The following is a 139859-nucleotide window of genomic DNA, read 5'->3' on the forward strand; positions in this document are numbered from 1 at the left end:
CTCACAGCTCCTTCTTTCTGTGAGCTCTCTTAAAAGACTCCAGTGATCTAATTAAGACCCACCCTGAATGGGCAGGACCATATCTCCATGGAAATAATGTAAATCAAAAGGTCTCACCCACAGTTGAGTGAGTCACATCTCCATGGAAACACTCAATCAAAAGATTCCATCCTAATCAAAAGACTCACAAGTCTGCCCCCACAAGATTGCATTAAACAACAAGGCTTTTCTGGAGTACATAATATATCTGTGCCGGTTTGAATGTATTATGTCCCCCAGAAAAAGCCATATTCTTTGATGTAGTCTTGTGGGGCAGACGTTTTGGTGCTGATTAGATTTGCTTGGAATGTGCCCCACCCAGCTGTGGGTGATGACTCTGATGAGATGTTCCCATGGAGGCATGACCCCACCCATTCAGGGTGGGCCTTGATCAGTGAAGCCATATAAATGAGCTGACTCAGAGAGAAGGAACTCAGTGCAGCTGTGAGTGACGTTTTGAAGAGGAGCAAGCTTGCTAGAGAGGAATGTCCTGGGAGAAAGCCATTTTGAAACCAGAACTTTGGAGCAGATGCCAGCCACGTGCCTTCCCAGCTAACAGAGGTTTTCCGGACCCCATTGGCTATCCTCCAGTGAAGGTACCCAATTACTGATGTGTTACCTTGGACACTTTATGGCCTTAAGACTGTAACTGTGTAGCCAAATAAACACGCTTTTTATAAAAGCCAATCCATCTCTGGTGTTTTGCATTCCGCAGCATTAGCAAACTACAACGTATATCATATTTTATTTTTATTTTTTCTCTTTTTACCCTTACTGATAGTCTTCATTTCTACACACTTCTCCAAACCTCTCTCTCCTGTCTTTTCCTATCTTCCTGTAGTGCTCCCTTTAGTATTTCTCGTAGAGCACATATCTTGTTCACAAACTCTCTCAGTGTCTGTTTGTCTGAGAATATTTTAAACTCTCCCTCATTTTTGAAGGACAGTTTTGCTGGATTTAGAATTCTTGGCTGAAAGTTTTTCTCTTTCAGTATCTTAAATATATCATACCACTGCCTTCTTGCCTACATGGTTTCTACTGAGAAATCCACACACAGTCTTATTGAGCTTCCGTTAAATGTGATGGATTGCTTTTGTCTTGCTTTTTTCAGAATTTTCTCTTTGTCTTTGACATTTGATAATCTGATTATTAAGTGTCTTGGCATAGGTCTATTTGGATCTATTCTGTTTGGGGTACACTGCACTTCTTGGGTCTGTAATTTTATGTTTTTCATAAGAGATGGGAAATTTTCAGCGATTATTTCATCCATTATTATTTCTGCCCCCCTTTCCCTTCTCTTCACCTTCTGGGACACCCATGACATGTATATTCATGTGCTTCATGTTGTCCTTCAGTTTCCTGAGACCCTGCTCATATTTTTCCATTATTTTCCCTATCTATCATATTGTGTGTGGGATATCAGCTATCCTGTCCTCTAGTTCCTGGATCCTTTATTCTTCCTCTTCAAATCTGCTGTTTTATGTCTCCATTGTGTTTTCATCTCTTGTATTGTGCCTTTCATTCCCATAAATGCTGCCAATTGTTTTTTCACACTTTTTAGTTCTTCATTATGTTCACCCAATGTCTCTTTATATCCTTCAACTCTTTCGCTGTATCTTCCCTCAACACATTGATTTGATTTTTTTGTTGATTTAACATATTTGCTTAAAGATTTTTAATTAGTTCTTTCAGTACCTGTATCTCAGTTGAAGTGTGTGCCAGTTTGAATGTATTGTGTCCCCCAAACGCCATTATCTTTGATGTAATCTTGTGTGGGCAGATGTTATCAGTGTTGATTAGATTGTAAATCTTTGAGTGTTTCTTTGGAATGAGCCCCACCCAGCTGTGGGTGATGACCCTGATTGGATGATTTCCATGGAGGTGTTGCTCCGCCCATTCAGGGTTGGTCTAAGTTGATCACTGGAGCCATATAAATGAGCTGACATAACAGAAGGGACTCAGTGCAGCTGTGAGTGATGTTTTGAGGAGGAGCTACAGCCAAGAGGGACACTTTGAAGAAAGCACAGGAGCTGCAGATGAGAGACAGTTTGAAGATGGCCGTTGAAAGTAGACTCTTGCTTGGGAGAAGCTAAAAGAGGACAAACACCCCAAGTGCAACTAAGAGTGATATTTTTGAGGAACTGCAGCCTAGAGAGGAATGTCCTGGGAGAAAGCCACTTTGAAACCAGAACTTTGGAGAAGATGCCAGCCACGTGCCTTCCCAGCTAACAGAGGTTTTCCGGACACCATTGGCCATCCTCCAGTGAAGGTACCCAATTGCTGATGTGTTACCTTGGACACTTTATGGCCTTAAGACTGTAACTGTGTAATCAAATAAACCCCCTTTATAAAAGCCAATCCATCTCTGGTGTTTTGCATTCCAGCAGCTTTAGCAAACTAGAACAAAGTGTAAGTTTGTTCCTTTGATTGGGCCATATCTTCATTTTTCCTAATGTGACTCATAATTTTTTGTTGTGCAGGCATCTGGTTTCCTTGATTACACCAATAAGATTTTCCCAGACCAGATGGGCCCAGGTCTCAGGAGGAGGCTGTATTCAGTATCAGGTTTCCCTGAGGAGGAGACCCAGAAGGTTGTCAGACTTTCCTGTGAGGCCTCTACACTCTGTGCTTTTCATGTCCTGCCCAGCAGGTGGTACTTGTCAGCCTTCAGCTCCCTGCTGAAGTAAAAAGCCCCTGTCCCAGCCTGGGGCTGAAGAGTGTCAAAAGCCAAGCTTAAATTGTTTCTTGTTTGTTTTTTTTTTCCCCCAAGCCTGGGGTCTGACTTCTCTGAGGGAGGGCAGCCACTTGAGCTGGGCCCTGCCTCCCCCTTTTCTTAGGGAAGAAACACCCTTTAGGAAATCATCTCCTATATTTGATTTCTTCCTTTGACTCTCTATTTTAACTCCACCCTTGCCTGGGACAGCACTGACAATTGAAATCGCCTGAGGCTTTCTCTAATGAGCTACTTAGAATGGGAGGAAAAAAAAGGAAAAATAAAAGACCCCTTTTCAGAGCCAGTTCCCAGACACCCAAGTTTTGCCATTCAACTGGAGTTGGTACCTGGTTCTCTGTGCACTTTTTCTTCTTACAACACAGCCATTTTCCAGTATTCTGAGCTCAGCTGTCTCCAAAAGTCTCTGTTTTTATTTATTTATTATTTTCTTCCCATCAGCCCTGTCTCCTCTGCTAGAAGAAGCCTCTAGGTTCCTTTCCTGCATGCTCTGGGTTTATCTGTGCTCATAGCTTGTATTCAGTAACCCAAATTAATTAACTAAAACCACAGTTGGAGTTGGTTGAGCTACCATCCCTTCCTCCTAGTAGACTGCTTCTTTTTCCCACAGAGAAGTGTTCCAACTCAGCCTGCCATGTTGATGGGGGAGGGTGCCAGCACCGCAGTTTTGGGAGCTTTACTCACCATTCCAGACTGCGATCTCAGCTGTTCCACCCATTCCAGGCTGGTGTATGATGTGTGTCTGGTCACACATGTCCCCCAACAGTTGTTCCAGGCTATTTACTAGTTGTTCCTGGCTATTTACTAGTTGCTCTAGAGGACTAACTAAATTCCACACTTCTCTCTGGTGGCATCTTGCCCCACCAACCAATATGTTGTGTTTTAATTTCATCCAGTTCAAAATGCTTTCTAACATCCCTTTTGATTTCTTCTTAGAAGTGTGTTATTTGGTTTCAAATATTTGGTGATTTTTCAGATATCTTTCTCTTACTGATTTTTAATTTAATGCCACTGGCTAGTCAACACACTTTTATGATCTGAACTCTTTTAAAGTTATTGAGACTTATTTATTGCCCAGAATATGGCCTAGCTTAGCAAATGTTCTGTGTGCACTTGAAAAGAATGTATTGTGCTGTTGTTGGGTGGAGTGTTCTATGAATGTCAGTGTGGTCACATTGGTTGCAATGTTGTTTGACTCTTCTATATCTTTATTGATTTATGACCATTTGTTCCATTAATTATTGAGAGAAAAGTGTTGAAATATCCAACTATAATTGTGGATTTGTCTATTTCCCTTCACAGTTCTATTAGTTTTGGCTTTGTGCATTTTGAAGCTCTGTTACTAGGTGCATAAACATTTAGGATTGTTATGTTCTCTCAATGAATCGACCCATTCATGAGTATGAAATAACCCTCTTTACCCCTTTAAGATTTGCTCCTAATATAGTCACTACAGCTTTCTTATGATTAGAATTAGTCTATTATGTCTTTTCCTACCCCTTTCCTTTTAACTTATTTGTGTCTTTATATTTAAAGTGTGTTTCTTTTGGGTGGTATGTAGTTGGGTCTCACTTTTTTCATCTAATCTGACAATCTCTGCCTTTTAAAAGAGGTGTTTAGACCATCTCCATTTAGTGTGACTACTGCTATGTCTGTGAATAAATCTGCCATCTTGCTCTTTGTTTTCTGTTTGCCCCATCTGTTCTTTGTTCCCCCTTTCTCTTTTTCCTCCATCTTTTTGATTGAAATTCTATTTTATTTTTTGGCTTATTAGTTATGACTCTTCAATATGCTATTTTGATGGTTGCTTTACTGTTTATAATATACATCTTACATTTATGACAGTCCACCTTCAAATGATATTATACCACTTCACATAGAAAAACCTTCCAATAATATACTTCCATTTCTCTCCTTCTGGCCTTTATGCTATTGTTGTTACAGATTTTCCTCAATATCTGTTATAGCCCCCCACATTACATTTTTTTTTGTTGTTGTCTTAAACCATTGATTATATTTAGAAGAAATTTAAATAATAATAAAAACCTTTACATTTACCCATGTAGTTCCCATTTCTGGTGCCCTTCATTTCTTTATGTAGATACAGATTTCCATCTGGGATCATTTTCCTTCCGCATGAAGGACTTTAACATTTCTTATAGTGCAAGGCTGCTGGGGATTAATTCTTTTCAACTTTTACATGTCTGAAAGTATTTCACCTTCACTTTTGAAACATAGTTTCAATGGGTAGGGAATTCTAGATTGGCAGATTTTTTATTCTTTCAGTCTACTCGCAATCTTCTAGCTTGCATTGTTTCTGACAAGAAATCTGCTTTCTTCTCTATCTTTGTTCCTCTGACTGTGATGTATATCTTTTTTTTTTTTGAGTTGCTTTTCCTATTTCCTCTTTATCACTAGTTTTAAGCAATGTGATTATGGTGTGCCTTATTGTGGATTTTTCATGTTTCCTATGCTTGAAGTTTGTTGAGATTTTTATGTGGGTTCACAGTTTTCATCAAATTTGGAAAGTTTTCAGCCAATACTTCTTCAAAAAATTTTAATGCAACTCCCCCTCTTTGGGGGACTCCAATTACATGCACATTAAACTGCTTGAAGTTGTCCACATCTCACTGATGCACTTCTTTTTTTTTTCCCAATCTTCTTTCTCTGTGTTTCATTGGGATAATTTCCCTTGCTAGGTCTTCAAATGCATTACCCTTTTATTCTGCAATGTCTAATCTGCTGTTACTCCATCTAATGTATTTTCCATCTCGTATATTACAGTGTCACCTCTAGAAGTTCAATTTGGTTCCTTTTATATATATTCCATGTCCCTTAACTTGTTCAATCTTTCTTCAAGTTTCATGAACATATGGAATACAGATATAATAGCCCTTTTAATGTCCTTGTCTACTAATTTTATCATCTGTGTTGTTTTGACTGACTGATTGATTTTTCACTTCATTATGGGTTGTATATTCTTGCTTCTTTTCATGTCTGGTAATTTTTCGTTGGATACCAGATATTGTTTGTTTTACTGCATTGGATGTTGGATATTCTTGTCTTTCTATAAATATTTCTGAGCTTTGTCTTGGGATGCAGTTAAGTTACTTGGTAACAGTGCAATTCTTTCAAATCTTGCTTTTAAGCTTTGTTAGGTAAGACCAGAGCAGTCTTGAGTCTATAACTAACACTTCCCCAGCTGCTACACCAAGACCCTCTGTGTGCTCTATCTGATGCTTCTTGTGAAAAATAAGGCTTTCCACTCTGGCTGGTGGGAATAGGGGCTATTCCTGGTCCTGGGTGTCCTCCTGGGCTTGTCTCCTCGAACCCTTTCAGGTGTTCCTTCTTCCACATTGCATACATTACTCGCACCCATGCACTGACCAGTTCTCAGCTGGACACTCTGGGGGGCTGTGTGCAGTCCCCTCCCTCCCAGTCCCCCCATGAGGACCCCAGCTACATTCACCTCCCAGGATTCCCGTATCCAACTCAGCCCAGGTTGTCTGCCGGGCTCTGCTGGCTGCACTCCCTAAGCTGGGATGGTCAGTTGGGGTGATCAACCTTGTTCGTTTCCCACTTCTCAGGGGTTACTGCCCTTCATTATCTAATGCCCAATGTCTTGAGAACCATTGTTTCATATATTTTTTATACTGTTCTTGTTTTTCCAAGTGGGAGGGTAACTTTGGTCATTTTTACTCCATTTTGGTCAGAAATGAAAGCCCCATTCCATCTTTTTTAACCTTCAAATTGAGTATTATTTTTGCTATTATCTTATACATCCAATGACAGGTTAGACCAGTGGTTCTCAAATTATGGTCCTGGAACCTTAGGAGACCCAAGACCCTGGCAAGAAATCTGCAAAATCAAAAGTATTTTCCTAAGAATATTATGGTATTATTTGCCTTTTCACTCATTCTCTCCTGAGTGTACAGGAGAGTTTTCATAGTCTATGAGTGATTAACAACTGACTAGAAAAGCATGTATGAGAAGCCAGCTATATCCTTTTAAGCCAGTCATTAAAAGACTTTCCAAAAGTGTCAAACAATCCCTCTGTTCTCACTCATTTTGGAAAATATCATAATTTTTTCATTTAAGATGTTATTTGTGAACACCTGCCCCAATTAAGACGACAGAGTGAGATGCTCCAGGGCTCCGTCCCCCACAGAAGCTTTCAACAGCATAAGAACTGGCAGAAACACTTTTCTCAAAGCTCCAGGAAACAGTTAAGGCACTGCAGAAACAGAGCGAGCGCCAAATGAAGAAAAGGCATCTTAAAAGATGGTAGGCTCTCCTGCCACCCTCACTGGCCCCTCCTCTATCCTCTCGCTGGCTCAGAGGGGTGTAGGAGCATGCTTGTGTATGCTATTGAAGTTAAATTGGTTTCAAACCAAATGAGATTATTATAGATTTAGGATATTAAATTTAAGCCCCTTGGCAGCCACCAGACGATATATGCAAGTTCAGAGACAGAAAGTAGAGTGCAGGCTATCAGGGGCAGGGGGCAGGGACAATGGGAACATAATGCAAAATGGGTATAGGGTTTTTGTTTGGAAGGAAAAGAAAGTTCTAGTAATGGATGGTTGGGGGGGCACTGCAACATCGTGAATGTGATCAATCCCAATGAATGGTTGCTTAGGAGGAGTCGAGATGAGAAGATTTCTGTTGTATGTATGTTTCCACACTTAAAAAGAAGACAACAGAAAGAGCAACTAAAAAGAGATAATGACAATTAAAAGTAATACATGATCCTGGACAGGATCTAAGAATGGGGGAGAAAAGGCTCAAAAGGACATTATTGGGACATGACAAAAAGTTGGAATATAGAATGCAAGCTTTACAGAAATGCTAACTTTCTTGGACTTGATAACTGCACTTAAGATGATTGCGTAAGTGAATATCTTTGTTCGTAGGAGATGTTCTTGGAAGTATTAAGTGTTCAAGGAGTGTGACGTGTGCAACCTGTCCCCAAATGTTCAGATGGTAGATAGATAGACGGGTAGGTAGCTAGAATATTACCACAAAGGTGGCAAAATGTTAAAATTGGTGGATCTGGGTATCTGGGGTGAGATATGTCATAGTTCTCTGTATGGGGTTTGTATTATTTTTGCAACTGTCCTCTACATTTGAAGTTATTTCAAAATAAAAAGTGTAAAAAAATGTTATTTGTGCTATTTGGATTTATTTTTATTTCAAATCTTTATTTTAATTTCTAATATGATAAATAGACATAGTCCATATAATCAAAGCTATTTGGGATTCTAAGTAAACTTTAAGACCATAAAATTATCCTGAAACCAAAGATTTGAGAACTCCTGGCTTAGACAAACCCACATACTTTCTCATCCGTCTGTTCACTACTCCTTCTTGCATGTCAGACATTCCCTCTAACGTTATTTTCTTTTTCCCTAAAGTAAATCTTTGGATGTGTCTTTAGTGAGAATCTCTCGGTGTCATATTGTTACAGAGTTTGCCTGAAAAATGTCTTATTTCACCTTATTTGCTTTTTTAATCTTGTTCTTGTTATGGTAAAATACTCATAACATAAAATTTCCCAGTTTAACCATTTAGAATGTACAATTCAGTGGTGTTATGTATATTCACAATTGTGCAACCATCACCATTATCTGGTTCCAGAACTTTTTCATCACCCCAAATGCAAACCCCAGACCCATCAGGCAGTCATTCCCCATTTGCACCACCTCCTAGCCTCCGAAAACTCTCTTTTCAAATAACAGCTTTACTGAGAAATAATTTACATGCTATACAATTCACCCCTTTAAAGTGTATGATTCAGTAGTTTTCAGTATATTCAGAGTTGTAAAACCCCCACCACAATCAACTTTAGCACATTTTCATCCTCCCCACCCAGAAAAAAACCTGTACAGATTAGCAGCCACATTCTGTCCCCCAGCCCTAGGGAGCCACTAATCTACCCACGTCTCCATGGATTTACCTATTCTGGGCATTTCACATAAATGGAATCATACATGTGATAGTTTTGAATGGCTTCTTTCACTTAGCATAATGTTTTCAAGGTTCATCCACGTTATAGTATGTGTCATTACTCCATTCCTTTTTACAGCCAAAAATATTCCATTGTATGGATATACCCCATTTTGTTTATCCATTCATCACTGAGGGACACTTGGGTTGTTTCCACTTTTTTGGCAATTATGAATAATGCTTCCACAAACATTTATGTGCAAGTTTTTGTGTGGATCTATATTTTCATTTCTCTTGGGGATATACTTAGGAAAGGAATTGCTGGATGATATGGTAACTCTATATTTAACCTTTTGAGGCACTTCCAGACTATTTTTCAAAGCAGCTTCAGCATTTTACATTTTCATAGCAGTGTGGTTTCTCCGCATCCTTGCCAATATCTGTAGCTATTTTATAGCCGTCCTGGTGGGTGTGAAGTGGTATCTAATTGTGGTTTCCACTTGCATTTCCCTGATGGATAGTGCTGTTAAGCATCTTTTCAAGTGCTTATTGGCCATTTGTGTATCTTCTCTGAAGAAACAATTCAGATACTTTGCCCGTTTTAAAATTAGGGTGTTTGTACTTTTGTTATTGAGCTGTAAATGTTCTTTATGCATTCTAGATACAAGTCCCTTATCAGATACATACTTTGCAAATATTTTCTCTCATTTCATGGATGTTCTTTTCACCTTTTTAAAAGTGTCCTTAAATGCACAAAATTTTTTAATTTCAATGAAGTCCAGTTGAGCTAATTTTATTTTGGTTGCTTGTGCTTTTGGTCTCATATCTAAGCAACCAGGCTCAAATCTAAGGTCACATAGATTTATGCCTAAATTTTCTTCCAAGAGCTTAATAGTTTTAAATCCCAAATTTTGGTCTTTGATCCAGTTTATTTTTTGTATATGGTGTGAGGTAAGGATCCAGCTTCATTCTTATGCAAATAGCTGTGCATTTGGCCCTGCACCATTTATTGAAGAGACTATTCTTTTCCCCATCATGGCACACTTGTCCAGGATCAACTGACCATAGATGTGCGAGTTTATTCCTGGACTCGCAGTCCCGTTCCATTGGTCGATATGTCTATTCTTATGCCAGCGCCACACTATTTGTTTTTATTTTTTTTAATTAGCGAAGTTGTAGACTTACAGAAAAAGCAAGCATAAAATACAGAGTTCCCATACACCACCCTATTATTAACACCTTGCATTAGTGTGGTACATTTGTTACAGTTAATGAAAGAACATTTTAATAATTATACTATTAACTATGGTCCATTGTTTACAATAGGGCTCACTGTGTTGCACAGTCCTATGGGTTTTTTAAATTTTTATTCTAGAAACATATATACAAGCTAAAATTTCCCCTTTCAACCACATTCAAATATATAATCCAGTGCTATTAATTATGTTCACAATGTTGTGCTACCATCACCACCATCCATTACCAAAACTTCCCCACCAACCCAAAATTGAACAGAAGCTCGGTACAATTTAAGCATTAATTTCCCATTCGCTATCCTCTGCCCAGGCCCTCGCATAACCTATAATCTAGTTTCTGACTCTATGAATTTACTTATTCTAATTATTTCATATTGATGAGACCATACAATATCTGTCATTTTGTGCCTGGCTTATTTCACTCAACATGACGTCTTTCATCCATGTTGTCACACGTATCAGGACTTCTTCCTGTTTTAGTTTGCTAAAGCAGATGAAATGCAGTATACCAGAAATGGGTTGGCTTTTACAATGGGGGTTTATTAACTTAAGAGTTTACAGTTCTGAGGTTGTAAAAAATGTCCAAATCAAGGCATCAGGGGGATAATACCTTCTTCCTGAAGACCTGGCTGCTGGCGATCTGGGGCTCCTCTGTCACATGGGAAGCACATGGCCTGTCTCCCCTGGGTTTTGTTGCTTCCAGCTTCTGGCCTCAGAAGTTTCCTCTGTGAGCTTCTGCATGTTTCTCTTTTAGCTTGTTTCTCTAAGCTTCTGCAGGGCTTTTTTCTGTGAAATTCTCTCTGTTTTATCCTCTTATAAAGGACTCCAGTAAGAGGATTAAGACCCATCCTGGGGCAGCCTCAACTGACATAACCTAATCAAAAGGTCCGACCCACGGGAATGGATTAAAAGGACATGATCTTTTCTGGGGTAATAACAGCTTCAAACCACCACTATTCCTTTTCACAGCTGAATAATATTCCATTGCACATATATACCACGTTTTGTTTATCCAGTCATCTGTTGGTGGACACTTGAGTTGCTTCCACATTTTGGCTATTGTGAATATTGCTGCTATGAACATTGGTGTAAAATATCTCTTTGAGTCCTGTTTTTAATTCTCTTGGATATATATCTAGAAGTGGGATTGCCAGGTCACATGGTACTTCTGAGGAATGGCCAAACTTTCCCACAGTGGCTGCACCATTTTACCTTCCCACCAACAATAAATGAGGGCTACTATTTCTCTACGTCCTGACCAACACTTATTTTCCATTTTTCTTAATAGTAGTTATCCTAGTCAGTGTGAAGTGGTATCTTGTCATAGTTTTGATTTTCATTTCTCTTATGGCTGATTATGTTGAGCACGTTTTCATGTGCTTATTGGCCACTTGTGTATTTTCTTTGAAAAATGTCTATTCAAATCCTTTGCTCACTTTTAAGTTAGGTTGTCTTTTTGTTGTTGAGTGGTAGGAGTTCCTTATATATTCTATATATTAAGTCTTTGTCAGAAGTAAGATTCCAAATATTTTCTCCCATTTTGTAGGTTATCTTTTTACCTTCTTGATAATGTCCTTTGATGCACAAAAGTTTTGAATTTGGATGAATACAATTTATCTATTTATTCTTTTGTTGCTCATGGTTTTCAGTTTAAAATCTAAGAATCCATTGCCTAATCCAAGGTCCTGAAGCTATTTTCCCATTTTTTTCCCTAAGATTTTTATAATATTGCTGTTATATTTATGTTGTTAATCCATTTTGTTTGTCTGTGAAAAATTTAAGCTCTCCCTCAAATTTGAAGGAGAGCTTTGCTGGATAAAGTATTCTTGGTTGGAAATTTTTCTCTTTCAGAATTTTAAATATGTCATGCGACTGCCTTCTCGCCTCCATGGTGGCCGCTGAGTAGTCACTACTTATTCTTATGTTGTTTCCTTTGTATGTGGTGAATTGCTTTTCTCTTGCTGCTTTCAGAACTTGCTCCTTCTCTTCAGTATTTGACAGTCTGATCAGAATATGTCTTGGAGTGGGTTCATTTGGATTTATTCTATTTGGAGTTCTCTAGGCATTTATGCTTTGTGTATTTATATTGTGTAGAAGGTTTAGGAAGTTTTCCTCAACAATTTCTTTGAATACTTTCTAGACTTTTACCCTTCTCTTCCCCTTCTGGGACACCAATGAGTCTTATATTTGGATGTTTTATTTTATCTGTCTTATCCCTGAGGTCCATTTCAATTTTTTCAATTTTTTTCCCCATTCTTTCTTTTGTTCTTTCATTTTTCATTCTGTGGTTCTCAAGGTCACTGAGTTGTTGTTCAGCTTCTTCTAGTCTTGTACTATGAGTATCCAGAACCTTTTTAATTTGGTCAACAGTTTCTTTTATTTCCATAAGATCATCTATTTTTTTATTTACTCTTGCAATTTCTTCTTTGTGCTCTTCTAGGGTCTTCTTCATGTCCTTTATATGCTGTGCCATGCTTTCATTGTTTGTCTTTAGTTCTTTGATTAATTGCTCCATGTACTGTGTCTCCTCTGATCTTTTGATTGGGTGTTTGGGTTTGGGTTATCCATATCATCTGGTTTTTTCACATGCTTTAAAATTTTCTGTTGTTTTTGACCTGTTGGCATTTGCTTTACTTGATAGGGTTCTTTTAGGATATGTAGGATTATTCAAAGACTAATCTCAAATTTGTCAGATCTACAGCTTGGTGGTGTACACTTTCTCAAGTAACCAGCAGATGGCATCTGTGAGTCACCTATTCCCCTCAAGTCAGTTGTCCCCAACTTTGTCTTTGTGGTGTGTGGGGATCTGATTCTTGTGGGGTCCAATTGGTGCACCAAGTTTGGGTGTGTTGTTGGTGCTGTCCGCCCTGAATGTGGGGTGTGTGTCTGAGCGGTTAGGGAGGGCGGGCAGCTTTAATAATCAAACCTCCCAGGTGTTCCTGGAGATTTAAGGCTGTTCCAAGAGTCTAAGCCTTCATTTCAGTCTTGCCACAGATTGTCTTTGCTGCTGACCCACAAGTCCTTGGTACTGGTGTAGGGTCCCTGGGATTTCCAAGTGGGTCCCTCTTCCAAACCATGCCCTCCTAGGGCCTCTGCTGAGGGAAGGTTGTGCCACGTCACAAGTGCGCGCTGCCCTCAAGAGAAGTTCTGGGCTGCTGGGCCATGTAGGGGCGTTCCCAGCCTGCTGTAAGGATGGCTGAATGGGGCATGTTAATTTCCCCCTTTTTGCACAGCTCTGCCTTCCCAGCTCTAGGACAACTAGCTGTGGGTGCGTGAAAAGCTACTGTCCACGCCCGATATTGTGCTGTGTGCGTGTGTTGCTGGAAACACTTCCTGTCGCACTGGGTTTTTTGGGACAGCTTTGGGCTGTGGCACCGGTGCCTTGCAGGAGCGTTCCCAGCCCACTGGGAAGATGGCTGCAAGGGGCATGGTTATTTTCCCCTTTTGGCTCATCTCTGCCTTCCTTGCTTCGAGACGATTAGCAGTGGGTGTGCAAAAAGCTGTCTTCCATGCCAGATACTGAGGTGTTCACACAGCCCATTCCTGCTGCATTTCACTGTGTGGTTCTCACTACTGTATCTGCAGCTGCTTTTGGATTTTTTAAAAAAGAACTAGTCTACCTTCAAATGCCAACCCATGGTTTCCCCACACTGTAGCATGGCTGCCAGATATTTAGCAGGCTTACTCACTTGTTTCAGAATGCAGACTCCCAGTTTCACCAAGTGCACGGTCCCTGTGGATTTAGCAGAACTTGTCCAGCTGGTGCATCGCTGGAACTGGTGTTGTGTGTCACTTTCTGGCTTTTATCTAGTATTTTTCACGGAGTTGGTTTTTCCCATCTCTCCTAGCTGCCATCTTAGGTTCTCCCCGTTTTGAATTAATTTTTGTATGTGGTGAGACGTAAGAGTCCAGATTCATTCTCTTGCATATGGATAGCCAGTTGTCCCAGCACCCTTTGTTGAAGAGTTATTTTTCCTCTTTGCATGTATTTCTCACCCTTGTCAAAAATCATCTGGCCATTAATTGTGTGGGTTTTTCATTTCTATTCCTTTGGCATGAGTCTATCCTTACGCTAGTACATACTATTTTAATTACTGTAGCTTTGTAGTAAGTTTTGAAATCAGAAAGTTTATTCTTGTTTTTCAAGATTGTTTTGGCTATTCAGGGTCCCTTGCAATTCTATATGAATTTGAGGATCGGTTTTTCCATTTCTGCAAAAAAGGCAGGGATTGCACTGAATTCATAGGTCGTTTGGGTAGTATGGTGGACTGAATTGTGTTCCTCAGCGTGGACGTGTTCTTGGTCTTGGTCCACAGTCTGGTAAGCGGGGATCATTGTATATAGGATCTCTTAAAGATGGTACTTTAGTTAAAATGTGGCCCAATTCAGGACATCTCACTGCCCTCCCCCCTATGTGGGACCCGACTCCCAGGAGTGTAAATCTCCCTGGCAATGCAGGATATGACTCCCAGGGATGAATCTGGACCTGGCATTGTGGGATTGAGAACATCTTCTTGACCAAAAGGGGGATGTGAAATGATACGAAATAAAGTTCAGTGGCTGAGAGATTCCAAATGGAGTTGATAGGTCACTCTGGGGGACACTTTTACGCACTATATAGATAAAACTTTTTAGGTTTTAATGTATAGGAATAGCTAGAAGTAAATACCTGAAACTATCAAAATCCAACTCAGTAGCCCTGACTCTTGAAGATGATTGTATAACAGTGTAGCTTACAAGGGGTGACAGTGTGATAGTGAAAACCTTGTGGTTCGTACTCCCCTTATCCAGTGTATGGATGGATGAGTAGAAAAATGGGGACAAAAATTAAATGAAAAATAGGGTGAGGGAGTGATTTGGGTGTTCTTTTTTACTTTTGTTCTTTATTTTTATTCTTTCTGGTGTAAGGAAAATGTTCAAAAATAGATTGGGGTGATGGATCCCTAACTGTATGATGGTGCTGTGAACAGTTGACTGTGCACCATGGATGACTGTATGGTATGTGAATATATCTCAATAAAACCCAGTTTAATTATTTTTTAAAAATGTGGCCCAAATAAATCAGGTGGGCTTTAATCCAGGTGACTGGAGTCCTTTAAATACAGAATGAAGTTCAGGCACACAGAGAGAAAGCCAAGAGAAGAAACCAGATGTCAACAGAACCAGAGAAGAAAGAAGAAAACATTGCCAGGTGCTTTGCCATGTGACAGAAAAGCCAAGAACCAAGGATCTCCAGCAGCCAGCACCAGAACACCACATGCTTTGGGGTGAAAGCATCATCTTGCTGACACCTCGATTTTGAACTTCCCCTACTCTCGAAACCTCAAGCCAATAAATTTCTGTTGTTTAAGTCAACCCATTGTACGGTATTTGTTTCAGCAGCTGGGAAGATACTACAAGCAGTATTGCCATCTTAACAATATTAAATATTCCAATCCATGAATATGGGATGTCTTGCATTTTTCAGCTCCCCTTTAATTTCTTCTATAATTTCTTCTATAATGTAGTTTTATTATATGTCTTTCATATTTCTAAATATTTTTATGCTTTTAGATGTTATTGTAAATGAAATTTTCTTAAGTTCTCTTTCAGACTGCTCACTGATTTTTGTGTATTGATCTTGTACCTGCAACTCTACTAAAACTTATTAGTTACAGTAGCTTTCTGGTGGATTCCTTAGGAATTTCTTTCTATACATAGGATCACATCTTCAACTACAGATAGTTTTACTTCTTTCTTTACAATTTGGATGCCTTGTATTTCTTTTCCTTGCTTAATTGCTCTAGCTAGAACTTTCAGTACAATGTTGAGTAATGGTGATATAGTAGGCATCCTTGACTTGTTACTGGTCGTAGGGGGGAAACTTTCAGTCTTTCACCATTGAGTGTAATGTTTTCTGTGGGTTTTTAATAAATGGCCTTTATCATGTTGAGAAAAGTCCCTTCTATTCCTAGTTTTCTGATGGTTTATTTCATGAAAGGATGTTGGATTTTATCTAACCCTTTTCTGCATTAGTTGAGATGATTATGCGGGTTTTCCCTTCTTTCTATTAATGTGGTGTATTACATCGATTGGTTTTCTTATGTTGAACCACACTTGCATCCTTGGAATAAAGCCCATTTGGTCAACATGTAAAATCCTCTTCATACACTATTGGATTTAATTTACCAGTATTTGTTGAGGATTTTTGCATCAATATTAACAAGGGATACTGGTCTATATTTTCCTTTTCTTGTGCTATCTTTGTATGGCTTTGGTATCAAGTAATGTTGGCTTCATAGAATGGGTTAGGAAGTAATCCTTCCTCTTCTATTTTTTGGAAGAGTTTCAGAAGGACTAGTATTAATTCTTCTTTAAACATTTAGTATAATCCAGCAGTGAAGGCATCCAGTCCTGCATTTTTCCTTGTTGTGTGATTTTTGACCGCTGATAGAATAACCTACTTGTCTTAGGCCTGTTGAGATTTTTCTATTCCCTCTTGAGACAGTTTAGGTAATCTGTATGTTTCTTGGAATTTATTTCATCTAGGTTGTTGAATTTGTTGTCATACAATTGATCATAGTACTCTTTTATAATTCTTTTTATTTTTAAAAGTTCATTAGTAATGTCCCCAGTTTCATTCCTGACTTTTGTGTTCTCTTTTTTCGTCAGTCTAGCCGAAGATTTGTCCACTATTCTGATCTTTTTGAAGAACCAACTTTTAGTTTCATTGACTCTGCTGTTTTTCTATTCTCTATTTCATTCATCTCGGCTCTTATCTTTATTGTTTCTTTCCTTCTTCTAATTGTGAGTTCAGTTTGCCCTTGGTTTTCTAGTTCCTATAGGTGTAACAACGGTTATTAATTTGAGACCTTCTTTTTTAATGCAGGCATTTATAGTCAAAAGTTTCCTTATTAGCACTGCTTTCCTTGCATTCTGTAAGTTTTGGCATGTTGTGTTTTCATTTCCATGTTGAAAGAGCCTCTAAAAATGCTGCTGACACTGTCTTGAAGACAATGCTCTGCAGGATTGTGGCATTGTCCTTTAGGATGGGGTTCTGGTTTGCCAACGCTGCCGGGATGCAAAACACTAGAAATGGATTGGGTTTTATAAAGGGGATTTATTTGGTTACATATTTATAGTCTTAAGACCATAAAGTGTCCAAGGTAACACATCAACAATCAGGTACCTTCACTGGAGGATGGCCAATGGTGTCCGGAAAACCTGTTAACTGGGAAGGCACGTGGCTGGCGTCTGCTCCGGAGTTCTGGTTTCAAAATGGCTTTCTCCCAGGACATTCCTCTCTAGGCTGCAGCTCCTCTTCAAAATGTCACTCGCAGTTGCACTTGGGGTATTTGTCCTCTCTTAGCTTCTCCTGAGCAAGAGTCAGCTTTCAAAGGCCATCTCCAAAATGTCTCTGTAAGCTGAAGCTCCTCTCTCAGCATCTGTGTTCTTCAAAGCATTCCTCTTCGCTGTAGCAAGCTCACTCCTGTCTGAGCTTATATAGTGCTCCAGTGAACTAATCAAATCTCACACTGAATAGGTGGGGTCACACCTCCATGGAAATTATCTGATCAGAGTCATCACCCACAGTTGGGTGGGTCTCATCTCCATGGAAACACTCAAAGAATTACAATCTAATCAACACTGATACGTCTGCGCACACAAGACTGCATCAAAGATAATTGTGTTTTGGGGGGGACACAATACATTCAAAGTGGCACAGATGGGATCTCTTTACATCAAGCCAATGGCTATTATATGTGCTGTGTCTCTAACAGGTGTGACTCCCGGGACTGGGAACCAAGGGGAGGAAGGAGGAGCAGCCCTGCTCACCTTGGAGGCCCTACACTTCCTTTCTCTGCCACCCCAAACTGAATTAGAGGTCCTGGTCCCAGAGGGAACACCTCTCCAGCTGGGCCCCACTCAACTTACAGCTACAGCTGCCACCTGGCCATGGTGGGCTCGTTTCAGGAGACCAGCAAGCCCAGGCGAGTCCCGGCAGGGGCGACCCCGGTCATTGTGAGGTTGAGTTGCTGTTGCCCAGTGGGGCAGGGAAGGGTGTCTGCCCCACACAATCCACTGGGGCATCGCCCGGTTTCAACCTGAAATGGGCAAGGACAGCAAACAACCTGGCAAGGGCCGTGTGACCAGGACCAGGCTCTCCAGGATGAGTCCCCTCCCCAAGGAGTGGAGATGACTGCCACGCCTCAGGGCCAGTGGCAGCAGTGGGCTATGGTTTGTCCCCTTACCCCCCAACTGGAGTCCTGAGGCAGCTGCGTCTGGGTGGAAAGGACCGAATGTGAGAAGCGAGGAGCTCTGACAGGGGCAGGAGGGGGCTGCTTTGTGCATCAGTCCCTGCTACTGGGGGTGGCTGCAAGCTCACGCCGTGTCCTTCTCTGAAGGATGCCCCCGACTGGCAGGAGCCAACCTACCCCAGGAGCCGACACTCCCCTTCTCTACCACGGAGGGTTGGGGGACACATCCAGTGACTGATATGGGGTATAAAAGACCCCATCTCATGGGGAAAAACACGAGCCTATTAGTGCCAACCACAGGCCCAGCCTGAGAAGCTGAGCAGGTGCCAGGTGAGTGCTGGGACTGACAGGGTTAGGGTGCGTCCCTCCAGCCTGGCCGCGGTGCAGGACTGCTAGCTGCCCTCCTCGCCGTGCTGCCCTCCTGCTGGCCGGCTGGCAGTGTCTCGGGCTGGCGTCTTCCTGGCGGTGCTGCTCCTCTGTCCCTGCCAGGCTGCAGTGGCCCACTGCTGAGCCACAGGCCTCGGGCTGCAGTGCCACCCACACCTGAGCCCAGGGCAAAAGACGAGGTACGACTCAGGGAAGGTTGGAATTGCTTTATTGGGGGGCGGGCGCCGCAGGGCCCCCGCCCATGGTCAGGTTAGTGTTCTGCCCTCACGTACGCACCGGCAGCCTGGCCCCTCCGCCTGCCGCCTGCCTGGGTTAGTGGAACATGCAAAGCTCAGCCAGAGGGTGGAGACGGGTGGGAGCTGCCGGGGCTGGGGGCCGGGCGGGCAGGCGGGCCTGGGGCCACAGGTGGAAGCACCCGCGCCAGTCGACCGCCCAGCTGGTGCCCCTCAGCTGAACAAAGGGGCCGAAGCTCTCTGGGAGAGGCGGCAGCTAGAGCCCCCATCTGTAGGACGGAGGGGGCTGGGCAGCCCTGCAGGACCTCCAGCCACGCCCAGCCGGGCCCTGGTCCAGCCCCGCTCCTGAGGGCTGAGCCGGAAACGAGCCCGTCACCAGGGACATCCGTCTCCCACCCGGGTCGGGGGCCTCGGGCCTGGGGTACAAGGAAAGAACACAGAAGGCACTTCTAGGGGGGCTGAGGCCAGAGGCCCGGGATCTTGGGCGTGTGAGTCGGGGGTGTGGGGGGTACAAGCCACAAAGCAGAGCTGAGAACGGAACCCACAGCTCAGACCAGCTGCAGGAGCTGTCCTGGGCCCGGTGGCCGCTTCCCTGGGCAGGCTGGGAAAGTGGACCCTCCCTCCCGCCCCCTCCCCAGCAAGGCCGCAGAGCTAGCAGGTCAGCCCCACAAACACACCGAGGAGAAAACACCGGGCCTGGGGGCGGTCAAAGCCCCAGGAGGGCTGAGGGCCTGCTAGGGAGGGGGCTGGGGGCCAGGGCTCCAGTGGGGTGGGCCTGAGACTGAGCCCGCCCTGGGGAAGCGGGAGGGGGGCTGGGGGCCTGGCTCCGGACCCTCCAAGGCACCTGGCTGCGGTGAGTGGCAGGTAGAGGCGTGGGGGCACCCGGCAGGGGCAGGTGTCCCCGAGACACAGACTGTCTGAATGGCAGGAACCTGTTAACGGATTAGTCTGGGCTTTGGGCTAAGGTTTAGGCACTGCTTTGGAGGAAGACACCTTCAAACACCAGAGAAAGACCTCCGCGCCTGGAGAGGAGCTGCATGCAGAGCGGGGCGGGGTGGGCGCGGGGCTCAGGCCACCGCGGGCTCAGAGCCGCCCAGGGAGGCCGAGGGCCCCGAGGCGTAGCGGCGGCCGTAGCCCGAGGAGGAGTAGGAGGAGGAGGAGAAGGTCATGGAGAAGCCGGAGCCTGTGGCGTCGAAGCTGCCGCGCCGTGAGCCAGCCCGGGAGCCCGTGCGCGAGCCGGTACGCGAGCCGGTGGCCGAGCCGGAGCCGCTCACGCTGTAGGGGCTGTAGTAGCCCTTGCTGGACTGGGCGGCGGCCTCCAGCAGCCGCAGCCCCGAGTCCTCCTCCACCATGCTGCGGTCCAGCGCGTCCTTGTAGGAGATCTTGAGCTTGGTCTTGGGGCAGGTGAGGTACTTGGAGTAGGCACTGACGTCGCGCAGCTTCTGGGCGGTGCGCGCGTCCACGGTGCCCCGCTGCAGGGCCTCCTCGAGGGGCACGCGGCCTGGCGCGTCGGGCTCCACCAGCCCGCCCGTCAGGTACTGCACCTCCAGGAAGCGCTGCCCGGCCTCGTAGTACAGCCAGCCCTTCTTCAGCGCCTGTGCGGCCGACATCTTGGTCTTGGTGCGCGGGTCCTCGAAGCCGCAGAAGGCCTTCTGGGCCAGATTGATGCGGTCCACCATGATCTTGTCCACCAGGCCCTTGGTGACGGCGTCGGCCACGGAGTAGCGCTGGCCGGTGCCGGGGTCGATGATGCCGCCCGTGCAGGCCTGCGCCTCCAGCAGCCGCTGCCCCGTGATGTTGTCCACCAGGCCGCGGTGCATGGCCTCGGTGACGGACACCTTCTCCAGCGTCTCCGTGTCGAGGATGCCGGCCACCGGGCCTGTCTCCTCCGTGGGGTCGGACCAAGAGGACAGCTGGGTCCTGGCGGCCGCGGGGCTGACGGGGTAGGAGGATGAGGAGCCCACCGAGGAGGACCGGGAGCGGAAGCCACTAGCATTGCCCGAGAGCATGTCGGCGAACTCGGCGATGGAGAGCGTGCCGGCGCGGTACTGGTCGAGCGCCGAGCGGTCGATGAGGCTCTTGGCGATGGCCTCGTCGATGTCGTACTGGCGGCCCGAGCGCCGGTCGATGATCATGGACTTGACCACGCCGTCCGAGGAGGAGGTGGTGATCTCCTCCCACTCGCACTCCTGCTCGGACAGCTCCAGGTACGTCTGGTGGTCGATGAGCCCCTTGCGGTAGGCCTCGTACACCGACATCTCCTTGCCCGTCTCGGGGTCCACGATGACCACGCGGCGCTTGCGCACCGAGGACTTGGAGGACGTCTTCCGCTCCCGCTTCTTCTCCTTCAGCGGCAGGAGGCACAGCCCTGTCTGGGGGTCGGTGACGCAGCGCTCCATCAGCTGCAGGTAGGTGAGGTTCTCCTCCGTGTTGGGGTCGAAGAAGCCCTTGGTGTCGTCCGAGGGGTCGACCAGGATCTCGTTCATGTCCTCGTCGAAGAGGCCGCGCTGGTAGGCCACCTCCACAGGCAGGCGGTGGCTCTCCTCGGGGTCGATGACGCCGCCCGTGGCGATCTGGGCCTCCAGCAGGCGGATGCCGTGGTCCTTCAGGATCAGGCCCTTCTTCATGGCCTGGAAGAGGGAGATGAGCTTCCCGGTGTAGGGGTCCTTGTAGCCAGTGACCGCGCGCTCGGCCGCCAGCAGCTTGTCCTTGAACTCGGGGCCCACGATGCCCATGCGCACGGCCTCCTCCACCGTCAGCTTGAGCCCCTTGATGGGGTCGATGACGTAGCCGGTGGCCGCCTGCGCCTCCAGGAGCTCGAAGGCCGTGCCGGGACGGATGATGCCCTTCTTCATGGCCTGGTACACCGACAGCCGCTCCTTGGTGGCGTCAACGATGACGCCGGCGATGCAGCTGGTGCCCTCGAGGAACTTCTGCAGGTTCTTGGTGACCTCCTCGACAGAGGTCAGGCCCTCCCGCAGCTGCAGCGCCGTGGCCTCGTCCAGCACCCGCGAGCGCACGAGCTCCTCCATGGTGATCTGCTTGCGCAGACCGCGGAAGGTCAGCCTGCGGGAGTCAGCGAGCGGCAGGAGGAACGGGGCCCGGGGCCCGTCGCGGTGGCACCGCTTCAGCAGCTGCGTGTAGCTGAGGCGCTCGTCCGTGGAGGGGTCCACGTAGCTGCGGACGGCGCTGGGCTCCGAGAGCTGCTCGTGCGTGTCCCTGTTGAGGTAGCCGCGCTGGTAGGCCACGTCCAGCGGCAGGTGGAAGCCCAGGTGCGGGTCGATGATGCCACCCGTGGCCAGCTGGGCGTCCAGCAGCCGCAGGGCCTCCTCTGCAGGAATCAGGTCCTTCCTCATGGCCTGGAAAAGCGAGATGGTCTGCTCGGTGTAGGGGTCGCGGTAGCCGGTGACGGCGCGCTCGGCCGACAGCAGCCGATCGTGCAGCTCGGGGCCCACAAGGCCCTTGCGCACAGCCTCGTCCACGGTCAGCCGCTCGTTCTTCATGGGGTCCACCAGGAAGCCCGTGGCCGCCTGCGCCTCCAGCAGCAGCCGGGCCACCTCGGCGCTGACCAGCCCCTTCTTGAGCGCCTGGTAGACGGTCAGGGTCTGCCGGGCACTGGGCAGGTAGAGGCCGGCCACACAGCCCGTGCCATACAGGTAGCGCCAGGCGGACTCGGCCTCCAGCACGTCACGGAGCGTCCGGGTGCCCTCCCGGAGCAGGTTGTAGGTCTCCAGGGAGATGATGCGGGCTGCATAGAGCTCCTCGGCCGTCAGGCGGCGGCGCACGTAGTCGTAGGATGCCAGGTTCTGCTGGCGGATGATCTCCGTCTTCTCGATGATCTCGATGATGATGATGATCATGCGCTCCTTGGTGACGCGGCCGGCCCGGAAGTCCTCCATCAGCCGGGCCCGCTGCTCCTCGGGGATCAGGTCCGACTGCATCACCTCCCACAGGGACATGGCGCCGCCGGGACTGCCGCCGGGGATGTTGATCTGCGTCTCCTCGAAGGCCCTGCGGGTCTCCTCCTCCGTGTACACGTGCGTGGTCTCCACCATCTCGGGCTTCTCGGCCGCCCTCAGCGGCAGGAGGCGCAGGCCCGTGTCGGGGTCGGTGACGCAGCGCTCCAGCAGCTGCAGGTAGGTGAGGTTCTCGTGCGTGTTGGGGTCGAAGAAGCCCTTGGTGTCGTCGCCGGGGTCGGACAGGACGCGGTTCATGTCCTCGTCGAAGTAGCCGCGCTGGTAGGCCACCTCCACGGGCAGGCGGTGGCTGTGCACCGGGTCGATGACGCCGCCCGTGGCGATCTGGGCCTCCAGCAGGCGCACGCCGTGCTCCCTGACGATCAGGCCCTTCTTCATGGCCTGGAAGAGGGAGATCTGCCCCCCGGTGTAGGGGTCGGTGTAGCCGGTGACGGCCTTCTCGGCTGCCAGCAGCTTCTCGTGCAGCTCAGGCCCCACAACACCCGCCTTGACGGCCTCGTGGACATACAGGCGCTGGTTGCGCACGGGGTCCACCAGGAAGCCAGTGGCTGCCTGGGCCTCGAGCAGGAGCGTGGCTGTGCTTGGCCTGAGCAGCCCACGCTTCATGGCCTCGTAGATAGTCACTTTTTCCTTGGAGTCCACCAGGAAGATGCCGGCAACGCAGCCGCTACCCTGCAGCAGTGTCCTCACGGAGTCCACCTCCGAGAGCTCCTTGACCGACGTCTCGCCATCCGTGAGCTGCTCAAACTGGGCCTGGCTGAGGACCCCGGCATCCAGGAGCTCACGGGCTGGGACCGGGGCCCGCAGGCCGCTGAAGGAGAGCTGCTGCTGCCGCCGGGTCTCCACCTCCTCCACGATGGTGAGCAGGATCTTGATGACCTTCTCCACCGTGACCCGGCCTGTGCGAAACTGCCGCAGCAGCTCCTGCCGCTGCTCCTCCGAGAAGTACTCGGAGCTGATGAGCTCCCAGACGGTCACCGTCCGGCCCTGGAAGCTGCCGCCGGGAACCTCGACGGTGGCCTTCTCGAAAGCCTCACGGGCCTGCAGGTCGGAGTAGAGCTCCTCCCGCCGGGCCCGGGCGGCCGCCTCCGAGAGCGGGAGCAGGCTCAGGCCCGTCAGTGGGTCGGGCCGGCACCGCTGCTGGAGCTGGTGGTACGTGGCCGGCTCCCACGTGATGGGGTCACAGTAGGTCTTGGCGTCATCCGCGGGGGCAAACAGCGCCCTGCTCGTCTCCTCGTCCAGGTAGCCCCGGGCGTAGGCCACGTCCAGGGGCACGCGGTGGCTCTTACTGGGGTCCACGATGCCACCCGTGGAGAGCTGGGCGTCCAGCAAGCGCAGGCCCTGCTCCCGGGGGAGGAGGCCCTTCTTTAGCGCCTGGAACAGGGAGACGCTCTGCCCCGAGTAGGGGTCCCTGTAGCCCGTGACGGCCTTCTCGGCCGACAGCAGCTTCTCGTGCAGCTCGGGCCCCACCAGGCTGGCCTTGACGGCCTCATCCACGGTCAGCCGGGCGCTGGTGGAGGGGTCGATGATGTGCCCGGTGCCCGCCTGCGCCTCCAGCAGGGCCAGGGCCGTCTCAGGCGTCAGCAGGTCTCGCCTCAGGGCCTCATAGACGCTAAGCTTCTGGCCCGCCTCCTCCAGCCACATGCCCGCGATGACGCCGGTCCCCCGCAGGGCCTGACGCACGGCATCCACCTCGGCCACTTCCTGCACAGAGCGCTCGCCCCGCTGCAGCTGCTGGAAGAGGTCGGGGTTGATGACCCCGCTGTCGCGCAGCTCGGCGGCAGGCACCAGGGCGCGCAGGCCCTCAAAGCAGAGCCGGCCCTTCTGCTCGTGCTCCTCGACCACGGTGATGACGATCTTGATGATCTTCTCCACCGTGATCTTGCCCGTGCGGAACTGCCGCAGGAGGTCGCGCCGCTGCTCGGCCGTGAAGTACTCGGAGTTGATGATCTCCCAGATGGTCACCGTCCGGCCCTGGAACCTCCCGAACGGCGCAGACACGGTGGCCTTCTCGAACACGTCGCGGGCCTCCGAGTCGGTGTAGACCAGCTCACCACCCCTGGCAGCCTTGTCCGTCAGTGGCAGGAGGCGCAGGCCCGTGTCGGGGTCGGTGACGCATTTCTCCAGCAGCTGCAGGTAGGTGAGGTTCTCGTGCGTGTTGGGGTCGAAAAAGCCCTTGGTGTCGTCACCGGGGTCGGACAGGACGCGGTTCATGTCCTCGTCGAAGTAGCCGCGCTGGTAGGCCACCTCCACGGGCAGGCGGTGGCTGTGCACCGGGTCGATGACGCCGCCCGTGGCGATCTGGGCCTCCAGCAGGCGCACGCCGTGCTCCCTGACGATCAGGCCCTTCTTCATGGCCTGGAAGAGGGAGATCTGCTCCCCGGTGTAGGGGTCCTTGTAACCGGTGACCGCGCGCTCAGCCGCCAGCAGCTTGTGGTGCATCTCGGGCCCCACGAGGCCCTCCTTCACGGCCTCGTTGACGGTCAGCCGCCGGTTGTGCACAGGGTCCAGCAGGAAACCCGAGGCTGCCTGGGCCTCGAGCAGGATGAGTGCAGTGCCGGGGCTCAGCAGCTGCCTCTGCAGGGCCTTGTAGATGCTCAGCTTCTCATTGGCCGGCTTCAGCAGCAGCCCGGCAACACCGCTGCGGCCCTGCAGGTAGTGGCGCACGTCCTCCCGCTGCGCGAGCTCAGCCACCGTGGTGCGGCCCTGCTCCAGCCGCTGCAGCTCCTCTGCGCTCAGGATGCCTGCCTCCTGCAGCTGCTGGGCCGGTACCTTCCGTCGCAGGCCGTCGAAAGCATGCTGGGGCTCTGCCTCTGCGGCTGGGCCATCAGGTGCATCCCGGCCGTTGGGCAAGGCCTTGGTGGCGGCAACGACCTCCTCTGTGTGAGCCAGCGTGGCACGGTGCTCCTCCTCCAGCCGCTGCAGCCGCTCCCGCAGCCGCCGGTTCTCCTCGGCCAGCAGCTCCTCCTGCTGCTTCCGCTGCTGTTGCAGGCACTGCAGCTCCTCCTGCTTGCGCCTCACGCCCTCCTCGGCCTCACACTGCCGCCGCCGCGCCTCCTCCATGCTGGCCACCAGCTGCTGCTTTTCCTGCTCCATCTGCTGCTGCTGCCGCTGCTGCTCCTCACGCAGCTTCTGCGCCTTGGCCACCTCGTCCTGGAAGAGCTGTTCCAGCTTGGCCTTCTCCTGCTCGATGAAGCGTTCTCGCTGCAGCAGGCTGTCCTTCTCGGAGAGGAAGCTCTGCTGCAGCGCCTGCGTCTCCTGCAGCAGCTGCTCCTGCTGCACCGTCTGCATCTGGCGGGGGATGGGCGATGTGGGGGAGGAAGGTCAGCGCCCAGCAGGGCCCCGGGCACCCCTGCCCACCCCGGAAGCAGACCCCCACCCGGGCCCAGCCACCCGCCTGCGTGTGGAGAGAGGGCCGGTACCTCCTCAGACTTGAGCTGCAGCAGCTTGGCCTCCTGCTTCAGCTTCTCTTTCTCCCGCTCTAGCTCAGCGATGGCCTCCCGCAGGCGCCCGGCATCCTGGTCACTCTGCTGCCGCTGCACCTCGAGCGTCTGCACCAGCGTCACCTTTTCCTGCGTGGCCAGCTCGGTGAGGTGCAGCTTCTCGCTGATCTCCTCGGCCTGCTTCCGGAAGCGCTGTGCATCCTCCTCGGCACGGGCCTGGGCCCGGCTCATCTCGGCCACGCGCAGCTTGAGCCGCTCGGCCTCGGCGCTCATCTCCAGCTGCCGCTGCCGCTCAGTCTCCAGGGTCCGCTGGAAGCCCTGTGTCTCCTGCGCCAGCTGCTGCGCCATCTGCTCCTTGTCCTCCTGCAGCCGCCGGGCCTGCTCCTGAGCGAGCTCCTTCTGCTGCTGCAGCAGCTCGGCCTCGGCCTTGAGCCGCGTGGCCTCCTGAACGGCCTGCATCTTCTCCTTGAGCATCTTCTCCGCCAGGCCCCGCTGCTGCGCCAGGTCCTCCTCGGCCAACTGCCGCAGCCGCGCCGCCTCCTGGGCTGCTATGCTCAGCCGCGCCGCCTCCTCGGCCACCTGCTTCATCTTCTCGGCCTCCTCCTGCAGGAAGCGCTGTGTGTTGTCCTTGTCCCGCAGGATGAGCGTGCGGTTCTCCGCCTCGATGCGCGCCTTGAGCTTGCCCAGCTCTTCCATCTGCACCCGCAAGGAGAAGAGCTCCTCCTCCACCTGGCTGCGCTGGCGCGTGGCCTCCGTCACCTCCGCCTTCAGCCGCTGCAGCTCCTCATCCAGGATGCCTTTCTGGTGGTCCGTCTCCTCCAGCTGCAGCCGTAGTGCCGTCAGCTCTTGCTCCACCTGAGCCTTCTGCCGCAGCGTCTGTTCTGCGAACTTCTTGTGCTTCTCCATCTCTGCGTCGGCCGCCTGCTTCTGCCGCAGCGCTGCCTGCTCCGCCTGCGCCCGCCGCGCCGCCTCCTGCTCAGCGTCCTTGCGCAGCTTCTCGGCGGCGGCCTGGGCCTGCGCCTGGGCCTGGGCCTGCTCCTCGGCCGCCTGCTTCAGCCGCTCCGCCGCCTCCACCTGCTGCCGCGACTGCGCTGCCTGCTGTTCGGCCCGCTCCCGCGCCGCCTCCGCCTCATCGGCCGACCGCCGTGCCGCCTCCGCCTCGCCTCGCAGCCGCTCCAGCATGCTCTGCTCCTGCTGCAAGGTCTGCTGCAGCTCCTGCTCCTTCTGCTGCACTGCAAACGCATGCGCCTTCTCCTCTGCATGCAGCCGCTTCTGGGCAGCCTCCTGGGCCACCTGCAGCTGCCGGGCCGACTCCTGCTCGGCCCGTTCCCGCAGGCGCCGTGCCTCCTCCACCTTGGATTTCAGCCGCGCAACCTCCTCAAGTGCAGCCTTCCGCTGCCGGGCCGCCTCCTCCTCGGCCGCCAAGCTCTTCTGCACACGCTCCTCGGCCTCCCGGCGCCGCTGCTCCTCCTCGGCCGCCAGCTGCCGCTGTCGCTGTGCCTCCAGCTCCGCCTGCTCCTTGCTGCGCAGGGTGTCCTCAGCATTGCTGCGGATGCGGCTCAGCTCCAGCTCCAGCTCTGCCTTGCCCGCGGCCGCCTTCTCGAAGCTCACCTTGAGCGCGAGGATCTCCTCCTCCACCTGCCGCCGCTGCCGCAGCGTGTCCTCCACCAGCCCCTTCTGCCGGTCCATCTCGGCCTCCGACGCCTTGCGCAGCTGCGCCAGGCGCTCCTCGATGTCGGCCTTGTGCTGGGCGGCCTGCTCCTCCAGCCGCCGCCGCTGGAAGGCCTCGTCCTCCGCCAGCCGCCGCAGCCGCTCGTTCTCTGCCTCCTTCTCCTTGAGCGCAATCTCTGCCTCCGTCTTCAGCCGCGAGGCCTCGCTGATGGCGGCTAGCTTCTCGGCCAGCACCCGCTCCGCCTCCGCCCGCTGCTGTGCCGCGTCCTCCTCGGCTAGCTGCCGCTGCCGCTTGGCCTCCTCAGCCAGGGCGCGCAGGCGGGCGGCCTCCTCCGCCAGCTCGCGGAACCGGCCGGCCTCTGCCTCCAGCCTCTGCTTGGACTTCTCGTTGGTGGAGCGAGACTCCTCCTCGGCCCGCGCCTTGCTGGCCAGCAGCACCTCCATCTCTGCCCGCACCTTGGCCAGCTCGGCCTCGAGTTCCTGGCGCTTTTGGGCAGCGGCGGCCGCTTCCTGCTGCAACCGAGAGAGCTCCTCCTCCAGCAGCTGTCGCTGTTGTTCTCCCTGCTCCGTCTCGGCCCGTAGCCGGATCAGCTCCTGCTCGGCCACGAGGCGCTGCTGCGCGGTACCCTCGGCCAGCTGCCGCTGCTTCTCCAGCTCCTGCTCAGCCAGCTCGCGCTGCCGCACGGCCTGCTCCTCTGCCTTGCCGCGCCGCCGCGCCTCGCGCTCTGCAGCTTCCTTCTGCTTCTCGGCCTCCGCCTGCGCCAGGTTCTTCTGCTGTGCCACCTCCTCGGCCTGCAGCCGCAGCCTCAGCGCCTCGTTGGCCTTGAGCTGCCAGCGCTCCAGCTCTCGCTCAGCCTCCTCACGGGCCTGTTCTGCCTCGGCCTGCTGCTGCGCCCGCCGCTCGGCCTCCTCCCGCAGCTGCGCCACAGTCACGTGCTCCTCCTGCAGCGTGCGTTCCAGCTGCGCCGTCTTCTCTGCAAAGGAGGCGCGCTTGCTCTGCAGCTCTGCCTCGGCACTGCGCTGGGCGGTCTCGAGGGCCACCTGCACCTGGCGGGCCCGCTCTGCCTCGGCCTGCCGCAGCCGCCGCTCTGCCTCCTCGGCCTGCAGCCGCAGCTCTTCCAGTGCCTGCAGGGCCCGCTGCTTCTCACGGGCGGCTTCCGCCTCCGCCTGCACACGCAGGGCCAGCTCTGCCTCCGCCTGCCGCTTGCGCTGGCTCTCGTCCTGCACCTGCCGCCGAAGCCGCTCTGCCTCCTCCTGCGCCTGCCGCTTCTGGGCCTCGGCTTCTTCCGCTCGTGTGCGCAGCGCATGCAGCTCGCCCTCGGCCCCGCTGCGCTGGCGCTCAGTCGCCTCCAGCTGCAGGCGCACCACACGGATCTCCTCCTCGATGCGCAGCCGGCTGCGCTCGGCCGCTTCCGCCTGCTGTGCCTTGGCCTGGATCTCGGCCTCTGAGCTCTGCCGCAGGTGCTGCAGCTCCTCCTGGATACTGCGCTTCTGCTGCTGCGCGTCCACCGCTGCCTCCTCCCGCCGCACCACCTCTTCCTGCATGCGCTGCTGCAGCTCCTGAGCCTCCCGCTCCGCCTGCGCCTTTGCCTGGGCGTGGGCCTCGGCCAGCTGCCGCTGCTTCTCCAGTGCGGCCTCCACCTCGGCCAGGCGCTCCCGCTCCTCTGCCCGCTGCTGCTCAGCCAGCCTCTGCGGCCGCGGCAGAGAGAGGAAGAGAACCAGAGAGACCAGTGAGCGGGGCAGGCCGCGGGCGCTCGCCGGCCATGGCACCACCACAGGTCACTTAGTGCAGCACCGTGCGGGGAGGGGACGGGGAGAGACAGGTCACAGCCCGGCCGCAGGGACAGCGTGCACCCACCAGGGCACTCGGGCGACGAGCACAGCCTGGCCCCCCACCGTGCTCACCAGCCTGGGGAAGGAGACCCAGGCGTCCTCCCCTCTTCCCGCAGACGGGCGACGGAGACAGACAGACAGACAGGGAGAAAGAGAGAGAGCAAAGCAGCAGGTTTGCAGGGCCCACGAGCTGTATTCACTGCACAGCCCTCCGGGGCACCAGTGGATGCCTGTGGGCCCAGTGCCCGCCAAAGGCCCCTGCCTGACCTGAGGCTTCTCCCAGCAGCCCACAGGGCAGGGCAGGAAGGGTGGGGCGGGGCAGCCAGCCAGCCTGGGGACAGCAGTGCAGACCCGAGCCAGTCGGAGGAGGTGCCCGTGGAGAGAGGCGGCAGGCCACACACAGGGCGCGCAGGGTGGGGGGTGCAGGGAGCGGGAAGGGGCACGGGACTGGCCGCACCTTCCCAATCCCCATGACCGAGCACCCCCCACTCCTCCCAAAGCAAGGAGCCGAGAGACCATCGCCAAGTCCCCAGAGAGAGGAAGCGCGCAGACAACCAGGTGGGACCACTGGGTGGGGGGCGCTGTGGGGGAAGGGGATGCCTGGGTGGGGGCGGGGCCTGTGCTGTGGGGAGGAGGGCATGGAGGCAGCCGGGCTGGGCGGGTGGTGCTGATCCACGGGATCTGAGACAGGCTTCCGGGGCCGCATCTGGGACAGGGCAGCCTCACCCACCCTCTCGCCCGGCCCCCGTACCTCCTCCTCCTCCATGCGCCGCAGGGTCTCGCTGATGAACTTGATGTACTGGCTCGTGAGCGTGGTCAGCTCGCTGTAGCGTGTGCGCAAGTCCACGTACTAGGGGTCGGGGGTGCAGGGTGAGCCTGTGCAGAGCTGTGGCCCCGATGGCGGCCCCCAGCCCCGCTCTGGCAGACTGGGCCCACCCCACCCGCCAGCCTCACCTCCTGGATGACGCTCTCCGACCCAGACTGGACCTTGGCCTTCTTGGCCGGCGAGGCCACCGGCTCGAGCTGTGCCTTGTAGGTGACCAGCTGGAGCTCATAATCCTGTGGGGACACAGTGGGGTCGGCCGCAGCTCCACCTCCCGCGGCCCACGCCCCACCCAGGCCTCAGCGAGGCAGCAGGGCCCTGCACAGGCCTCACCTTGATGGCATTGATGTACTGTTTGGCAAACCTCTGGCACTCCTCCACCTTCTCGCCGTGGCGCTCGATCTCCTCCAGCAGCGCCTAGGGGTGGGGTGTCGTCAGCGTGGCCGCGGGGTGCACCCGCCCAGCCCCCATGCATCCTTGGGCCCAGCCCACCTTCTCCTGCCGCAGCTGCTCCCGCACGGCCCGACTGTCAGCCAGCGGCATGGCCTGCACCTGCTCCTGCCGCTGCCTGGCGTCCTGCAACCAGGCGCCCAGCGGGTCTGCGCTCTCGCGGTAATAGCGCAGCTGGCGGCCCAGCTGCTCAAGCTCACGCTGCCGCACGTCCGTCTGGGCCAGCACGGCCTGCCAGCGCTCCAGCAGCTGGGCCACGCGCTCCCGCCAGCGCTCCACCTCGATGTCCCGCTCGCCGTGCTGCTGCTGCAGCCGCGCCCCCACCTCCTGGGCCGCCCGCAGCTCGTCCTGCAGGGCGTCGAACACAGGCTGCTGTGCCTCGGCCTGGGCCCGCAGTTTCTGTGGGGGGTGGAGAGGCAGAGGCTGTCAGCCCACGTGGCCCCACCAGCACCCCCGGCCCCTGGACCCTCTGGCGAGGCGCAGGGCCAGTGCCCAGGAGCGGCCGTGGTACCTTCAGTGCAGCCTTGGTGGCCTCAAGCTCCGGGAGGGTGGCGGGCACGGCCTGTGCCTCCTTGAGCTGCTCCTCGTGGGCCCGGAGCACCTCCTCGGCACCCTGTGTGCTCCGGATCACCAGGCTGATGGTCTTGAGCCTGGGGGCAGAGGGGGCTCAGAGCTGGGGCTGGGGGCTGGGTGGGCTCAGGACTGCAGAAACCCTCCATGTGGGACCACAGCCTCAGTGGCCCCTGGGGTACATGCTTTGGGGAGAACAGATGCCTTGGGGGAGAGGGCCTGTCGGACACGGGGACGCATCAGCTACAGCCTGACGTGCCCGGTGGGAGGGCAGCAGGCCCAAAAGCCCCAAGGCAGGACGGGCCCCCAGCAGGTCTGTGGCACCTGGGCACCCGCCCTCAGCCTTCCAGGAGCAAGGCTGGGCAAGGGGATGTAGGAACGGACACCGGGTAAGGCATGTAAGGCGTGTTCATAACCATGAGAGGAAAAATGGAACCAAAGTTCTGTTTGTTTACGATACAGTGAGAGACCGTGAAGCTTCACGTCAGAAACGCTCACCAACAGCCGCCTCTGAGAAGTGGACCAGAGGCAGGAGGGATGGGGACGGGGCTGCTCGATAGGCCTTTAAGTGATCTCCGAGCCACACGAAGGTGGTCTTTTCTGTATCTCTGAGTTAACCTCCCAAAAACAAATGAAAGGAGGAACAGAACAGGCCCCTGTGGCTGGGAAGTGGGGAGGTGGGAGGTAGAGCCGTGGAGGAGCTCGGACACAGATTCTGCATTTCTGGGGGTACCCCGGGAGGGGGGTGTGTGAGGACAGGCAGAGAAGGCCCCGGCCCACCACTGTCCTCACTCTCTGTCTCCATCTGCCACCCAGTCCTGTTAAGTGTCTCCCCTCCCTTCACCCAGAAGCTGCTCTCTCAGGTCACCAAGGATCTCCCTCCTCGGAACCCACAGGCTCTGGACCACTCCCCTCCTGACTTCTCCACTGTGGGGAGACCCAAGGCTCCACACTCTTCTACCCCAGACTTTAAGTACCACCTACAACGCTGGCCCTGACCTGCCTCCCAGCTCTGGACTGGACAGCCACCCGCCAAGGTGTCCCCTGAACGCCCCACACCCTGCACCCATGTCATCAGAACATGTGCAGGACCCAAACCCTCTGACCACCTCCGTGCAGCCCCCCAGGCAGACCACTCGGCCGTCCCGCAGCTGGGTCCCTCCGTGGCGCCAGAGCCCCCTGGGCAGGTCCCCCACCCAAGCCTGCTTCAGGTGCACTCACTTCTCCAGGTAAATGGCGGACAGGCTGCGGACTTGCTCCAGCTTGCCCAGTGTCAGCTCCAGCTCAGAGCGCAGCATGGGGACGGCAGGCGAGGGCTCAGGCAGGGCGAGGACCTTCTTGGCTTCAGCAGAGAGCCGGGCAACCCCCTTGCCCAGCCCTTCCACCTCCGCCTGCGCCTTCTGGGGAGAGACGAGGATGGGGAGACACTGATCAACAGGGCCTTGGGAGCTGGGATGGCGAGCAGGGGAAGATAGGAGGAGACGGGGGGGGGGGGGGGGGGGGGGGGGCGGGAGATGGGGATGGGAGGGGTGGGGCGTGTGCCTGCCTGCTGCTCTGCGATGCGCTGGGCACACTCCCGCGCCGGCTCCTTGTCCAGCGGCAGCCGCAGGCGGTGCACGGTGCGGCTCTCGCAGGCCTCCAGCTGCAGTCGGATGTCCCTCAGCTCCGAGATGCAGCGCTGGCAGCGGGACTCCTCCTGCTCACCTGGAGGACCCGGCCAGGTCACACGGCTGCCCACACCGCACCCTGCCCCCCCCTGCCCGCCGGCCCTGCTGCCCGTACCCTGCTCCAGGCTCTGCAGCAGCTGCTGGTAGTGGCGGCTGCAGGAGCCGTACTCGCGCTCGGCCTGCAGCCGGTCCTCGGGCCCGAAGCCGCCGGCATCCTGACTGTCCCGCAGGAAGGCCTGGTAGTGCTGCTCCAGGCTGCGCAGGGCTTGGCGCTGCTCCTCCGGCTTCAGCGCGCGGAACTGGGGGACGAGAGGGGGCGCTGAGCCAGGGAGGGCGGAGCGGGAGAGGCGGGGGCTGAGCCGGGTGGGGCGGGTCCGAGCAGGGATGGGGCGGGTCCGAGCATGGGGTGGGGCTGAGGCAGAGCAGGAGTGGGGCGGGGCCGAGCAGGGAGCGGGGCGGGTCCGAGCATGGGGTGGGGCTGAGGCCGAGTGGGGCGGGGCCGAGCAGGGATAGGGCGGGGCCGAGCAGGGGTGGGGCGGAGGCCGAGCAGGGGTGGGCGGGGCCGAGCCTTGCAGACAGACTCCTCGCGCAGGGCAGAGCGGTCCCCAGTCCCTCCCCCGGCCCCTTCCCCGCCCCCGCCCCGGCCCTACCGTGACCAGGGACCAGGAGCGGATGAGCTGCACGTCGCGGCTGAGGCTCTGCCAGGCCAGGAGGCTCTTCATGTCCACGTGCAGCTGGTGCCAGAGTGCCACCAGGGCCTGGTGCTGGGCCTCCAGCCTGGGGGTGGGACACCGTCAGGGAGTGTGTGGCCCCACTGCCACACCCTCCCGCGGCCGGACCCGGGCACCCACCTGGTGAGGGCCTCCTGTGCCTCCTGGTTGGGCGGGGGCACGAGGAAGCAGACGGACGGCACGGCGGCCTCCTGGCCGGAGCTGCTGAGCACCTTCCAGTGGGACGGCTGCGCGGCGCCCACCAGCTGCAGCTCGTCGCCTTTGTGCACGGTGACCTGGGGGGGCCCCAGAGGGGTTACGGGAGGCCCTGCCCCCCACCCCAGGCCCTACCCCCGCCCTGTCCCAGACCCAGCCCAGCCCCGCCCTGGCCTCACCTCCACCTGCTTGTAGTCACACACGGCCAGCAGGGGCACATGTCCCCGCACCACGTGGGCCGGGTTGCGTGGCTTCAGCTGCACGATGGCCTTGGCCCGCTTGGCCAGGCCCAGGAGGTGCCCCTTATACTCGTTCAGCTGCTCCTTTTCATCCTGCAGGGAGAGAGCGGCTCAGGGGCCACTGGGCAGACTCACCACAGACCTGGCTGGGGACGCTGTGGGGTCCCCGAACCTGCTCCCCAGGACCAGGAACGGCTGTGTTTGCTGGTCCTTCCTGACGCGTCTCAGGGCGAGCAGGGGCAGGGCCAGGTGAGGGGAGGGAACAGGCACAGGGCAGGGCAGGGGCTAGGAGGCGGGGGCAGGCCTCTCACAGTGCCCTTTCTCCTCATCCCTCCCCCTCCAGCTGCGCTGCTGACATCAGAGATTGTTCCAGAAAAGCAGGCAGCTGAGAAGATCTCCTGCTCCCGCCATGCAGTCCCCTTTGGGGGCCAAATCCCTACCAAAGACCCCCAAAGAGCCCCACCCTGGAGCTGACAGCCCCTCTCCTAGGCTAACACACCCCGACAGGGCACCCTGGCCCTGCTACCCTCCCCAAATCCCCTCTTTCACCAGCTCCTGCCCAGGGAAGCCCTCAGCCGAGCAGCGCCTCATTGAAGCCTCATCTCCCCTCACCCCTGTTACTGCCCACCCAGCATGTCCCAGAAGGCCCGGGAGCCCCGGGCTGGTCAGCCTGCCATGTCTCCCCGCCCCTCCCCGCCCCTCCCCCTGGCCCCAACCCTCCAGAGCACCGTCCTCACAGGCCCAGGCAGCAGGTGAAGCAGCCAACCTCCCTCCCCAAGCTCCAGCCACGGCCCGTGGTCCACAGAGTCCAGAGAGCACCTGGGGCCTCTGTACCACCCCCCCCGCCCCCAAAGCTGCAGAGCCCTGGCCTGGGCAGGCAGCTCACCTGGGCATCCTGCAGCAGGTCTTCAAGGCGCGTGACAGTGGTCAAGCGGTCGCAGGTGTATTTCCTGCGCAGCGTCTCCTGCAGCTTCTGCAGCTGCTCCTCAGCCTCCCGCACATCTGTGAAGAACTAAGGCAGCAGGAAGGGGTCACATCGGGACATAGGGGCTGGAGCACCAGCCCCCAGCCAGGGCTGCCTGGGGGCTCTGAGGGCCGGAACTGAGGCGCGGAGTGACAAACATCCCTCGAGAGGGCTGGGGAGGGTGCTGAGACCACCATGAGCCCACGGACAGACAGGAGGGATCACTGAGTGACACCTGTGCAGACCATCGCAGTCTGGGGGTTAACGACACCAAATGGCAGGCGAGGGAGGCCCCGGCTCTCACCTGGAAGTAGGCGGTGTTCTCCTTCAGGTGTGCCTCGATGCAGCAGCACAGCTGCAACATCCAGCTCCACTGGGTCTGCAGAGCCGCCTGGAAGGACTGCAGGACAGGGCGCATCAAGCCCCACCCCCCACCCCACCATGGGACACACGCCCTGCCCCAGCCCCCCGGGCCCCACCTCCACTGTGGGCCGTGCAGGGTGGTCGTCTCGCAGCAGGCGGTCGCCGGTGTTCTGGATCTCCTTGACCTTCTTTTCTTTCAGCTCTAGCTCACGCATCAAGGCCTGACACAGAGGCAAAGGGTCTCAGGGATGGCGTCAGGACCCGGTCAGGCCTGCCAGTGTCCCAGCAAACGCAGCCCCAGGCCCCGGACCACCACCCAAGGGCCCCCAATTGGGGTGGGGACAGCCACCCAGCAGTCGTGGGGGGGTGGGCCGGTCACGGAGGGCTCCAGCAGGCCAGCCTGCCGCCTCACCGAGTAGCTCTCCTTCTTAGCTGCCATGTTGGCATTGCGCTCACTCCAGTCGAAGCCGACCTCCTCCTCCTCCTTCTCGTTGAGCCACATCAGCTCCTTGGTGGCAGCTGCCACGAAGCCGTGCAGGCTCTCCAGGGCCCGGAGACGGGCCTTGGAGGAGTTCTGTGGGCGGACAGGGGACACGTGAGCAGGTGGCAGTCCTGAGGACACAGCCCCTGCCTCTGCCCCCTGCCACCACCCGCCCGCTCACCAGCAGCTTGGCGTACTGCAGGTCCAGCCTGCCCAGGCAGTCGCGGTAGGCGCTCCGGGTGGGTGGGGACAGCTGGCCCTGGGGAGACCACGAGAATGAGGCCCGGGGTGGCTGCGGCCCCACCCACTGCCCCGCTGCCCGCGGGTGCCCGCCCACCTCGTCAGCGCGTGCCCGCTCAATCTTAGCCCGGAACTCCTCAATGGACTGGTGCAGGCCGCGGTGGCTGCCCAGCTGCGCCTCCACGCTGGGCTGGTCCACACCCCACTCGGCACCGTCCACTCGCCGCTGGTTCTCTTCCACCCAGGCCAGAAGGTCCTGCAGGTAGCGCAGGGTGGAGTCCTCGAGCTCGGGTCGCCTCTGCACACTCTGCACCGTGACCTGGGTCACCTGGGTCGCGGGGGCGCCCACACCCGCCTTCAGCCGGAGGTTGTACTCGGTGCGGATGGCCACCAGGCGCTCGTGCAGGCGGTACACCCTGGGGCGGGGCAGCCAGGGGTCAGCGGGGGTCTGCGGGGCCAGCCGCCCGCCCCAAGGCCGCCCAGGAACGGGCCAGGGCCCACCTGCGGTACATCTGCTCGCCCTGGGGGTGCCGCCCATCCTTGAGGGTCTGCACGTCATTAAACAGCAGTCGGATCAGGCCGTCCGCCTTGTCCAGGTCCCGCTCCACCTCGCTGGCCCGCTGTGGCCCCTTGCCTGCAGCGAGCAGCCGGATGTCCTGCAGGGCAACCGCGACTCAGAGCCCCTGCCAGCCCCGCTTCCCGACCACGGGGGGCCATAGGCCCCAGGAACCCACCCTCACACACCAACCCCGCTGGTGAGCCAGCAGACCCCACCTCTCCATCAAGCTCACACCTTCCTAACACACTTCCCGCCAGATCACCGACCCCTGTTCTCGGCCGGCATCCCACCAGGACCCAGATGGGGCCCCAAGTCCTCAGAGAAACTTCTCTTCCTCTCCACAAGCTCTGGCCCACACAGCCTGCTCCTGGGGGCCCCAAGGGCACTCACCAGTGTGGGTCTGACACACACCACGCCCCCCGCCCAAACACAGAGCCCTTGGGTGAGGCCTGGCACTCAACAGTCAGCTTGGCACCCAGCAGGCGGGCAGGGTTGGCTGCATTCCACGAGGGAGGAGCCCCAGGCCCAGGCCCTGCCCACCAGGAGCCAGGGCTGCCTGCGGTTTTCCGGCTCCCCCTCCCCCTCCCCCCCCCTCCCCTCCCTCCTCCCCCCCTCCCGGCCCACCCCACCCGGCCTCCTCCCTCCGCCCCCTCACCGACTGCAGCAGGGCGTCGGCCTGGTTCAGCTGCTCCTCGCACAGCCCGGCCTCCATCTGGAGTTTGCTCACGATGCGCTGGAGACACTCCAGCCTGCAGCCCAAAGCACCCAGACAAAGGGCAGCGCTGTGAGGGGTCCCCGGAGGCTCCCGGCCCGCAGCGCTGCCTCGACTGCTCCGTGTCTGCGGCCCACTGGGCCCGAGGCGGCTTTCCCGGCCTGGGGGGACTTCCTCCCTCAGGAGTGAGTCACGCTCGCTGGCTCCCCGGCCACCGCAGGGCCCCTCCCGCCACGGGCGGTCCCCCCACTGCCTGCTCACCTCTCAAACTCGCTCCGGAGCTGCTTTTCCCGCTCCAGGATGCCCACGTGCAGCCTGCCCCACTCCTTCTCCACGTCCAGCGGGTGGTAGCCAGGGGGCACCTTGAGCTGGCCGGCTTGCACCGCACCCTGTGGGCAGGGGCCCAGTTCAGCCCCACTCCCAGAGGCTCGGCAGGCAGGCCAGGCCCAGCCCCCCGGACACAGGCCTCCGGGCCTCCAGCAGGTCTCACCTCCAGGGACTGGTAGATGCCCTTGGCCCGGTTCTTGTCGGCCTCCTTGGCTGGGAGCTCCGTCTCCTTAAACTTCAGGAACTGGCACCACAGGACCTGGAGGACGAGGGTGTCAGCAGCCAGCCCAGACCCCCGGGTGGGCGCAGGGCCCTGCCAGGCGGGGCGGCCCACCTCAATCTCCTCAAAGCTGGACGGGAACTTGCGCTCCTCAAAGGCAGCCGTGTGGTGCCGGATCCACTGCAGCAGCAGCAGCAGCAGCTCACGATACTCCTGCCAGCGCAGCTGCAGCTCCTGCGGGGGTGCCGCCAGGGTCAGGGGTCAGGGGCCGGGGCTGCCCTGCTCCCACCCGCTGCCCTCCTCCCCACCACTCACATTGGCCTGCACCCCATCCTGCACGTCAGGCACACGGGGCATGGCGTCGTACAGGGACGAGACATACGTGATGATGGACTTCTCGTCAGGCTGCGGGACGTCCACGTCTGTGGGGGAGCAGGTCGGAGGGGTCAGAGGGGCCCTGGGGAGGGGCAGGGGGAGGGGATGGGGTGGCGCACACACCCTCGGGGTCGAGGAGCCGTGTCACGCCCAGGTCCCGCTCTGCCACGGAGAAGGCCTGGTCCAGGTTCTCCAGGTTGCTCTGCCGGTACACCTTGTTCATGTCGATGAGCATGGGCCTGCGGGCACAGGGGCACGTGGGGATGTGGGGGGCAGGTGCGGGGACAGAGTCACACCCAGGAAAATACCCTGCCTGCCCCATAGTTACCCTAAGTCCTGCCCACACAGGCAACCCTGGAAAAGCCTGTTGCCTTCCCCACACACGTGCTCAGACACTACACAATGGGGATCCTGCTTTTGGAACCCAAGGGTCCCAGTGCAGGCGCAGATGCAGGGGCAAGAGGGAGTGCACCAGAGGGCTCGGCCCCCAGGCAGCCTCTGCACTGTCCAGCTCTTGGGGCCCGGGGGCAGCTGAGGTCTCAGGATCCCGGGGGGACAGCCCCACCACGGCCTGCCCGACGGGCCCCTCTGGGCTCCAAGCAGCACAGACATGCAGGGCCCCTGGCCCTCAAGGAAGCCCTGGTGCTTCCAGAAGGACCCATGTGGTGGGGTGCTGGGCCCCGCACCCTCCTCCCGGAGGCTGGCTGCTGGCACGGCCTCCTACCCGTGGGCGCAGATGCCCCTCCTGCCCCCGTCGCCCAGCCCCAACTTGTCTGAAGTCGCCCGGCCGACGCGCCTCCCGCCCGGGGCTGCGTACTTGTGCCGGTGGATGATGGCATTGAAGAGCCGGCCGTCGCGCCAGCTGGAGGTGAAGTTGTCGCAGCGCAGGCCCTGGTAGCCCTCCACCATGCGCTGCGACCACAGCAGCAGCTTCTCCTTGGCCGTCATGTCCTCCGACTGCCCGCTCACCTGGATGTCCGAGATCTGTGCGGCCCCCACGGCGGCCAGGAGGCAGGGGCTCAGCCATGCGGCCTGCCTGCCTGACCCCACCCTGCGCCCACACCCGCAAGCACGAGCGCAGGGGCAGCTGAGCACCGTCAAGGCACAGTGGGGCTCTAGCCCCTTCCCCACATTGTGCAGCCACTGGGACCCACCAGGACCATCCGGGCTGGGAGCCCTGGCCACAAACCCAGAGTCCCCAGCCCCCACCTGGTGGGTGCCCTAGCTCCCCTCAGCCCACCCTGCGCCCCCTGGGGCTGGCACGGAGCAGTGGTGGTAGAGAGTGGGGGTATGGGGATGGCAACTGCAGGTAGCTCCCTGAGAACCCAGGCCTAGGTGAGGGGTGATGGTGCCCCCAGTCTGCAAGCAGGGGCTGGAGCAGGGTCTCTGGCGACTGGGCATGGTGGGTGCCAGCAGCCCACCCAGGGCCCACTCGTGGACCCCAGGCAGGCTTGGCCTATCTGCCCGTCTGTACACCCGCTGCCTGGTCCCTAGCTGTCTGTCTGCTATTGGCCTGCCAGCCTGTGTGACTCAGCTGCGGTGCCAGCCAGGCCCTGCCCGCCCAGCTCACAGATGTGTGGCTTCCTGTACGGCGCCGAGTGAGTCAGCCGTGCAGCCTATGCTTCCCCAGAACGCCCTCGGCACCAGGCACATTCCTCCATGGGGAGGCTCTGCCCGCCCTGCCCACCCAGGCCAGAGGGCACGAGTGCAGCAGAAGTGGGGAGAGGCCTGAGCCTGCAGGCCCCGGGGCTGCTGGGCAGCTAGTGCTGCAACTGGCGGGAGGACTGGAGTGCCAGGAGGCCAGGGACACCCCGTCTGGGGTCACACAGCCAGCCCAGCACGGGGCCCACTGTCCAGGGAGCCCTGGAAGCACAGGGGGTCGGCGGGCAGCCAGCCCACCTGGAAGTGCAGAATGATGGTCCAGATGAGGCCCAGCGTGAGCTTGGGGTTGCCGTCGGCGATGTCATCATTCCTGATGTTCACCAGCTTCACCTGCGCGCGAGCGAGCTGCCCTCAGTGGCGGCAGGGCCAGGCCGGGGTGGGGGTGGTGGGGTGGGGTGGGGGCGGCAGGGGCTCACCTGGCGGTGCCGGAGGTAGTCCAGGGCAATCTGGACGTTCTGTAGCTTATGGAAGCGCATCCTCCCCTTCTCGCGGGGCTGTGGAAGGAGGCATGGCCAGGTCCGTGTCCGTGGAGCAGAGCAGGGGACACGGCTTGGGAGCAAGTTGCAGCCCTGGGCCAGCCCCAACCCCTCCCAGCTGCAGATGTGAGGCTGAGGACCTGCATCGGGCCCATCCCCCCAGCGGGGAAAGGGGGGCCCCGGCACCAGCGGCAGGCCCAGGAGGGGCTTGGGAAGTCCAGCCGCCAGGCCGCAGGGAGGAAGGAAAGGGCTGGGGAGGACACAATAGCCAGGAAGCCGCGGGTGGAGGGTGGTGGCACTTTCGGGGCGGGGTGGGCACTGCCGCGGCTCCTGGAGGGTCCCAGGCCCAGCATGGGCAGAGCCACCGGCAGGGCAGCGGGCAGTCAGACGCACAGCCGTCTGCTGACTGGGGGCTGGCCAGGCCACATGGGCGTCGGCCCCAGGAGAGCTGGGGTCCAGCGGTCCAGCGGCCAGCGGGGCACGACCACTCACCAGGTGCAAGCTCCTGATTACATCCCGCTCTCTCGGCTGCCCAGCCGGAGCAGGCAAGGGGTAAAGGGCAGAGGTCAAGAGTCAGAGTCCAAGCAGCAGAGAAACCAAAGCAGAGCAGAGCACGAGGTTACACACCAGGCCCCGGCGTGGGGTCAGCATGGGCTGTGGTGCCTCTGGCATGGGTGGTGGCCGGCCGGGCCCTTAGCCCAGGGCCCTGCCTGGAGGTGCGGGGTAGGGGGTGAGGCCAGGCTGCCCCCAGGGAGAGCTGAGCGGGTCACGGAGGGGCAGGTGGGAAAGACCCCCAGGAGGGGAGGGGGCGGGTGCCCGGGAGGGCAGCGTCAGTGACGTACCAGGCTGTCCCCCGAGAGCACCTCCAGCAGGGAGATGAGGTTGTGGCCATCGCGGAGATCCTCATACAGGTCACTAATGTGCCTGTGGGCCTGTGGGGACAGAGGGGACTGGGTGGCTGCACATCCCCAGAGCCACCGGAGGCCCCAGCAGGGTCTGGCCCAAAGAGCTGGGCACTGACCCTGGAGAGAAAGGTGCAAGGCGCCCCGAAGTCCCGCGGGAGCCCCGAGAACGTGCCCCTCCCCATCCCACCAAGGCACCTACCTCTGCCCTCCAGTGCTACAAGGGGTCACCAGGAGAGATGGAAGAGGAGCAGAAGGAGGAAAGACCGGAGCGAGATGAGGGGGAGAGGACAGAAAACAAGAGGCTTCAGAAAGAGGAAGGGAGAGCACAGGGGCCAGCGTGAGCGCAGCCTGGGGAGGGGCGCCTGGGCGTCACAGCCCTCCGTCGCCCCCACTCGCAGTCTCCTCCGTCCCACAGCCCCCCACCTACCTTGATGAGGTGCTTGTTGACCCACTTGGTGAAGGTTTTCTTCTGCACACGGTCCCGCTCATCTGGCAGAGAAAGGGTGGGGTCAGCGGGAGCTGGAGGTGACCCCCTGCCAGACACACCAGCCGCCCGGGGGGAGACCTCGGAGCCCCCCGCTGAGCCCCAGCCCTCCAACAGTGGACACCAAGGTGCCCAGTCCCCAGCTAGGCCTGGCCCATGCCCGCGGGGGGCACCCCCACGGCAGGAGGGGAGCACAAGTCTGGGCCTGCCCCCCGCCATGCGCCAGCCTCGGCCTCGGGTCCCCAGTCGCCGGTGGATGATCCAACTCAGGGCTACCCGGGGGGCCGCAGGGGGAAGCCGCGCACGGCCCCAGCCCCGCGGCCACGGCCCCCCGCCCAGGCTGAGCGGTGCAGGCAGCCCCTCGGCGCTGTGGGCCCCCCCGGGACCCTCCGGGCCCCCCGCCGCCTGCCAGGGCTGCCTGCCGCGGCCCCGGCCCCACCACCACCTTTCTTGCCCTCGGAGGCCCTGAGCACGGCCAGGTAGAGGTTGTCCTCCGAGCTGGTTCTCCTGGAGCCCAGCCCCTCGGGCTCGGGCACGCGGAGCCTGTGCTGGGACATGGCGCCCGACCCGGCTCGGCCGCGGCCCTCGGGGACTGCGCTCGGGCGGCGGGAAGGCAGCGGCGGCCCGGACGCGCCAGGCAGGGGCTCAGCTCGGAGCCGAGTCCCAGGGGCCGCTCCCCGCCGCCGCTCCCGCCCCGCCCGCCCCGAGAGGAGCCCCGCCCCGCGGCCGCACCCCGCGGGGAAACAGGAAGCGCGGGAGTTTCCTTGCTCCCGGCCCGCGGCCTGCTGGGGGGGGGGGGCCAGGGCGGGGGTGAGGGTTGCCGCGGGCCACCACCCCGTACCAGCGCTTCGCCTGACGGCACCGAACACTCAGGCCATCCCTACGGCACCCAAAAGGGTGCCCATGCCGCGGAGGGGGCACCAAGTGTGGCGGGGGCCCAGGCACCCTGTGGGCCACACCCTCCAGAGAGTACAGTGCCAGCCCCGGGGCCGCCCCCTGGCCTGACCCTAGGAGGGGCTCCCCAACCTGTGCAGCCCCTGCCCCGTCCCCCTGAAATCACACCTGGCAGTCCTTACACACGTGGCCCCTCACCCCCCAGGCTCCCACTACACTCCTGCTCTGGAACCTGCCCAGCTCGGCCCGGCCCCTCCCAAGCCACCTGCCAGCCACATCCTAGACCGGGGCAGAGGCTGTGTGCCCCCCGACCCCCCCAGCCAGGGCTGTGCACAGCAGGGCAGATACCCCACGCATAGCTGAGCGGTGACTCACAGCTGCAGCGCTGAGCTGCAGGACGGCTCCCCACTTTGGGGAGGGGACATGGGGGGCAGTGGGGAGCACCAGGAGGGGCCCTCACAAGGCCAGTGTTGAGTCAGGGCTGGTGACTCACTGCGGAGGAAGCCGCACCTGGGGGCAGGGGGTGGGGGTGGGGGCTGTTTGTGGTGTGGGTGGGGCTCAGGGACAGCGTCTATCCACGTTGTAAAGGTGGAAGATGGGGGCAAAGGGTGCTGGGGCCCGCCCAGGCCAGGCTACCCTGCTCCCTTGGGTCAGTGGAACCGCCTGTGGCCGGCATCCGGGGCTGTCCAGCCCACCCGACCACCTCAGAATGGAATGCACCGCCCCAAACCACAAGAATTTTCCAGTCCAGGCGCATCTGGCTTGATGCAATCCAGCTGTGGGCACGGCTGCACCCGCCTCTCCTGCAGCACCTCGGGGCCTCTGTTCCGGGAAGGGCTCGCCCCACCCCCTCCCGCCTGCCCCTCCGCGGCCACAGGAGGGCACCAGAAACACGCAGCTGGCTGAAGGCTAGTGACCCCCCTCCTCGGCCCAGGCAGCCCCCCAGGGCTCTGCCAAATGGGTTACCCCACCACACACACCCTCTGGAGAGACTCTCAGGCTCCAAATCTGGGCTCTGGGCCAGAACACCCTCCCGTTCCATCCTATCTGGCTGGGACCCCCAAGGCACCAGCAGCTCTCCATCATCTGACCCAAACTGTCAGTACTCCCAGGACGGCCCCCAGAACTTCTCGTCCAAACACCCACACGCACTCATCTGGCTCCACCTGCCAAGGGTGGAGCCAAGACCCTGCCCAGACCCCGGGTCTCCTCCCCTAGCAGCCATCCCGCATCAAACAGCCTGTGTAAAGCAGCCGCTGTATGCACGCTCTGAGCCGGTCCTGGGAGGCAGCAGTAGACAGGGGTCAGGGTGTCATCCTGGTGAGAAGCACAAGCCCCTGCCCCCAGGCTAGGCCCAAGTCCCTGCAGGGAACCTCTGTCGGCAGCTAACTGCCTCCACCTCCCCAGGCCAGGCCCAGACCCCGCCTACCTCTGAGCTCCTCCCCCTAACCCCCACTCCCTACACTAGCTCCTCCCCCCCACCCCTTCCCTCCCAGCCCCGCCTGCCCCTGGTTCCTGGCTGCAGACGACCTCCCTCCAAGTGCATCCTATTCGGCCCCTCAGGCAGTCAACAGGAAAGCACTCCCAGGAGGGCACTTCCTCGAACACTGCTCCCACCTCGGTGGGCTCCCCTCCCTTCTGCCTGACCCCCCCAGCCCCCAGCTGCGCGTCCCCACATCTGTCTGACCTCTGCTCTGTGCAGAGCAGCCCACCCCCAGCTGCCAGCCCGAGGGCCCCCGGGAACAGGAGCTGCCCGAGTCCTCTGAGGGGCGTCGGTGCCCCTTCCACAAACCCGGAGACCAAGGTCGGCCTTCCACAGGTAGTGAAGGAGGTCGCGGGATGGGAACCCCATGGGGGAGACGGACCGAAGGAGAGCCTCCTCAGCACGCCCACCCCACGCGTCCCGACTGCCCGTGCCGGCACCTAGGAGCCAAGGCCGAGGCCAAGGCCAAGGCGAAGCCCGGCGCCCAGCAGCTGGGGGCGGGCCCGGGCCCACGACCGCCCCGCCCACCCCCATCCCCCTTCCCCGCCGCCCTCCCTAGGTGTTACGGGAGCGGAACCCGGAGGTGGGGCCTCGGCACCTGCGCAGGCCCCGCCCCGCCCCGGCCGGAGCTCCGGCTGCGGCATCCAGCGCCGGGACCCGCGCGGCCGCACCCACCTATGCAGCACAGCTGCCCGTGGAGGTAGCCCCTGCGGGCTCGCTCGCAGCCCCCGTCCAGCCAGCACGGTCGTTCCAGCACCACCGCGCTCTGCGAGGCGCAGGCACCCCCCGGCCCCCACGTCCCGGCTGCAGCCATGCCCCTCTCTGCGAGCTGCGCGGCCCCGCCGGCTCGGCTCACCGCATCCTCCCCGCCCCCGGCCGGCTGCCGGGCCCAGAAGAACCTGCCCCCACGGGGCGGCCCGTCGAGCGCGCCCCGCCCAGGGGAGAGGACCCGGCTCGGCGGAAGCGCGACCGGCGACAGAGGCCGCGCCCAGGGGAGGCCCGGGGAACTGCGCTGGATGATGGCCGCTCCCCGCAGGATGCGCTCGGGGAAGGACCCGCCCGGGGAGGCAAAAACGGGGGTGGGGGCACGGCGCGGAGACAGGGGGCCGGGAACAGCTCGGAGGCGCAGACACCACGGCTGGCACCGCAGGGCGGGCGGGGGCGGGGAGCGGCCAGGGCAGCAGCCCAAAGGGGAGCCCCCTCCCCTCGTGGAGTCAGGGTCCAAAGGCTGGCGGGTGGAGGAGGACAGGGCAGCGTTTCCTCCCCAACCACGGGGGGGGGTATCCCTGGGGTATGCATTTACAGAACATACGGCAACTGAGCCACCGGCCTCCTCCTCCCAGGGCCCCCAAAGGCCGCGCCCAGAAGCCCCGGAGCTGACTCGGGCCTCCAGTCCCACGGATCTGGCACCGGGCGGGTGCCGAGCAGGCCCGTAGGGGGCGGCTCTGAGTCGCGCCCTGGGGTGCAGGAGAGGCACCGCACAGCCTCCTGCCCACTAGGGCAGTCCTCCTGGCCAGGACCCCACGCATGGGACAGCACAGTCCCACCGGGCCCCACCGGCCCCATTCGCTTGAGCGCACTTCCCTTCACTCTCCAACCCCCGCCCTGCCCTGTGCTGGCGTCAAGCTGCCCCTCCCCCCAGAGCCGGGCATGGCTGCGCCACGGGCGATGGCCCAGGAGCGTGGTGACTTTGAGCAGGGAGAGGACAGAGTGCAGCCTGGATGCCCGCCTGCCTGTCCTGGGCCCGGCCCGCCCACGGCCCCCTCCTGGAAGGGCGGGAACGCTCCCTCAGGCCGGCCTGAGCCACCGCCCTGCACCTGCCAGCTGCGGTTTCTGTGCTGACATTCACCTGTGCAGCCTGCTCTTGCCAAGGCAGCTAGGAAGGGATCTCGCAAGGGGAGGTGGCGTAGTGCTCCTACGCTGCCCCTGTCCCCCAAGCCGGAGCCCACCCAGGCTCTCGTTCCACCCAGCCTGCCCAGTATGGGGCTCCAGACGGATGGCAGCCCCAGAGCCCCGGCAGGTCCCAGGCAGAGGGCAGGGTGGGCCACCGCGCGCTGTCTGGAAAACATGTGCTGCTGTTTAACTCGGGGATGGGAAAGGGAGGGCAGGAGGGGCGGCCCCTCTGCCACCGCCCCGCCTCCTCGCAGGGCTGGTGGCTGCCCGCGGCGCTTACCTTGCTCCTCCTGGGCCCGCCGGCGGCCCCTGCGCCAGTGCCACACAGCGGCCAGGGTGACAACATGGCCCACGACCACCAGGGAGGGGAAGAGGCTGCCCGAGGGCTCCATGGCGCGCTCTGGGAGCGCACGCACAGCGCCAGGCAGCAGGCGAGAGCCGCCCGCCGGGCGCCAGGAACCGCTGCACGGAGCCGGGGCACCCCCTCCCTGGAGGAGGATGGGCGAAGGGGGGAGCCTCGGGGAGCAGTGCCCGCCCGGCCTGCGGGACCGCCCTGCAGCACTGTGCGCCGGGATGCAGACTGGGCCCGCCCTCCACCCGCAGGCGGCTCCTGGCCGGCGCTGCTCCCCACCCGCGCTCCCTACCGCGGCCCAGCTCAGCTGTCCCTGCGCAGAGCAAGCAAAGCTCAAGGTTAGCCGGAGCCTTAACCCCTGCCTACCCACAGCCACGGCCACGGCCACACCCGCTGGAGGAGGGGCCTGCGCAGTGGCCCGGCCACAGTGCCCCCAGCGCAGCCCGGGCTGGGTCCTCCCTCCCAAGAGAAGCCCGGCCTGCCCCTGCGGCCCCTGCACCAGGAGGGCAACCAAGGTGCCTGAGCCCCCCCTCCCCGGCTCCAAGGATGCCATCTGTGTCGGCTGCCAGGCACTGGGGTAGAGCAGTGCCCGGGCCGCCGTCCGCCCCCACCCCCAGAGTTGCAGCTGCCCTGACCACACTCGGAGACAGACGCCCTCCCCACAGGGTCCCAAGGCCCACGCACGGGACCACGACAGGGTCTGCCCGGGGCCGGGGGCCCGTCCGCACCAAGGAGCAGGCCTTGTACTGGGCAGAGCCCCGGGGCCCTCATGAGGCTTCCGAGGCTGCCCCCTACCTGGCACAATCTTCATTGGGGATGGCAACAGGTGCCCGCGGGAGGGCAGGGAGTGGGCGAGGGGCGTGGGGAGGGTCACAGGCCCCTCGGAGGCGGCGGGCGAGCCCAGGCGTGGCAGCCGCGGCAGTGGGAGGAGGGCACGGCAGAGCCGCTGTCGGCAGCAAAGCCGCCCGTGGGGGGAGGGGATGGGCAGGGGGCCCGTGGGATATAAATATCCAGGCAGGGCAGGCGAGGCTGTCATTCGTCCAGACTTAGAACATGACGTGCGCGGCCGGGGCGCCGAGGCCCGGGCCTGCGCCCCAGTCCGGTCTGTCCGGTTGGTGCCACTCAATGCTCGGCCCCTCCCCCAGGCTCCCACCGAGAGTCCTGGGCATGATGCAGGGACCCGCATGCCGGGCAGCGCGGGGATGCATTGGGCACATCTTCCCGCCGAGAGGGGCTGGCACCCGCCAGGCTCCACCCTGCCCACTTCACAGGGTGATCGGGACGGCCCGTGGGTGCACGCCAGAAACCCCACACCGGCCCGGGGCTGGCCGTTCCCCTTCCTCCCAGAGGGCCCTGCGCACGTCACTCATCGCAACACCTGGCCCAGGATGGACAGGACAGCCCCAAGGTCAGGCGGCCAGCCAGAGCCCCAGGCCATGTGGAATCGGGGCCCGGCCGCGCGAGAGCCCACCCACAGGCAGGGGAAGGCCCCTCCTGGCCGGCAAGGGCCTGCCCAGTCCCATCCAGGCCCCGTCCAGCCACCAGCTTATGGAAGGCTGGGATCAGAGGTCCCTGTCAGCAAGCCCTGTGCACCTGGACCCAGAGTGGGCGGGGGGGGGTGTCCCCCCCCCTCCAGGGGAGCTGCCCCCCAGAGCTGGGTGGGACCCGCGAGATCTGGCAGATGACGATCAAGGAGGAGACATAATAATTCACATCCGCTCTGTCTCACCATGTTCCGAGCCTCCTTATATTTTAATCCTAAGAAACTCCTCTGAAGTCAGCCCTACCCTATTGAGTCATTGTATGGATGAGGAAACTGAGGCCCAAAAAGGGTGAGGGGCTCGTCCCTAGTCACACAAGGCCATGATCTGAACCCAGGCGTGCAGGGCCTCAACCTGCAGCAAAGCGGAGCAAGGCGCTCTGGGCCTCGATGCCCTGCCCCACCACGGTGGGCACCGTGGGGAGGGCCAGCTCCCACCAAGCCAGCCTGGGCAGCAGGATCAGGGACCCTGGATGCTCCAAGCAGGCCCAAGCTCAGGGCCTCCCCCGCCCACTACCGCACGTCCAGGGATGCCTCAGAAGAGTCCCAAGTCAACAGTGAGAGGGCCCCTGCAGGTGGTGGGCAGCCCTCTGCTACCCTGCAGAGGCCTGGAGCAGACTGCCATCTGAGGATGCGGGCACCGTGAGCCTTCCCCAGGCCCCTACAGCAGAGAGAGGCTGAGCCAGCAGCTGGGATCCCAGCCCCAGCCCCCGCCCCGTACCCCAGCTGGAGGCCTGGGCCCTCTGCACCTCCCTCCCACAGCCCCCACCCTGCCCTGCTCTACCTTGGCCCAGCTGGATGAGCTCCTCCATGCTGTACCTGTCCATGGCTGCAGGGCCCAGCCGGGCTGCTCCCAGAGCCGGCAGAGAGGAAGGGAAGGCAGGAAGGAGGGAAGGGGTGGGAGCCGGAGGGAGGGCTTGCTCACACCCTGGCCTTGTCACCCAGCTGGGAGCACTGGCTCCTCCTCACAGCGTCCCCTTCCCCAGTGAGGCCGACGGACCACCGGGACCACCGGAACACCGAGGGTCCGACCAGCCCAGGCAGAGCAGCGGACACCCCCAGGCCACAGCCCTCCCCTGCCCCAGCCTTCCCCACCGGGCCTGCCCTTCCCACTTCCGGTCCCCTGCGCAGCCTCCCCGCCCCCCAGGCCCTGCCAGCCCACCACCCACATTCCAGGCACACGCACCCGCCCCACGGCCTGCACTCCTCTCAACACCCCCACTCCCTCCCTGCTCCACCGCCCTCCCCGGCCCTCTCTACGCCCTACTGCCACAGAGCTCCCCTACTGCCACAGAGCTCCCCTACTGCCACAGAGCTCTGGGAGCACAGAGCTCCTCTCACCACAGCCCTCCATCAAAGCCGTCCTAGGGATGTCCCCAAACAGCTGGCTGCCCGCAGGCCCACCTCCCCTAGGCGTCCAGTGGAAACATGAGCTGCACAAAAAGGGGGAAAGTAACAGGCATCTGTGCAGTGCGTGCATCTCAGGAAGGACCTCCTGATGGGCTCTTTTCGGTACCTGCTTCTTGCTTCGTTTTGAATTTTGAACCACATGAAGCATTATTATTTAAAATGCAAAAAAAAAACCCTCATATTTACAAAAGCCCACCCCACGCCTGAGGGAAAGCCACAACCTGGATCCGTGCAGCTGCGGCCCCGGGGACCCGGCAGGGCAAGCCTAGGCCTAGCCGGTCAAGTCCTCCGGGACCCACACCGCAGCCCGTCCAGGTGCATGGTGGGCGAGTGGGTGATGCCTTCGCAGGTAGAGATACCACCCTCCCCGGCCCTCTCTAGACACCAGGACACAAGGGCGAGGGCTGACAGGGTGGGGGGTGACGTACAGCTGTCCGCCCTCACGTCCCTCACCTCCCACCGAGATGCTAAGGGTAAGTGCTGTCTGCATGGCTCGGTGATTTTGAGGTGACGGTTTGAGTATCCTCAGAGTCGCCACAGCCTGTGTGTGGTGGCCCCAACCCCTGACCCATAGGAGGACGGAGCCTGAGGACCCAGCTGTGGCCGCACCCAGCCCTCGAGGGCTCCAGGGCCTCCTCAGCAGGAGCCAAGGGAGTGTCCTCCAGGCAAGATGGTCTACAGGCCCCAGGCCGGTCCTGCGGGGTTCAAGGGAGGGGGCCCCTGCGGCGTGGAGGGGGAGCCCGCCTGCCTGACTCAGCCTGGAGCTGGAGCTCATTTCCTGTTGGAAACTCTGAGCGGCCCTCGCCGGCTGTGGCTGGGAAGGGAAGACTGAGTCACCCCCGTGGGGCCGGGGGGAGTGCCCTCCAGCTCTGCCCGCGGTGGCCACACCCAGTCCCCTCCTGGCCGCCTGCCAACTGCCCGCCCAGCCGGCCCTGTCCGGCCACGGAGCAGGAAGGAAAGAGGGGAGGGGAGGGGAGGGGCTCGGCCCCCCACACCAAGGACCCAGGAAGGGGAGAGGGCTGGTCAGCTGGAGCCGAGGGTGGGTCGGAGCTGGGCAGGCCGCAGAGGGAGGGCCCATGGCCCTGGCCACAGCATGCTGGCCAGAGCTGACCGCTCCTGCTCTGCCCCGGCCAAGCGCTCTTTGTCTCGTGGAGGGCTCCCCCCCCCACACACACCTCAGCAGGGGGACACTGCTACCTGTTCCCAGAGGTGTAGGAGGACACGCGACAGAGCCGAGACGCCACCCCTCCGCCCCGGGTCACAGGCGGGCAGCCTCCAGCATCAGCCTCCCTGACTGGTTCTAACCCAGATGGGCCCACGCCGCTGCTGTGCCAGAACCGGGGCTCCGGCCAACGCCCCACGTGGGGAGCCGCACCCTAGCCTGGGGCCTGCACTGAGTCCCTCCACCCCTGCCTGTCCGGTGGGCCTCATTCCAGGCCCCCTTCCCTGCCCCTCAGGGGCCGAGCCTGCCTTGTGCTGGGGGATCCAGACTGCTCGAGCCAGTCCCAGACTGCGCCCTGGGGAGGGTAAGGCAGCAAGCCTGAGGCACGGGACACGTCTGCCACCTGTGACCTGCACTTCTCTGACACAGGTACTTTGGGACAGAGGGATGCCACTGAGAAGGGGCAGGGCCAGGGCTCTCTGGCAGTCCCTGGGAGGACAGGACTGTCCCATCCTCTTGGAGCCGGCTCCCCCCGGACGGAGTGGCCCATGTCCAGCACCAGCCACACCCTGGCCTCTGCCACGCGGGTCTGCTCCTCTCCCAGTCCCACGCCAGCTGTCCCACCAGACCTCTGCCAGTGCCCAGCCAGCAGGCGCCCCACAAACAGCTGTGCCCTGCCCTGGGCACGACTGCACTCCTGGGGTAGTACTGCATCTGACCCGCACACCCACCCTGGGCAGATGAGGAAACCGGCTCAGAGAGGAAGCAGCTGGCCTGGGATTCCAGCCCACCGGGGCACCGCACAGCACCCCCTCTGCACGCCCCCACCCCACCCCACCAGAACAGGGGCCAGGAGCAGCGCTGGAGAATGAGTCGGGGGCACCCCAAGGTCCTCGACCCCTCGGAGGAGCCACGTGGGCACTGCAGGAGCACCAGCACCCTGCGCGGAGGGGCGCCACCTGCCGGCGGAAACAGGCCCCGCCCACCGGGCCGAGGCCCCGCCCACCAGCGCGCCCCTCGCCCCCGCCACGGCCCCGCCTGGATGCAGCTGACCTGTGGCTGGGGACGGCTCCGGGCTGGGCCGCGCCAGGGTCCCCAGGGTGGTGGCGGGCACCACAGGGGGCTCGGGCGCCCCCTCCTCAGGCTCCTTCCGGCGGTAGCCCCGCCGCTCCTCACGGGCAGGGTCGTCGGCGGGCGGCGGCCCCCGCTTGGGCGGGCAGCCCAGGGGGCCCTGCACGGTCTGCACGCGGGGGCTGTGGCGCGCTGGCGTCACCAGGGCGACGGGGCGGCGCACGCGCTGCAGGGAGGCGGGCACGATCTCGGGCGGCAGGTGCAGGTACTGGCGCAGGTGGGCGATGCCCTCGTTGGTGAGGTACCAGTAGAAGTGGCGCCAGGCGAAGGTCTCCCGCACCAGGCCGCGCGCCCGCAGCGAGGCCATGGCCCGCGTGACCTGCAGATTGGTGACGCCGGGCACGTGGGGGTGCAGGCTGCGGGGCCGCCGGTCCTTCTTGGCCACCATCACGCCTTCGCGAAAGAGCACCTCGTAGATGGCGCGCAGCTGGTCCAGCGGCATGAGCATGCCGGCCACCATGGCTGCCGGCGGGCGGCGGGGCGCGGGCGCGGACCGACTGGGCTCCCTGCGCGCGGACGGACGCACGGACGGCGGGCGCTGAGCACGAGGCGCGGGCTCCGGTCTGCGGCTCGGCCGGCGCCTGGCTCCCTGCGATTCCGGCCGGCTCTGCCGCCGCGCGTCCTCCCGCGCGCCCTGGCCGGCCCCTCTGACTCAGCAGCCCGCGCGGCCCCTCCCAGCACAGCCGGCGGGCCGCAGAGTGGGGGGCACTTCGCGGCCGCCGCCCCCACGGCACACCCTCCCGGGCCCCAGGACTCCTACGTCAGCAGTGACATCATTTCCCAGACACCTCCTCCAAGGTTCCTAGGCCAGGGAAGGGAGGCGGATTCTGGGCCCAGAATCTAAAGGGAAGCAGACGGGGCAGAGGGTACTGTGGGGAGTTCAGCTGAGGGTTGGGGTCTTCAGGGTTGGATGGATTCGCCAGGATCTGAAAGGAGGGTGTACGGTCCAAAGCCTGGGGACCCATTCGGAGTTCTAAGGGGAGGAGCTGGGGTCTCCACGGCCTGGGCTCTGGGGGTGGGGCGGAGGAGCTGAGGTGGGGGGGGCAGGGGACAGCTGCCAGAGCACATGGGCAGGACGGCAGGGGCTATCCCTGGCAGCTGTCCATCAGGCAGGGAAAAGGATAGAGCCCCCATTTCCAGATGCCTGGCCTGGAGGCAAGGCCACCCTCCTTAACACTTCACATGCCAGGCCTGATCAAGGATGGCCCACCAGTCCCCTGGAAGGTCAAAGGGCAGGGGGCTCCGGGCAGCGTCTCCATCCACTCTAGCCCCAGGCCAGCTGTTGGACTCCAGACACCCTCAGCTGCCACAGGGAATCAAAGTCACCCAGACCTGGCCCCTGCTGCCCCTGCAGACACCCAGCCCAGGCAACCGGAATGCTGGAGGAGAGGGGCAGGACCACCCAAGAGGGGCAGGGCACCCAGTGGAAGGAAGGCCTGGCAGGGCTGGGGAAGGGGTCGCAGCCGCCACACACAGTCTCCAACTGTGCACATCCAGTGTCCCCCCACATAGCACCCCAACACCCCAACTCCTGCTCCCCACCCGGATCTGCTCCCTCCAGGCTGACACACCCATTCCCACCAAGCCCTGCCAGCCTGAGAACTGCTTATAAATAGGGCGGCAGGGGGGGTTCCCGAGGCGGGAGGCACTGGCCGGCAGGCGGGCAGGCAGCCAGCACAGCAGTGGGGGGCGGGTTTATGAGCCCTCGCCATGGCCCCACCCCCAGCTCAGCACACACACATGCACAAGCACGCGCGCACACACACACACTCACACTCAGTGCAGCGGTGGAAACTCTGGAGCCAACTGTTCCCACAGCTTCCTACCAGGCTAGTTCCCTGCGGCACCCCATTCCCAGCCTCTGCCCCCCCACCCCTACCCTGCCAGCCCCAGGCTGGGACGGAGGCCAGCTCAGGAGGGTCTAGAAAACCGCAGGGCCAACACCAGGGGGGCGGGGAGGGGTGGCAGGACGGGCAGGGCCACACCCCAAACCCAGCAGAGCCTGCAGCCTCTGTGCCACTGCAGCAGGGGCTTTGGCACCAACACCGGCTGTGGTCCAGGCAGACCCTCAGGCAGGCAACCTAGTGTGCCCACCAGCAGCCCCACTCTCCCGGCCGGTCCCACAGTCCCCGAACTGGCCCCTGGGCTCCCCTATGCCCACCCCATATATCCCTGCCATCTTTCTAACATGATTCCCCCCAACATAACTGTCCAAAATTCCCAAGCCTCCCACCAGACGCACCCACACCCCACTCCCCACTGCCCCATATGATTTCAAGCCTCACTCAAGGCACTCCAAGCCCTTGGACCCAAGGTCTCTTCCTGCAAACTCTGTCCCCGGAGTCCACTCCCACAGCCCCCTCACCCCCCAAGCCATCCTGGGCAGAAGAGGCAGCAGCTCTGGACCCCGGAGAACCCCCTCCCTCCCAGCAGCTCTGGACCCCGGGGAACCCCCTCCCTCCCAGCAGCCCAGGCGCCCGCGTTGGAGCGGGGAGGAGAGGGGCCGGGACGTTCCCTGCCGCCCAGCAAGCTCCTCCACGCCTCCCTCTCGCCTGGGTCGAGGCGCCCCCCAGGGCTCTGCGCTCCGGAACGCCCCCTGCCCCGCCCCCGCCCTGAGGGTGCCGCAGTCGCGGCTGCTGACTCAGCTCGGGAGGGCCGGGCGGCGCAGGGCAGCCCCCCTCCCCTACTCCAGGCCTCTCCGGGTTTCCAGGGCAACCAGTCGGGGCCTTTGGGCAGCCCCCGCTCCCCCGTCGCAGGACAAAGAACCGCAGTGTGGACTTGCCTGGGACCAGCCCGCCCGGCGCCTCCACACAGCCACCCCCACGGCCCTGCCTCGCCCCCTCGGACTCCGGGCTGCAGGCCGGGCGGGGGCGCCGGGCGGGGTCCCCCTCGCCCGCCGGGCCCGGGAGGAGGAAAGTGGCCAAGCCGGCTTCAAAGAGCACGCGCCCACCTCCGCCCCGCCCCGCCGCCCCGCCCCCGACCCCCGGTGCAGGGCCGCAGGGCCGACCCCCGCCAGCCTCCCGCAGGACGCGCGGCCAGGTGGACCCCGGCGCGCGCCACACTGCGATCTCCGGCGGCTCCAGCCCCGCGCTCCCCGTGCTGTCCCCGGGGGCGGCAGACCCCTGACCGCCGCCCCGCGGGGGGCTGCACCCAGCAAGAGGTCACTGCAGAGTCCACGCCCCACGCCAGACTCGCACCTTTGAGGGAGCTGATCTCGTGCTGGATGGCTCGAGAGGGGTCCATGTCTCCGCCGGGGGCTGACGGCGGCGCGGCGGCCGCCACCACGCAGGGTCCGGCCCGCACCGCACTGCCCGACTCCGCACCGCACTGCCCAAGCCCGCGCGCCGCAGCCCGGGGGAGGGGCCAGAGGAGGGCGGGGCTTGCCCGGCAGGGGCGGGGCTTCGGCTGATCGATGCGGACACTGGATGCCCCCGGCGCATGCTCCAGGCCGTGCCCCGCCTCGGGGGCGTCGAACCCCCAACGCCAGCCGGACCCAGGCGCGCCCTCCTGTACCCCCGCATGCTCTCCTGGGTTGCCTCAGCCGTCCGAGGGCTCAAAATGCCCTCTACACACTGACGCCCCCCCAAAAGTTACCTCCCCCCCAGCGGGGCTCCCCGTTGAGCCCCTCTCTACAGCATCTGTCCACCTCTCAGTAACCCCCGGGGATCCACAAAGACCCCCTTGTATTCCCCAGCTCTGGGGTGCACCACCATCCACAGCCAGTGGTTCACTCTCCAGCCCCCTTCCCCGGCCCCCCAGCCAGCCCCCACGGCGTTCGGCTGCCTGTCAGCATCCCCACTGCCATTGCTCATCCAGGCTCCAGGGCACCACTAGGGACCCTGCCGGCCAGGGCCGCTGTTCCCATGGGCCCACCCTCTGCTCCAGAGGTCAGTGCCGGAAGCTGGTAGTATGGGCTGAACCGTGTCCCCCAAAATATGTTCAGCTCCTGGTCTGCTGTACCCGTGAACTGACTTATGTGCAAAGTCTCTGGACATAACAGGGACTGGCGTCCTTATCAGGAAAGGGAAATCTGGACACAGACTCCATGGAGGAGGCAGAGGCTGGAGAGAGCACCCACAGCCGAGAACACCGGGATGGCCAGCAAACCCCAGAAGCCAGAAGAGACCAGAAGGCTCCTCCACGACAGGTTTCCGAGGGAGCATGGTGCTGCCCACCCGCTGATGTCTGAGTTCTGGCCCCCAGAACTGGGAGAAAATAAATCCCTGTCTTTCTGTGTCCCCATATGTGGTAACTGCCATGGCGGCCCCAGGACACTAGGACAGGGGGACTGGCTCTGCCCCACCTGCTGGGCCGCAGGAAGTCACCTCAGGCGTCAGTCCCAGGCCTGCACCCCGGGTTCACCCTGGCCAGCTGCACTGGGCAGTAGTGGACGGCGCTGCTCCCAAGAGATGTCGATCCCCCACGCGGTCTCCTGCCAGACCCGCATCCCCCCCCACCAAGGTCCCCTCACGCCTACTTCCTGTCCAGCCACAGCACCTCACTCACAAGCAGCCTCCACTGCGTGTGCCAGGCCAGGAGTGGGGTGGAGGACAGGCCGATGGCACAGGGGTGAGGCCGACAGCACCCAGGGGTGCAGGCCGACGGCAAGGAGGAAGCCAGCCCCTCTCCGAGCTCGTGGCCCCTCACCCCTTGCCCCCGGGGACTCAGCCAGTCCAGGGGTGGTGGGGGGTGTCTCAGAGTAGACTAGCTGGCACACTCAGGGTTAACAGGAGAAATTAAAACAATATTTTTTCATTCCTTATGCCCACATTCCTAGTTTCTTTTTACTAAGCTCTTTTCTAAAGAAATCTCACTTTGGCCTGTAAGCGAATAGTACTTTCTTAAGAACCTCAAATGAAATGGATGGATATTTAAATACAGATCTAAAAGCTATGGAAAAGCTCACACACAGAAAATGGTTCTAATTTTTAAAATACAGAACTTGAATTTTACAAGAACTGTTAATGAAAAGATGCACCCAGAAAGCAGGAGGTGAGCAGGGATAGTACATGAAGATCAGGTGCAATTAAGTGTTCCCCAACTCGTCAGGACCCAGTGGACAGCCATTCAGAGAAGGCAAGTCCCAGGCCTGTGTGCACAGCCCTGCCCTGACGGCCCTTGAGCTGACTGCTGCCCGTGAGTGGCCTCTGCGGGAGCCATGGCAGCTCAGAGGCCTGGGAGGAAGCCCCGTGGGTGCCCTGCCAACCTCCACAGCGGCCACAAGGAAAGGCTGAACGGGACGCAGGGAAGGCTGAGCCCGTCCCTCAGCTCCTTCTCAGAGAGGACACCCTGGAGGAAGGGGTGGCTGAGTGGAGGCGGATGAGAGGGGGCTGCCAGACTGCCGAAGGAAGGGGGCAGCATGGAGGCCATGGGACAACTCCAAGTTCAGGCGGCTGAGCAGATGCAGGTGGAGAGCAGGGCTGGAGACAGCAGTGGGGAGGTCAGTGGACCAGCGAGATCGGGCGGGCACCAGGAGCCGCTGCCGCCTCTGGGACGACATGGACAGTGGGGAGGAAAGGCAGCTCCGGTGACCGAGCTCCGACGCAAGCGCCCTGCTGGGAGGGTGGGGCGAGACGCACACGTAAAGGCCCCCCCACCCTCAGTGCTGACCAGCCTCACCGCCCCGAGCTCAATGCTCAGGGTCCTGCCGAGATCCGTGGACACAAACGCGTTCCAGGGAAGAAGCATGTGGGTACGCGGTCCAGGTCCTGGGGAGGAGGGAATGCCCTAGGTAAAAGCCGGGCCCCCCGCGCCAGGGACCAGCAGGAAGACCTGGGTCCTCCAGAGGGTGGATGGGGGAGTCCCAGCAGGGCTCCCCACTCCCAGCTAAGGTGACATCAAGCCACCTGGGCCAGGGATTCTGGCCCTGGATGAAGCCAAACCCTCTGGAAACTTTCTGCAAACTCCAGGGGGCAACTCATACCCACAGGGGCCCGGAACCCCGGCACGGCGCCCTCCGCATAGCCCAGGCCCTCCCTCCTGCCCAGCCCTCTAACCAGGTGCCCAGCGACCTCCTCCCCGATCGCTGAGACCCTGGGAGCTCTGCCACGGCCAGGGCCACGGAGGTGTGGGGGCTTGAGGCCGTGTGCACCCAGAAAAGCCTGTTCTTAAATCTAATCCCTCGCTGTGGGTGCGGCCCCACTGTCAGGAGGGTGTTGTGATGTGGCTCCTTCAGGTGAGGTGCAGCCCCTCTGTCAGGACAAGTCTTCATCCCCTCACTGAAGCCCTCTGTGAACAGAATGAAGGTATCTACACAGGGAAAACCACAGAAGCAGGAAGCTGAAATCAGGGAAACCCGGGAGAGAAGGGAGAGCCCGGCAGACACAGCCGTGGGCCTCCCCAGGTGGCAGAGGGGCCCCCTGCAGCCGGTCTTTGGGAAGAGAGCATCGCCTCGACGAGGGCTGGATTTGGACACCTGCTCAGTCGCAAACCATAAGCGAATAAATTCCCGTTGTTCAAGCCGGCGCACTTCACGGCATCGGCTTTAAGCAGCCTAGCAGACCAAGCAGGGGTCTCTGACTCGGCCCCTCCCCACCCCCTCGGAGCACACACGCACGACTGTGCGTGGGACGCCCGCATCAGGCCCACCATGGACCCGGGGTGGTGCCCGGGGGTTACCCCCAGGCCCCACCCTCTCCCTCTGGGTGTGAGGCCATGTGCACCACCACCAGGCCTCGGCCCAACTTGTGGGGTTTTGAAGCACCCCCACACTCCACCCAATACGAGGTCCCACCATTCTGACCCCCAAATAGCTCTCAAACCCATCCTCTTCTCAGGACCACCCTGGGCCACCAGCATTTCTCACCTTGAGGAAGCAGGGCCTCCTGGCTGCCCCGGCCCCCCACCAGGCATTCTGCTCAGAGCAGCTGGGGGACATTCAAAGCAGAAACCAGACACTGCTGCTGCCTCTCCCGCAAGGGCCTCCGGGCCCCCAGCCCCCCACGGGCCCTGGGCCACCTCGGTGTGGCAGCCCCATCTCCAGGACCTCCTCGGAGAGACCTCCTGGCCCTCCCACTGCCCCTGACCCCTCTGTGGTCCCCTCACTAAGCCCCGGATGCCCATCTGGGTCACATGGGGGTGGTTTTTAGAAAGTTGTATCATCAGAACCATCACCAGCTTGGCCTGAAGGGCCAGAGGCAGGACGGAAGAGAGCAGGCTCTCAGGCTCCTGGGGTTCGATGGGCAGGAAACAGGCTGACAGAGCTACTTGGCTGCAGACATGGGCGCCCTTCAAGGAGGGCAGCGTGGCTCTGAGGGCAGGCCGGGCCCCCGGGGGGAAGCCAGGCAAGGCAGAGACTGCGGAGCTGTGGACACAGAGCGTGGGGCATCGGCCGGAGCGGACATTCCCAGGCCCTGAGCTCCAGCGGGGCGTGCCCGGCTGGGTTTCCGACTTGCTGCGGCCCCGCGGCCCCTTTATTCCATCCACTTTCTCCCTTCTCAAATGGGAATGCCTGTGGGCATTATCCTCCGCCAGTCCCACTGTGGTACCAGGGGACTGGAGAACGTGATTTTTAGTTTCACAGATCCAGAGATGGGGAGGAATTTTGCCGTGGGTTGGACCACACCCTTATCTGATTTGAGTTGGGTGGACAGATTTGGCCTTTGGAGCTGATAATATTTAGATTTTGGTTAGAGTTGATGCCACAATGGGTTCAGACTTTTGGCAATGCGGTGGGGGCGGGGGGGGAGTGTTTGGAATGTGAGCTGGATATGGCTTTTGGGGGAGCAGAGGGCGGACTACAGTGGAATGAACACTGACCCCCAAAAGATATGTCCCCGGGCAAATCCCCAGAGCCTGTGGAAAGTCTTGGCAGACGGAATTAAGTTAAAGCTCTGGAGAGGATGCTGTTCCAAATACAATGACGAGCGTTCCCGTAAGGGACAGAGGCGGCAGAGGGCAGGGAGGGGCCCAGAGGCAACGGAGCCAAGACCCAGTGACGCAGCCACGAGAGCCCGAACACCTGGAGCCACAAGAAGCTGGAAAGGCAAGGAACAACCTGCCCTGGAGCCTCCGGAGGGAGCGAGGCTGCGCACACCCCCAGGCTGGAGAGCGCATGGCGATCTGTCAGCAGCCCAGGGTATGGCGAAGGCGACAGGGCGTGCTCTCGGGGCTGTCTGCACCCTGTCAGTGGGCAGGAGCTCTGGGGTGAAGCTCAGTGTGTCACTCGGGGTTGGTCCTGCGCGGGTCCCACAAGCTTCCTGCGCAGGCACTCACTTAAATGAAAAGAAAAAAGCTCAAAATGCACATTCTTTTGAAACACAAAAGAACAGAAGACAGATCAGAAGAGCGCCACACCCGCTGCAGGCATCTGCCCTGCGGCTCCTGCCACTGCAGCAGGGTCCCCCAGCCTGGCCTCAGGGCAGAAGCACACTGGTCCCTGCCAAGGGTGACCGCCCCACTGGGAGGGCCCTGAGCTCCCACAGAGGAGAGGAGGGACAGAGTGGGCCCTGTGGCTCGTGTCCCAGGTCACAGGGGATGGCTGCAGCCCCGAGAGGGCACCTTCCTTCTGCCGTCTGAGAACCTGTCTGCCCTCCTCCCTGTCCGCCACCGCCCTGGGTGGTTTCCAGCCCTGCACCCCCGGCCCGCGCCTCCACTCACACCCCATCCTCACCCCCACGGCCCCAGCTCTCCCGGCTGCACCCACCCTGTCCACCGTGATGGGTCCTGGGCATCACCCTTGGCTCCCGGCCATGGTGGGTCGGGGCACCCAGCCCCCTAGAGCATCACTTCTGCAGCCTCCTTGAGCCCCTTTCTCAAGGTGCCTGGTTCCTGACCCCCTGCTGCCAGCTCTCCTTGGGCCTCGCCAAGGAAACCGAGGCTGGGAGGCCATCACCTGGGGCCTGACGACCCAGCACTGGGTAAAGCCCCCAGGCCCCCCGAATCACAAGCTCCTCAGTGGCAAGGGGTTCTCGTGACTCAGCTCCTGAAGGGTGGGCTAGGGGTAAACGAGACGGACCCCCCACACTCAGCCTGGGCCAGGCAATGCCCATGTCCCGGGTGGGGGACGCACCCCCTTGTGTACCACAGCCCCTGCCCCAGGGCCTGGTGCCAGCATCTCACAGACAGTGGGGTCACCGCCCCCCAGACCCACCCTGCAGGGTGTCCTCCCGCCAGCTCCTTACACCAGGGTGGCCTGGGGGGGTCCCTCCAATCTGACTGCACCCCCAGGCAGGCCTCGGCACTCTCAGGGTCCCGTCCAGCTCTCCAGACCCCTCGCCCCAGAGGCCCTCTCCTGGCTCATCACAGCACCCACCCCTGCATCCCCGCCCCAGGCCTCTGGGACCCTGCACGCTGGCTCTGGCTCTACCCCTGCCTGGGGCCGTTCCTCTGCTTCCCCAGCTGCCCCTTCCCTCTTTACCCCACAGACACGCCCCATGGCACCGTCCCCGCCCGGCCTCCCCGGCTCGCTCTGGTGTCTTCCAGTCCAACATTTCTATATGTGTGCCTGCCTCAGGGTCACCTCTGATTTTATACTCCCAAAGCCAAACTCTTCTTCCACACCTGCCCAAGACAAACCCCGCCTCTATCTCCAGCACCTCCACCCAGCCCCCCACCACCAGGGTCCCAGGGCACCAGGGCTCCTCACCCCATCCCGGGGGCTCCTGCACCTGTGCCTCCCAGCTCAGGAGGCCACTGCGCACTCCCATCCACTAGCTCATTTTCCAGCCATGTTTGCCACACACAGAGCAGGCCTTTGTGCTGGGGCACACGGACCCTGCCCTCCAGAAGCCGGGTTTGCTGAGCGATGTGTAAAAATCCTCCTGCACACACCCCCGTGCCCAGGCCCTGAGCAGCACCCAGGGGCCCATACACACCCCACAGCCAGAGCAGACTTCATATGGACTGAAAATGGAGGCAGGAAAACAAAAACCACTTGCTGGTACCAGAAGAAACTGGTGGGCGTTTATACGAGGGAAGGCCCTTCTAAGCATGGTGCAAAACCGGAGGCAGTAGGATAAAAGCCTGACAAGTTTTTACAAATTCGACACAGTTGAAGACGCCATCAACAGAATTAAAGGTGAGTGACCAAAACAGATCTGTGGCATGAAATATCAGGACAGCAGATACCCTTGGGGCACGAGGGGAACTTCCCAGGAGCTAGAAACATTCTACTTTGTGATGAGGGTACAGGATACATGGGTGTGTTTGCTCTGAAATTTAACTAAGCAGCATTTCTATAATTTATGCCCTCTTCTGTAGGAATATTACACTTCAATTAAAAGTTAACTTAAAAAAAGGAACAAGTAACAAACTGAGAGAAAAATCTGAAACATATATAACAGACAAAATGGTTAGGATCCTTAATATGTAAAGAGCTCTTATAAATTAAAAAAAAGAAACAAAACACCTTATAGAGAAATGAACAATGCTTTTGAACAGGCAACTCATAAAAGAAAGAATGCAAATGACCCATAACTATATGAAATGAGGCAAAACTTAATAATCAAAGAAAGCAAATTAAGACAAATTAGAATTTTTTTCATCAATCAAATTGATAAGGGAACAGTCTCGTATCCTCTGTGCTCATCCACATCAGAGGGTACTTTGAAAATCCAATCGTTTTTACTAACAAGCCCAAAAGTCCATCTGCAGGGATCAGGTAAATCAACTGTGGTTGATTTCTTCCACATGACGGAACATTTTGTAGCCATTAAAGAGGAATGAGGGTGCCAAGACCATTCAGTGGGGAAAAGAATAGTCTTGTAAACAAACAGTGCAAGGACAACTGGAGAGCCACATGCGAAAGAATGAATTTGAACCCTTACATCAAGCATATATACAAGTCAACTAAAAATGGATCAAAGATCTAAATCTAAGAGCTAAAACTACAAAACTCTTAGAAGAAAGCATAGACATAAATCTTTACAACCCTGAATTAGATAATGGTTTCTTAGATATGACACCAAAAGCACAACACCCTAAGGAAAACATAAATTGGACTTCATCAAAATTTAAAACTTTTGTGTTTCAAAGGATACTATCAAACCACATGATGGGAGACAATTTTTGTGAATCATGTTATCTCCCAAGGGACTTGTCTCTAGAATATATAAAGAATGCTTACAGTACAATAACAAAAAAGGCAAATAACCCAATTTAAAAATGGGCAAAGGATATGAACAGACCTTTCTTCAAACATACACAAATGGCGAATAAGCACGTGAAAAGATGCTCAACATCTTTAGTCATCAGGGGAATGCAAATCAAAATCATGAGCTACGACTTCACACCCAGGAAGACGGCCAGAATCATAAAGGCAGATAACAGGTGTCTGTGAGAAAGGAGGGAACTTGGACCCCTCAGTCATTGCTGTTGTGAATGGGAAATGGGCGACCACTTTGGGAAACAGTCTGGCCGTTCCTCAAAAAGTGAAATGTATGGCCCAGTGTGGTGGTCTGAAGCTGTGTGTTCCCCAGAAGAACATGTCCCTAAATCTAACCCATTCCCATGGAGGTGAGCCCATTGTTAAGACATTGCGATGAGCCTACTTCAGTCAAGACGTGACCCGCCTCACTCAGGATGGGTCTTAACTCTCTTACTGGAGTCCTTTATGAGAGAATGAAATGCAGACAGAGAAAGCCATGGAAGCAAGAAGCTGAAAGCAACGAAACTCGGAAGAGAAGGGCGAGCCCAGCAGAGGCCGCCGTGTGTCCTGCCGCGCGGCAGAGGAGCCCGGGGTCGCCGCAGCCGGTCTTCAGGAGGGGAGCGTCGCCCAGATGGCGCCTTGGGATGGACGTTTCCTCGGCCTCAAACGGTAAGTGAATAAATCCCCATTGCTGAAGTCAACACATTCAGTGGCACGTGCTTTAAGCAGCCTCGGAAACTAAAACACCGGGTAATCCCATGTCTAGGTATATACTCAAGAGATAAAAAACATAAGTTTACACAAAAACTAGTACACAAATGTTCATAACAGCAATATTCATAATAGCCAAAAATGTGGAAGCAACCCAAATAGCCACTAACTGAGGAAGGGATAACAAAATGTAATTTACACAACGGAAGAGTATTAACGAAGTACTGACGTACGCTACAACACGGATAAACCCTGAAAACATCACGCTGAGTGAAATAAGCCGGACACAAAGCACCAGGCATTGCATGATTCCACTTACATGGAATGCCCAGCGTAGGCAGATCCACAGGGAGAGGAAGTCCAGGAGGGCTGCCGAAGGCTGGGGGACCGGGGAGTGACTGCTAAAGGGGACAGAGTTTCTTTCTGGGGTGATGAAAATGATCTAAAATGGACTGTGGTTGCACAACTCTGTGAATATACTAAAAATCACTGAATTTTACAATTTAAATGGGAGAACTGCATGGCATATGAGTTATATCTCAATAAAGCTGTTAAGAAAAATAGGCAGCATGAGGCTGACGCTCCCCGGGCTGGATTGGGGCACCACTGCTCCAAGGGGGTCATGTCTGGGTTCAGGGCAAAGGGAGGCCAAGCCATCCTATTTGCTCTCTCCCCTCCCTCTCCCTTCCTCTCTACCCCCTCCTTCTCTCCGTCTGCCCCCGCCACACACACTGTGTAAGCACCTCAGAAAAGCCCAGAAGGACCCTTACCACACCCAACAGTGCTCGTCCCAGCCAGAGAGCCTGGCCTGTGATTTCACCGCTCTTTTTACATAGCTTCCGAAATGCTTGATTTACCTTACAAAGAGCACGTTATACCTTCAACAGTATGTGCAGACCAAAGGCCCTCTCCAAAGAGTCCCAAATAACCACCAGCCATGAGCGCACCCCACAATCCCTGGCCTAGGGCCTTGGGCTGGTGCCATGGGCACAGAAAACGGAGCTCAGAGTCCAGGATGGGAGGCAGGCCGGGAGCCCCTCCGGCTGGGTCTCCCAGGAAGGTCCCTCAGGACACAGGGTCAGCTGGCTCCTCCCTGTCCCCGGGGGCTCTCCAGCCACACCTGCCCCAAAACCAGTTGGGTCTCCCAGGCCAGCACATCCTCAGGGCTCCGGACCCCAGCCCCTGCCCAGAGGGCCTGCACACCCACACCCCAGCCCTCACCACCCCTGTCCGTTCTCCTTTCCACAGGGCCATCGCAGAAGCCTCGTCACACACCCCCAGCCCCACCCTCAGACCCACTGTGCTTCTGTCCCGCTCCCGATGGGACAGCCGTGAAGTCCCCACTCCTGGCTGGCCAGGCCTTCCTGACCGGCCCCTGCTTCACCTCCTGGTCCCTTATGCCCGAACCCACGGGCAGGTTCCTGCATTCTGGAGGTGCAGCTTCGGGGGCTCAGCCGCTCCGTCTGCACCAAACACCTTCACCCCCATCACCTGCATCAACTCAACTCCAGTTGGTAGCCCCAGTCCCTTCCCTGACCCCCTCGCTGGCCCCAGGCTCTCCAGGCCCCCTAGCCACCGGGAGCTGGCTCAGGTCAGGCTCGGGGACTCAGGTCACCCTTGCCACTTGGCAGTCGGCATTTGCCCCACTGGGGCCTGGACTGGGACAGCACTCTGCTGCAGGCCCCCTGGGAATGTGCCCTGGGTGGAAGGCCGGGAGGACAGGGAGGGGCCGAGGGGCTGCAGGCTGACAGGAAGCGGACAGCCTGCCGGGAAGAGTGGGGACTTCCAGGGGACAGATCTGGGGATGACGAGTCCTGGGAGGGACCGTGGCCTGAGATGTTGGGGGGAGGGTAGCCAAGAGGTTGGACTTTGGAGGGGCAGATGGGGAAGGTGACGTGTCTGAGAGTCAGGGCAGGGCAGGGTGGGGCTGGGGGCAAGTGCCAGTGAGGGGAGGAGGCCAGGAGACAGAAGGCAGAGCCCTGGTGGGCTTGGAGGGGAACAGGCATGCAGGGCAGGGTCTCTGAGGGCAGGAGCGGTGCTCAGAGCCGGCTAGTGCGGGGGGGCCCCCCTCAGCACTGGGGGGAGGGGTGGTGGTGAGGGGAAATGCTCCCGCCTGCCCCCCTGCCCCCAGCTGCTTACAACATAGGTGACTCAGGCTCTGTGTCCCTTCCTCCCGCTTGCACCCCGCGATCACTCACTGGCTGAGGTCAGATGTCGTGCCCTCCCACCTTTGCTCACTCCGGCCGGCTCTCCCCACGGTCCCTCCACCTCCAGGGAGAGCACGGCCAGGACCTCAGGCCTCTTGCAGGTCCGAGAGGCTCACAGAGCTCAGCCTGAAACAGGTGTGGAACAGGTGCAAGACAGGTGTGGGCACATGGGGCTGCCACGCTGCCCCACAGGCCTGACCACCTCTGGCCTCCTTCACCGGGAGCCAAGGGGACACAAGGGTGCTGTGCAGGGCACTCCCCAGCACCTGCCATCCTGCTTAGTGACTCTCCAGCTGCCCCTCAGGCCCACTGCAGCCATCGCTGGGAATTCCACCCCCGGGCAGGTACCGGGTCGAGAGGTACCCACTGCCGTCTGCCAGACCCAGCACGGGGGCTAAGGCAGCCCAGCGGGATCCGACACCAACCCCGGGCCACCTCTGGTTCTGCTCCTGGACATGCAGGAGGCTGCCCTGCCACAGAGCATAGGGGACATGGCCTCCTGGGCCAAGATAGACTTGGGCCCACCACACGGCCCCATGACCCGGCCACATCTCAGAGGATTTCAAAACGAAGTGCTGGCCTGGGGGGCTGCCCCAGCTTCACCTTGAGGGGCCAGCTCATAAACAATCCCATCCTGAGGTCTGCCAGGAGGGCTGTGTCCCGAGTGGCCCTGTGTCCCTGCCCTGCACCCCACCAGGCAGACGCCCTCAAGCAGCAGTCCAGCCCTCCCTGGGGTGTCCACTTCCTGCTGTACAAGGCTCAGGCCTGAGAGTCCTTTTTCACGGGGTGCCTCCAGCTGGCCCCCCAAGCTGCTCAGAGCAGGCAAGCCTGAAGCGGCGAGGGCTTGCAGAGAAGCACGATGGCACACCGGCCCTGCCAGGACCCAGCACAAGCTGCCAGGGGAGGACTGCCCAGCAGAAAGGAGCCCGGGCACTGTGACACCCGCCCGGGCGAGGAAAGTGGGTGGTGAGCGGCTCCAGGGGCTCCAGGCATGGCCCCAGCGGGACCTCTCTCCCTGAGCCGCCCTTGGGGGCAGAGCCAGCAGAGCCCGCCGCCGGGAGCTGGAACCCGCTTGGGCTGGCTCTGCCCTGCCCCCCCTTGACCCTTCCCAGGGGTTCACTCCAGGGCCCTAAGCCGCTCCCTGTGGAGTGGGACCTATGTCCTCTCCTGCTTGGTGCCAATGACCAGACTCAGACCCAAAGCCAACCCGCAGGGGAAAGCTGGGCTCCCTGACTTTCCCAGCCACAGCTGCCCCCAGAGGACAGAGAAGGGTGGCAGCAGGGACCCCTGCAGTGACAGGCCCCGGCCAGGTTGGGGAGGGACAGCAGGCGGCAGCTAAGAGACCCACTGCCAGACAGCCGCCCCGCCCGGCTGGGGAGGCCCGCAAGGGGCAGGGGACGGCGCGGCCTTGACCCACGTGTCTGCCGGACACAGACACCGGACACTGGCCCAGCCGCCCGGACCCGGACAAGTCCCGCGCGCCCCCGCCCCTCGCCCTCGGCCACCCCACCCAGCCGCGCGGCGCGATGTCCTATTAAGGGCATGGCCACGGGGGCTCGGCGCGCAGCCCGCCCTTCCCGGGGCGCAGCCGCAGGGGCGCGCGGGCCTGCCCGGGGTGGGGTCCCGACGGCCCCCGCGGACCCAAGGGTCAGCGGAGCGGCTGCCGGCCGGCCGAGGCGGGGGCGCGGGGCCGGGGCGGGCGGGGGCGCGGCGTACCTTTGTACTTCTCCCGCACCTCCTCGTAGGCCTGAATGAAGTCCTGCTCGGCGGGCGGCGGGCCCGGGGGGCCGTGCGGCCAGGGGGCGGCCATGGCCGGCGGGCGCGGAGCCTCCAGCCCCGCGGCAGCTCCGTCCCCGCGGCCGCGCGCGCCGCCTAAAGGGGCCGCCGGGCCCCGCCCCCGCACCCAGGATGCCCCACGGGCGGGCGGGGCCGGACCGGGCGCCCGGAGCTGCCGCCGCGCTCCGCGCCTCTGCGCGCCAGGTGAGCAGCGGCCCTGCGGGCTCCCACACGGTCACCCCGGCGCCCCCAGGCGCGCCCCTCCTTCACCGCCTCCAGCGACAGCTACAGCTCCCGGGTCCCCTCTCTCGGCCACCACTTAGGACCCTTCCACTGCAACGCTCGAGGCAGACGGAAAGTTCAATACGTAAAGAGGTCTCACAGCACAAGAAACAGGTGACCACCGCATCAGGACGAGGATAAAGGCACTGAACAGGTGATTCGAGAAGAAAACCCAGGTGTCTGGCAGCGAATACAGGGGTCTTTCTCCTCCCACCCACCCGGCTGACAATGCACCCTGCCCTCCCAGCCTTGGCAAAGGCTCTCTTTTCTGGACCCCCACTGGCTGTCCCTCTCTCTAACCTTAAATGCTGCATCCCTGCGACCAGGAAACCCTGCCTCTGAGAGCCACCCCAAGGAGAGGGAAGATTCTGCAGCGGGCACTGGCTGCAGCCCAGCCAGGGGCAGCACAAAGCACCACCCATGGCCAATGCACCCCTCAGCCCTGAGGCGGGAGGACATTCAGGACCTGCCTCCAGGTGGCGAAGAGTGACCCCCATCCTTTGCAATCTGTGCGCAACCGGCAGAAAAGACTGGAAGCCGTGCAGGAGGCTTTCATTTGGTCTGTGTCTCCTGTGTTTCCACGAGCCGCTGCTCGTGCTTCCACCAGCCATGTGAGGCGGGTGCCTCCTCAGCAGCGCCCACGCCCCCTCAGGCCTGCTATTCTAGGGCTCTCCTCACGGCCTCGGGCAACCTTCCCACCCGTCCCAGCCCCACCACCCCCAGGGCTCCTCCTTGGCCCAATGGGGTCCTGAGCATAGGGGAAGGAGCTCCCCTGCCCATCCTGCCCACTGCTCCCGGTCCCAGGCCACACACTCTCCAGAGCCTGGTGCGCCCCTCCTCCTCCCCAGAGGCGGCCCACCCACCCATCCTGTCTCCAGACTGGCAGCGAATGGAAGGCAAGGCCCAAGCAGCGCGGGGAGCTTGGGCCCTCTCCAACCAGGCACTCTCCTCCTGTCCTGCTCCTCTGGGCTCATGTCCCACCCCCTGGTGGCAGCCAAGACCAGGGCACTCGGTGGCCGCTGCCCACATGGACCCTCGTGGAGGGCCGGTGGGGGGCGCTGTGTCGTGGCCTGGGCAGGAGAGACCACCCTGACTGGGGGGGGGGCCCGGGGCACTCACCCCAGCGCACAGCCAGTGCTCCATCAACACGCCCGTGCCCCGTTACCTGCAATGCGGATGACAGCCCTTTCCGCGGGGTCCAAGACACTCCCGTTGCCTCCAGAGCCTCCTCCGCTTCGCCGGCTCCGCTGCGTTTTCTCCAGGTTCCAGGGCAGCGTGTCCCCGGGGCTGGGGGAGCTGCTGCTGCCGTTGGAGCCATCCTCAGCCACTACCCGCACCTCAGGGCCCTCGTCCGACATGGCCTCCTGGGGGGAGAGGGAAAGGGGGTCACATCTCTGCCCAGGGGGGAGCAGATACCACAACTGACACCCCCCCACCTTCCTTCCCAGGACGCTAACCCCACCCTATCACCTGGACAGACCCCCACAACCCCTCCTTCGAATGGCCTCTTCCACAGTGACCTCCCCCCTCCTCAGCTCACTGATGCCCTCACCCACAATGGGTCTTCCCCAGCCCGTGTCCTCCCAGACTGCACCCCAGCTCCTCCAGTCTCACCGAGACACTGAGTCCCACCCCCCCTTTGCACACTCCCTTCTCTGACCCCTCAGACACTGACACCCCATCCTGCAGCTCACCGAGGACCCCGACTCCATCCTCCGCCTGTCAGGTGGGGTAGGGGGCGCTCTGCACGCCCTGCACCCCACACCAGGACTGCCTCCCCTAGCCCTCCAGGCAGCAGGCAAGCAAACCCTCAGTCAAGGTCGGCCAGCTCCCTCCCCTGCCAGTCTTCAAGGAAAGGAACCCGACCCAGGCCGTGGCGCTCCAACTCCAGGCTGTCTCCCGGGCACTGGGACCCCCCACCAGCGCCCTCCCCGCCGCGCGCAGTCCCACCTCTGTCTCCGCAATGAACGCCTATAAATAGCAGGAACGGCCGCGGCCGCCGCAGTGGCGTGGGACGCGGAGCCCGACTGTGGAGACGCCAGGAGGGAGCAGGGGCCGCCGCTCCGACAGCCCAGCCTGCGCTGCACGCACCCGCACCGCGGCCCGGCCCGAGCGCACGCACACGCACGCGTGCACGCTCCCCACTGCCCGCGACCCACAGCGCTGGCGTGCGGAGGTGAATGGGGCTCTGTCCGGGCGGGGGCGGGGTGGCGCAGGGGCACAATGTGGTCTCTGTGCCTCCGCCCTCAGGCCAAGGGCCGGCAAGGGACAGCGGACCCCGGGTGGGGGCCGCCCCGCCGGCTCCCCGCAGCCCCCGTCCCGCCGCCAGCCGCGCCTCCTCAGCAGCCTTCCTGCCCACGTCCCGGCCACCGCCCGGCCAGTTCCGCAGTCCTGGGCCCGCGGGGAGGTGCTGTCTGCCTGGGGACAGGAGGAGCCGGGGCGCAGCCTGGAATTTCCGGGACGCCTGCGGCCGCGGGGCGCCCCTCCCCGCAGCTCCCGCGCTCCGCGCCGCCCCTGCCCGGACCCCGGTCCTACGTGCCTGCTGGCTCCGTTCGGCTCGGCTCGGTTTCGGCTGCCAGAAAGCTCCGGTCCGGGAGAGCCGCGGAGGCGGTGCAGGCGGGGCGAGCCCAGAGCCCCGCCCCAGACCCCAACCGAGAGCCGCGCCGCCCGGGCACGGGCCACAACGAGCGGGCGAGCGATGCCGAAGAGATCCGGGGCGTCGGGGACGCGTGCAGAAGTGGGGGTCACGGGCGCGACGCGGAAGGGGCCCGGGCCGGAAGGCGCCGTGCGCACACCTACCGCGGGCGCGGCTCCCCTGCGCGCTCAGGGCGGCCGAGTTGGCGGGGAGACGCGGTCGGCCCAAGCGTCAGTGACACGACAGCGGCGTGGGGCGCGCGAGCTCGCGCTCGGCCTGGCTCCCCGCCCCGAAGTCCCCCAGGCCCCTGCGCCAGGTTTCACATTCACGTTTATTCAAACCAGAGCCGCGCTCGGGCGGGTCCCGGGGCGGAGTCCCGCGCCCACCCTCCTCCCGGGCTCTGCTGACCCCTGGTGGTCGGGCCGGCCAGGGACCAGGCGGGGCAGTCCCCGGGCCTCGGAGCGCACGGCCGCGCGGGCGGGGAAGGGGAGGCTGGGCCGCGGGTCTCCTGGGTCAGGAGGCCGGGGAGTGGTCCGGGCGCCCGGAGAGGTCCCCGGGGGGAGCCTGCAGCCTGTTCTCGCAGGTGATGAGGTGGGTGGGCAGCGCCTGGGTGTCGTGGAAGATGACGAAGATGCTGGGCTGGCAGAGGCAGTCCACGGCGCTGTCGTAGCGCTGCGGGCCGAGGCCGGAGTCCCGCAGGGGGGGCACCCGCAGGTCGCGGCGGCCCAGCACGTAGTCTCCGGTCAGCACCCGCGCCACGAACACCGCCTTGTGGCCGCCGGCGTCGGGGGGCGAGTAGCGGTCCTGCACCGACAGCGAGGCGCGCCGGGCGAAGTACACGCCCTGACCGTAGAGCGTGCCTGCAGGGAGCACCGGGCGGGGGTCAGGGGCGCCAGGGCCGCTGAGCCCGCCCGCCCGCCGGGCCCAGGCCTCACCGTTGCGGCCGCAGAAGCTGCGGTTGAAGCCGTGCGCGCAGATGTCGCGCACCGCGGACGCGGACGTGCCGTGGTACAGGACCTGCTCCACTGGACGCCGGTCACAGCGCTGCTCCATCCGCTGGCGGTGCAGCTCGTACTGCTGCTGCAGCAGCGGGGTCGACACGCGCTCCACCTGCGGGGCGGAGGTCACTCAGAAACAGCATAGCCCCTGTCAGGGGCCCTCTCTCGGAAGGCTTCAGGGTCCGGGGCGACCTCCAGAGGCTGCGTCCTGCTCTGCCTGGCAGTTGACAAGACACCTCTGCCGGGCCACAGGTGGCATCGGAGGGTTTCCAGAAAGGCCTCCCCTCCCCCTAAGGAGGCCTGACTCCCCGGGGGAGGCCTGCTGGTGGGCAAACCCTACCCACCCACCACAACTCAGGACCCTCAGCCAGGCTTCTGCAGAGAACCCCTGGCCAGGCGCCCGCACCAAGGATGCCCAGGGACCCCTCAGACCAGGAAGACCCAGATGGGACAGAAGGCCCAGGGTGGCCAATAACCATTCCATCATCCAACACCAAATTCAGAGACCCAGCAGAGCTTCCAAAACAATGGAAACTACTCTTTTCAGAGGGACATAAAGGACTACAACAGTCCCTTGTTCATAAATTGGAAAACTTAAGACTGCTAAGATGTCAACAACACCCGAAGCAGTCTACAGATTCAGCGATATCTCCATCAAAATCCCAGCAGCTGACTGAATACTTAGCCCCATCCCTTTCAAAAAGATGGTGAGACACCTCCATCTGCTCACAGAAACCTGAACAAGCCGCAAGAATTGGCAGAAACAGCTAAAGGAACGCAGTAACGGGGTGAGTGCCTAAAAAGAAAGAGGCAGTGCAGCTGGATCTCCTGGCTCCCTGGCTGGCCCCTCCCGGTGTGAATCCCTGCTCCGGGTTCTGGAGCGAGCATAGTGACCCCCATGCACATACTGGAGCCTGAATGTCCGGCCCAATCTGAGTGGGGCAGCAAGAGGACTGAACCAGGACACCTGTCGTGGGCTCACCACCCCAGAATGAGTCCTGTGTGTGGAGGCGACTCACACAGCTCTCCTACAAGAACCCTGGCCTGGGACAAGGGTTGCAGGCTGTGGGGCATACGGTGCAGTCCAGGACTCTAAGGAAATGCTGTTTCCTAGGGAAGAGGGGACTTTCGTATCCATGTAAATGGGGGGATTCCTAGGGCCACACATGCATGCCCAAGGCAAGAGGCATGTGCAGCAAGGACGGGGGAGGACCCTATGCTTTTGCCTCAAGCTCTTCTCTAAACTCATTGTATGGCTAAGCTCTGAAGGAGCACGGGCCAATTTACAAAGACTGGGAAATGTGTTTTTGTCTTCTCCTTTATTTTTTGGTTACCTCCCCGCATTCAAGGAAATCTGTCATAACACTAGCTGGATGCAAACTTAAGGAGCAGACACCTCAGAGTCTTAATTCCAACAATAACACATGGAAATATCAAAATGTCCAGGTTTCAACCAAAGTTTGCAAAATGTACAAAGAAACAGGAAGCCATGGCCCAGGCAAAGAAGCAAATTAAAGCAGCAGAACCAGAACTGGGACATTCCAGACAAGACTTGAAAAAAAAATGGTCCTAAATATGCTCCAAGAGCAAGAGAGAAACATGGACAGATAAAGGACATTAGGAAAATAATAGATGAACAAAGAGACTATTAATAGAGAAATTATGAAAAGGAACCAAGCAGAGCTGAAGACCACAGTAACAAAAATTAAAAATTCCCCTGAGGGGTTCAACAGCTGATTGGAGTTGGCAGAAGGAAGAATCAGAGAACTTGAAAATAAGACCATTGAAATTCTCCAGTCTGAGGAGCAGAGGGAAGAAAGAACAGAGAGAAGTGAACAGAGGCTGAGGAACCTGTGGGACATCATCAAGCTAACCAGTATGCACTTCATGGGAGTCCAAGGAGAAGAAAGAAATAAGCAGAGAGGATACTCAAAGAAATAATAGCTGAAAACTTAGCAAATTTAATGAAGACAAGAATATACACAGACAAGATACCCAACAAACTCCAAATAGGGTAAATCCAAATAGACCCAAACCATGACATATTATAATCAAACTGTCAAATACCAAAGATAAAGAGAGAATTCTGAAAGCCAGAAAAGAGAAGTAACGTGTCACATGCAAAGCAGCCTCAATAAGATTAAGTGCTGATTTCCCATCTGAAACCCTAGAGGCAAGAAGGCAGGGGGATGACATACTCAAAGGGCTAGAAGCAAAAAACTGCCAATGAAGAATTCTGTATCCAGCAAAGCTGTCTTTCAAAAATAAGGAAGGAATTAAGACCTTTCCAGATAAACAAAAGCTAAGGGAGTCACCACTAGTACACCAGCCCTTACAAGAAATGCTAATGCTAAATGCAGTTCTGCAAGTTAAAAGGAAAGAACACCAGACAATTGACTGAAACTACATGAAAAAATAAAGACCTCTGGTAAGGATACTGACACGGGCAAATTTACATACCAGTACTATTGTTCTTGGTTTGTAACTCCACTTTTACTTCCTATAGGATCTAAAAGGCAAATGTACAAAATGTAATAATAAATCAGTGGTTTTGGACTCATAATGTAGAAATACATAATTTGTGAAAAAAACCACATAAAGGTGGTGGTGGGGGGAAGGGTATAGGAACATAGATTACGTATGCTATTGAAGGTAAGTTGATATCAAATCAAACAAGACTGTTATAGATTTAGGATATTAAATTTAAGCCCCGTGGTAACCACAAAGAAAATACCAGCAAATATGCAAACTCATACAGAGAGAAAGTAGAGTATGAGTTTCCAGGGGCAGGGGGCAGGGGTATTGGGGAGTGAATGTATAATGGATGTAGGATTTTTGTTTGGGGGAAGGGAACAGACTAGTAATAGAGGATGGTGAGTGATAAATCCCACCAAATAGTATGCCTGGGAAGGGCTGGGATGGGAAGGTTTAAGTTGTATGTATGTCCTCAATTAATATTAAAAAAGAACAACTAAAGAGACAATGACAACTAAATGAAATACATGATCCTGGGCAGGATCTAACAATGGAGGTGAAAATGCTCAAAAGGTCATTACTGGGATATATGAAAAAATTGGAGTACAGACTATAAGCTTTATATCGATGTTAAATTTCTTGAACTTGTTAACTGCACTCAAGGACTACACGGGTGAATATCCTTGTTTGTAGGAAATGTACATAGAAGTGTTACATGTTCCAGGAGCATGATGTGTGCAACTTGCTCTCAAGTGTTCAGAAAATAGAGATAGATAAGGAAGAAAGGAGCGAAGGGAGGGAGGGAGGGGGAAAGAAAGAAGGAAAGAAAAATAGCAAATGTGGCAGAATGTTAAATTTGGTGAATCTCGGTGTCTAGGTGGTAGGGGGATGTTGGAGTTCTGTGTATGGCATTTGCATTATTTTTGCAACTGTCCTGTAAGTTTGAAATTATTTCAAAATAAAATTTTTAAGGAAAAAAAAATCCCAACAGCATGTTTTGCAGAAATGGAAAAGCTGTTCCTCTAATTCATGCAGAATTACAGGAGGCCCCAATAGCCAAAACAATCTTGAAGAACAAAATTGGAGGACTTCCATTTCCCAATTTAAAAACTTACTACAAGGCTTCAGTAATATGCAGCAGTGTGGTCCTGGCATAAGGATGGACATGTAGACCAGTGGAACGGAATTTACAGTCCAGAGATAAACCCACACATGTGTGGCCAGTTGACTGCTGACAAGGGCACCAAGTCCACTCGATGGGGAAAGAACAGTCTCTTTAACAGATGGTGCTGGGGCAGCTGGAAGTCCACAGGCAGAAGAATGAATGTGGACCCCACCTCTTGGCAAATACAGAATTAACTCAGAATGGAGCAACAACCTAAATAAAAGAGTTAAATCCATAAAGCTCAGAGAAGAAAACACGGGAAAATCTTCAGGACCTTGCATTAGGTAATAGATATGACACCAAAAGCACAAGCAACAACAAAAATAGATAAATTGGACTTCATCAAAATTTAAAACTTTTGTACACAAAGCACGGTATCAAGAAACTGAAAAGAAAACCTACAGAATGGGAGAAAATATTTGGAAATTAAGTATGATAAGAGTTTAATATCTAGAATATGTGAAGAGCTCCTACAACTGAACAACAAATAGACAACTCAACTTGTAAATGGGCTGAGAACTTGAATAAACACTTTCGTAAAGAAGATATACGGATGGCAATATGCACATGAGAAGATACTTAACATCACTAGCCATCATGGAAATGCAAATGAAAACCACAGGAGATATCACTTTAGACCTACCAGGATGGCTGTTATTTAGAAAAATAGAAAACGGTAAACATTGGCGAGGATGTGGAGGAACTGGAGAGCTTGTCCACTGTCGGTGGGAATGTGGAAAGGTACAGCTGCAGTGGGAACAGTTCGGAGGCTCCTCGGCAGAAAGTCAATCACAGAATTACCATATGATGCGGCGCTCCTGCCTCTGGGGATGTGCCCGAAAGAACTGAAGACGGGGACTCAGACAGACACCTCTGCACCCATTTTCATCAGTGCATATTCACACAGCAAACAGGTGGACACACCCAAAAGTCCACCAGCGGAGGAGACGAACAGAATGTGGTATATTAATTTATATACAGGTCCATCCTTTCAGCCATGAAAAGGAAAGAGGTTCTGATGCGTGCTACAACACGGACGGACCTGGAAAACATTAGGCTGAGTGTAATAAGCCAGACACAGAAGGAAACGTATGATTCCTCTTACGTGAGTTACCTAGAATAGGCAATTCATACAGACAGAAGGCGAGTGGTGCTTGCCAGGGGCTGGGGCAGGGGGAGGGGAGCTTATTGCTTAACAGGGACAGAGTTTCCGTTTGGGATGATGAAAATGTTCCGGAAATAGTGGTGAAAATTATACAACATTGTCAGTGTATTTACTATCACTGAATTGTCCAGCTAAGTACGGTTCAAATGGTTTTATGTTATATATATTTTACCACAATAAGAAAATGCAAAAGTTGAAAAAGAAAAAGGACTGTTACATCCATAAATTAAAACTAGTTACCACGGAAAAGAACTGGTCTGAAAATAAGGAAGTCTTCTCACATTAAGAATTAGTTGCTGCACTGAATTCAGTGGATGGGCCAAATAATCACGTGGCTAAAGCTAAAGGCCAGTCCCAGAGTGCAAAGCTAAAGAAAGAGATGAGAACTGTGAGAGGAGAGCTGAGGGAGAAGGGAGGCAGATGGAGAAGTGGGAGAGCTGTGTTACGGGGCTACCACAAGGAGGAAGCAGCTGGTGGAAGAGAGAAAGTGGGGCTTCCTGGAAGAAAGTCACCCCAGCCCAAGGTGGCATCTCCAGGTGAAAGATCCACGGGGCGCCAGGAACGCAGCACCTGCCTGGGGGAGATCGCACCCCTTCAAAGCAAAAGAAAACGCTACAGGTCCAGACCCACACACGTGCACACACACACACCAGCAGCACCACCACAACCAAGTCAATATGTAAGTGGACAAATATCTCACGCTGGGCTCCTCACCACCAGTCCTGGATGGTAAGAACAGTGGCGGGAGGGAAGCGGGGAGACAGTGGGGTCGCAAGCCCCAGGATCAGTCTCTCCTGCAGAGCAACTGAACTGGCAGGAGCTGTCCGAACCCGCTAACCAGCTATTTAAACGCGGGGGCCTTGGGAGACTGTGTGCCCACCTGGAGGGAGAGCCCGGAAGAGGCGACCCCCTCCCTGTGAAGGCTGCCAGCCCCCAGCCTCGGGCACGCAGCAGTGGCTCCAGTGCAGCCTGTAAAGACCAGCCCCCAGGATCCGGGACCCCTGCTTTTGACCCCCCACTTCAGATCGCGGGGCCCAGCTCTGAGGGTGGCTGTTGTTCCAACCCGCCTCAGACAGGGGTGGCACAGGAGACTCAGAGACAGACTCTTCCCCAGAACTCCGGAAAACGGTTAAAGGGCTGCATGAACTGGGCAAGTGCTGAATCAAGAAAATGCAGCTTTAGAAGCCTGGGGAGAGGCCCTGGCAGTGTGGGCCCCTCCCTCACGCCCTGCCCAGCGCGGCCCGGGCAGCCTGCACTCTCGCTGCCACTCCTGGCTCGGTTCAGCTGGGCAGGACTGACCTGGCAAACCACTCCCAGGCTCACCCCCGCAGAATCCGCCCTCCAGCAAAAGCAGCTTGGGACAACTAAGCAGCCTAAGAAATAACGAAATCAAACAGCCTGGGCGAAGGCTCACCTGCTCTCCGTCCTACAAGAGAGTGCAGGCAGACCCCGGAGATTGTAGGGCTTTGGCTCCAGGCCACCCCGATAAAGTGAGTATACGATAAAGCAAGTTGCACAAATTGTTTGGTTTCCCAGTGCATATAAAATTACCTTTACACCATACTGCAGTCTATTAAATGTGCAAGAGCATTATGCCTTAAAAAAAACATACATACCTTAATTAAAATGTGACACAGAGACACAAAGTGAGCACATACTGTTGGAAAAATGGCACCTATAGACTTGCTCAATGCAGGTAAAAAACTCCATACCTGTAAAGTGCAATAAAGCAAAGCACAATAAAACGAGGTATGCCTGTACCCACGAGTGAGAAAATCTGTTTCACAGGGAGCGGAAGGAGCACTCAGACTCCTGGAAAGGGGTGAGCTCCTAAGGCTGTGAGCAAGCACAAGCCCAGGACAAGACCCAGGCCCAGAAAAGACGGGAGGACCCCACACTTGGCATTCGCCTTGGCTGACTTACCTGAAAGGTTAGCACCAGCCAACACAGAACTGGTTTGCAAAGACTGTGAAAGGTGTTTTTCATTGATTTGGTTTTGTTGGTTCCTTGCACTCAAGGAAATCTCTGTTATAACATAAGCTGGATATTAACTCCAGAAACAGATCAGGGACTGAATCCCAGAGCTAACACTTTAAAATATTAAAATGCAAATGATGCAATGAAATATTACAAGATAAAGAAACAGGAAATGATGGCCCATCCAAAAGAAGAGGGTAAAATCCAGAAAATATCAACAAAGAAGACCAGAATGTGGACATACCGGAAAAAGACTTTAAAAAAAAAAATGATCCACGATATGTTCAAGAAGATCAAGGAAAATACAGAGAAAAAAATAAAGGATACCAAGAAAATGATGAATGAACAATATGAAAATCTCAATAAAGAGAGAGAAATTTAAAAAAAAAGGAATCAAATAGGTATTCAACAAGAGTTGAAGGCCACAATAACAGAAATTTAAAATTCCCTAGAGGGTTTAACAACAGATTGGAACAGGCAGAAGAAAGAAACAGTGAACTCAAAGAGAAGTAAAGTGAAATGAGTCAGCCTGAGAAGCAGAAAGAAAAAAATAGAAAAAAGGCCTAAGAGACCTGTGGGACCCCATCAAGCTACCAATAAGTGCATTATGGAAGTCCCAGAAGAGAAAGAGAGAAAGGGGCAGAAGGAATATTCAAAGAAATAATGGCAGAAAACTTCCCAAACTTAGCAAAAGATGTGAATATGCACATCCAAGAAGCCAAACAAACGCCCAGCAGGATAAATGTGAAGAGAAATATGCTCAGACACATATGGTCAAACTGTCATATGCCAAGGACAGGGAGAGAGTTCTGAAAGCTGAAAAAGAAATGCAACATGTTATGTACAAGGGAGTCCCAATAAGATTAACTGCCAATTTCTCATCAGAAACCATGGGGGCAAGAAGGCAGTGGACAAAATATTGAAAGTGCTGAAAGAAAACAATTTCCAACCAATAATTTTTCATCCGGCGAGCCTGACTTTCAAAAATCTGGGAGAGATGAAGACGTTCCCAGATAAACAAAACAGCTGGGGTAGTTTGTTACCACCAGACCTGCCCTACAGGCAATGCTAAGGCAGGGCTGAGAGAGAAATTTACAGCTCTAACTGCTCACATTAAAAAAGGAGAAAGATCTAAAATCAGAGACCTAACCTCACAACTGGAGGATCTATATATAGAAGAACAAAATAAACACAAAGGGAGCAGAAGGAAGGAAATAACAGAGTGGAGATAAATGAAACAGAATTAAAAAAGACGGTTGCTGCAAAGGAGAGGCTAGGCCTCCCTATAATTGTGCCTAAGAGCCTCCTCCCGAATGCCTCTTTGTTGCTCAGATGCGGCCCTCTCTCTCTCTGGCTAAGCCAACTTGAAAGGTGAAATCACTGCCCTCCCCTCTACGTGGGATCAGACACCCAGGGAAGTGAATCTCCCTGGCAACGTGGAATATGACTCCCCGGGAGGAATGTAGACCCGGCATCGTGGGACGGAGAACATCTTCTTGACCAAAAGGGGGATGTGAAAGGAAATGAAATAAGCTTCAGTGGCAGAGAGATTCCAAAAGGAGCCGAGAGGTCACTCTGGTGGGCACTCTTACACACAATTTAGACAACCCTTTTTAGGTTCTAAAGAATTGGGGTAGCTGGTGGTGGATACCTGAAACTATCAAACTACAACCCAGAACCCATGAATCTCGAAGACAATTGTATAAAAACGTAGCTTATGAGGGGTGACAATGGGATTGGGAAAGCCACAAGGACCACACTCCACTTTGTCTAGTTTATGGATGGATGAGTAGAAAAATAGGGGAAGGAAACAAACAGACAAGTTACCCAATGTTCTTTTTTACTTCAATTGCTCTTTTTCACTTTAATTATTATTCTTGTTATTTTTGTGTGTGTGCTAATGAAGGTGTCAGGGATTGATTTAGGTGATGAATGTACAACTATGTAATGGTACTGTAAACAATCAAATGTATGATTTGTTTTGTATGACTGCGTGGTATGTGAATATATCTCAATAAAATGAAGATTAAAAAAAGGTAAAAAATAAATAAATAAATAAATAAACAAAACAAAACAAACAAATGAACAAAAAAAAATAGGGAAACTCAACAAAACCAAAAGTTGGTTTTTAAAAAAGAGCAATAAAATTGACAAACCTTCACCTAGACTGACAAAAAAAAAGAGAAAATACAAACAACTAAATCAGAAATGAAAGGGGAGGCATTACTTTGACCTCACAGAAATAAAAAGGATTATAAGAGGATATCATGAACAATTAAATGCCAAAAAATTAGATAATGTATATGAAATAGACAAATTCCTAGAAACACATAAATTATCTACACTGACTCGAGAATAAATAAAAGATCGAAACAGACCAATAACAAATAAAGAGATGGAATCAGTCAAACATTCCAAACATTCCAAGAAGAATTAACACCAATCCTGCTCAAACTCTTCCAAAAAATTGAAGAGGGAACACTTTCCAACACATTCTCTGAGGCAGTATCACCCTAATATCCAAGCCAGATAAAGATACTACAAGAAAAGAAAATTACAGATCAATATTCCTTATGATTAGAGACGCAAAAATCTTTATCAAAATACTACTAAACCAAATCTAACAGCACAGGGAAAGAATTAAACACCATGATCAAGTGGGATTTATCCCAGCATGCAAGCATGATTCAAAACAAGAAAATCAATTAATGTAATTCATCACATAATACGACACACCACATTAATAGAATGAAGGAGAAAACCACACGACCAACTCAATTGACTCAGAAAAGGTATTTAACCAAATCCAGCATTCCTTCTTGATAAAAACACTCATAAAACTAATAGAAGAGAACTTCCTCAATATGATAAAGGGCATTTATGAAAAACTCACAGTTAACATCATACTCAGTAGTAAAAGACTGAAAGCTTTCTCTCTGAGATCAGGAACAAACAAGGAGGCCCACTGTCACTACTGTTATTCAACGTTATACTAGAAGGTCTAGCCAGAGCAATTAGGCAAGAGAAAGAACCTAAGGGCTTGCAAATTGGAAATGAAGATGTAAAACTTTCCCTATTTGCAGACAAGATGATCCTATATATAGAAAATCCCGAAAAAAGCTACAACAAAGCTACTAGAGCTAATAAACAAATTCAGCAACAAGCAAAAATCAGTAGTGTTTCTAGACACTAGTAATGTACAATCTGAAGTGGAAATAGAGGGAAAAAATTCCATTTACAATAGCAACTAAAAGAATCAACACTCTAGGAATAAATTTAACCAAGGATTAAAGAACTTACACATGGATAACTTACAAACCACTGCTAACAGAAGCCGACAAACACCTGAATAAATGGACGGACATCCCGTGCTCATGTTGGAAGACTAAGTATTGCCAAGATGTCAATCCCACCCAAATCGAGTTACGGATTCAGTGCAGTCCCGGTCAAAATTCTAAGAGCCTAATTTGCAGCAGTGGAAAAACCAATCATAATATTTATTTGGAAGGGTAAGGAGCCCCAAATGGGCAAATCATTTTGAAAAATTAGAATAAAGTTGGAGGACTCATACTTCTGACCTTAAAACTTACTACAAAGCTACAGTAGTCAAAACAGCACGTACTGGCACAATAATAGAGCTATAAACCAACGGAATCAAACTAAGAGCTCAGAAATAAGACCTTTACATCTACGGTCAATTGATTTTTGATAAGGGTGTCAAGTCCACTCAATTGGGAAAGAATAATCTCTTCAACAAATGGGAAAACTGGATATCCATATGCAAAAGAATGAAGGTAAACCCCTATCTCACAGCAGAAACAAAAATCACCTCAAAATGGATCAAAGTCCTAAAAATAAGAACCAGGACTATAAAACTCCTGGAAGAGCATTAAGAAATGGTTTCTTGGACTTTACACCAAAAGCACGAACAACAACAACAAAAAAAAAACAGGACTTGACATCAAGATTAAAAACTTTTATCCATCAAAGAACCACATCCTGAAAGTAAACAGACAACCTACAGAATGGGAGAAAATATTTGGAAAACACATATCCGATAAGGGCTCAATATACAGGTTTGAGAAGAAAACCCTACAACTCAACAACAAAAAGACAACTCAATTTAAAAATGGGCAAAAGACTTGAAAAGACATTTCTCTGAAGAAAATATACAAAAGGCCAATAAACACATGAAAAGATGTTCAGCAGTAGTCATTAGGGAACAGCAAATCAAAACCACAATGAGATACCATTTCACACCCACTAGAATGGCTACTATTTTTTTTATAAAAAATGAAAAATAAGTGTTGGAGAGGATGTGGAGAAATAGACACATTTGTTCATTGTTGGTGGGAGTGTAGAATGGTGCAGCAGCTGTGGAAAACAGTTTGGCAGAAAAGTTAAGTATAGAACTACCATAAGACTCGCCATCCCACTTGTAGGTATATATACCTAAAATAATTGAAAGCAGGGATGCAAACAGATATCTGAATACCAATGTTCATAGTGGTATTCTTCACAATTGCCAAAAGATGCAAGTAATCCAAATGCCCATCAACAGAGGCTTGGTAAGCAAAATGTGGTGGGTGTGTGTGTGTGTGTGTGTGTGTGTGTGTGTGTGTATGTATATATATACATACATACATACATACATATATACAGTGGAATATTATTCAGCTACATAAAAGAACAAAGTTCTGATACATATAACAACATGGATGAACCTTGAAGACATCATGTTGAGTTAATAAGGCAGACACAAAAGGACAAATATTTTATGATCTCACTGAAATAAAATAGTTTGAATAAGCAAAGTCGTAGAGTCTGAAACTAGAATACTATTTACTGGTGTTGGGTGAGGGTAGGGAATGGGGAGTTAGTTCTTAGTGCAGAGTTTCTGTTTGGGGTGATGGAGAACTTCTGGTAATGTATAGTGGTGATGGTAACACAACTTTGTGAATGTAATTAACACCAATGAATTATATATTTGGAAGTGGTTAAAGGGGGAAATTTTAGGTGGTTATATATGTTGCTAGAACAAAACTACTCATAGGACTGTACAACAAACAGTGAACCCTATAGTTAATAGTATAATTATAATAATATTCTCTCAATTGTAACAAAAATACCACACTAACGCAAAATGTTAAAAAACGGGGTGGGTATATGGGAACTTTGTATTTTCTGCATGATCTTCCTGTGAACCTACAACTTCTCTAAATATAAAATACAAGAAAACCAAAGAGACAGTTCAATTGTTCTCCTCAAGAAATAAAGAGCAAATGATTTGGTGTGGAGTACCTATATTACTAGTATTCTGTTTCAACCTATCCCTTGTGTAATTAAAAATTAATAGTAATTAGCTCCAATAGAAAATAAATTGGGGAAAGGAATACATTAAACTGAAAAAAAAGCTAAGTGTTAATGATCTTTATAAAGCTATATGATGGGTTCTATGTTTGAAAGTTTCCATAATAAAAAGCTTAAAAATTGGTTTGCTTGAAAAAGAACCCATGGAGAGAAATTTTTCTTTTCCCAAGGAATAGGAAAGGAAAAAAGCAATGTTTTCAAAGTTCTGAGGGGAAAAGTATTTTGATCCTGAACACTATAACCAGCAAACTACCACCACAGAGCGGACAATGCAACGACGCGTTAGGACGCGGAGAACTGGGACTTCTGCACCCATCTGGGTGCCGCAGCTGCAAGCAGCTCTCGCTGTAAAGGGCGAAATGAACCAGCAAGTCCGAGAGGCCCCGCGGATCAGAAAGGCCCCGCGGGCGACCCGCAGCCGAGCAGCACCTGGCGGAGGCCCGGGGAGCCAGAGGCCCGGCCCCGGGCTGACGACGCGGCCCCCGCCGCGCTCCTGACGGCTCCGCGGCGGTGTCTGCTCGTCCCCGGGACGCGCGGGAGGCACCGGGCAGAACCCACGGCGGCCCTCGGGCTGCAGTGAGACAATGCGCCTGCGCAAACCGCGGGCCGGCGGGGGCTCCCTTCTCCGCCCTCCCTGCAGGGAGGCAGCACGCGGCCTCCAACGTTGCTAAACGGAGAAAGGCAGACTCCGGTGCAGCATCCAGAGTCAGAGGCGCGGACTGCGAAGCCCAAGTGCACACGGTTAGCAAACCCAGCGAGGGGCCTGAGCGGCGGTGGCGGCCGGGGAGCAGGCGCCGGGACCTGGGGCAGAGGCCGGGCTGCCCTCAGGCGCCCCCTCGCAGCGGCACCCCCGCCCCGGCCTAAAACTACAACTCCCAGCGCCCCCCGCCCGCGTCAGCACCGGGACTCGGGAGGTCAGAGCCCAGGGAAGCACGCAGCCACCCCCCACAGACGTTCCCACTGGGGGCCACGCTCCTCCTCCCCTCCTGGCCCGGGGCCCGGAGAAAGCTGGGGGGCGTCTGCAGCCCGCCGAGCCCCGGTGCAGGCTTCGAGGGCGGCTCCCGAGCTGGCCGGTCCTACCCGAGGGGCCCTCCGCCCAGCACGGGGAACGGGAACCCCGGCAGTGCCCTCCGCGGGCTCTCCAGCCCTGCTAACCTCGTGGGGACCTGTCAGGTGGGCTCCGCGCACCTGCCCTGCAGGGTCTACCCAGGATCCACTGTCCTCGGCTACCACGTGCCACCCCACGGGGGATGCTGCAGTTAAACAATCCAGTTTAACAATCCAGTTAAACAATCCAAATCTGGCGGTGGCAGGCCTGCGGGGCCCCAGATACTGGACCCACAGAAGCCCTGAGCAGAGGCCCCCGTGGCTCCCCAGCACCCCCTTCTCACCGGGCTGCCTCCTGCATCACCAGCTTACTGCCTACACCTGGGGCTGCCCGGCCCTCGCCCCCACTGGCTCTGGTTTCTCACACCCACTCCCCAGCCACATGCACATCCAGCACCCCACACGCTCACGCTTCCCAGGCCTCTCTACATCCTCATCCCCTGCCCCTTCCTCACCCACCTGCCCTCACTGGGCTTCCTTGTGTCCAGTCTGGCTCCCCACTTCTGTGATCTGTTCCTCCACCCAGGCTCTGTAACTCACTGGGCAGCACAAGGCTAAGGCACCCCCTGTACCCCATCCCCACCGGCCTCCACTAGCCCCGCACCAGGCAGCTCCTGCCATTGTAGACAGTGGGCAGAGGGCAAGCCAAAGCTGACAGAGACCGGGGGCCCTGGGCAAGCAAGAGCGACTGCCCAGACTGCCAGGCACGGACAGTGCGGAGAGCCCAGGAGACCGCGGCACAGGCGAGCTGGGCGTGGACTCACCCGCACCACGCGGACCCTGCTGTGGGCGGCATCCAGGCTGTCGCAGAAGGCACGCACCACCTCCTGGAACTCGCTGCTGCCCTCAGCCAGACACTCCAGCCCGCTCAAGGGCCCTACCGTCCTCTGCTGTGCGCCTGGCGTGTGGGGAGGGAGGGGTCAGGGCCACGCCTGTGGACGGTCCCTGATAGCAGTCCCCAACCCGGCCAGGGCCAGGACTCACAGGCGGGGGCTGCAACTGCCAGGGGCCAGGCCAACTTCCAGTCCTGGGGGTGGGTCAGCAGTGCTGCGAGGTGGCGGGCCGCACGGGTGGGCTGGGCCCCAAAGCCACGGAGGACAGCACGGTCACCACGCAGGGCCACACTCACGCCGTGGCACTGCTCCAGCTGAGCCTGGAGCCCAGTGGGCAGCATGTGGCCCTGGATGCCCACCGTCTCCTCCTGGAGCTGGCCCTCCAAGGCAGCCCCCAGCGCCCGGTCCACCTCCCCCAGGTCCTGCTCGAAGGCCACATGCACCACCAGCTGGGCCCCGCCGCCCGGGGGCTCCTCTGCCTCCTTCAGGGGCTGCTCGAGCAGTGACAGGGCCAGGGCTCGCTGCAGCGCGGCCACCTCCTCTTGCTCAGCTGCCTGGCCCCGCGGCTCCAGCGACCAGTGGAGGGCCAGCTGCAGCGCGGCCTCCTCCTCCAGCGGGGTCGCCCCAGTGCCAGGGGCCACAGGCCCCCCCTCCAAGGGCTGCTGACTGGCCTCCTCGAGGCCCCCGGGGCTCGCCCCCTCCTCAGGCTCCTCCTCCAGCTCCAGGGGGAGCTGCTCCCCACTGTCCGGGCCTTCCAGGGTGGCCAGCAGCTCTCGGACCTCTTCTGGGGGAAAGAGAGTGCACCGCGTCAAGGGTCAGGGCCCACGCAGGGTAGGGGTGAAGGAAAGGGTGAAAGACGGAAAGCAGGTTTTGGGGCACAGGAGGTTTGGCGAGGGTCACAAGACAGGTGTTAAGTGTGGAGCAGAACAGAGAGCTAACGGGCAGCCTTACCCAGGCTCATGGCTTCCTGGTCACTGTGTGGGGGCCACGGGGTGCAGTCCTGGCCAGGCAGGGCCTGGAGGGCCTCAGTGGGGTCCACCTGTAGGGAGAGGACATCAGGGCCTGCCAGGCTCACACCCCTGCCCCGGACTTGGGTGAGGACAGAGGAGGCACGTGGGGCTGGGGTGTGAGAAGGGGGAGGTGTGGGGCAGGGCTCCATTGCACCTCTCCGGGGTCTGTGTCCAGGGCCGCCCTGGCCAGCCACTCTGTCCCAAAGACACACTGGAACTGAGCCTCCAGCTCCTGCAGGAGGTGCTGCCCCTCCGGGCCCAGCAGGAAGCCGGCACTGCCAGGGAGCTTCAGGTTGAGCACGTGGCGGCTGATGCTCCCCAGCAGACTCCGCAGGAATTCCTCGGCAGCCTGGCATGAGGCCAGAGCTCCACGGAGCTGCAGGGTCATAGGAGATCGGGGTGAGGTGCAGTGTGCAGATTTAGGGCACAGGGAAAGAGAGAACCAAAGGGGGGGTCCTCAGGGGTCACTCACCTGAAAGCCAGTCACATCCGTGCCTTCCAGTGGGAAGAGGTCGATGTCTTCCAGGCTGGCAAGGAGGTCCCCATGGTAGAGCTGCATGAAGCGCAAGGCCCCCGGCTCCATGGACAGAACCATCTCCACGGGCTCCAGGGCCACAGGCCCCGCCTGCCCTGGTGACCCCACAGGCTCCAGGATCACAGACCCCACCTGCCCTGGTGACCCCACAGGCTCCAGGATCACAGGCCCCACCTGTGCTGGTGACCCCACAGGCTCCAGGATCACAGGCCCCGCCTGCCCTGGTGACCCCACAGACTCCAGGATCACAGGCCCCGCCTGCCCTGGTGACCCCACAGACTCCAGGATCACAGACCCCGCCTGCCCTGGTGACCCCACAGGCTCCAGGATCACAGACCCCACCTGCCCTGGTGACCCCACAGGCTCCAGGATCACAGACCCCGCCGGCCCTGGTGACCCCACAGGCTCCAGGATCACAGACCCCACCTGCCCCGGTGACCCCACAGGCTCCAGGATCATAGGCTCTGCCTGCTCTGGTGACCCCATAGGCTCCAGGATCACAGGCTCTGCCTGCCCTGGTGACCCCACAGGCTCTGCCTGCTCTGGTGACCCCACAGGCTCCAGGATCATAGGCTCTGCCTGCTCTGGTGACCCCACAGGCTCGGGGCTCACTAGGCCCTCCTGTCCTGGAGATGCTTCAGGTCTCAAGCTTGCTGTCCCTCCCTGCTCCAGCAACCCCATGGGGCCTGTCCTCAGAGAGGTTCCTGATTGGCCTTGGGCCACCACGGACTCCGCTGTCCCCGTGCCCTTCCGTGCCCTCGTTGGCCCTCCAGCCTCCAGGAGAACATCCTCAGAGGCTCCAGGACCCTGCTCGGCGAGGCAGCCCCCTTCAACAGAGTCAGCAGCAAGCTCCTCGGGCTCCAGGGCATCGTAGTGGGGGACAAGACTCAGCTGTGCGCCCTGCAGCCAGTGGTCCCACTGCAGCACCCGCTCGGCCACTGGGAGGGAAAGGACAGAAGGCCGTCAGGATCCATGGGAGGAGAAACTCAGGCCGCCTGGGCCCCAGCCACACTCACCCTGCCACTGCTGGAAGTTGACGACGGTGCCCAGGTCCCCAGGCAGGCTGCACAGGCTCTCCAGGGGCCCCCCACCACTGCGGCGCTCGTTCTCCAGGTACAGCTCCAGCAGCAGCGGGTCTGCAGGGTGGGGGCCCCCCACTACACGCACCGCTCGCGCCTGGGGCACCCGGGCCAGGGACACTACCGCACCCTCCAGGCCCAGGGCGCGGGCCTGCTGCTCCAGGGCACCGACGTCTGCGGAGAGGGCGGGGTCAGCCCAGGGCCCGCCCCTCGCCGGCTCCCCCGCCCCTGGCCCGCCTCTCACCTGCCGCAGACAAGGGCTCTGACAACTGCACCAGGGCCCGGTCGGGCCGCGGGCTTGCCAGGGCCCGGCAGGGCAGCTCCGGGCGTCCCGCGGCGCGCAGCAGGGCCTGCACGTGCTGCTCCAGGCGCTGCGGCGTGAGACCCAGGGGCAGGCCCTGGAGCAGCAGACGGGCCGGGGCCCAGGGCGGGGCGGGCCGCAGGCTCAGCCGCGCTCGCTGCAGGACGTGCGTCCCCTGGGCCAGGACCCTCCGGGCGTCTGCGGGCGGGGCGAGGCGGGGCGTCAGCGCCGCGGGGCTGTCGGGGCGCCGGGGCTCTCCCCTCCGCCAGTCCCCTCACCTGCGCGCTCCCGGAAGGTGAGGACGCCCCCGCGGCCGAGTCTCTGCCAGCTCGACACGGGGCCACCCCCAGAGCGACGCCGGTTCTCGAAGTAGAGCGTGAGCAGCTCGTCGGGCACGTCGGGGGGCAGCCCACGGAGCTCCACCGCCCCGCCGGCCTCCGCGTCCGCCATGGCGACCCTGGGGGGGACCAGGTGGGCGGGGAATGCTCCCTCCGCGGCCCCCCAGTCCCGTCCTTACGCACGCCCCCAGCCCCGCTCCCACACATGCGCCCCAGTCCCGCGCTTACACACAGCACGCACCGCCGGCCCGGGCCGGCCCGCACTGGCACCCGCGGCCCCGCTCCCCTCGCTCCGCGCCGCGGGCGTCCGCCCTGCCGGGCCGGGAAAACAAAAGTGAAACCGCCTGCGGGAAGGCGGGCCAGGGGCCGGCCCGGGGCTGCGCCTCCTCCTCCTCGCCCCACCCTGCTCCTCGGCCTGCCGGGCCCTGGGCCTTGCGCCCTCTCCAGCCACCACCTGACTTCTGGCATAACCACCGCCCGCCGGCCGGGGGCCCTGTGCCGAGGGCTGCGCGGAGGAGGCGGGCGTGGGGTGGGAGTGGGGCGCCAGGCCGTCTTCTGGAATCCTCTCCTGCCCTCACTGTCCCCCACTGCCCGCCCTCCTTCTCTTCCCAGCCTCTCAAGTGTCGAGCTGCCACTGGCCTCCACCCCCCACCTCCAGTGCAAACCTCGCGCTCGTCCAGGGGCCCAAGGACCCCGCCCAGCCTGCAGACCCCCCTCTAGAGCGCAGGGCACCTGCGGCCACTTGTCTCCACCTGCCGGGCCTTGGTGGCTCTGTGCCCCCCAGGTCCTCTCCTCCCACCCTGTGGGACCACCTGTGGGACAGACCCCACTCCCCCACCCCCAGCTGAACTTGCCTTTGCCCCTCCCTCTGCCCGGCCAGGTAGTCAAGAAAGCAGGCCTGGGGTGCGGCTGCCTGGCCCCCTTCTCACCAGCCGGGTGGCCCTGGCTCACTGTGGCACCACCTCACTGAGTGTCCTCACTGGAAAAATGAGCACAACAGTAGACAGTGCTGGGCGGACTGAAGGGGGTGATAAGGGCAGTGACGTGTCCAGGCCTCACCCACTGCAAGTAGATGCTCAGAAATGGGAAGCTTGAGAAGTCAGCCCACCCCAGGACGCAGCTCCCACCGGGCCCCCTTCCCTGTCGGGAGGCCACCTCTTACGGACCATCTCTGACCCCACCGGCCACTGCCCGGACCCTGCACCTGCCATGCCCCAGCCCTCTCCTCTCTGGGCCAGCTATGGTCCCTCTTCCCGGGACCGCAGTGACCTCATCAGCGGTCCCGTCTCGGGCCTCCCCTCACCAGAATGCCCAGCAGCATCTCCCGGGGCTGGCCACGCCCTTCTCTGGGACCCCATGGCCCCCAGGACGTCCCCTGACCAGTCCTCCCCCTTACCCCGGCCTCCCCCTCTCCATGTCCACTGCAGTCCCCACCAGACCTCCCCTGGTCACACATGGGCCCTGCCTCAGGCCTTGGTCCTTTCTCTGCTTGCCCCTCGGTGACCTCATCCAGGCCACGATGCTGCCACCACCTACATGCTGACTCCCACATTCATACTCCCAGCTCCCACTTTCCCTGACGCCAGATTCACGTACCCAAAGGCTGTGACACCCCACCTAGACGTTCGTTAGATCCCTGAGAGGGGGCACAGCTGACGCAGGGCTCCTGGGACTTCCCCTCAAACCTGTACCACCACAGGATCCTCAGGGTCACCGTGAGCCCCGCCCCTCCATCCCCATCCAGCCTGTCTGCAAGAACATCGGGATCTGACCACCACGACAACCTCCTAACAAATCACCCATGTCCACACCCCGGTCCCACACTTGCTGTTGATCCTCTTGACAGGGAGGGCAGGGGGCCTTCTGAAGTCCTACTAGGGGCTTCAACAGCTCCCCTTGTCACCAAGAGTAAAAGCTCAGCAGGCAGCCCCCCTCAACACCAGCCCTCCTCACCAGCTGGAACCCACACCAGACCAGCCCCCCGCCTCGTCCCCAGTCTGAGGCATAAGCCTATCCTAACCACCCTTTCAAAAATAAGACCTTGCGCCCCACCCCACCCCAACCAGGATCTCCCTTACCGGCTCTTAGTGGCTTTTAGTGGCCAATTTTAACGCGAGCCTCAAACTCTTTAGGGGCCGCTGACTTGCACAGGCCCCTTCCGAGGCCCTGGTGGGTGAACCTCAGAAGTACTGAGACAGGTTCCACCACAACAAAGTGGCTCACACGAATTTTTTGGTTGCCCCGTGCATATAAAGGTTATGTTTACACTATACTGTAGTCTATTAAATGTGCAATAACATGTCTAAAAAACAATGCACAGGCCTTAACTTAAATACTTTCTTGCTAAAAATGCTAGCCAGCATCTGAGCCTTCAGAGAGTTGTAACGTTTTTGCAGGTGGAGGGTCTCGCCCCCATGTTTGTGGCTGCTGACTGGGGGTGGTGGTTGCTGAAGGCTGGGGTGGCCGTGGCAATTTCTTGAAAGAAGACAACAAGGAAGTTTGCTGCATCAGTCGACTCTTCTTTTCATGAAAGATTTCTCTCGTGGAGCTGTTTGATAGAATAGTAGAATTTCTTTCAAAATTGGAGCCAGTCTTCTCAAACCCTGCCACTGTTTTATCAACTAAGTTTATGTAATATTCCAACTCCTTTGTTGTCTTTTCAGCAATACTCACAGCATCTTCATCAGGAGTAGATTCCGTCTCAAGAAACCATTTTCTTTGTTCATCCATAAGAAGCAACTCTTCATTCAAGTTTTATCTCAAGATTGTGGCAATTCAGTCATATCTTCAGGCCCCACTTCTAATTCTAGTTCTCTTGCGGTTTCCACCACATCTGCAGTTACTTCCTCTACTTAACACTTGACCCCTCAAAGTCACCTGTGAGGGTTGGAATCAATTTCTTCCAAACTCCTGTTCATGTTGATATTTTGACCTCCTCCCACGAATCATGAATGTTCTTAATGGCACCTACAGTGGTGAATCCTTTCCAGGAGGTTTTCAGTTTACTTTGCCCAGATCCATCCAAGGAATCTCTATTCATGGCAGCTATAGCTTTATGAAATGCATTTCTTCAGTAAAACAATTTGAAAGCTGAAATGACTCCTTGATCCATGGGCTATGGAATGGATGTTGTGTTAGAGGCATGAAAACAACATTCATCTCATTGTACATCTCCATCAGAGCTCTTGGATGACCAGGTGCCTTGTCAATGAGCAGTCGTATTTTGAAAGGCATCTTTTTTTTTTCTGAGCAGTAAGTCTCAATAGTGGAGTTAAAATCTTCAGTAAACCATATTTTAAACAGATGTGCTGTCATCCAGGCTTTGTTGCTCAATTTCTACAGCACAGAGTCAACTTAGCATCATTCTTAAGGGCCCTAGGATCCTTGGGATGGTAAATGAGCATCAGCTTCAACTTCACGTCACCTGCTGCATTCGCCCCTTCAAAGAGTCCGCCTGTCCTTCGAAGCTTTGAGGCCTGGCACCGGCTTCTCCTCTCTAGCTGGGAAAGTCCTAGATGGCGTCTTCTTCCAATAGAAGGCTGTTTCGTTGACACTGAACATCTGCTGCTAGTGTAGACGCCTTCATCAATTATCTTAGCTAGATCTTCTGGACAGCTTGCTGCAGCTTCTCCACCAGCACTTGCCGCTTCACCTTGCACTTCTATGTTATGGAGATGCCTTCTTTCCTTAATCTTCATGAACCAAACTCTGTTAGCTTCACACTTGCCTTCTGCAGCTTTCTCGCCTCTCTCAGCCTAGAATTGAAGAGAGTTAGGGCATTGCTCTGGATGAGGCTTTTAAAAATAATTTTTAGTGTAGAATATAACATATATACATAGAAGTGATAAATTTTCAGGTACAATTTAACAAGCAGAGAGCAAATGTCAAAGAATGTTATTATAAAATAAGACTGTATTAGTTAGGGTTCTCTAGGGAAACAGAATCAACAACAGATATCTATAAATATAAGATTTATAAAAGTGTCTCACATAACTGTGGATATGCACGAGTCCAAATTCCGTAGGGCAGGCAGCAAACTGGCAACTCCAATGAATGTGCTAGATGAACTCCTCAGGAAACGAACTGGCAACTTCAATGAACTCCTCAGGAAACGCTTCGCTGGTTAGCCAAAGAAGTGAAGGTCCTCTTTCTGTCTTGCTTAACAGTTTTCAACTGATTGGATTAAACCCAGCTGACTGCATTCTCTCATTGCAAAAGACATGTCCTTTGTTGATGTAATCAGTCACAGCTGCAGCCAATTGACTGATGATTTAATAAACCAGCCTTCTGGTTTATTAACCAGCCACAAATGTCCTTGCAGTAATGGTTAGGCCAGTGCTTGCTTGACCAGACACCTGGGTACTATCACCTGGCCAAGTTGACACAGGAACCCAACCATCACAATGACATATATGCAAAAAGGTAAAATCTTTCAAAGTATGATTTAACAAGTAGTTATATAGGAAATTTCCAAAAATGTTATGAGGAGTTACAGTACCATAGTTTCAGTTATTTCCTTATTGTGAAATATACATACAAAAAGGTGATAACTTTGAGATTACAGTTTAACAAGGAGCCAAATAACAAATTTCAAAGGATGCTTTGGATTACAGTTCCACCATTTCCTTCTGGCTATTCTCATACCCTAGCAACTAAGAAGAAGAAAATTACAGAGATTCAGTATTCGTAATCTTTTGTTAAATTCCATCCTGTCTGTTGCTTCCCCTTCCTCTAGTCTAATCACTTTCCTGATCTTCAGGGATGTCTAGGCAGTGACCACCCTAACCTGTTCATGTTGAAGAGGGGTGTCGAAATTATAGGAAAAGGGGACACATCTGGTTGATGTTCTTGAGGAGGCTATTGCCTCTGGGTTTGGGGACTTAGCTGGCGTAGGAGTTCTGTGAAGAATTTAAGTATCTGAGTGAAATCTTTACAGAGTCTCAGCTAGGGACCCGGGTATTCTTTAGGGTTTTGGGGACTACTATTGACTTGGGCTTATCATACTGTGGCCATTTGGCATATCTAGGTGAAGCTTGTGTAGGACTCTATTTGAATTCTCTCAGCCACTGAAACCTTATTTTGTTGCCTTTCTTTTCCCCTTTTTGGTCAAAAAGGCATTCTCAATCCTTCAATGCCAGAGTCAGTCTCATTCCCAGAATCTGTATCCCAGGTCTCCAGGGAGACTCATTCACTGGGGGGTCCTGTCCCACATCAGGGGGAGGGTGATGATTTTATTTGCAGAGTTAGGCTTAGAGAGAGAAAGTCCACATTTGCGCAACAAAAGAGGTTCTCTGGAGGTGACTCCTAGGCATAATTATAGGTGGGCTTAGCCTCTCCTTTGCAACTATAAGTTTCACCAGAGCAAGCCTCAAGATCAAGGACTTGACTTATAAAGCAGGGGGTTCCTAAGTTCACATAGCGTATGTTACGTCCACGATAATCCATCCATATCTCACATTATTATCACTTTGTTGTACAATCCTCATCATTCTCCATTTTAAACAATTCTCATGTCCCAAAACGCGTCATAGCTCTTTTCAGCCCTTGATTATTTTTCCCTAGTATTTGTGTAAAACTAGTATGGTATTCCTATTAATTATAGTCCCCAGTATGTAATAGGTGGATTAGGCTTTGACATAAAGGAATGTTGTGGCTGATTTGATCTTCTATCCAGACCACCAAAGCTTTCTCCATATCAGCCCTAAGACGGTTTCACTTTCGTATCATTTGTGTGTTCACCGGAGCGGCGCTTTTGATTTCCTTCAAGAGCTTTTCTTTGCATTCACAACTTGGCTAACCATTTGATTCAAGAGACCCAGCTTTACTGGCTCAGCTCTTGGCCTGCCTTCCCCACTAAGCTTAAACATTTCCAGCATTTGATTTAAAGTGAGACGGACTCTTCCTTTCACTTGAACACTGAGAGGCCATTGCAGGGTTAATAATTGACCTAATTTTAATACCATTGTGTCTCAGGGAACAGGGCGGCCCAAGGGGAGGGAGAGAGAGGCCGGAATGGCCAGTTGGTGGAGCAGTCAGAACACACACATCTATTGATGTTCGCCGTCTTATATGGGTACAGTTCGTGGCACCTCAAAACAATAACACTAGTAACATCAAAGACCACAGATCACCATAACAAATATAAAAATAATTTTAAAAGTTAGAAATATTGCTAGAATTACCAAAATGTGACACAGAGATGTGAAGTGAGCACATGCTTTTGGAAAAATGGGGCCAACAGACATCTTCAATGCAGGGCTGCCACCAACCTTCATTTTATAAAAATGCAGTATCTGCACAGCACAATAAAGCAAAGCACAATTAAACGAGGTATGCCTACACTCACTTTGGTGTGTCACTTCAAATTATTTGTCTTAAAGAGGGCCCCTCAAACTATATAGTTTCTGGTTCCACAAACCCTGAAGCCATCCCTGTCTGCTCTATTTTTTAATCTTGTCATAGAACTTACCCACTTCTTAACCGTGTCACTTACATCTTTCTCACACTGACTGCAGTTGTAGGGGCCCACCATGGTGTGCTGGGGCCGGCTCCTGCCACCAGATTTTTACATTGCCAGGAATTTGTGTGAGCTGGTTTATTAACCAGGTAGTAACTTGAAATCAGCCATGAGGAAGGCATTTATGCTGTGGTTGTATGCAAAGCTACAGATCAGGGTTCCCCTACAAGAGCCAGGACAGAGCTGGGAGCAGGACAGAGCTGTCTCACAATGCTGCCGGTTGTGGGGCAAGTGATGCAGAAAGACACAGGCAGCAAGGAGCCAAGCCAGAGCACAGTCCTGTGACCGGGCCCCAGGCCTAGGGGCGCTGCTGCAGAGGGACCCTGTCCACATAGCCAGCCCCTGCCTGTGGTCCTCAGGAGGGGCCAGCTCCTGCTGTAGCCCCTAAGCAGGGAGATGGGCTAAGACAGCACCATCACACGCTCGTGTGAAGACAGGGCAGGTAAAACAACTTTAAGTGAAAGCAAAAGAACTGACAACCAAGAATTCTCTATCTGGCAAAACTGTCTTTCAAAAATGAGGATGAAAGAACGATCAAACTCCTAGAAGAAAACTTAGGGCAGCATTTTCAGGCCCTTGTGTTAGGCAACAGTTTCTTAGACTTTACACCCAAAGCATAAGGAACAAAAAAAAAAAAAAAAATGGGACTTCATCAAATTTAAAACTTTTGTGCATCAAAGGACTTTATCATGAAAGTAAAAAGACAACCTACTCAGTGGGAGAAACTTTTGGAAACCACATATCTATCTGATAAGGGTTTAATCATCCAGAATATATAAAGAAATCCTACAACTCAACAACAAAAAGACAAACAACCCATTCTTAAAATGGGCAAAAGATTTGAATAGACATTTCTCCAAAGAAAATATAAAAATGGCCAAAAAAACACATGAAAAGATACTCAATAACATTAGCTATTAGGGAAATGCAAATCAAAACCACAATGAGATATGACTTCACACCCACTAGAATGGCTATCACTAAAAAAAATGGAAAATTACAAGTATTGGAGAGGCTGTGGAGAAATAGGAACACGTATTCATTGCTGGTGGGAATGGAAAATGGTGGAGCTACTGTGGAAAACAGTGTGGTGGTTCTTCAGAATAATTAAGCATAGAATTACCATCTGGCAATCCCACCTCTAGGTATATACCCAGAAGAGAGGAAAGCAGGGACACAAACAGATATTTCCACACCAATATTCATAGCGGCATTATTCACAATTGCCAAAAGATGGAAGCCACCCAAGTGTTTCTCAACCGATGATGGTTAAATAAACTGTGGTGTATAGATACAATGTAATATTAGGCGTAAAAAAGAAAATTAAGTCCTGAGACATACGACAACATGGATGAACCTTGAAGATATCATATTGAGTGAAATAAGCCAGACACAAAAGGACAAGACACAAAATCAATAAGATCTCACTGATATGAAGTAATTAGAATGAGCAAACTCAGAGGTGGAATCTAGAATATAGGTTACCAGGGGTCAGAGTGGGGGTAGGGAATGGGGACTTAGTGTTTAAATTGTACAGACTTTCTCTTTGGGTTGGAGACGTTTTGGTAAGGTATGGTGGTGAAGGCAGGACAACATTATGTATGTAATTAACAGAACTGAATTATATATTTGAATTTGATTAAAGGGGGAAATTTTAGATTGTCTATATTACTATAATTAAATTTTTGAAAAAAACATAGGATTGTACAACACAATTGTAAATGACGGGCTGTAGTTAATAGTACAATTATAAGAATGTTCTTTCGTGAATTGTAACAAATGCACCACACTAATGCAAGGTGTTAATAATAGGGTGGTATATGGGAACTCCGTATTTTAGGCATGATTTTTCTGTAAACCTACAATTTCTCTAATAAAAAAAATGAGGGACAGATTAAGATGTTCACAGATAAATAAAAGCTGAGGGAGTTTGTCACCATTAGACCAGCCCTCCAAGAAACGCTAAAGGGAATTCTTCAGGTTGAAAGGAAAGGATGTTAGACAATCATCGAAGCCACATGAAGTCATGAAGATCTCCAGTAAAGAGAATGACATAGATAGATATAAATGCCAGTACTATTGTATTTTTGGCTTGTAACCCCACTTTTGACTTCCTACGAGATCTAAAATGGAATGCATAAAAAGTAATTGCGGGACACTGATTACGTGCTTCGACTTGGCGGGCCTGGGCTGGGGGACCTGATCAGCCCCTGGGGAGGGTGGTGGGCATGGGCGACAGCGCCCTCCGCAGCCCCCCGGGCCTGAGAAAGTGGAGCCGGAGGCAGGCCCCATTTCCTCACCCAAAATACCACCGTTAGGGGAGGCTTGCCGGAGGGAACCGCCTTTTCCCCACCCCCTTATCTTGCCCGGACACTCCCCGTTGCCAGTGCAACTCCCATCACCACCAGTGCGCATACATTGTTGCCAGACACCGTTGCCAGAGCAACTCCCGCCCCTTTTCAAACAACCTCCGTGCTCTCTTAGAACCAATCCTAACCTCCGCACCCTCTCAGAACCAATCCTAGCCTTTATCCCCTCAGCATTGACTTGTAACAACCCCCACCCTCTATGCCAGCCTATATAACCTGTGCTCACCCCTAATAAACTCTCTTGGCTTCTTCACCCTCAAAGAACCGTGTCCTGCCTGTTCCTTCTCGCCGCCCTCCACACCTTGCACGCCTCCGCCGGGGACCGGGCCCAGTCCCCCGCCTCGCCCTCGCCTCCGGGAAAGAGCCCCCGCCGCCGGTACCCTCCGAGCAACGCCGAGAGCCAAGGGTTCAGCAACCGGCTGCCCCCCCCCCAGACAACTCAACTGCGACCGCAAGTAATGATAAGTCAATGTTTTTTTTTTACTTATAGTGTATAAATATGCAGATTTCAACAAGAACTGCATATAGGTGTGTGTGTGGAGGGGAGCAGGTATGGGAACATAGTGTGTGTGTCAATATCAAACCAAAGAAAACTTACAGATTTAGGATGTTAAATTTAAGCCCCATGGTAACCACAAAGAAAACATTAGAAAAATATGCACAGAAAGAAATTAGAAGGGATTTTAAAGGGTTCACTACAAAAGCAGGCAAAGGACTTCAATAGACATTTCTCCAGAGAAGATATACAAATGGCCAGAGAGCACATTAACAGATGTCCAACATCACCAGCCGCTGAGGAAACGCAAACCAAAACCACAATGAGATGCCACCTCACATCCACAAGCTGAAAGTAACATGCGCTGGTGAGGATGCAGAGAAATGGGAAACTTACTACATTGCTGAAGGGAATGTAAAATGGTTCAGTCACTGTGGAAGACAGTTTGGCAGTTCCTAAAAAGTTAAACACAGAATTACTATATGACCTGGCAATCCCACTTCTAGGTATACCACCCCAAAGAACTAAAAGCGGGGACTCAGACAGATATATTTGTACACCACTGTCCATAGTGGCATTATTCAGTTGTCAAAAGGTGGAAGCAGCCCTAAGATCCATTGGCAAATGAATGGGTAAACACAATGTGGTATACATACCACGGAACATTATTAGCCATAAAAAAGAATGACACTCTGATACATGTTACAACTTCAGTGAACCATGAAAATGTCTGGTTTAGTGAAAAAAGCCAATCACTAAAGAACAGATATTGTATGACTCCACTTATATGATATTCCTAGAATAATCAAATTCACAGAAACAGAAAGTGCAGGTTAGAGGGGCAGGAAGGAGAGAGAAGGGGGGGTTAATGCAAAAGGGTGCAGGATTTCTGATTAGGGTGAAGGGGAAGTTCTGGTGATGGGTGGTGGTGAGGGCAGTACAACACTGTGAGTGTGGTCGATCACACTGAGTGTGCTTTCGCGAGGTCGAGTAGAGAAAGTTCATGTTGTGTGTGTGTTTCCACACTTTAAAGAGAGAGAGAGATTGAAAAGATGGTGACAAATGCAATACATGATCCCAGGCTGGATCTAATAGGGGAGGAGAAAATGTCCAAAAGGACTTAATGGGGACATATGAAAAACATGGAATACAGACTACGAGCTTTATATCAACGTTAAATTTCCTGAACTTGATAATTGCACTTAAGGTGACTACGTGAGTGTCTCTGTTCTTAAGAAATGTACATGGAAGTTTGTGTTCAGCGAGTACGATGTGTACAACCTAATCTCAGATGCTTAGAAAATAGAAAGGTAGTTGGATAGACAGGTTAGTAGTAGAGATAGATGATGATATAGATAGAAATAAACAGGAACAGATTGGAAGAATGACAGGAGAAATGTGGCAAAATATTAAAAGGTGTGGATGTGGGCTTCTGGATAGGGGTATACTGGGGTTCTCTGTATGGAGTTTGTATAATTTTTGCAGCTGTCCTGTAAGTGGGAAATTATTCCAAAATAAAAGGTTAAAGAAAGAAGGGGTGGAGGTGGGGCGTCTACAAAGATGCCTGGTACTTAGTTTGGTCTCCAAGTCTGGTAGAGGGTGGGCACTTAACCCACAGGGCCTCTTGATTCGGGAAAGGCTTGCACGAAAAGGGAAAGGGTAAGCGGTATTTTAAGGCCGGGAAAGACTAGAAAGCCCCTGGCAGTCACTGCAAATTCCTGACGGAGGAATAATTTCCCAACCCGCAAGGCAGGGAACCACGTTGGTGCGGATAGTCCTCTGTCTCCAGGGGTCTTCGCGCCCCAATGCCCACCCCGACAGTGAGGGCCCCGACCTCCGGCCTTGGGCGCGGAGAAGAGCCAGCAGGAGCTCCCCGCCCGGCCGCGGGTCGGGTCCGCGGTGCAGGCCGCCGAGGGGCCCCGCGCGGCGACACGATCTCTGCGAAGCCCCGCCCCCACCCTTCCCGCGAAGCCCCGCCCCTCCCCGCGAAGCCCCGCCCCCGCCGAGCCCCTTCCGCGAGGCCCCGCCTCGGCGCCGTCACAAGGCCCGGCTGCGTCTCCCGAGCGGCAGGTGCGGGCCCAGCGAGCCGGGCCCCGCGGAGCAGGCGACCGGCCTCCGACCGTCTGGCCGCCCAGCGGACGCCGCGCGCCCCGGCCTGCGGTGCCAGCGAGCGGTGAGCCCCAAGCCCGAGCCGGGAGCGCCCCGGAGCCGCGGGAACGGCCGCGCCGGCCGCCGCCACCGCACGAGCCCTGCGCAGCGAGCGGCCGGCCTGCGGACCGGCGGGCAGGGGTCCGGCCGGGGCGCGCGGCTCGGCTGGGGCCAGTGAGGGCGCCGGGGGTTGGGGGGGAAGCCGCGGCGGTCGCAGACAGGTCGAGGGTCGGCGGCGGCGAGAACCGCGGCCCCTCGCGCCCCCGGGCCGGGCCGGAGACACTGTCGCGCCTTCGTGCCGGTTCCCGCGGCCCCCGCGGCCTCCACCCGCCTCGCCCACACGCCTGCTTTGTTCCCCCGCAAGCGCTCCGGTCGCCTCCATCCCCCACACGCCTCCGCACCCCGCTGTTTCCGGCGTACCCCAGTGGCAGCGCCCCAGGCCTGCGCCCCAGGGCTGCGGGGTGCGGGAGGGACTGGCGGGCCCTGCCCTTTGGCGAGGGGAGGTCAGGGCTCTCGTTGGTCACAGATGGCAAGGGGATTTTCCAGGATAGAAATAGCCGGCTCTGGCCCCTTAAAGCTGCTTAAGGTGGGGGGGGGGGGGCATCTAAAGGGGAGGTTCCGGGCACACCCTCACACACCCCGGGCCGCACCCCCAGCCCGCACCTGGGGCTGAGCTCTGACTCCGGAGGCGCCAGCGGTGGTGAGAAGGCGCTTCCCATGGCTTATAAAAAAAAAAACCCAAAGCCCCCGACCCCGAGGCTGAGAGGCACCCGCCGTCCATCCCTCTCCCCCAGCCTTTGGGATCGGCCGGGAGCAGCCCCTTGGGCAGCCCGCGGCCGCTGGGTGCCGCCTTGCCCCTGGTGTCTCTTCCTGGGCCCTGCAGCCCAGGGCCGAGGCCGCGGATCCGGGCGATCCCGTGCTCCGGGTTAGGGCATCAGGTGGGGCCTGCGGCCGGCCTGGCTCGGTGACACCGCCCCGCTGACGACTCTCTCTCTCCTCTAGGGGGACACCACGGAGCCTGAGGCCATGTCCCATGAAAAGAGTTTCTTGGTGTCTGGGGACCACTATCCGCCCCCCAACCCTGGATATCCCGGGGGGCCCCAGCCTCCCATGCCTCCCTATGCTCAGCCCCCCTACCCTGGGACCCCTTATCCTCAGCCCTCCTTCCAGCCTTCACCCTATGGTCAGCCAGGGTACCCCCAGGGCCCCACCCCTTACCCCCAGGGCCCCTACCCCCAAGGGGGCTACCCCCAGGGGCCGTACCCCCAAGAAGGCTACCCCCAGGGGCCGTACCCACAGAGCCCCTTCCCCCCCAACCCCTATGGACAGCCGCAGGTCTTCCCGACACAGGACCCTGACCGTGAGTAGTGGGAAGGGGTGTGGGGGCCCCTGGGCCTGTGTGCCCCAAGTGGACACTGACCCACGCCCCCACCCCCCAGTGTCTCATGGAAACTACCAGGAGGAAGGGCCACCGTCCTACTACGACAATCAGGACTTCCCTGCCACCAACTGGGATGACAAGAGCATCCGACAGGCCTTCATCCGGAAGGTGGGCGGGCGGGCAGGTGGGGCCAGGGCTCGGGGCACGGGTGCCAGGCGGCCTCTGACTCGCCTCCCACGCAGGTGTTCCTGGTCCTGACCCTGCAGCTCTCGGTGACCTTGTCTTCGGTGGCCGTGTTCACCTTTGTCGGAGGCGTGAAGGACTTTGTCCGGGACAATGTCTGGACCTATTACGTCTCCTATGCTGTCTTCTTTGTCTCCCTCATTGTCCTCAGCTGCTGTGGGGACTTCCGGCGGAAGCACCCCTGGAACCTCATTGCGCTGGTAACCACGATGCCCGACCCTCATCCCGGGGCCCAGCCTGCCAGCCCATCTGTGGGCAGGGGGCTCCGCAGGCCGAGGCAGGGAGGGCTCCGCATGCACAGGCTGGGGGCTCAGCCCTCTCCCCGCCTCCCTGCAGTCCATCCTGACCGTCAGCCTGTCCTACATGGTGGGCATGATCGCCAGCTTCTACAACACAGAGGCAGTCATAATGGCAGTGGGCATCACGACCGTGGTCTGCTTCTCCGTTGTCATCTTCTCCATGCAGGTGAGGCCTGGGCAGGCTGCAGGCCTCTGGCCTGAGGTGCCCACCAGCCTGGCACCCAGGCCTGTGTCCCCTGCCACCCGCAGACCCGCTACGACTTCACCTCTTGCATGGGGGTGCTACTGGTGAGTGTGGTGGTGCTGCTCATCTTCGCCATCCTCTGCATCTTCATCCGGAGCCACATCCTGGAGATCGTGTACGCCTCTCTGGGCGCGCTGCTCTTCACCTGCGTGAGTGCCAGCCAGGCGGGCGGCAGGCGGGGGGCAGCGGGCTTCCCTTGTACCTTGCTGACCTCCCCCACAGTTCCTGGCAGTGGACACCCAGCTGCTGCTCGGGAACAAGCAGCTGTCCCTGAGCCCAGAGGAGTACGTGTTTGCGGCACTGAATCTGTACACGGACATCATCAATATTTTCCTGTACATTCTTGCCATCATCGGCCGTGCCAAGGAGTAGGCCTGAGCCACCGGGCTGGCCATGCCCACTGCAGTGGGGTGGCCGGCCTGGGCCCTGCCCCCGGCATGGCAGCGCCATTTCTACCCTCTGCCTCGCCCCTGGGTGCGGCCTGGGGCTGAGGGAGCCTCTCCCCATCCCCTCTGTGTACACTGCAGATACTTCTGTTTGGACCCACTGTGGCCACAGCATGGCCTCTTGTAGCCCCCCGCCCCCACCCAGGGGTGACGGGTAGGGTGTCTGTGCCACCTGCTGCCCACTCACTGTTGCATGAGCCCTGCCTGCCAGCACCTCCCCCCCCCAGGGTCTGGGGGAAAACCAGGTCCCGGGGAAGAGGGATTGAGCCAAGAGATGAGGGTGCACGTCTTCCCTCCTGTCCCAGTTCCCCAGCCTGGCATCCAGTATCCCCTTGCCCCTCCTGAGGACCAGGCAGGCTGGGGTCACGTCCCTGCGCTGAGCCCTGAGGGCAGAGAGGATGGGCGCGTTTCTGGGGAGGTGGGTGCCTTCCTCACTCTGCTGTCCTTAAAATTCCAATAAATGGGACCCTCTGCTCTCTGCGTTCCTTTTTCCACTTTTCCTCCCAGGGCCTTCCTGCTGCCGCTTCCTCGGGCTGGGAAGGGGGCTCTGGGGGCAAGGGAGGCAGGGCCAGGTGGAGGCACCGAGGGCCCACAGCGGCTCCTCCCCCATCCTGCTTCCTTTAACCTTGCTGCCCACCTCAGCTCCGCATCCGCTCGTCTGCGGAAGAGGTGCAGGGTGACGGGGCCTGGCGAGCTGGTCGCCGTCTGCTTCCCCGAGCCCAAGGGGCAGCCTGGGTCATGGGCCCTCCTGGGGCTGGCCTGCCCTGCGCCCGAGGCTCTGCCTGACCCTGCCAGGTCCCCAGGAGCCTGAGGGGGTGCTTGGGCTCACCGCCGGGCAGGGCTCAGGAAAAGGCCCTCCGCGCCCCTCCCCTCGTCCCCCGGGAAGCCTGCCGGCTGTAGCTGCTGTCAGAGAGCTGGGCCACGACCTGCCTGTCAGGCCCCCAGCCTCGCTCCAGCACCTTCCGCAGGGCTCACCCTCTCCTGAGCCCCCAGCCTGTTCTGCCTTCCCTCCCCTGTGGTTCCTGCTGCCTCTGCTCTGGACCTTTCACCCCCAACCCCTCTGGCACTGGGGTGCGTTGAGAGGTCAACCAACAGCCACAACTTCAGCCTCCCCTCTGAGGGGTCCCTCCAGTCCGGGGACCCAGTTCCACCCCGAGGACCCCATTGCCCTGAGCTGGCCTTGGGCGTGGACCCTTCCGCTGTGACCCCCTCTCGGGTGTTCAGCAGGCAGCCCCGCCTGTGGAGACCCTCGGGGTAGGCGACGTGCTCTGCAGACTGCAGCCCAGCTCCACGCTGCGGTCCACCCAAGCCAAGGCCACCCTGCCCTCGTACCCCAGCCTGCTGTTCCTGCAAGTCTTGTCTCAGCAAACGCCACCCCCTCCCTGGTACCCCAGCTTCCTGCCTCACTCCTCTCCCCGCCATGCCCCGGCCCCTCCCTTAAGCTTCCACCCAGCTGCCGGGCATGTGCTCCTGAGACATCGGACCCCTTTGACGGTTGTCTGTGGGATAAGTCCCCATTCCTTAGCCTGGCACACAGCTCTGTCATTTGCTCTCCTGGTCACAGCACCAGCCTCATGCTGTCCTCCCGCCTCTTGTCCCCCAAGCCCCAGCATGACTGCCCAGCAGCTCAGGCCCCTTCCTGCAGCCCTGTGGGCCTCTGCCGCAGCCCCAGGCCTGGCCCCGGGAACCTCAGGCGCAGCCTGGCCTACGTGCTTCTCTCCACGGAGAACAGCCTGAGTGCAGGGGCAGGCCAGGTCCCCAGCCCCAGCAGGTGCCTTCCCCACACTAGGCACCCCAGCCCTCCAGGCGCCACTGAGGGGAACAGGGAACGTTGAGTGCCAGCTCACAGACCGTCAGTCTCTAAATGAGATGGCACCAGTTAAAGGAGGAGCAGCCCAAGAATAATTGTCCTGCGGAATTGCCGTTCAAGGACGAGGCAGTCTCGGCTAAGTTAAGACTTAGAGGACCCTCCCCCGGGGAGGGCGCGGTTCTGGGGGTGTGGGACAGGGGCAGGATGCAAGTCCAGGGGTGCGAGGTGTGAGGAGTGGAGCCTGGATTTGTGTTAGGAGGACGAATCCAGCAGCAGAAGGTATAGAGATGTGGGGGTGAGAAGGGTTGAAGAAAGTAAGGCTGGGATCTGCCAGAAAGGAGCTGTAAACCACTACATGGGGTCAGCAGATGCAGGCTCTTGGAGAGCTGGGAGAGGGCTAGCTATATCTGCATCCCCCCAGGCAGTGGCACCAGGAGCCTGGGACCCTGTGATCCCATGGGGTGGGTGTATCTAGAGAAGGCAGTCAGGATTCATGGAGCTGAACAGAACCAGGACAGCCTGGGGTCAACATCCTTGAGTTTTCAGGTGAGAAAGAAAAGCAGCCCCTGACATCCAGGGACTGAGCTAGTATGCCCAGGTAAGCCCTGGGGTGTTGGGAGCTGGCCTGGCACCCACAGATAGGCCCCAGGGTATTAGGAACCCGCCTGGCAGTTCCATAGAACATCAAATCAGATGAGGCTACTCAATGACTATGATCGATCAGGACAAAAACAAGACCATTCAGCGATCACGTCTGCACACAGCAGAATGTGACCACTGTCCATGTCACTGCCGTGACCAAACATTCCCTCTTCTGGCCAGTCTGAGTGATGGCTGCTGCTTTACAAATGACAACCTCAGCCTCTCTGGAGTCTACCCTCCTTCCAGGTGAGATGTATTAAGACACCCAGTTTCCCACTTCCTGATGGCATGCAATCAGAGATAAGTCCTGCTCCCTTAAACCCACTCCACATCATCTAACGAGTCCACATCCTATCCTAAGTGTTTTCTAGTGCCCTCCAATGGAGGAGCCCCAGGGCTCCCCGAAGTGTGTGGCCTCCCTCATGGCAATGAGCAACGAACCCAATTGTTCAAACACAGGTGTGCTCTTCCAGTCGCCTACTGCAGGGCATTGACGCAGGTAACCATACTGAGGCCAAAGAAGGCTGATTTGTTTTTCAATTAAAAATGTTATAATTAAATCCAATCTTTTAAATATCAAACAACGTAAACATCTATGGAACAAGGGTCAGAGTCCCCATCAGGTTTCCTGGCCCCCAGATAACACTGTGGTCAGGGCCTCTTTGGAGATGCAGGCAGGGTCTAGCCCAAGCCAAGAGCCCAGCCCTCAGCACCCACACAGGCACCGTGTGCCCCCTCCCTCTGGCTAACCAGGGCTGCTGTGTGGCCTGTCTGAACTGGAAGCACCTTCAGAAGAGGGTCTGTGACCTGTGCGTTATACACCTGACCTCACACCTCGTCAGGGCCTGGCACACGCTAGGTGAACCTTACGGGGCACGAGCTGCACCGGCTCTAACTGCCCTGGGACCAGGGAGCAGAGGAAACCCAGGCATGTGGAATGTGGCCCAGCACCAATGCTGGCAGGGAGGCGCTGCAGGAGTGGGGGCAGCAAAACCCAGCCCAGGGGGGTGCGTGGAGGCTCGCTTGAGGCGGCCAGGGTGGGAGAGAGAGAGGACTGTAGGAGGGTTGTGGTAGCGCACGGGTGAGGTGAGGCCCGGTAGTAGACAGTCTTGGGTGAAAGCTCGAGTTTGAACTCCATTTTGCAAGCAGTGGTGAAACACTGGAACAGTGACCCGGAAGTGGTTTGCCTAGAGGAAGGAGGGTCAATGAGGAGGCTACAGAGATGGTGCAGGCGAGAGGCCTGAATTCCAGGATATTGGGAGGGGGGAGCAGGGACTGAGGGGAGGCTGGTCACAGCCCCGCCGGCTCCCAGGGCAGCCCCTTCCTGGTCAGGACTCAGACACTGCTTCCCCAGCGGCAAGATGGCCTTGGCCAGTTTTGGCACCAGACCATTCTACAAATATCTCTTGAATGTCTCAGGCCTGTAGGATATGGGAGACCTATCAGAATACCCCAACTTCTCAACTCCTCCCCTTCACCACTAAGCACCCCTTCCTCCCCCTTGGCCACTGGAAACCACCCACTCCATCCTCTGCATCTCCTCCCTTGCAGCCACAGTTTCCAAACCTTCGGGATCTTGTGCAACACCTTCCGCCTTCTGACTCTCTCCTCTCCTTTGCCCAACTCTGGCCGGCTGTTTCACTGGCATGAGTTAGCTCTCTGGTCACTTGTCCACATCCCGGGGGACACTGGCACCAGGTCACAGCTTCCTCTCCATCCCACTGCTGTCAGTACCTGGAGCTCTGAGCGTCCTGTCTTCTGAATGCCTCTTGGGTCGACCTCTTCCCTCAGCCCAGGCCACGGTCAGCTCCATGGCAGCTTCTGGCCAACTGCGGCACCGCAGACAAAGTGACCTCTCTGAAGACTGACAGATGTCGTCACTCCCTAGCTTAACCTCCTTCAGAGAACTCCTGGTCAAGACGGGACTGAACTGAGCTGGGATCCATACTTCCACTCTTATCACAAGGAAATGGTAGACAAAATATTTTAAAACACTTTAAAATGCAAGAAGTAAACATATAAAGAGAGAACCTCCAGCTGTGAGGAAGGATCATGGCAGTGTGTGTGGTGGGGGCTGCGGAGACAAGACCCCCAGGGAAGGAACTGGTGCAGCCCCAGCTCTTGGCTGGAAGCCTGTAGGGCTGCACCTAGGAGCAGGTGCAAACGAGGCAGAGCCTTCCCAAAGCCACAGTCCAGACCCCTCAACCCTGATCCGCTGAGGTTAATGGGCAGCCCCGGCAGAGAAGAGAGTGAACCCTCTCTGGAAGAAGAGAACATTGTCCAGAGCTGCTACAACTTCTTATAAACGGTACCTGTGGTTCAGTCAAATATTACCAGGCATTTCAAAGACAGGACTGTGTGGTTGAAAACCAAGAGGGAAAATAAGATGATAGAAACAGATCTAGAGGTGACTCAAATGTTGGAGAGAGCAAGTGAAGACTATAAAATAAATTTGATTAATATGTTAAAGAAAATACGGGGAAATGGAGAAAATGAAGAGAAAATATGGATAATTTCCCCCAGGTAAAAGGAATCTACAGAAAGAGTCAGATGGAGCTTCTTGAATGGATGAACACAATTGACTTAAAAATTCAATAGACAAATCAGAAGAGAGGCTGGCACATAAACAGTAAATATCCAAACTCAAAAGGAGAAAAAACAATGGATAGAGGGGGAAAAAGTATAAAACATAGAGAAGAAAGGTCTAAAATACATCTAAAGTAATAAAAGGAGAATGGTGAAGAAGTAATGTCTGAAGAGATGATGCCTGAAAATTTTCCCAAACTGAAATAAGCAGAATTATATTGAAAATATTAATATAGCAAAACTTTTGTGATGCAGTTAAAGCAGTGCCTAAAAGGAAATTTATAGAAAAAAGTTAAATATCAGTGAGCTAAGTTTCCAATTCAAGAACCTAGAAAATGAACAGCAAAATAAATCCAAAGAAAGTAGGAGATAATTAAAATGTCAGAAAAAAAATAATGAAATAGAAAAATACACATAGGATCCAAAAAGACAAAACTCAAATTGCCAATTTCAGGAATGAATAAGGGAACCACTACAGATATTGATAGACATTAAAAAGATAAGGAGACCTCCCAACAAAGAAAAGCCCAGGACCAGATGGCTTCACGGGCAAATTTTACCAAGCATCCCAAGAAGAATGAACACCAATCCTGCTAAAACTCTTCCAAAAAAATTGAAAAGGAGGGAATACTTCCCAACTCATTCTATGAAGCCAACATCACCCTAATACTAAAGCCAGGTAAAGATACTGCAAGAAAAGAAAATTACAGACCAATCTCTGTAAATGCAAAATGTCCTCTACAAAATACATGCAAATCGAATCCAACAGTATACCCATGACCAAGTGAGTTTTATTTCGGGCATGCCAGGGTAGTTCAACACAAGAAAAGATAACGAGGATGCTGGAGAATCTGGTTGACCGAGAGTCAGCATAAGATGCTCCTGGGTGTCATTCCCCTGCAGAATCTTTGAACAATTGGCAAAAACTGGCAGAGCTAGTTTGCTAGGCTGCCATTATGCAAATACCAGAAATAGATTGCCTTTTATAAAGGGAGTTTATTCGGTTACAAAGTTACAGTCCTAAGGCCATAAAAGTGTCCAAACTAAGGCATCAACAAAATGTTACCTTCATTGAAGAATGGCTTATGGTGTCTGGAACACCTCTGTCAGCTGGGAAGGCACGTGGCTGGCGTCTGCTGGTCCTTTGCTCCCAGGTTGTGTTCCAGCTCCTCTCTCAGCTCCTGTGTTCTTGGTTCCTTTCTCCCAGGATGTTTCTCTCTAAGTGCTTGGGGGTCCTGTCTTAGCATATCCCAGGGCAAACTCTGGGCTTCATCCCTTAGCTTAACATCTGCAAACATCCTTCTGTCTGCATCTCCAAGCATCTCCAAGTGTCAGTAAGCATCTGGGCCTGTGTGCTTAAAAGGATTCCAGTAATTTAATTAAGACCCACACTGAATGGGCAGGGTAACATCTCCATGGAAATAATCTAATCAAAGGTATTACCCACAGTGGGGTGAGTCGCATTTCCATGGAAACAATCAAAAGTTTCCACCCAACAAGATTAGGTTAAAATTTTCAGGGGACATAAGATATCCAAACTGGCACAGCCATCTTCCTCAGAAATCTGGAAAACAGTTAAAGGATTGCAGTAACTAGACAACTGCTAAATCAAGAAAACACACCTTTAAAAATGGTATGAGAAATTCATTGCACTCTTGCTGACCTTGCCCCTCTTCCCTCTTTCCCCTGTGTGGTAGGGTAGAGCTGGCCTCTGCTTCCATTGTGGGTCCCTGGCACTGTTTTGGAGGAAGCAGAGCAACCCCTGTGTGCACACTGCAGGGCTGTATGTCAGTGCCAGTTTTTGATGATCAAACACACCAACACATGCATTATGGGGTTCCAGAAGGAGAACAAAGAGAGACAGACACACAAGGAATATTCAAAGAAATAATGGCAGAAAACCTCCCAAATTTAATGAAACACATGAATATACATATTCAGGAAGTATAATGAGCCACAAACAGTATAAACTCAAAGAGAACCATACCCAGACACATAGTAGTGAAACTGCCAAATGCCAAGGACCAGGAATTTAAACAAAACACTCTTAAAAAACCAATGGGTCAAAGAAGAAATCATCATAGGTCTGCCCCCACACGACTGCATTGAAGAACATGGCTTTTTATGGGGTACATAATAGATTCAATCCAGCACACTATCCAAAGGGATTTACAGATTCAACACATCCCTATCAAATTTCCAACAGCCTCTTTGCAGAAATGGAAAAACCAATCATCAAATTTATATGGAAAGGTAGGGCCCCAGATAGCCAAAACCATCTTGAAAAAGAATGGCATTGAAAGACTCAGGTTCCTGATTTTAAACTTATTATGAAGCTACAGTAGTCACAACAGCATGGTACTGGCACAAGGAGTACACACATAGAGCAACAGAACTGAATTAAGATTTCAGAAATAAACCCTCACATATATGGCCAATTGATTTTTTTTATTTAATTTTATTGAGATTGTTCACGTACCATACAATTATCCAAAGATCCAAAGTGCACAATCAATTGCCCATGGTACCATCATACAGCTGTGCATCCATCACCAACAATTAATTCTTTTTTAAATTTTTAGAGCATTTTCATTACTCCAGAAAATAAAGACAAATCCTCCCATACCCCTAACCACTCCCTCTCCATTATTGTCTCATAGTATTGGTATAGTACATTTGTTACTGTTGATGAAAGAATGTTAAAATACTACTAACTGTAGTACATAGTTTGCAATAGGTATATTTTTTCCCTATATACCCCTCTATTATTAACTTCTAGTTATAGTGTCATATACATTTGTTCTAGCTCATGAAAGAGATTTCTAATATTTGTGCAGTTAATCACGGGCTTTGTCCACCACAAGATTCACTGTTTTATACATTCCCATCTTTTAACCTCCAACTTTCCTTCTGGTGATATATGTGACTCTAAGCTTCCTCTTTCTACCACATCCACACACCACTCAGCACTGTTAGTTATTCTCACAATAACATGCTACTGTCACCTCTGTCCATTTTATGGCCAACTGATTTTTTTTTTTTATATTCATCAATTTTTTTTTGTTTTGTTTTGTTTTGTTTTTTTAATCATCATTTTATTGAGATATATTCACATACCACGCAGTCATACAAAACAAATCGTACATTTGATTGTTTACAGTACCATTACATAGTTGTACATTCATCACCTAGATCAATCCCTGACACCTTCATTAGCACACACACAAAAATAACAAGAATAATAATTAGAGTGAAAAAGAGCAATTGAAGTAAAAAAGAACACTGGGTACCTTTGTCTGTTTGTTTCCTTCCCCTATTTTTCTACTCATCTATCCATAAACTAGACAAACTGGAGTGTGGTCCTTATGGCTTTCCCAATCCCATTGTCACCCCTCATAAGCTACATTTTTATACAACTGTCTTCGAGATTCATGGGTTCTGGGTTGTAGTTTGATAGTTTCAGGTATCCACCACCAGCTACCCCAATTCTTTAGAACCTAAAAAGGGTTGTCTAAAGTGTGCGTAAGAGTGCCCTCCAGAATGACCTCTCGGCTCGTTTTGGAATCTCTCTGCCACTGAAGCTTATTTCATTTCCTTTCACATCCCCCTTTTGGTCAAGAAGATGTTCTCCGTCCCACGATGCCGGGTCTACATTCCTCCCCAGGAGTCATATTCTACGTTGCCAGGGAGATTCACTCCCCTGGGTGTCTGATCCCTCGTAGTGGGGAGGGCAGTGATTTCACCTTTCAAGTTGGCTTAGCCAGAGAGAGAGGGCCACATCTGAGCAACAAAGAGGCATTCAGGAGGAGACTCTTAGGCACAAATATAGGGAGGCCTAGCCTCTCCTTTGCAGCAACCATCTTCCCAAGGGTAAAACTTATGGTAGAGGGCTCAACCCATCAAACCACCAGTCCCCTATGTCTGTGGTCATGTTAGCAACCATGGAGGTGGGTTAGGCAAATACCCCTGCACTCTCCACAGGCTCCTCAAGGGGGCACTACATCTTTTTTTTTCCTTGTTTTTCTTTCTTTCTTTTTTTTTTTTTAACTTTCCCTTCTTTTTTAAAACAACTGTATGAAAAAAAAGTTAAAAAGAAAACAAACATACAATAAAAGAACATTTCAAAGAGACCATAACAAGGGAGTAAGAAAAAGTCAACTAAACTAAGATAACTGCTTAACTTCCAACATGTTCCTACTTTACGCCAAGAAAGTTACATAATATAGCAACATTTCTGTGAACTTGTTCCTACTATATCCATCAGAATTTAACAGACCATAGTCATTTCTGGGCATCCCCAGAACGTTAAATAGCTTATCTGTTCTTGGATTATTGTTCCCCCTTCCTTAATTACTCTCTACTGCTAGTTCCCCTACATTCTACATTATAAACCATTTGTTTTACATTTTTCAAAGTTCACATTAGTGGTAGCATATAATATTTCTCTTTTTGTGCCTGGCTTATTTCGCTCAGCATTATGTCTTCAAGGTTCATCCATGTTGTCATATGTTCACGAGATCGTTCCTTCTTACTGCCGCGTAGTATTCCATCGTGTGTATATACCACATTTTATTTATCCACTCATCTGTTGAAGGACATTTGGGTTGTTTCCATCTCTTGGCAATTGTGAATAATGCTGCTATGAACATTGGCGTGCAGATATCTGTTCGTGTCACTGCTTTCCAATCTTCCGGGTATATACCGAGAAGTGCAATCGCTGGATCGAATGGTAACTCTATGTCTAGTTTTCTAAGGAACTGCCAGACTGACTTCCAGAGTGGCTGAACCATTATACAGTCCCACCAACAATGAATAAGAGTTCCAATTTCTCCACATCCCCTCCAGCATTTGTAGTTTCCTGTTTGTTTAATGGCAGCCATTCTAACCGGTGTTAGAAGGTATCTCATTGTGGTTTTAATATGCATCTAATAGCTAGTGAAGCTGAACATTTTTTCATGTGTTTCTTGGCCATTTGTATTTCCTCTTCAGAGAACTGTCTTTTCATATCTTTTGCCCATTTTATAATTGGGCTGTCTGTACTATTGTCATTGAGTTGTAGGATTTCTTTGTATATGCAAGATATCAGTCTTTTGTCAGATAACTGGTGAGCTGTATGTTTTAGTTACTCCTCCAGGAAAGTAGGTAGAAAGCCAGGAACTGCGTGGACTGGACACCACAGAGCAATCTGACTTTGGGCATACTTCATACAACACTCATGAAAACGTGGAACTGCTGAGATCAGCGAAATCTGTAAGTTTTTGCGGCCAGGGGACCTGCGCCCCTCCCTGCCAGGCTCAGTCCCATGGGAGGAGGGGCTGTCAGCTCCGGGAAGGAGAAGGGAGAACTGCAGTGGGAGCCCTTATCGGAAACTCATTCTACTGATCCAAACTCCAACCATAGATAGACTGAGACCAGACACCAGAGAATCTGAGAGCAGCCAGCCCAGCAGAGAGGAGACAGGCATAGAAAAAAAAAAACAACACGAAAACTCCAAAATAAAAGCGGAGGATTTTTGGAGTTCTGGTGAACATAGAAAGGGGAAGGGCCCTGAGGCGCATATGCAAATCCCGAAGAAAAGCTGATCTCTCTGCCCTGTGGACCTTTCCTTAATGGCCCTAGTTGCTTTGTCTCTTAGCATTTCAATAACCCATTAGATCTCTGAGGAGGGCCCCCCCTTTTTTTTTTTAATCCTTTTTTCCTTTTCTAAAACAATTACTCTAAGAAGCCCAATACAGAAAGCTTCAAAGACTTGCAATTTGGGCAGGTCAAGTCAAGAGCAGAACTAGGAGAGCTCTGAGACAAAACGCAATAATCCAGTGGCTGAGAAAATTCACTAAGCACCACAACTTCCCAAGAAAAGGGGGGTGTCCGCTCACAGCCATCATCCTGGTGGACAGGAAACACTCCTGCCCATCGCCAGCCCCATAGCCCAGAACTGCCCCAGACAACCCAGTGTGACGGAAGTGCTTCAAATAACAGGCACACACCACAAAACTGGGTGTGGACATTAGCCTTCCCTGCAACCTCAGCTGATTGTCCCAGAGTTGGGAAGGTAGAGCAGTATGAATTAACAAAGCCCCATTCAGCCATCATTTCAGCAGACTGGGAGCCTCCCTACACAGCCCAGGAGCCCAGAACTGCCCTGGGGGGATGGCACTCACCTGTGACATAGCACAGTCATCCCTCAACAGAGGACCCGGGGTGCACAGCCTGGAAGAGGGGCCCACTTGCAAGTCTCAGGAGCCATACGCCAATACCAAGGACTTGTGGGTCAGTGGCAGAGACAAACTGTGGCAGGACTGAACTGAAGGATTAGACTATTGCAGCAGCTTTAAAACTCTAGGATCACCAGGGAGATTTGATTGTTAGAGCCACCCCCCCTCCCTGACTGCCCAGAAACACGCCCCATATACAGGGCAGGCAACACCAACTACACACGCAAGCTTGGTACACCAATTGAACCCCACAAGACTCACTCCCCCACTCACCAAAAAGGCTAAGCAGGGGAGAACTGGCTTGTGGAGAACAGGTGGCTCCTGGACGCCAGCTGCTGGTTAGTTAGAGAAAGTGTACTCCACAAAGCTGTAGATCTGATAAATTAGAGATAAGGAGTTCAATTGGTCTACAAACCCTAAAAGAACCCTATCAAGTTCAGCAAATGCCACGAGGCCAAAAACAACAGAAAATTATAAAGCATATGAAAAAAACAGACGATATGGATAACCCAAGCCCAAGCACCCAAATCAAAAGACCAGAAGAGACACAGCACCTAGAGCAGCTACTCAAAGAACTAAAGATGAACAATGAGACCATAGTACGGGATATAAAGGAAATCAAGAAGACTCTAGAAGAACATAAAGAAGACATTGCAAGACTAAATAAAAAAAATGGATGATCTTATGGAAATTAAAGAAACTGTTGACCAAATTAAAAAGACTCTGGACACTCATAGTACAAGACTAGAGGAAGTTGAACAACGAATCAGTGACCTGGAAGATGACAGAATGGAAAATGAAAGCATAAAAGAAAGAATGGGGAAAAAAATTGAAAAAATCGAAATGGACCTCAGGGATATGATGGATAATATGAAATGTCCAAATATAAGACTCATTGGTGTCCCAGAAGGGGAAGAAAAGGGTAAAGGTCTAGGAAGAGTATTCAAAGAAATTGTTGGGGAAAACTTCCCAAATCTTCTAAACAACATAAATACATAAATCATAAATGCTCAGCGAACTCCAAATAGAATAAATCCAAATAAACCCACTCCGAGACATATACTGATCACACTGTCAAACACAGAAGAGAAGGAGCAAGTTCTGAAAGCAGCAAGAGAAAAGCAATTCACCACATACAAAGGAAACAGCATAAGACTAAGTAGTGACTACTCAGCAGCCACCATGGAGGCAAGAAGGCAGTGGCATGATATATTTAAAATTCTGAGTGAGAGGAATTTCCAGCCAAGAATACTTTATCCAGCAAAGCTCTCCTTCAAATTTGAGGGAGAGCTTAAATTTTTCACAAACAAATGCTGAGAGAATTTGCTAACAAGAAACCTGCCCTACTGGAGATACTAAAGGGAGCCCTACAGACAGAGAAACAAAGACAGGACAGAGAGACTTGGAGAAAGGTTCAGTACTAAACAGATTCGGTATGGGTACAATAAAGAATATTAATAGAGAGAGGGAAAAATATGGCAAACACAAACCAAAGGATAAGATGGCTGATTCAAGAAATGCCTTCACGGTTATAACGTTGAATGTAAATGGATTAAACTCCCCAATTAAAAGATATAGATTCGCAGAATGGATCAAAAAAAATGAACCATCAATATGTTGCATACAAGAGACTCATCTTAGACACAGGGACACAAAGAAACTGAAAGTGAAAGGATGGAAAAAAATATTTCATGCAAGCTACAGCCAAAAGAAAGCAGGTGTAGCAATATTAATCTCAGATAAAATAGACTTCAAATGCAGGGATGTTTTGAGAGACAAAGAAGGCCACTACGTACTAATAAAAGGGGCAATTCAGCAAGAAGAAATAACAATCGTAAATGTCTATGCACCCAATCAAGGTGCCACAAAATACATGAGAGAAACACTGGCAAAACTAAAGGAAGCAATTGATGTTTCCACAATAATTGTGGGAGACTTCAACACATCACTCTCTCCTATAGATAGATCAACCAGACAGAAGACCAATAAGGAAACTGAAAACCTAAACAATCTGATAAATGAATTAGATTTAACAGACATATACAGGACATTACATCCCAAATCACCAGGATACACATACTTTCTAGTGCTCATGGAACTTTCTCTAGAATAGATCATATGCTGGGACATAAAACAAGCCTCAATAAATTTAAAAAGATTGAAATTATTCAAAGCACATTCTCTGACCACAATGGAATACAATTAGAAGTCAATAACCATCAGAGACTTAGAAAATTCACAAATACCTGGAGGTTAAACAACACACTCCTAAACAATCAGTGGGTTAAAGAAGAAATAGCAAGAGAAATTGCTAAATATATAGAGATGAATGAAAATGAGAACACAACATACCAAAACCTATGGGATGCAGCAAAAGCAGTGCTAAGGGGGAAATTTATAGCACTAAACGCATATATTAAAAAGGAAGAAAGAGCCAAAATCAAAGAACTAATGGATCAACTGAAGAAGCTAGAAAATGAACAGCAAACCAATCCTAAACCAAGTACAAGAAAAGAAATAACAAGGATTAAAGCAGAAATAAATGACATAGAGAACAAAAAAACAATAGAGAGGATAAATATCACCAAAAGTTGGTTCTTTGAGAAGATCAACAAGATTGACAAGCCCCTAGCTAGACTGACAAAATCAAAAAGAGAGAAGACCCATATAAACAAAATAATGAATGAAAAAGGTGACATAACTGCAGATCCTGAAGAAATTAAAAAAAGTATAAGAGGATACTATGAACAACTGTATGGCAACAAACTGGATAATGTAGAGGAAATGGACAATTTCCTGAAAACATATGAACAACCTAGACTGACCAGAGAAGAAATAGAAGACCTCAACCAACCCATCACAAGCAAAGAGATCCAATCAGTCATCAAAAATCTTCCCACAAATAAATGCCCAGGGCCAGATGGCTTCACAGGGGAATTCTACCAAACTTTCCAGAAAGAACTGACACCAATCTTACTCAAACTCTTTCAAAACATTGAAGAAAATGGAACACTACCTAACTCATTTATGAAGCTAACATCAATCTAATACCAAAACCAGGCAAAGATGTTACAAAAAAGGAAAACTACTGGCCAATCTCCCTAATGAATATAGATGCAAAAATCCTCAACAAAATACTTGCAAATCGAATCCAAAGACACATTAAAAAAATCATACACCATGACCAAGTGGGGTTTATTCCAGGCATGCAAGGATGGTTCAACATAAGAAAATCAATCAATGTATTACAACACATTAACAAGTCAAAAGGGAAAAATCAATTGATCATCTCAATAGATGCTGAAAAAGCATTTGACAAAATCCAACATCCCTTTTTGATAAAAACACTTCAAAAGGTAGGAATTGAAGGAAACTTCCTCAACATGATAAGAGCATATATGAAAAACCCACAGCCAGCATAGTACTCAATGGTGAGAGACTGAAAGCCTTCCCTCTAAGATCAGGAACAAGACAAGGATGCCCACTATCACCACTGTTATTCAACATTGTGCTGGAAGTGCTAGCCAGGGCAATCCGGCAAGACAAAGAAATAAAAGGCATCCAAATTGGAAAAGAAGAAGTAAAACTGTCATTGTTTGCAGATGATATGATCTTATATCTAGAAAACCCTGAGAAATCGATGATACAGCTACTAGAGCTAATAAACAAATTTAGCAAAGTAGCGGGATACAAGGTTAATGCACATAAGTCAGTAATGTTTCTATATGCTAGAAATGAACAAACTGAAGAGACACTCAAGAAAAAGATACCATTTTTCAATAGCAACTAAAAAAATCAAGTACCTAGGAATAAACTTAACCAAAGATGTAAAAGACCTATACAAAGAAAACTATGTAACTCTACTAAAAGAAATAGAAGGGGACCTTAAAAGATGGAAAAATATTCCATGTTCATGGATAGGAAGACTAAATGTCATTAAGATGTCAATTCTACCCAAACTCATCTACAGATTCAATGCAATCCCAATCAAAATTCCAACAACCTACTTTGCAGACTTGGAAAAGCTAGTTATCAAATTTATTTGGAAAGGGAAGATGCCTCGAATTGCTAAAGACACTCTAAAAAAGAAAAACGAACTGGGAGGACTTACGCTCCCTGACTTTGAAGCTTATTATAAAGCCACAGTTGCCAAAACAGCATGGTACTGGCACAAAGATAGACATATAGATCAATGGAATCGAATTGAGAATTCGGAGATAGACCCTCAGATCTATGGCCGACTGATCTTTGATAAGGCCCCCAAAGTCACTGAACTGAGTCATAATGGTCTTTTCAACAAATGGGGCTGGGAGAGTTGGATATCCATATCCAAAAGAATGAAAGAGGACCCCTACCTCACCCCCTACACAAAAATTAACTCAAAATGGACCAAAGATCTCAATATAAAAGAAAGTACCATAAAACTCCTAGAAGATAATGTAGGAAAACATCTTCAAGACCTTGTATTAGGCGGCCACTTCCTAGACTTTACATCCAAAGCACAAGCAACAAAAGAGAAAATAGATAAATGGGAACTCCTCAAGCTTAGAAGTTTCTGTACCTCAAAGGAATTTCTCAAAAAGGTAAAGAGGCAGCCAACTCAATGGGAAAAAGTTTTTGGAAACCATGTATCTGACAAAAGACTGATATCTTGCATATATAAAGAAATCCTACAACTCAATGACAATAGTACAGTCGGCCCAATTATAAAATGGGCAAAAGATATGAAAAGACAGTTCTCTGAAGAGGAAATACAAATGGCCAAGAAACACATGAAAAAATGTTCAGCTTCACTAGCTATTAGAGAGATGCAAATTAAGACCACAATGAGATACCATCTAACACCGGTTAGAATGGCTGCCATTAAACAAACAGGAAACTACAAATGCTGGAGGGGATGTGGAGAAATTGGAACTCTTATTCACTGTTGGTGGGACTGTATAATGGTTCAGCCACTCTGGAAGTCAGTCTGGCAGTTCCTTAGAAAACTAGACATAGAGTTACCATTCGATCCAGCGATTGCACTTCTCGGTATATACCCGGAAGATCGGAAAGCAGTGACACGAACAGATATCTGCACGCCAATGTTCATAGCAGCATTATTCACAATTGCCAAGAGATGGAAACAACCCAAATGTCCTTCAACAGATGAGTGGATAAATAAAATGTGGTATATACACACGATGGAATACTACGTGGCAGTAAGAAGGAACGATCTCGTGAAACATATGACAACATGGATGAACCTTGAAGACATAATGCTGAGCGAAATAAGCCAGGCGCAGAGAGAGAAATATTATATACTACCACTAATGTGAACTTTGAAAAATGTAAAACAAATGGCTTATAATGTAGAATGTAAGGGAACTAGCAATAGAGAGCAATTAAGGAAGGGGGAACAATAATCCAAGAAGAACAGATAAGCTATTTAACGTTCTGGGGATGCCCAGGAATGACTATGGTCTGTTAATTTCTGATGGATATAGTAGGAGCAAGTTCACAGAAATGTTCCTATATTAGGTAACTTTCTTGGGGTAAAGTAGGAACATGTTGGAAGTTAAGCAGTTATCTTAGGTTAGTTGTCTTTTTCTTACTCCCTTGTTATGGTCTCTTTGAAATGTTCTTTTATTGTATGTTTGTTTTCTTTTTAACTTTTTTTTCATACAGTTGATTTAAAAAAGAAGGGAAAGTTAAAAAAAAAAAAAGAAAAAGAAAAACAAGGGAAAAAAAAAGATGTGGTGCCCCCTTGAGGAGCCTGTGGAGAATGCAGGGGTATTCGCCTACCCCACCTCCATGGTTGCTAACATGACCACAGACATAGGGGACTGGTGGTTTGATGGGTTGAGCCCTCTACCACAGGTTTTACCCTTGGGAAGACGGTTGCTGTAAAGGAGAGGCTAGGCCTCCCTATGGTTGTGCCTAAGAGCCTCCTCCCGAATGCCTCTTTGTTGCTCAGATGTGGCCCTCTCTCTCTGGCTAAGCCAACTTGAAAGGTGAAATCACTGCCCTCCCCCCTACGTGGGATCAGACACCCAGGGGAGTGAATCTCCCTGGCAACGTGGAATATGACTCCCGGGGAGGAATGCAGACCTGGCATCGTGGGACGGAGAACATCTTCTTGACCAAAAGGGGGATGTGAAAGGAAATGAAATAAGCTTCAGTAGCAGAGAGAATCCAAAAGGAGCCGAGAGGTCACTCTGGTGGGCACTCTTACGCACACTTTAGACAACCCTTTTTAGGTTCCAAAGAATTGGGGTAGCTGGTAGTGGATACCTGTAACTATCAAACTACAACCCAGAACCCATGAATCTCGAAGACAGTTGTATAAAAATGTAGCTTATGAGGGGTGACAATGGGATTGGGAAAGCCATAAGGACCACACTCCACTTTGTCTAGTTTATAGATGGATGAGTAGAAAAATAGGGGAAGGAAACAAACAAACAGACAAAGGTACCCAGTGTTCTTTTTTACTTCAATTGCTCTTTTTCACTCTAATTATTATTCTTGTTATTTTTGTGTGTGTGCTAATGAAGGTGTCAGGGATTGATTTTGGTGATGAATGTACAACTATGTAATGGTACTGTGAACAATCGAAAGTACGATTTGTTTTGTATGACTGCATGGTATATGAATATATCTCAATAAAATGAAGATAAAAAAAAAAAAAGCAATGAAGAGAAACTAAGATGGCGGCTAGGTGAGACAGGGTGAAAAAACACTTCCGTGAAAAACACTAGATAAAAACCATAAAGTGACCCAGAATACTGGTTACAGCGATGCACCAGCTGGTCGAGGTCTGCTAGTTTCACAGGGGCTGTATACTTGGTGAAACCGGGAGTCTGCATTCTGAAACAAGTGAGTCAGCTAGCTGGAAGACCCGCAGCTGCGTGGCAGTCTGGGGAAGCCAGGGATTGGCGTTTGGACACTGACTGGCTCTTTAAAAAAAACAAAAGGTGGGGTGGGAAACCCAGGAGCGGCTGCAGTTGCGATAGTGGGAACCACGCAGTAAAACACAGCAAGAGGGGGCTGGGCTGGCCTCTCGGTGTCTGGCCTGGAGGATGGCCTGCTGCAGATACCCTCGGGGCTGGGGGAACGGAGGGGAGAGCCGGAAACAGAAAGAAACCCTGCGGCTTGCAGCTCGCTCCCGGGAGGGCTGGATAAACTCCTGCCCGGGGCCATGCCCACAGCCCAGAGCCCCGCCAGTTGTCCTGGAGCTGGGAAGGAGGAACTGTGTGGGGAGGGGGGGGGTTGAGACGCCCCGTTCGGCTGTCTTTGCATCAGGCTGAGCGTGTCCCTGCACGGCCTGGCAGCCAGGGGCTTCCCTTGAGGGATGGCGCGCACTGGTGACGTAGCACAGCATTCCCTTAGCAGAGCTCCTGGAGGATCGCAGCTGGGCGGGCGGACCCACTCGGAGAACCCAGCGACACTACGCCAAGTCCGGTGGTTTGTGGGACAGCGAGACAGAGGGTCTGGGGCTGAAATGAAATGAAGGCTTAGACTCTCACAGTGGCCTTGAATCTCCGGGAACCTGGGGGATTTGAATATTAAAGCTGACCTTCCTTCCTGGCCACTGGTACACATGCCCCACATTCAGGGTGGACAGCTCCAGCAAAACACCCAGGCTGAGTTCTCCAACTGAACCCCACAAGAATCATTTCCCCACACATCGCGGGGACAAGGTGGAGAACTGACTTGAGGGGTATAGGTGATTCACAGACGCCATCTGCTGCTTAGTTAGAGAAAGTGTACGCCACCAAACTGTGTTTCTGAAAAATTAGATCAGTATCTTTTTTTTACAACTTGAAAGAACCTTATCAAGCAAAGCAAATGCCAAGAGGCCAAAAACAACAGAAAATCTTAATGCATTTGATAAAACCAGACGACATGGAGAATCCAACTCCAAACACACAAATCAAGATATCAGAAGAGACACAGTACCTGGCACAATTAATCAAAGAACTACAATCGAGGAATGAAAACATGGCAAAGGATTTAAAGGACATCAAGAAGACCATGGCCCAGGATATAAGTGACATAAAGAAGACCCTAGAAGAGCATAAAGTAGACATTGCAAGAGTAAATTAAAAAATAGAAGATCTTATGGAAATAAAAGAAACTGTTGGCTAAATTAAAAAGATTCTGGATATTCACAATACAAGATTAGAGGAAGCTGAACAATGTCTCAGTGTCCTAGAAGTCCACAGAACAGAAAATGAAAGAACAAAAGAAAGAGTGGAGAAAATCGAAAAAATCGAAATGGATCTCAAGGATATGATAGATAAAATAAAACGTCCAAATTTGAGACTCATTGGTGTCCCAGAAGGGGAAGAGAAGGGTAAAGGTCTTGAAAGAGTATTCAAAGAAATTGTTGGGGAAAACTTCCCCAACCTTCTACACAATATAAATACACAAAGCATAAATGCCCAGCGAACTCCAAATAGAATAAATCCAAATAAACCACTCCAAGACATATTCTGATCAGACTGTCAAATACTGAAGAGAAGGAGCAAGTTCTGAAAGCAGCAAGAGAAAAGCAATTCACCACATACAAAGGAAACAACATAAGACTAAGTTGTGACTACTCAGTGGCCACCATGGAGGTGAGAAGGCAGTGGCATGACATATTTAAAATTCTGAAAGAGAAAAATTTCCAACCAAGAATACTTTATCCAGCAAAACTCTCCTTCAAATTTGAGGGAGAGCTTAAATTTTTCACAGACAAACAAATGCTGAGAGAGTTTGCCAATAAAAGACCTGCCCTACTTCAGATACCAAAGGGAGCCCTACCAACAAAGAAACAAACAAAAGGAGAAAGAGATATAGAGAATTTTAACAGACATATATATAGTACCTTACATCCCAAATCACCAGGACACTTATTTTTCTCTAGGGATCATGGATCTTTCTCCAGAAGGGACCATAAGCTGGGACATAAAACAAGCCTCAAGAAATTAAAAAAAAAAAAATTTTGAATATACTCAAAGCACATTCTCCAACCACAATGGAATACAAATAGAAGTCAATAATTTTTGAACTGTAACTCCACTATTTACTTCCCACATGATATAAAATACACAAAATCTAATGATAAATCAGTGGTTTTGAACTCAATGTAAAATATGTAATTTTAGACAACTATATAAAGGTGGGGGAATGGAGGAGTATAGGAACATAGTTTATGTGTCCTGTTGAAGTGAAGGTGGTATCAAAGAAAAACAAGATTGTTATGGATTTAAGAGGTTAATTTTAAGCCCCACAGTAAACACAAAGAAATTACCAGAGAATATAACCATAGAGATGAAAAGTAGAGTGTGGGTAAAGAGAAATGGGGGAAGGGGCAATGCGGAGTTAAGAAATGAGTGTGGGGTTGCTGTTTGAGGTGAAGGGAAATTTCGAATAATGGATAGTGGGAAAGAGCATTACAACATTCTAAATGTGATTAATCCCACTAATGGAAGGCTAGGGAGGGGATGGAATGGGAAGATTTAGGCTGTATATGTTTCCACAACTGAAAGAAAAAAAAAAAAAAAGACAGTCTAAATAGATGACGATTGAATGCCAAGGATGAACTTGGATGGGATTGGAGGACGGAGGACAGGAGGCTCAAAGGGACACAGTTGAGACATAAGGAAAAGGAAATATAGAATGTAAGCTTTGTATCATTGTTGAATCTCTTGTACTTCTTAGCTGCGCTTAATGGGTTTGCATAAAAGAATGTTCTTGTTCATGGGAAGTGTATACATGAATTATAGTGTATGTTCAAGGATGTGTGCAGCTAACTCTCATATGTTCAGAAGACAGAGCAATAGATGATGGATGATAGATAGGGAGGGAAAGAAATAGCGATGTGACAGCAAGTTAAAGTTGGTGGATTGGGCTATCGGGGGGGGGTCAGGGTACGATGGAATTCTGTGTATGGGGTTAGTATTGTTTTTGCAACTGTTCCTATAACTTTGAATTTATTTCAAAATAAAAAAAAAAGCAATGAAGTTCTCATACATGTGACAACATGGATGAAACTTGAAGACATCATGTTGAGTGAAATAAGCCAGATACAAAAGGAAAATATTGTATGATACCACTGACAAATAATTAGAATAAGCAAATTCATAGAGTCAAACTAGAATACAGGTTAGCAGGGGCCGGGGTGGGGGTAAGAAATGGGGAGTTAATGCTTAATTGATACAGAATTTCTGTTTGGTATGATGGAAAAGTTTTGTTAATGGATGGTGGTGATGTTAGCACATTGAGAATGTAATTAACTCCACTTGATTACATATTTGAATGTGGTTAAAAGGGGAAATTTTAGGTTGTGTATATGTTACTAGAATAAAGATTAAAACAACAACCTAATAGGACTGTGCAACCCAGTGAACTCTCACATAAGCTGTGGACTATAGTTAATAGTATAATTATAAAAACAGTTTCATTAATTGTAACAAAGGCACCACACTAATGCAAAATACTAATAATAGGGAAAACTGTGTATATGAGGGGGTATATGAGAACTCTGTATTTGCTGCATGGTTTTTCTGCAAAACTACAACTTCTCTAAGAAATATTTAAAAAAGCAGGAGCACAGTTTGACACGTCAAGTGGTGAAGAATTGCATTAACACTATAATAAACATGGCGTTTACTTCCCCAAACACCTGCAGTTTGCTTGTGGAAGAGAGCGTGGGAAGGGTGAGTCCGTGAAGTATGTGAGGGTGGAGGGAGGCTCACCCAGCGTCAGAGGGAACGCGTAGCCCCGGGAGGGTGGGTGGGCTCCCGGCAGGATGAGCCGAGGTGGCCCACGGACGCCCGAGGCGCCTGCGCTTTGTGCATTCCTGAGCGGTCGGGGTCAGGCCAGCTGGGTGCAGTGTTTGCTTTCTGCCTTCACCTAACATTTCTGATAGACAAAATTGAATATAAGCAAACACAAAATTTGCTTTATGTTCATTTTTTTTCACTAATACACACTGAAACAAATTCACATTTTCCAAACAACTTTATGGCAAAACAGACACATATATTTTTATGATTCCCTGCTTTAACCAGCTTTATTCATAACACAGCTAACTTAGAGTCCCGACTGTACCAGTCAAGCATACGTCTACTCATCTATGCTGTAAAACTGGAACACAGTATTTGTCCAGCAGAGGCCCAGCGATCCAGACTGGCGGGAGAGGGGTTCTGGGGTCAGGAATCTTCCATCTGGGGGGTGCTGGTGTGAGCTTGGCCCTCTGCTGGACATTCTAGTGGGAGACGCTGGTGTCAGAGGCTCAGCCACACGGAGTGGGGCAAAAGCTGCCGGGTCTGAGTGTTGCGCGGCCTCAGCAGGGATCCGTCATCACTGCTCAGCAAATGAGCTTAGGTCCAGAAAGGTCCCTGGGGTCAGAAATCCAGGACTCCATGGGAGATGGAAAGGGGACTGGGGTCTGGGAGACTTTTGACAGATCTGGAGAAGGGAGAAGAAGACACATTCCTAGGTCTAGGCAGAAAAGGCTGGCCAGAAATTACAATGGAAGACTTTAAACATCCCCACGGGAAATCCTGCCCCTGGAATCCAGCTAGATCCCAGGCAAGGGAAAAGCAGGCCGCAAAACCCTTCCTTGGGTCCAGAGTGGCTGGACCAGAGCTGCAGAGACCTGCCCAGTCGGGGGCGGCCATGCCCTCCAGGCTGGGCCCAAATCCTGGGCTGATCCAGAGAGCTGAGCTGCAACTTTGGAGACCGGACCGGAATAACTTAGTGGGGCCTGCCCCCTTCCGGCAACCCCTATTCCAGCAGCCCTGAGCTTGGGAGCGGTGGGAGGAGCGTGGTTTCAGGTGGCCTCAGCACCTCTGAACGCCATCGGGCCCTCCAACAAGCCCGTGGGCAGGTGTCACTGTCCACTCTTTCAAACAAAAGCTCAATCTCAGACAGCCAGCAGGAGGCCAAGCTAGGGTTTCAACTGTGTTCTCCAAATGCAGGACTAAAACCAGCCCCTCTGTAGCCTGCCACTTCCCTCAGGAGCAGGGAGGCTGGTTCCTTTATTTCCTTTGTTCGTGGAGACTCCTGATAAAACTTCCTTGCAGGGTCTGTTCTGATTGTGCAGGGGAGAGGGTTGGCCCACTCGGGAACAGGCCGTGCCTGAGTGTCTGCCAGGTCTGCTTCCTCTGCAGGTGCCAGGAAAGGGCTCGACAGAGGCAGGCCAGGCCCAAAGGCCCCAGCTCCGGGGTGAGTGTGCAAACTGCAGAGGTGGGGCAGGTTCCCGTGGCGCCTGGGGCGGTGAGCACACAGCAGGTGGGGTGAGGAGTAGCAGAGCAGTGAGCTGCTGAGGAGGGGGTGCAGGCGCAGGAGACCAGGGGAGGCCAGCAGTGGGGCCTGGACTCCACCCGGAGGCCAAGGGTTCACGGAGCACTCTTGCAGGGCCCTCTCCTGCAGCCCTGGGCTCACGGTCACACAATTCCACGAACTGGTCCTTAAGGCTGGGGACAAGCTCTTTCCTTGTTAGAATTAGAACAACTCCACCCCCTACTCAAAGCCCTCCAAGCCTTTGGGCCACGCGGCCTCTGGCACAGTATCCGGCTCTCCCCAGAGCTCACTCCTCTGCCTGCACGCGCCTTAGGCTCTCCACACTGGCTGTCCCCTAATCCATATTTCTTGTTCCCTCACTTCTTTCAGGGGCCTTCCCAAGCGTCACCTGGTCAGAGAGGTCTGCTCGACCCCCTTACATCAAGTGGCCCTCCCCCACCTCGCTCTCCCCTCTCAGGCTTATTCCTCCACTTGGCATGTCCCCACTACACCGGTCACCCATTTATCTCTGTATTGTCCATCTGCCTGGCCAGAACGTCAGCCCTGCAGCCCTGAGGCCTCTGCCGTGCTGATCGCACTGGGGAGAGAAGGCGCTGGAGGTCTGTTGTGGAGCAAACAGTCAAGTGAACAGTCCACTTGGTAGCCCCAAGGGGCATCACCACCCTGTGTTCCAACAGGGACACTGGAGCATGGAAAGGGTCAGCACAGTCCACTGCCACCGGCTGGGACTGGTGGACGGAGCCCATCAGGTCCCAGGGTCCCCCAACCTCTATGCCCTTCTGCTCCCCATCCAGGCTTTGTAACTCGCTGGGCAGGAATGAGGCTGGAGTCCCCCCGGCCCCCATCCCTGTCAGCTTCCACCAACCCCGCACCAGGCAGCTCCTGGCAGTGTAAACAGTGGGCAGACTTGGTCTGGTTTGTTCCCTGCCGTGTCCTCCAGGACCTGCACCAGCGCCTGGCAGCAGCAGGCTCTCAAGATCTCTGGGTGATGAGAAAATGTATTTAGCTCTTACTCTGTGCCAGACATTGGCCTCATTTATTCCTCACAGCAACAAGCTGAGAAAAGAACATCATTATTCCCACTGAGAGATGAAGAAACGGAGGCCCAGAGAGGTCAGGGGCACGCCAAGAAAGCCGGGAGCAAAGCCTGTGCTTGGAATTACCTCATGATGCTGCTTCTGAAGGAAGGTGCCTGGTGAGGAGGGACTGACCAATGCTGGGTGGCCCTGGGGGCAGTGCAAACAGAGGTCTGAGGAAGGGGGGAGGGGGTGCCATGTGCAAAGGCCGCAGGGCAGGAGGGAGCACAGCGGCGTGAGCCCCGGGGCAGCTGAGATCAGAGGAGTCAGTGAAGGATCTTACCAAGGCCCCCAGATTGGGATTTTAAAAGTCTCCTGTATTAGTCACGAGGAAAATGCAAGTCAAAGCTGCAGTGAGGTGCCACTTCCCACCCCTTGGGACAGCTGTTATTAAAAAACAGAAATGGCAAGTGCCAGCGAGGATGTGGAGAGTTAGAAGCCCTCGTGCGGCCACTGAGGGAAAGTGTATGGCAGTCCCCCAAAAAGTTAAATATGGAGTTAACATATGCCCTGGCAATCCCACTCCTAGGTATACCCCAAAAGAACCAAAGGCAGGGACTCGGCAGATCTTTGGACACCGTGTTCACAGCGGCATTATTCGCTGCAGCCTGAAGTAGAAACAACCCAAGTGCTCACCAACAGAGGAACAGACAACCTAATGCGTGTCCACCCACACACCGGAATCCTATTCCGCCTTACAAAGGAGCGAGGCTCTGACACAGGCTGCACAGGATGCACCGTGAAGACATTCTACTGAGTGAAAGAAAGCAGCCAGACATGAAAGGGCAAATGTTGCTGACTTGCTTCTATGAGAGCTCCAGAATAGGCAAATTCTTAGAGACAAAGCAGACGGGAGGTCACCAGGGCCTGCGGAGAAGAGGCAGTGGGGAGCTTTGGCTTAAAGGGTGCAGTTTCTGATGCAGATGATGGAAAAGCTTTGGAAATAGTGGTGCACAACATTGTAAACGTAATTAATGCCACTGAATTGTATGCCTAAAAATGGTTAAAATGGAAAGTTGTATGATACAGATATATGACCACAATTAAAAAAAAAAAAAAAAGCATACTCTGGTGGAGCCAGAGCTAGAGAAGGGATGGAGTGGGGGCTGGTCGGGCTGGGGGCCGAGTTCCAGGGGGCAGCTTTGGCAGCTGGCTGAAGAGGCAGGACGTGGAAGGAGTGGGCCTGGCAGCAGAAGGGGCTGTGGAGCAGGGGGCCCTGGCCAGGGCCTACAGTCCAGAGAAAGCAGTGAGAATGGCAAGAGGGATGGGGGGGAGGTAAAGGAAACTTCAGGACGAAAATGATAGCAAGCCTGGGTGTGGCACCCCCTTTGGGCCATGCACCGCTCACGGACCACTTCTCAGGCCTCCTGGAAGGCAGCGAGCACCCACCCCTTCTGCACAGCCGGCAACTGGCTGGTTGAGCTGTGTGACTACCGTGCCATGAGGCCAGTGTCCAGCTCTGTCGGCCAGGCTGCTGAAGGACTCTGGGTGGCCTTGACCGAGGGCAAATCCAGGCAGCGGAGAGCAGTGGGGGCTGGGAGCGGGCTGGGGCTGGGCCTGTGGGGTCTGGAGGGACAGGCCTCGAGTCAGCCAGCCCCCCACTCCTCCTCCAGCAGGCCAGGTGCTCTCGCACTTTGGGCCAGCTTCTCTGCTCTTGGCAGTTCCCAATCCCCGGCCTGGATGCTGGTCTCCCCAGCTCTCCCCTCCCTACTGTCCTCCAAACAATGCTTTGCAAGGAGCAGAGAGAAACTAGCCATCAGAAGAGTTGCAAGAGCTCTGAAACCCGACAGAGCCCTCCTGGTCTTGGTCCCTGGCCTTTTGTCGTGGAACCTTTATAAGAAGCAGATGACCCCTGGAGCTGGTGACAAAGGTCACGCTCCCACCAGACTCTGCCTCCAGCCAAGAGGCCTCGGAACCTTTCCTGAGGTGCCTCTCCCCAGGCAGGCCCAGGTAGAAGAGCGGACACTCCTGCTCCCACAGGGGCTGTCTGCCGTCGAGGGGCGAACAGCTCCCCAGGAAGCCGAGGGCCTCCCGCAGACACCCAGAAGGCCAGTGCGGACCTTGCCTGTATCTGCCACAAGTCAACGCACCATCGCTTCCAGCTACACGGTGGGATCCGCCTGGAAGAGAGGAGCAAGGTGGCATGAACGGGACCGAGACCCTGCTGGGTGCCTGCTGGGTGCCAGCCTGCCCTGGGATCTGGGCTCTCATCCCCCACGAGAACAAACCCTCACCTTCCGCTGCGCAGAGCCTCGAGCCAAGGTGCATAAGAACACCAGGGCCTGCACCTGCCGGGCAAGGGAATTACAGTGGGTGCCTCGGGGGGCTGCTAGGAGGGAGCTTACAACAGTCCCTGGCATGCAACAGCTCACAAGAAACGTGAGCTTGGCCCTTTCCTTGAAGAGCAGGGCCAGGGAAAGAGAGGCGCCGGGTTCAGCATCAGCGGGATGCGCCACTGAAGCTGAGGGAGGGGACTGGGCAGTGGCCCCCAACCCCCACCCCAGGAGCTCCTGTCAGCAACAGGAGGTGAACTGGACCCCTGGCCAGGCTCGCAGACCCTGAGGTTAAAGAGCCAACCGTTCCGCTGCCAGGACAGCCAGGATGTGTGCTGCCGTCCCCTGCTGTTCCTGCTGTCCCTGCTGTCCTTGCAGGACCCTGCAGGACCCTGCTTTGGGGCCCAGGTGGGGCTGGGGCTGGACAGGAGGCTCCGGGTTCTCCTTCTCTGCAGCAGGCGTGGCCTTGAAAAGGCAGCGTGGGGGTAGCTGGCCAAGCCTGCAGAGAGTCCAAAGCCTTGAGGGAGCAGAGATCCCAAAGGTCCCAGCGAGCTAGAGGGATGGGCCAAGTCTAATGAGGCAAATTTGAATGGGGACAAACTGTGCAGAGCCAGTGACCCCAGGGTGGGAGGAGCGCTGAGTCAGCAAGTGGAGCAGGCTGGAGGGTACATGCAGTGAATTCCAAATGAGCCCTTGGAGTGGAAACCCTGGCTGGCCCTGGGCTGCCTGCACGCAGACTCCAGGCTCCGACAGCGGTCCACAGCCGCAGACACCCAACACCCCTCGCTCCCCAGGCTCTCGGCCCCCAAACATACGGTCCAAATAGAGGTGCATAAATTTGGGGATGAATTCCTCACTCCCCCTATTTCTTCTATCCCTATCCCAAACTCAAAACTCAGACCTAGTAGATTTGGATACCAAAGAACAGTTTTGCATGCATGACATACCTCCTCCTCCCCTGCAAAAAAAGATAAAAAGTCAGAACGAAGAGGAAGTAAGAGTGGAGAGCACAGGGGATGCCTGGACGTGCGACCTCCTGGGGTCTAGGCGTCTCTGTGACCCCTTCTGCACACTGCCTAGGCCCAGGGAGGAGGGGGGCAGTGAGGGGGGGATCTGCCTGCAGCTCTGCCCCCCACCCCCACTTGCCCTCCCACCCACTCAAACCCTTGTGTCTGGGCAGACAGATCCCACAGGATCCATCAACACAGCCTCACTAAGGGGCCGGTGACTTCCAAGGCCCCAACCTGATGCACGCCCTCTGCCCTCTGCCCTCCCCTCGGCCGCCCTGGGCTGCTCTGTGGCACGGGCAGGCTTGTCCTCCTCACTGCCCAGCTCCCCAGGGGCTCCTGAGCCCCCTCTCTTTTCAGCCAAGGCAGACTCCTGGGGGACTCATCTGCTCCCATGGCTTCACTTGCCTCCCGGACACTCACGACTCCAAAAAGCTTCCTGCTAGCCCACCCGGCCGGCTCTGCTCCGGAACCCACAGCAGGACGCGCTCTGATTCTTCGGAGGCCTCTAGGGCACCTCACCCTCAGCAGGCACCGCCTGGCCCGGGGTCTCCATGCCAGGCCTTCCTCCTGTCGGCTTCCCTGTTTACCCGGGCCGGAGCCCGAGGGGTTGCTGTTGCTCTCCCCGCTACTCTCACCACTCCAACCACCACCAAAACCCATCTGTTCTGCAGCTGCAAAGTATTTCTCCACTCCACCCGCTTTCCTCCGTCTGTCTCCCAGGCACCGGCCGGGGCCCAGCCACCCTCACATCTTGCTTGGGGGGCAGCAGTGGCCTCCTCATGCCCTACACTCGGTGGCTCTTCCCTTCCCACCCGATCTGCACACCCCCACTCTTAAAACCTCGAGGGCTGCCCGAGGCCCGCGGGAGGAAGGACAGCCTGGCGTTGCGGCCCGAAGCCCCTGCAGCCGGCACGCCGCTGCCCCCTCCACGGTCCACCACACGGGCCTGCTTCCATCTCCTTCCAGGGTGCAACCTCCCTCCCGCCGCGGCCTCCCTCTGCTGGACAGCTCTCCCACCTCTGGTCTGGTCAGGGACACTCTTTCTTCCTGTTATCTCAATCACCCTTCCTTGGAGAAGGGCACCAGCTCCGCCAGGTCTCATACGGCCACCACGCCCTCTGCTAGCACCAGGCACCTCCCCACCACGGCATTTATTGCAGGTGAAATGGGATATTTACGTGTGATTCTTCAATTGATATCCGCTCCTCCAGGACACTGGAAGGTCCAAAGGCAAGGGCAGTGCCTGGGTTTGATGAGCACGGACCCCCAGTTCCAAACATGATGCCTGCCACCAAGACGGCAAAGAGGGCACCAACCCTGGGGCTGCCTGCGGTCGCAGTTGATTCGTCTGGGGGGGGTGGCGGCCGGTTGCTAAATCCTAAGCTCTCAGGATTGCTTGGAGGGTACCGGCGGCGGGGGCTCTTTCCCGGAGGCGAAGGCGAGGCGGGGGACTTGGCCAGGTCCCCGGCGGGGGGCGTGCAAAGTATGGAGGGCGGCGAAGAAGGAACAGGCGGGACACAGTTCTTTTAGGGTGAAGAAACCAAGAGAGAGCGAGTTTATTGGGGGAGAGTACAAGCTTATATCGGGCGGTTTAGAGGGCAGGGTAGCTGTAAGGGTTAAAGGCTTGGATTGGTTCTGAGAGGGCGCGGAGGTTGATTGAAAAGGGGCGAGAGTTGCTCCGGTAACGGTGTCTGGCAACAATGTATGCGCACTGGTGGTGATGGGAGTTGCACTGGCAACGGGGAGTGTCCGGGCAAGATAAGGGGGTGGGGAAAAGGCGGTTCCCTCCGGCAAGCCTCCCCTAACAGTGGTATTTTGGGTGAGGAAATGGGGCCTGCCTCCGGCTCCACTTTCTCAGGCCCGGGGGGTTGTGGAGGGCGCTGTCACCCGTGCCCACCACCCTCCCCAGGGGCTGATCAGGTCCCCCGGCCCAGGCCCGCCAAGTTGAAGCACGTAATCAGTATCCTGCAGCTGCCGCTGCACAAACAACACAGTGGCACCTCAGAAAGCCAAACACGGGACCACCACATGACCCGGCCACCCCAACGCTAGGCATACACCCAAAGAGAGTGACAACCGTCACAAACAGGTGCTGTGCACCAGTGTCGCAGCAGCCTCGTTCCCAATGGCCAAAAGGTGGAAACAACCCAAGAGCCATCTCTGCATGAATGGATAAACAGAATGGGGTTTGTACACGCCATGAAATATTATTTAGCTGTAAGAAAGAAGTTCTGAGACACGCTGCAACAGGGAAGAACCTTGAAACATTACGCTCAGTGACACAAGCCAGACACATGACAAATATTGCATGACGTCACTTACAGGAGATGTTTAGAAATAGCAAATCTGCAGAAAGAGAAAGCAGATTAGAAGTTATTAGTGGAGGGCGGAGGGGGAGAGGGCATTATGTTTAGTGGATATGGGGTGTGTATAAATAAAATTACAATAGTACAGAAGGCTGGTCCCCTCCCAAGCAGAAGGCTGGCAGGGAGCCAGGCTGGACAGAGCAAGGACTGAGGACAGAGCAGCTTATTTGGGTGCACTTGGCCTGGAGGGGAAGCCCAGGGAGATGCCCCACAGAGAGCGGGGCGTGGGGAGGGGAGCTGCTCCACTGAGGGGGCTGCAAGCCCTGGTCGGGGTGAGTGACTGGCAGAGTGGGGGGCTGGCCCCCCATTGTGAGGTCCGGGTAGAATGCTCAACTCAGGCTGCTCCAGTCCAGGCCCCTCGCCCACCTCCTACCAGGACTCCCCCTCTGGCTGGACCTGGACTCCACCAGCCTCACCCTGCCCCCCATGGAGGGCCGAGGGCGGAGCCGCAGAGGTCATGGGGACCCCGAGGTCAGACCCATGGAGTTCTCTGCGGCAGATAACTAAGAGAAAAGAGTGTGGCAAGGACGCAGGATCTGGAAAAGCAGGCCCTGAGTTCCTGGGACCAGACAAGGAATGCAATCATGTGTTCTTGAAGGACTAACATCAGGAAAATTCAAGGAGCCAGGGATCAAGATCCAGGAGCAGAGGGGGTGCTGCTCGGGATGTGGAAGTCATGGAACCTGAGTCATCAGAAATGGGAACTCCACGCTGCAGGGAGCCAGTGCTGGGACAGGGAGGCCCAGGCCAACCGTGCAGCCAGAAGACGCCGAGGGCCCAGGTCCAGGGCCAGCAGACAGGCGTGTGCCCCGTGGGAGGTGGACAGGCTGCATCCAGGCATGCCCGGGATCACGACGAAAGGGACAGCTTGGCTGGGAAGCAGGACGGTGAGTTTTCATTCCCTATTCTCTAGGCAACATATATTCCCTGGCTACCCACCCACACCGTGCCAGGCCCCGGGCTGGACGCTGGGGATTCCAGGGCAAGTGGCACAAAGCTCTGCCCTCGCTGTAAAGTGAATGAAATGGTGTCAGAGAGAGATATGCAGGGAGCCATGGGGAGTGCCATGACAGAGGACACGTCTTCTGGGGAGGCCCAGAGGGCAGGAATTAGCTCCCAGGGGGTGAGAAGAGGCTTCGGAGGGGGCATATTGAGAGCCAAGCTGGCCGACACCAAAGGCACAGCCTGTGCAAAGGCCCAGGGGCGTGGGGAGCGGAGCCTGTGTGAGCAGAGAGGCCAAGGAGGAGGGCACAGCCTCTGACCTCACAATACCCAGGGCCCTGCTTGGCTGGCCTTGCAAACCCTGGCATCCTCCCCCAGCCCGGGCAAGGCCCGGGGCCCTGGGCAGCCTCCAGGTGTGGTGCCTCCTAGGGCCGCGCTCTCCCTGCTGCCCCGGGGTATGTCTTTACTCACCAATTACGAGGGGCTTCGGCATCAGATCGAGAGGCTGGTGCGGGAAAATGAGGAGCTGAAGAAGCTGGTGCGGCTCGTTCGCGAGAATCATGAGCTCAAGTCGGCAATCAAGACCCAAGCGGGTGACCTGGGCCTCAGCGGGTTCACCCCTGGGCTCGGCGAGCTGGCGGCCGGCCCTGCCCACCAGGGCAACTGTAAGAGGGGAGGGGAGGGTGAGGTGGGGTCTCAGGAATGCGCGGAGATAGAAACAAGCTTACGGGCAGGGGCGCCACCAGGAGAGGGGAGGGGGAGGAGAGGGGCCGCCAGGGTCAGAGGGCAAAGCCAGGCCCCACTCGTGGTTACCCGCTCGGGAGCCCCAGTGCCGCGCCTGCCCTCCTCGCAGCGCACCTCCAAGCAGCTCCACAGACCCGCATCTCCCTGCCCTGGAAACCGAACGTGCCACCCACTGGACGCAGCACATCCCGCTCCTCACCACCAGTCCCCCATCCCTTGCCCTTGGCCCCCCCATCCCTCACCCTAGCCCCCCTGTTGCTGCTCTCCACCATCACTCTCCAGTGGGAGGCCAGTAGGCAACTGGTCACACAAGTCTAGAAGCCCAGGACTGAAGTGAGGGCCTGGGATCTCTGTGCGCCAGGGGAGCTGCGGGGATGGAGAGGATTTACAGAGCAGGGGCAGACAGAGAAGGGACGAAGAAGTTGCAGGCCACTCAAGAAGAGCAGTCGCCCACAGGAGGCCGGGAGCCTGGGGCCCGAGGCTGGGGGTGCCCAGAGGCAGGACGCGGCGTGTGGGGCAGGATCAAGGGAGGGGCTGCAGGATGGAGCCGTGGCAGAGGGCGGCTTGCATGGAAGGTATAGAGAGAATTTCTGGGGGCGGAAGGTGCCAGGGTGTGGCTGAAGTGGGTCTTGGTGAACGGAACGCCGGCGGCTGCGCCATCGCACGCCTGCCCACGCCTCCGTCCTGTCCTGGAGGAGGCTGGGTCCCCACCTCTCTGCTGGGAACCTCCGGCCCTGCAGCGACCTGCCCTCCGCTGCGCCTTCCCCCTCGGCCTCTCTGCTGGGTCCTTCCCCGGATGCCCCATTCACACTTGGGCTTGGAACCTTCCTCCTTTCCTTGAAAAGCTGCGTCTGCCGGGAGTCGCCCTTCCTGCTCTCTGCCTGTTCGCGCCTCCGTGGCCCAGACATCCTGCGGCCCCCAGGTGCCACGGCCCTCTCGACCTCTGTGGGGCGTCTGGGACGGACGCCCCTCCTCCTTGTCCCCCTTTGAGAGGCTGAGACGGCCTCTGCCAGGCCCCCTGCCCCGGCCCACTGTCATGGCTGCGGCTCCCAAGCTCGGGGCCCAGCCCCTGCCCCCCTCCCCTGCGGGGCATCCCCGGAGGGTCCCTCGGGAAAGACCTTGGAAAGACGCGTTCCCCAAAGAACCCAGGCTCCCCGCTGGGATGCTCAGGCCCTAGGGGCCGCACTTACTCCCCACTCTCCTTTCTCCAGGTCCAGAGCCCCTTTGCCTTCACTTCTACAAGCCGCCCCACCTGCTCCCTGCCCGCCGGGGCCCCTGCCTTCCTGTCATAGGCCGTAGAGACATTAGCAGGCAGGGAGACCACAGCCCCACGCAGCGGCACCAAGGGCGCTGCAGAAACCTCACAGCTACACTCTGGTTTCCTCCCCAGTAAGCCTTCTCCTCTGAGGTTTGATGCTAAAGGGACTCCTGAACCACTTCATGTCCTCCAGCACCCCCAAGGGCCATGCTTCAGGGCCTGGGAAAGGCTTTCTGGAGGAGGCGAGTGGAAGGGGCAGCTCGGGCAAAGGCCTGAGAGCCGCGGAAATGACAGACACTCAGCGGGCTGTAATGGGCTAAAGCCCAGACTGTGTGTGCGTGTGTGAGGGTGTGTGTCAGAGGAAGTGGGTGTGTGTGGCTCGTGTGTGTGGAGGGTGGTGTCTGAGCATAGGTGGTATTTGTGAGTGTATTTGTGTTGTCTGGTGTGTGTGGCTGTGTGTGGGGTATGTGTGTGTGTGAGGTGTGAGTGCATTCTGTGGACTGAGTGTGCAGTGAGTGTGCTGGGTGTGGCGTGCATGGGTGAATATGTGTGCAGGTGTGGGGACTGTGTACAGTATGTGCAGTGTGGTGTGTGTGCTTGTGTGACTGCGAGTGGACCTGTGTGTGTGTCGTGTGAGTGTGGCGTGTCTGTGCGTGGTGTGAGTGTGTGAAAGTGTATGACTGTATGGGTGAGTGTGGGGCATGCATCAGGGTGTGTGAAAGTGGGGGTGAGCGTGTGAGACGTGAGTGCGGAGTGTGGTTTCTGCGGCTTGTGTGTGAGTATGGTGGGCGTTTCCGTGTGTGTGGAGGGGTGGGAGCTGTGTGTGCGAGTGTGTTCGGTGTATGCAGCGAGCGTGGGGGATGTGTGTTGGGAGCTGATGAGAGGTGAGCTGCAGTGCAGAGGTTGGCAGGGGTCAGGCAGTGAGGGACGGGGAATGACACGCGAAGGACCGGCCTCCGACCCCAGAGGCAATAATCAGAAACGGATGGTTTCAAGGAGGGGCGCTCACTCAGCTGCTGCAGGAAAAACGGTTTCAAGGCAGACAAGAGTGAGGCAGGATGAGTTGGATGGAGGCCGATGCAGTTGGCCGGTGGGGAGATGATGGTGGGAAGCAGATGGTGACGTGAAACCGGTTCGCATTCCTTAGTCAGGATCGTGGCTGCCCAGCCGCTCAGGTGTGAGGGATGAAGAGTGTCCAGAAGTGTCTGGGTCCGGCCAGCACGACCCGGTGATGGGTGGCGCCCTGTCCTGTGACTGCTGGGCTGGAAACCCCATCCCTAGCCGAGGCGAGCCCTGGGCAGTGGTCTCGGAATCTCCTCCTCAGGCTGGGCCTTCCTCGGTTCCCTCCCAGGGACTTGTCCCCTGATTCCTCTCTCCTGGGCCCACCCTTCTCCTGCCTGTGCTCTGTGCACACTCTCTCTCCCGAGTCCCCCTCTCCAGAGCTCCGGTCACCCCCATTCAGGAGGGGATACAGGAGGAAAGGCAGAGTGGGAGGTGTGAGCACAGCCCAGACCCGTGGGCTGTGGGTGCCACAGGCCCCCTGCAGGGCAGCACTGAGCCCGTGGTGGGGAGATGAGGGGTGCAGCTGAGGGCCAGGACCTGAGCCGGCTCCCAGAGCCACCACATTCTGGCACAGAACTCCAAAGCGTCCAAGAATTCTGAGTTCAAATGTGACTTTCCACGTCATTAGAAAGGTCCTGGTGTGCGATTAGAAAGAGAGAATATAATACAGCAGTCGTCAGCTGCCTGGTAACGTGTGCCTGTTCCTGCGTGCGGAGTGCGGCCCTCCACGTGTGCTCCTGCCAGGGCCCTGCAAATGCCAGGGGCGAGCCTGGGAGAAGGAAGTCAGTTCTGGAGGAAGGGCATGAGCTGTACTTTGGACAGACTGACTTCAAGACATGCACAAGAATCTGTGTGGAGTGCCCGGGAAGGAGCGGTGAGCTCCAGGCTGGAGAGCACAGACCAGAGAGCTGTCGGTCACTGACGCGGGAGGGTGACACCCTCCCGGGAGAAGGCAGGAGGCTGAGGGCAGCCCCGAGTGAGAAGGCTGGAGGAGGAGCTGGCACAGGAGCACCCCGAGAGGCGAGGGGAACCCCAAGGGCAGGGTGCCCAGGAAGGCAAGTGACAGCTCCATAGGGGATGCGGTGTCAGCAGGGTAAAGGGTAAGGGTCAAGCAAGGAAAGTTCTAAAACTAGGCCTTGACTTGGAGGCATTAATGACCTCGGTTAGTGCGGTTTTAATGCCAGGATTGGTGGGAAAGGCAGATGGAGTGAGGGGAAGAGTGAGAGCATGGAGACAAGGCCACACTCAGGTCAGGAAGTCTGGCTTTGTGGAGGTGGCGGGGAGTGAGGGCGATGGCTGGAGAGAGGAGGGAAGAGTTTTTTCCCCAAGATGCCGAGACCTGAGTTTGTTCAGCTATGGAGGGAAGGATACAGGAGAGACAGCACGAAAATATGGAAGGGAGAGGGGCACGCGACGGAGCAGGGTCCGGGTGGGAGCGGGCAGGACTGGCCTTGGCAGCAGGAAGGTGTCTTCTGCGGCCCTGCGGGAGGAGGCAGGGAAGCAAGTGGGGCGGGAGAGCAGAGGAAGCTGCGGCCGGTGGCTCCAGTGCTCCCTGAGAGTGGGGGTGCAGCGGCAGGGCGGGGAAGGTCTGGAAGGGGCTGAGGGGAAGGGGGGCTGCCTGGCCGCGCGGCAGCCCCCGTGGCACTGGTGCCGATGGGCTAGCCGTATACAGCCCTCTCCCCCGCAGTGGCCAGGGCCCGGGAGAGGCCTGGAGGAGGCGGCCGGGCGCTGAGGATGACTCAGCAAGAGGATCTCCGCATGGGGTCCGCCGAGAGGGAAGCAAGGCCCGGAGGGTATCGGATGGGGAGGACGCCGAGGCCAGTGCACTAGCCAGCTGGAGAGGCTCGAAGACCGGGAGGAAGAAGCCAGAAGGGACAACAGTCGCAGCACAGTGGGTGTTCCGAGCAGTGGGAGATCAGTGAACGCCGGCCATGTTCACTTCCCAGAGAAGACACGGGCCCAAGAGCTCCGGCCCTTAGCCCTGTGCCCGCGGCAGGCAGAGCTGAGGCGGGGTGCGACGGCAGGGTCCCTGCTCCGGAGGGGCCAGGACGCACTCTGAGCCCTGCCAGGGGGGTGTCTGAAGGAGACGGGGGAGATGGACGGGGAGGCAGGGCTGTGGGAGCAGCCAAGGAGCGAGGAAAAGACGGCCAAACCGAGTGAGGACCAAGGCTCTAAATCGGCGACTGCACCCAGGACTGGCTCCTGCCCTGCGGCAGACCACACAGACGACATCCGGAGAGGACAGTCAGTCAGAGCAGGACAGGCGGTCGGGACAGGCGGTCAGGACAGGCAGTAAGGATGGGACAGGCGGTCAGGACAGGCGGTCAGGACAGGCGGTGGGGATG

At 55.5% G+C, this 139859-nt stretch overlaps 4 protein-coding genes across 13 annotated transcripts; 2 read left to right on the forward strand and 2 right to left on the reverse strand.

The window, feature by feature from the left end:
* Positions 1-18787: 18787 nt before the first annotated feature.
* On the reverse strand, positions 18788-71035 carry PLEC (plectin). 10 transcript variants are annotated; one of them, XM_037802852.1, is made up of 33 exons: positions 70923-71035; positions 69289-69487; positions 42140-42201; positions 41650-41739; positions 40748-40825; positions 40569-40661; positions 39487-39653; positions 38793-38908; positions 38610-38716; positions 38409-38528; positions 38238-38333; positions 38009-38136; positions 37691-37784; positions 36978-37132; positions 36574-36892; positions 36418-36495; positions 36168-36329; positions 35872-35976; positions 35697-35792; positions 35315-35440; positions 34369-34521; positions 34115-34269; positions 33914-34040; positions 33379-33562; positions 33143-33300; positions 32818-32996; positions 31538-31676; positions 31069-31425; positions 30910-30993; positions 30708-30812; positions 30505-30603; positions 26229-29609; positions 18788-26097 (listed from the first exon to the last, which is right to left on the reverse strand). In XM_037802852.1, the coding sequence occupies exons 2-33, from the start codon at positions 69479-69481 to the stop codon at positions 19897-19899; spliced, it is 13707 nt and encodes a 4568-aa protein (XP_037658780.1). In that variant the 5' UTR covers positions 69482-69487; positions 70923-71035; the 3' UTR covers positions 18788-19896. The 10 variants fall into 10 exon arrangements, with proteins under 10 accessions (XP_037658780.1, XP_037658778.1, XP_037658784.1 ...); XM_037802850.1 differs by having other exon boundaries at positions 70663-70942; XM_037802856.1 differs by lacking the exons at positions 69289-69487; positions 70923-71035 and adding an exon at positions 67782-67899.
* A 35-nt stretch (positions 71036-71070) lies between these two features.
* Positions 71071-89452, reverse strand: PARP10 (poly(ADP-ribose) polymerase family member 10). The gene is given in 12 exon segments (XM_037802859.1): positions 71071-71465; positions 71467-71618; positions 71694-71868; positions 85780-85913; positions 86000-86632; positions 86800-86887; positions 87013-87234; positions 87331-88331; positions 88410-88646; positions 88717-88971; positions 89052-89230; positions 89340-89452. Coding segments are annotated over 11 exon segments (3441 nt in total). The 5' UTR covers positions 89224-89230; positions 89340-89452; the 3' UTR covers positions 71071-71093.
* On the forward strand, positions 89256-101623 carry LOC119508931 (basic proline-rich protein-like). The gene is made up of 6 exons (XM_037802635.1): positions 89256-89640; positions 89724-89876; positions 89992-90179; positions 100351-101144; positions 101298-101341; positions 101436-101623. Exons 1-6 carry the CDS (start codon positions 89256-89258, stop codon positions 101621-101623), a joined length of 1752 nt encoding a protein of 583 aa, XP_037658563.1.
* GRINA (glutamate ionotropic receptor NMDA type subunit associated protein 1) lies at positions 100512-103730 on the forward strand. Its single transcript, XM_037802847.1, has 7 exons — positions 100512-100666; positions 101644-102001; positions 102081-102190; positions 102265-102465; positions 102602-102730; positions 102814-102957; positions 103031-103730. Exons 2-7 carry the CDS (start codon positions 101668-101670, stop codon positions 103178-103180), a joined length of 1068 nt encoding a protein of 355 aa, XP_037658775.1. The 5' UTR covers positions 100512-100666; positions 101644-101667; the 3' UTR covers positions 103181-103730.
* Positions 103731-139859: the final 36129 nt, after the last annotated feature.

Source organism: Choloepus didactylus, chromosome 14 (assembly GCF_015220235.1).
Source record: "Choloepus didactylus isolate mChoDid1 chromosome 14, mChoDid1.pri, whole genome shotgun sequence".
In the NCBI taxonomy this organism is placed as follows: domain Eukaryota; kingdom Metazoa; phylum Chordata; class Mammalia; order Pilosa; family Megalonychidae; genus Choloepus; species Choloepus didactylus.

What these genes read in the sequence shown, in the direction of transcription:
- PLEC (XM_037802848.1), bottom strand. Translation starts at nt 52,521, where the DNA reads ATGGTGGCCGGCATGCTCATGCCGCTGGACCAGCTGCGCGCCATCTAC. An exon ending in CTCCGGAGCGAGTTTGAGAG is followed by an intron (nt 37,785 to 38,008) that starts GTGAGCAGGCAG and finishes TTTGGGCTGCAG; the next exon opens with GCTGGAGTGTCTCCAGCGCA. An exon ending in CCGACGCCCTGCTGCAGTCG is followed by an intron (nt 37,133 to 37,690) that starts GTGAGGGGGCGG and finishes GTTGCCCTGCAG; the next exon opens with GACATCCGGCTGCTCGCTGC.
- LOC119508931 (XM_037802635.1), top strand. Translation starts at nt 89,256, where the DNA reads ATGCTCCCTCCGCGGCCCCCCAGTCCCGTCCTTACGCACGCCCCCAGC. An exon ending in CTGCCCTTTGGCGAGGGGAG is followed by an intron (nt 101,145 to 101,297) that starts GTCAGGGCTCTC and finishes CCGCACCCCCAG; the next exon opens with CCCGCACCTGGGGCTGAGCT. An exon ending in CTCCGGAGGCGCCAGCGGTG is followed by an intron (nt 101,342 to 101,435) that starts GTGAGAAGGCGC and finishes CCTCTCCCCCAG; the next exon opens with CCTTTGGGATCGGCCGGGAG.
- GRINA (XM_037802847.1), top strand. Translation starts at nt 101,668, where the DNA reads ATGTCCCATGAAAAGAGTTTCTTGGTGTCTGGGGACCACTATCCGCCC. An exon ending in CCTGGAACCTCATTGCGCTG is followed by an intron (nt 102,466 to 102,601) that starts GTAACCACGATG and finishes GCCTCCCTGCAG; the next exon opens with TCCATCCTGACCGTCAGCCT. An exon ending in TTGTCATCTTCTCCATGCAG is followed by an intron (nt 102,731 to 102,813) that starts GTGAGGCCTGGG and finishes TGCCACCCGCAG; the next exon opens with ACCCGCTACGACTTCACCTC.